Genomic DNA, 144,179 nt, shown 5'->3' on the forward strand with positions numbered 1-144,179 from the left:
TCCCATACAACAAAATTACAATTACGTTAGCTGAGAGCAAATATATAAAGACATACAAATAAAAATATATTTCCATATTGACATCACCACATCACCTGCAGTATAAACAGGTAATTGACACAAATCTTATTTGACAGAATATTTCCATTTCATGACATCACATCAGGATCATTTCCATACTTCAGTATTCATTTTACGGTTTTCATTTTGGCATTAGAGGGAAACATGCTGAATAATCGACTTTCCACCCCTCCTTATAATAAGATCTTACACAACAAGCTAAAGAGATTTTTTCTCCATCAGAGTTTTATTGTTCATGCTAAATCTCCATTATGCATTTCTTCAGGTAACTTAAGTTTCCTCCAAAGTCCAGACCACCAGATTTTTACAATTTGTTTCTAAACTATGAGTAAATACAGATACATAGATAGATAGTGTTTGTTTTGCATACAGGAAAATCAGCTTCACTCTGAGTTCATTTGATGGAAATGTTGTCAAAATCCTCTACACTCACTTCCTCTACACAATTTGGGTTTTTATCTGCCTAAATGTCTGACCTTTACTACTTGTATCTGTCCAAACATTGTCGCTACTCGACTGAAGGGGGAGATGTCTCTGCACTTCACTACAAACCGAGATTCAAACATACTTCTGGAAAGCTAGAACAGTACGTCACAACTTCGAAAAGCAAATGAAAGCTGTAAAAGAAACATGAAACCTCCAGAGAGCGAATATTGAAATATATATATTTCAAAATCACTAACTGCCAGTTACAAACTGAAGCTGCGTTCACACGATCAGTGGCAAAACAACAAACAACAAAGTCATTTTCGATGGAGGTCGTTGACCTAAAGCCACAAACTGATGTACCAAGTAACTTTGAGTACATTTAAAAGCGTTATATAAGTCAGATTTATTATTATCATTATTATTATTATTATTATTATCATTATTATTATTAATAATAATAATAATAATAATAATAATAATGATGTCCGACACAGATGTGATGCCTGACAAATTGAAGCTGAGTTGGGCTCAAATTTTCTCAGCATGCACCCATCCATCCATCCATGCACCCATCCATCCATGTACCCATCCATCCATGTACCCATCCATCCATCCATCCATCCATCCATCCATCCATCCATCCATCCATCCATGTACCCATCCATCCATCCATCCATCCATCCATCCATCCATCTATGTACCCATCCATCCATCCATCCATCCAAGAGAAGATGCGCTTCCCACCCTAATTGAGGGTTTTTTTCTTTACTTCTATGCCTGACAAATTGAAGCTGAGTTGGGCTCAAATTTTCTCAGCATGCACACATCCATCCATCCATGTACCCATCCATGTACCCATCCATCCATCCATCCATCCATCCATCCATCCATCCATTCATCCATCCATCCATCCATCCATCCATCCATCCATCCATCCATCCATCCATCCATCCATCCATCCATGTACCCACCCATCCATCCATCCATCCATCCATGTACCCACCCATCCATCCATCCATTCATCCATTTACCCATCCACCCATCCATCCATCCATCCATCCATCCATCCAAGAGAAGATGCGCTTCCCACCCTAATTGAGGGTTTTTTTCTTTACTTTTATGCATGAAAATCATGCTAAATGAAAGAAAAATTAAAGATGAGTGTGTCTACTTTAAAGGGACACTTATGTGCTTATGTCCCTCTATGTGCACAGAGCCAGATGAAAATTGGCGAAGTGTCACATTAAGAACTGTTGTATTTGCTATTTAAAATCTTCTTTTCTCCCAGGGGCTCAACTTCCCCTGGGTGGAGAGGTAAAACAGTGGATGCACAACACTCGCAGCAGACATCAACAATATACCTGAAGGTCTCATTATACATCTATACATATTTAAATCACTATACAGGAACTTTTCAAAAATACTAACTGGAAAGTAACAAAAGGAAGTGATGATAAAAGTGGTGCGGACAGTTTTTAAGGCTTTCTTCTTGACAGGGTGCAGCTTGTCTCTCCCTGGGCCGGACTTCTTCAGCGCCCTCGTTAGTCTGATGGTGAACCATGCCATCGCTCCATTCATGAACAGCATCATATAAAGTGGGACATTTGGCAGCCTGATGGTTGAGATAAGGGTGGCCTCTGAAAAAATAATACCCACAATAGTAGGGGAGAGAGAAAAGAGCCACACTGCGACGGCGCAAACCTCCCTGCATCTGTACTTCTTCAGCAGAGGATAAGACGTGGGGTGGATCACGGCCACGTATCTCTCCAGACTGATGAGACACAAACTCATTGACCCTCCGATTTGCACGTACATGAACAAAAATCTGAGGATTTCTTCTTGTATTTCTGGCAGCAAAAACAAAACAGTTAAATGAATAAGGCAAATCAGGTGCTGCACGTTGTGGATGATAGCGAGGTTAAAGTTCAGGATGTCCAGTGTCTTTTTGGATGTGAAGGTGATCCACAGCAGTCTGATGACCACCGGCTGACCCAGGAGAAGAGTGATCACGTCGTTCAGTGACAGAAGAGCTAAATGGGCCGGTTGGGCCACACAGTCCCATGGTGTGCTGGAGTTGTTCACCATCTTAACAGACTATCTGCTGCTCAGATCTGAAAGAAACAAACTCTCAGAGAGAAGCTGCGAACAATTAACAATATATATATATATATATATATATATATATATTTAAATATAAAAGCAAAGGCAGCTGCATATTTGAAGAGACAAACTGCAAAATTCTTCTTATTCTTATTCTTCTTATTAATAATAATAAATATATGAATAAACAATAATAAAAATGATGATTACAATAATAATAACATAATATTATTATTAATAAAAAGAATAATACTAATTAATATTAGTATTACAGTTTTTTCTCAGTCGCTTTGGTGCATTTCTCAAATCACTTTTTACATTTGTACAACAGTTAATGCATTTTTCAAAAACAATTAGTACAAACTGCAAAACCTAGTTGATAACCTGCAAAAGCGTGTGACTTGCTCAAAATGGATAGCTCATTCCTCAAAAGCAAGTACTCATGTTAATAAAAGTGTCAGTGTCATCAAGATGAAAAGTCCTGACACCTTGTTTATGAACGGCTTTGTCATGTTTTCATTATGACAGTTTATTCTGTAAATGTTTTCCAATGCAAAAAAGTCAGATCTTGGTGACGCAACCTGAAAATGCTCAATGCACAGCCATTTGAGAAAATACAGTAAAGTTACACATTACTGTATTTAGTAAGGTAACTGAGTTCAAGACACTGAATATGTATGTTTCATATATTTACTGCATATGCTCTTTGCAATTCTAATTTGTTCAGAGCATTGTGCAAAAGAAAAAATACACCCTTATTTACAACAAACATAAACTCCCTTTGGGTAGAGCTGTGTACAACTGTTGGAACTGAACATTCAACATAAATATTACTGTAAATCATTCATGCACATCCAGACATTCCTCTCTGTCTGGCCACAGTTTCCTCTACATCACAGCTGATATCATCTCTGGCAATGCAGCGAGGAAAGTATCTCCTTGAGTGGTGAATCCACCCTCTGCAGGACTCTGCTGTGATGTCATCACATGTCATCCCCTTCCTCCCCGCACACTCACCCCTCTTCCACGAGGATGACCTTCCATTTCTGTGTCACAGTGATGTAGAAATGGTCCACACTACGTCCTGCTTGGTGCATATATGCTTGTAAAGTGTTTATGGGATTCAGCTCTGAGTGATTGTAGAGAAGTGGCTTATCATTGGTTGCAACTAATGCTTCACACAGCCCTTCTCATCAGTGAAAGCTGAGATTTACCTGAGATAAATTGTTCAGGAAATTGTTCAGGAAAAAAAAATATATTTAAAAAAATATTTAAAATTAGCTTGACAGATTTTGACAACTAGTTCAACATTTTTGTATGTAATGACTCAAGCAATGAAATGAGGACTATTTAGTATTATATGGAAAGACTATTCAGCATTCACAAGTATAGTTAATTTTGACCGACATGACATAAGCAAATTATAATGTTATAAAACAGCAGAGAGTTGTGTGAAAGCACTTGATGCATGTCCAAAAGCATTTGCAATTTGTTGGAAGGAATGAGAGACTGCCTCTATGATGTGCACTAATGACGAAATGTTGTCCACATGTTAATAGTGATGTGAGAAATGCACCAAAGCGACTGCGAAAAACTGTATTATTATTATTATTGATGTCACATTTAAAATACCGAAAGGATGAAACTAAATGCGATAAACTAAGTTTTTAAAATAGAGATTAACCCTTTATCAGGCGAAGAACTATATTTGGTAACTTCAGTGGATATCAAAATGGGGTCCCCATGTCTCTCTGTTTGGTCGTAGAACCACATGGACTTGTACGAGGAGAACCTGACTATGACGGCATACTAAGGCCAAGTATGAATAAATAAAAATACAAACCGGGGGGGTTAATCTCGTAAAAAAACAATTCTCAAAATATTACCCCCCTCCCCTGGGTCGTATGTTTTTTTATTTTTTTTTACACATTCTGGCTGTATGTAATATCCTCCAATATTCTCTAGGGTTGAAAGTTGGAATTTGCAAGTATTTCAATGAGTGCCCTATTAAGGGTTAAAAGATGAGACAGAACTTGCAGATATCAGAAAACAGATTAACATATAATACTGGCATTAATGTTATTAATCATCTTAATGACGGCTGTTATAGATCAGTCACACAATTCTTCACGTTAACCATTCAACACTGATGAAGTTGGAGCTTACCAGGTGTGTTGAGCTGCTCAGCTGTCAGCAGAGAGTGACCTGCAGAATAATGAGCCGGCAGGTCAAAGTGACGCCTGATTTTCCTAATGGACACAAACAGCCGAGCAGAACCAACAAACTGTGGATCCACCACACACTGATTTTAATAACTCAAGCTGTGACAAGCGGTGGAAGTTCTTTGAATTAAAGTGACAGCTGCCCAAAATCAAAAATACATCACATCACAAACATAACAAACAACACTGGAGAAAGTACATAAAAATTAAATGTAGTTAGTGTCTGCACTCAGATTTACTCAGTCTGTTTAAATCCAGCATACATGTTGCAGACCACAGGGTGTCAGTGTGCACCGTCACACAACATGCACACACACACACACACACACACACACACACACACACACACACACACACACACACACACACACACACACTGCAGAGGCCTTCGACAGTCATCATGCATAATGAGGAAAACCTGAGAAACAGAAGATTTTAGGCTTCTGGTGTAGAATTTATTCTAACAAGCATTATAGATCATGAAGATTTATGTGAGATTATTAATATTTAGTTATTATAAAACACTGATATGGATCTCTGCAGTGAAGAGTAAGATGTTGAGTCTTTGTGGAGCTGATTTCTTCTTTAAAGCTGACAGAAGTATTTTTGTTTCTCTTGTTTATATAAAACACTGATGCATTATTTCTCTTTTTGATGTTTGTCTGCTTACTGTGCATTTAACACAAATAAAATGAAAGTTCTTTACCTTCGGTGTATGTTTTTAAATAGTTGTTTTGTACCAGGGCTGTTGTCAAGATCAACTTAATCGAGTACAAGTCAGGTCCAATACCAGGTCCAATCAAGTTTAAGTGAAGACCAGGTCCAAAGGCAGATGAGACCAAGTCAAAACTGAGCCCAGAGCAAATTGAGCCCAATGCTTAAATGGTTATTAAAGATTTAGAGTGGACAGAAATCTATAAGATTGACTAATTTAAACATTTCAATTTCAATATGTGTTGGACTTTTGAGATTCTTGCCTCTCCAAACATGTCCTTTCTGTATGATATATCTGCTGTCCAACCACTGCTTTGAATTCTGACGGGTGGACTTAAAAATCAAGTCAACTTTTATAAAAGATCCAAAGCTCTATTCAAAATCTGTTTTAAAGTGTGAATTCGGTCGCAGAAAAAGATAGAAACCATTTCTGTGATATTTATATTCCTGAGTGCACCAGTATGACTGATATTTGAATAAATGATGTATCTGTTTTTGCAAATTGACCCATTGAATATTAACCTTCATCAACTTGAGTTGTGTTTGTTTTGTGTAACATGCAAAACCTCCTGATGGACCTTTGACACAAACCCTGCCCAGTGCAGCTGCTGTGTGTATGTGGAGATGATGATTCAACAACAACAAATAGATGTTTGATTATTAAAGGCGCAGGAACTTCAACTGTTGTCCATATTAATGTAAACCAGTGATTCTCAAAGCCATGAAGGTACTGCAGGTGGGCCATGAAAGGTAATTTGCAATAAAAAAATAAATAATAATTTTAGGATTTAAATGACCATAAAATATTAAAATGAATTGTATTATAAGTAATGAATTATTATACATTTTATTATTATTAATTATTATTATACATTATATTATTAATTATTGATTATTATAATTGTATTATTATTATTAATTAATTATTATAAGTTGTGTTATTGTAATAAATTATCATTAATAAATCATTGAATACGTAGATTTTTAAACATTTATCCAAAGTAATAAAACAAAGCTATAGGATTTAAATGTATCTGATTTATTTTATATCTGGAACGTATCTTTTTTCATCATTGGCTTGGAAATAATTTAAATGGAGAATCAAGCAAATCATCATAAAATTAAAAAAAATTAAGGATTCGTAGAAAGTGCTCAGGTGAGCAGTGAGTATTGTCTGTCTGTGTGCTTGAATAGTAATGTTTATAAAATAAAAAAGAAATATGCAGGGAAATACTTTATCTTAGTCTTGTGTGTTGGTGAGAGTTTTGAGGTTTGAGCACATATTGACTGACTCTGAAAAAGTAAGAATCAGATCATTCAGATGAAAGAGATGAAGGCTTATTTATTGACAAATACACAAAATAGGTCACAAAGCAGAATTATGAGTTGTAACAATAACCTCCTCGGTAAACATTTCAGTATGGCTTCAGTTACAAGGATTAAGACTCATAAATACATAAAAAAAAAGCTCTTCAGTTTTACTATAAGAGCAAACGGACGAGTAGATAAACCACACTAAGCAGGTAACCGTGTGAAAGAGGCCGTATGATGAACAGGCATAAACAGAGCACATGCTAAGAGAATAAATATGAAAATAGAAAAACAAACATTAAAGAATTTATATATTTGTATTGCTGTTTTCTGCTATTTGGATTAGAGTCTCAGTTACAATCTTTGTTGCATAGCTTCCAGGGAAAAGTCAAGCTTTGTCCACACTGAGATGATTTCTTCTGACGGTTATCACTGCAGCCACCAAAATGTTGTTATTTTCAAGTCAGTAAACGGCAAAAAAAGACATTATTCTGTGAAACAAGCTGTGTTTTTGTACTGTAAGAGTGCATAAAAAGGCATAAAAACTCTCCTAACAAATCCCATACAACAAAACTACAATTGCATTCCAGAGGAAATTTATTTTCTCTGGATTATCATGGTCGTAGTCCCATTGTTAACATTGTGAACTGAAACAAAACTACTTGATTAGGTTAAGTAAAGAGAGAGAGGAACGAACACCTGATAATTTATGTTTCCGACAAGCCTTCTTGAGGGTAAATTAAGAAAACTGTTTTGGCATCACTGCTACAAGTGTGCAGTTATATTCCTTCACATAGGTTTAATAAAAGACCATGTTTTGGGTTAGAATGCACCTGTATCGGGGGAACTGTTGCACCTTCCAGTACGTGCAGTATGTTGTTATCAGCCCTTTCAATGGCTGGTCGCTGAAAAATAAGTGGTTATATTTAGTTAAAAGGATGTTTTTTGGGGGGGCTAATGCTACAAAATTGCTTCTCTAAGGTTAGGGCAAGTAAGTTTATTGGTTAGATATTATAAAAGACATTTTAAAATGGAAAAAAATGCATGTATGTGCTGGAAGTGACTACGAGGATGATGTGATTACCGTATGTGACATAGTCAAGTTGGTCACATAAAAACATGATGCAGTGACGTTACTTAAAATCACCTTGTTTACTTATTGGTGAAACTTCAAAAAGACAAACACAATCCAGGAAGTCTTGCATAACCAGGCTAAGGGAAAAACTGTCTCGTTTTGTTTTTTTAGACCAATCACAATTGACCGTTCACAAAAGCTCCGACTCCTTAGTTACTGTTGCTATGCCCGTCAAGCTTCCATGACCGTCAGCAGCCATGGAGCAGACCGGCGATGTGTCAGCGAATGTTTTTGGAGTAATACCTCAGAGAGGTAGGTTGCCCATTCACAAATAAAATAGGTTCATAATCCTGTTGGGACGTTATGTTCAACATTGATATACATTACAGGGCTGTACATCCACTAGTATCACACCACTTAATTAATTGGAAACATAACATGTCCATCTATATTAGTAATTAATGTGAAATTTTAATAGAATGTTAGCCAATAGCCGGCCAATGTGGGATACAGTGACGTTAGCTATTAGCACTGTACAACATTGCTAGCTAGCTTGGCATACTTATTTTACCCACAGTGTTATTAACATAAGTTTGCTGGACTAGTTTTGCAGGTTTGGGTGATCTCATCTCACAGCTAGACAATCGTTAGCTAGCTCATGTTTGTTAGCTAGCAGTTTAACTTGGAGCAGACATGTATGTCTTTTGATCTTCGAGATATTAAGTTGGGAGAAGGGTCTCCCAAATGGTTAAATCCACAGCCAGCAACGCTCCTCTTGTTTGAATTTTTGGAAAGGGGAAAAAACGACTCCTGCTAAACTCTGAGGGTTTCACCTTGTTGCTCAGAGCTCAAAGCTTGACAGACCTTCTTCTCTTAGTAACGGTTGCTAAGGTGTGATTTGACGAGGTGCATTCAGGGGAGGAGTTTTGTGAACGGTCAATTGTCTTGTGTGGCACAAAGCCCACGATGCAGCGACTCTTCCCCTGCAAAATGTAAAGCAGAAGAGGAAGTCCGTCCTAAATTGGTGGCGAATATCAGACTTATCCCAACAGTCTACATCCGGGGAGTGAGACTTATGTAAAATTGTAGTTTTGTTGTTTGGGAACTTTTAGGAGACCAGACTGCTTTATGAGATTTCAGGTAACGAATGATGTGAAAAGTTTTGCCATTGTTGTTGAGTATTCAAGTGATTTCAATGGAATAGACTACAAGTAATACCACAGTTTTAGTGGTTAAGTGCTTATTGTTGGTGATAAATACAGAAAATGTATTCAACTTTATTCATCTTGTAAAAAAATGTTAACCAAAATTATTTAAAATGATGCAAAGTTGAACTCATGAGAAATAAAACATACATTGGGTCATTTCAGTACACTGTGGGGGTTTGGCTGCTGCAGCCTCACTTGGTCTTATATGACCGGTAGCTTTTTAGTGGCAAATGATAATTCTCTATTTGTGCTACCGTTACGCTGTGTTTTAGCATTAAACATTATCCCATATCAACCATTTGTAGCCACTATTAAACAGAAGTTACATTATCTAATTTTGTGAAATCTTAAAGAGAGAGTTAGTATTTTTTGAAGTGGGGTTGTATGAGGTAGTTATCTCTAGTTAGTGTGTCATTTACAGTAGATCTCCAGTTTGAAGAAGCAGGGAGGATTGTGACACAGAAGCTTAGTAATGTACTGTTGATGGGGGATGGGGGCAGCAGCTAAATGTATTTTAACCACCTCATTTTCAAATTTAGTCAGTTTAAGTGTGTGCCACAAATAGAATATTTTCAGTGCTTTCAGTCATGTTGAAGATTATGCGGGGGGAACTGAAGCCGATTTCTCTGCTCTCTTCAAAGCCACCAGACTTCATTGATAAAAACAGTAATTTCACCTCAAAGAACAAAGGAGCTGCTGGTGTACCACCACCTCGATCAGTTAGTTAGATGGGGTCGGGTGGGTGGGGCAGGCTTTGGTAGCCAAGCAACCTGGGCCAGGTAGCGGCCACCAATCAGAGCAAAGCAATCGAACACAGCTGTTTTTGTTTATTTCCCTCTACACTCGAAAAATGATGTCATCCACTCTATCCTCTCCATAAGGTAACATTGGGGGGATTTTGCAGAACTGTTTGCAGAAAACCCTAAGAAAAGTCATAACACACGGCCGAGTTGGTTGATTTGACATCTTTTTTAGTGTATGTGTGAAAACAAGGAAGAAACCAAAAAATAAATAGGAAGAAGCGCGTTGGATAGCACATAGTGTGCTCTTACAAGCACACTCAACTATTCGATCGAGGCAGCAGTAGACCAGCAACTCCTTTGTTCTGTAAAGGGAAAATTACGGTTTTTGTCAATGGAGTCTGGTGGCTTAGAACAGCTTCAGGTCCCTCATGTAAACTCAAACAGGGCTGTCTGATGGCTAGGTAAAGTGATGACAATATTCTAAATATAGCGTATGCTTAAACTGATGGTTTTTTAAGGTGCCTAACATTTAGCTGCCGCCCCCATCCGCAGCAGAACATTGTTTAAATTCTCCTGCCTGTCTCTCCAAACTGGGGGCGTAACGACCACACCTACTGTAGTTAATACACTGACAATGGATAATAAACTCATACAATCCCACTTCAATAAATCCAAACTATCCCTTTAATGTTAAACATCCAATCCAAACTCAGCCCACGTTTTTCTGTTTCCAGTCAAAAAGGCACTTCTCCATTTTAAATCGTCTCTCTGTAAAGCCAGATATGCAAACTGACAGATACTGTATATACAAAATGCATAACTCAAAGGCACTGAATCATTTACAAACTGCAGCGGAGAAAAAAAAAGACAAATAAAACAATTTTTGGTCCTCTAAAAGCATACTTTGCTGTGGGGTGGCAGGTTTGGTTGCTACATACTCAATTTACACGTCTTAAAAAAAGTCAGTCATGTGATTTACTCCTCATCATTTCTGTTTAAAGGCATTATATATGAAAAAACAAGGCACACGTTGGACCCTGGTCATCTCGACGATACATTTACATTTGTTCTCTTTGCATTTCCTTTTGCTGCTTCCTGCACGCTGTAGTCCAAGCATGATAAGCACAATGTCAATTTTTTTTTTTGGGGGGGGGTTTTCCCTTTATTTGTGTTTCCCGTCTCAGTTTTGTTGCTGTCGGGAAACTACGCGTGGCTGTGGACGGAGATGCTCGACAGGTCGTTCCTGATGATCTCATTGACTGTGGAGAAGAAAAGAGAAAAGGACGGTCAGTATTTACAACCTCCACGTGGAGTAAAGTCACCATGCTGAGTGTGTGCACGGACAGTTTAATGTTACATGTGTTGTCTAAAAACCTACTTTTTTCAATAGTGACAGAATCTGACATGAACACAATTCTTTTTCCAAACTTAAATATGCAATTTGTGAGAAATGTTTAGACTTTTAACTAACATTAGCAATGCAATGTGAGGAAGATACAGTTTTGACATTTTGTCATATACAGTCATGGAAAAAATTATTAGACCATTTAAGAGCTGATATCTAGCCATTTTCCATGGTTTTCTTGATAATAACCAAAATCATTATCAAGAAAACCATGGGAAATGGCTACATGCCAGCTCTTGAATTAAACTCTTATGAGATATTTTTGTTGTTATCATTATATTTGTCCAACCAAATGTACCTTTAGTTGTACCAGACATTAAAATGAACAAGAAATTGAAGAAAACAAGGGTGGTCTAATATATATATATTTTTGTATGTCTCTGCATTGTGTTGCAGAGATAGTTACTTAGAAAGAACAATTTAACAGATTTACAAACTTAAACTAAAACCAAAATTAAGACCTACACCCAAACTAAAGTTCTGCATTTAAACTCGACTGCATGGTCACCTGTGCCTCCTCTCTGCAGGGCTGTTGGTCTCTATGTGCTCCACTGAGCTAGACTCCATTGCAACAGGCTCTTAAACGCAGAATCTCTCTCCGGGTTTAGGTCTAAATATTAGTTTTAGATGTGAAAGCTGCCATCGCTGCAAGTAATCATCATGCAATTCTTGCACAAGCTGAAATGCTGAGCCCTGTTTTTTTTGGAGCATGTGGCATATCTTACACATTGCACCATTAAATATTGTTTGTTGCTTATTTGGTCATGCATAGTTAATGTTAACTTAACACATTGGGCTTTAAAACAACTTAAACTTGCATAAAATGGTGAAAGCAAAGTAAACACATAACCCCAAAAAAGTTGATTTTGCTAAAATGTGAGCACACACTTGTTAATTTACACATCTAGCAGACATGGAGCAACATAAGCATTTGTTTTAAGTTGTGTTTTAAGCGTTTAAGTCCAATATTTATGCTATTTTTAGGTCTGTTTTGGGGGAAATATCTGGCTCTTCTGTTGCTGACTGTCCACTTTGAAAACCAGCTGTATCAGTGAGCAGTTTGATGCTAAGCAGGTCGTGTACAGTGCACAGTTTATCAGAGATTTGTCTGGTGAAAACAGCCACCTGCTACAAATGAAAAAACACGCTGATGAGAGCAGTGAGTGAACAATGAGCTGAAAGATTATAAGTCACTGTGAGTCCATTACTACACAGAACCCCTTTCATATTACAGTTATTTATTCCGTTGTTAATATAAAATATGGGCTTTGTGCAGCTGTAAAAGCACAATATGTAATTTTCTGCCGCAAGGAGTCTCTCAATCAAAACAATAACAAAAGCAGTTTTTATAATGGAGCAGCTGCAGCCAGTGGCACCTGCAGTCAGCTCCTTCCAGTTAGGATTCCTTCAGTGTACATTGTTCAGGAGGGTTTTTACCAGGAGCCGAATTATCGACAGAGGTCTCCTCCTCTCCAAACAAACAAATCCAAAGATTAAAACCAGTAAAAACACTGAAAAAAGCAGTTTCACCTTAAAAAACAGTGTTTCTCCTATGCAGTTTGACAGACAGCTAACGTTTGCTCAGCTTGTTTCTCTGATAACTTAAGATCCAGAACTTTCATGATGAAAATCCTTCATCTGGTTAAAATGTATTTAAAAATGATGCATGCATTGTCAAAATGTGGGATAAAACTGGAAAAACTGGATGCACAAGGTGACCAAATGAAACCATTACCTTTATTATAATTAAATAATTATTTCTCTAGGTTTAAATATTGTGGGAACATTTGGGATCATGTAAGCACACAACTTAACAAAATATATAACATAGGTCTAGTTGTTTAAATGTGGAAAAGGTACCAATTATACATTTACATTTTCCTCCACTGTGAATACAATCCTCCGAGCTCTATAGGATCTGTTATTTCCTCTGAGCCAACCTAATAGAATCACTTTATATCGGAGGTCCCCAGACGTTTTTTTATCAAGAGAGATGATGCAACCTCCTGCTGTCTCTAAAGGATCCAGGTGCACTTGTTTATCTGTTTTTATCAGCTGTGTTCTTTGGCTGACGGAGGGCTGGATGATCCAAGAGCAATTGAGCCGGCTGACTAAAGCTGAACCAGGAAAAATAAATAGATATCACTGCCGATAACGGAGAAAAGGATAAATCACAAGATTCTTCCTCACTAAAAGGTCATCATTTTTCATTAGCTTGTAGCGTTTTTATCTGTGAACTCATTTATTATCTCCCTCTCTGAGCAGCTTCTCAGTTTTTTTTTCAGGTTCAGGATCAGAATCAGCTCTCACAGGGATGAGAAATGTAAGAGGGGAAGGGGAACACCCCTGGCTGGATCCGGCAGGCCGAGGGAGGAATTCCCTCTGACTGAGTGGACGCTGGAAAGAGATTCCCCTCCAAACAATAGAATTACTTTTTTTTAAAAAACATTTATTTTCGTGGCAGGCAGCAGAGCAGCGTTTCCCTCAGTGACCCAGCACTGGCACAGCAGCTTCCTACCAGAAATATCACTCGCTTCCTATCAAGAAAAACATGACGTGCCTCTTTAAAAGGGGAATGCCATGAATGAAAAAAACAATACAAATGTGTCATCATTACTTTAACTCTGTTAACCCCAACGTGAAATGTATGGTTTCTTTAAAAGAGCGCCAAACATACACTATTTATCGTAGAGATAAACTGTAAAAACAGGCATTATCACCAAAATTTGAACTTTCCAACAGTCCTTGAACCAATCATTTGTTATGAACGTTTCCATTAGAAAAAGTAATCAAAATAAGCTTAAAATTGTGATATTTCTGTTAAAATCACCTTATTCTATATTTATACTAAAAACATTAAATTCTGCTCCTCAGTGACACTGTGAAGACATGATTGATTCTGCTGAGATGAACGGTCACGTGACAAATATTCACTGAAAATCTGTTTACACAGAGCTGAGAGGAGAGGACAGGAGAGGTTGCAAGTCGAGGCTGTTAAAATGCAAATAGCTCAATATGTATGATACATGGAGACACAACCCCCCCTCCCCCCCCCCCTCCAAATATTCATGTAATTTGTGTGCACTTGGAAAAGTGTTCTATATATAAACTCCATCTTATTCCAATAAAAAAAAAATAATTATCAGAGAAAATCCACTTCCTTTTTTTAAATATATGATTTATGTCATTATAACTGTGTTATTCTGCATCTAATCCGTTTTAGAGTTTTTCCCACTTCTAGCCATGATTGTGCTGATTCCACAGAGGATATATGATTTATATATTGCAGTGAAATACAAAGCCACAGTGAGAAAAATGTAAAAAGAGCACAAACTGCCCTGAAACAGATTGTTGGGGACCAGAGGGTTAAGGTCGAGTTAAAAAAAGAAATCAGGAGGAACTCAAAATAACCCAAACTGAAAGTGTGGCTGCAACAAAACAAATCACCACACGATTAGATGTGAAGCCTGGCTCGCTGCCTGACTGCTAATAATACTGCAACAGGAAGATCTGCTGAGATGTTTGATGGCGACAGTACAGCAGCGATCTCACACGAGTGTGTGGCAGAAACGCGAGGACACGCTGAACCTGTCGTGTGACTACGAAGACGAAGAAGACAGAGTGAGACTCGCAGCGATGTGTCTGTGAAGAGCTTGGCAGCGCGGAAGATACTCGTCAAGGCGGCTGTGACGTTTACATTCAGGTGCTCTAAATCACTTCCTCTTGATTTAGCAGTGTCAAAAAACAAAACAAAAAAAATGATCAGCCATGTTCAAAGTCTTAAAGGGGAACTCCACCAAGTTAACACAATGTTTGATGTCTTCTCTGTTTGATGTTTTCAGAGAAATTATGTGGTTTGGGGCTCAGAGACTACAACTCAAGACAGAGTTTTACCAGCTAGAGAGGGTGGAACAAATCTCCTGGTACTGGATGCATTATGGGAAATGTAGGATTTAAAAGCTTGACGCACACTTATGGAGTGACTTCAACTTAAGGCCTGCAGGTAAAATCGGGCTGCAAGGTGAGGTGTCCTGCCCACCAAGTAAACTGATTTAAAATGTGATTTTGTACTTTAAATATAAATAAGGAAGCAGAGTGCATTAAAAAGCATGAAAATGGAGCTTGTCTATAAATAAAAAAGTGTGAGAGGATTGGGCTGTGACAATAACCGCATCACTGCACAATGCCAAATTTCCTCACTGGGGATAAATAAGGGCTGAACTTATCTTATTTTTTAATAATTTCTCAATACAGTACCTAGATATACTTGGAGTGAACATCTTTGCACCTTCACCTTTTTAGGTTATACACTGTTGCCCATTAAGTTTGAATCATTTTGATTTTCAGACACAATTCTCTGTTTATTCCTATTTAAATGCATCAGTAATCACTTAAGAATAGATTAATTAATAAAGTTTTGAGAAGATATACTTTTTACCTGTCAAGAATAAGCTTTATGAACAGTGTATCTTGTGCAGTGATGCTGCTGTGAGCAGGATTAAAGACTCATGGTCATTCAAGGACACTCGTACATCAAAGAGCAGGCTGGCCAACAAAACCGTTTCCAAATAATAAACAGCGGATAAAAATAAAAATCAATTTTTTGCTTCTTGGTTAAAAAATGGTTTCTGCTGCTTCAATGGAGCTTTGACTAATGAATAAATGTGACAAGTTGATAAAAATAATAATGAATAGAAAGAAGACCATTAGGAACAAAGAGGAAAAAATTTGAAAGGGACGTTTTTTTTCTAATAAATTTGCATTTCGAGAACATCAACATTTCTATTTTCCCCCCTAAATGCAAAACTTTTTCTTATCCCTGGCATCAACACAAAAAGGTTCACTTTACTTACAATATTTTGCTTATTCTTGTCACGCAAAATAAACTAAATGTATTTTCTGCCTGACCCTAATACTTCCTTACAAACAGGCGTCATGTCTCTGAAAGTTGATATTGTTTGTGCACTGAAACAGAAAAATCAGTCTAAAAACTTGGTGTAAATTATTGTATTTGTGTTTTATAAGCAATGGGCTTAAAGCTGCAAAGTCACTAAGTATGGACTTATTTTTACTGCATCATATATCTCATGGATAGTTATAAAATGTGAGGCTTAACTTGACTGAATTTAACTTAAACTCTTCAGACTTCAGCTGCCGTTTGATCAGGATCACTCTGTTGTGGTACCAGAAGGATTAGAAAGGTTAATATCTCTGTGTTTATTGTAATGCAGGATGCCTTCTAACGCAGCTCATCACCAGGACAGGCACCAGCCATGCGAATGTGAGAATATAACCAATATCACCAAACAGACATAGTTGAAGCAGAAGAAATAAACAGTCTAACCTCATCTCCACCCTGCTACAGCGTGTCGTTCCGCTGCCATGTGTGCTGTTCCCGGCCCAGACTGAACTGACTGACCTCCTCTCCTCTATTTGATCTGGCTTTGACCTTCTGCGCATCTGGAGGTGGAAGGATATAATCTTTGAGTTCAGAAACCTCGAGGGGACGTTATTACACCGACTTGTCAGCGCGCGCGTCAAGCCCGGACGTAAATCCAACACATCAAGACATCGTCCAGCCTCCGCAGCGTGTCATCACCTGTCCCGTAGCTTTCAAAATCACGGGTGAGTTACGGCGTGCAGATATTTTTCCCTTTTCGCCTCATTGTGTGCCATATGTGGTGGAACAGCTTTCACATGATAATGAAAGAACAAAAAGATCCTGCAGTTTATTCTGATACAAAACAAATGAAAACTTTGTCTTTGGAGGCCACAACGCTCTCTGTTTATGTGTCTGTTGCCATGGCCCACTTTTCATTGAGCCGCCACATTTGATGTGGAGGATCTAATTGAAAAGAAAAAAAGAAAAGTCAATCTATTGATCTCTAAGTGTGTTTACAACAAAGTCCTAAAAATAGTCCTGGCACCAGTGTGACATCTGAGTCACGTGTTCAAGAGATAGTCAGTGACAGAGACGCTTTAAATCAGACAACATCAGCTGAGAGGGACTGAATACTCAGTTTATAGCAGCTGAAAATGCAAAATTGAAGCAATAAACGATAAGAAATAATAGCACTACAGATTTAGTACTGCCTGGTATATAGGCTACATAACTGAAATTTCATGTTTCTAAATGTTTAGTGTCATACTTCTTTTTCGAAGCTGCTGGTTTACTAAAGAAATCCAAAATTAACTTAATTTCTGAATTATTATTTAATAGCTTTTAGATAATTTTCCCAAAGGGCCACATGAGACTCTGCGGAGGTAACAAACTAATACTCATGTAAGAGTATATGTCATGATCAGACTATGTTAATGTGGAAAAAGTCAAATATGGAGGTAAAAAATTATAAAAACTCATCTCACTTTTACATTTATTTTAAACACAACATATATTCAAAACCACAAAAACAATATAGAGCATGTATGTTGTCCCATAAACAACTTGTGTTTTTCACAAGGTAACAAGGTAACTCAATGTTTTTTGTGGGCTGCATGCACAAACGTAAATCGCCTTCAAATTAAAAGCATTCATTTGTAATAATTTCTAAGTTCCAGGTAACCTCACACGGGCTGGATGTGGCCCCCGGGCCTCCTAATGCCCAGGTCTGTTCTAGATTAATGAAGGTCCATTTACCATAATGCTTAGCATTATCTGTTCTACCAATTATGTCTGGTGTTTCTCAAGCAGTAAATATATACAGTAAATATATTTCATTTTTATTCCAAAATATTTTCATCACATAATTACTGATGTTTAAAGGGGAAGGGGGCTCTCTCTCCAAATGCCATTGGTTGATTTTGGCTCTTTTTTTTTTTTTACATTATATGTTATCTTAAAAGAGGGATCACTGTTGCTGTACATTAATAGGATTAAATTGAAGAAAAAGAATGATAAATACAGTTGGGAAGACAAGTTCACTTCAAGGTCAGTTTAGGAGGTTACATCCTATCACTTGATCTTCAACAAAGGATGGAGTTCGCTCAGTTGGCATGTTCAAAATTGTCGGTCATATTGAGGTTTTAAAGTTCAAGATTTATATGATTGTGACAGGACCAAAAGCTCCAGAACAGCTCCTAAATGGACCTTGTGAGGCCTGATGTTTCTAAGGTCAAGCATGAAAGAAAAGTCCTTAAAAGGGAAATTTGCAGCTTTTTTGGGTCCAAGTCCAATTATTGTGAGTTATTTTGAGTTGCCAGTTGCTGCCAAACTGCTGAGTGAATCTAAGCTTTTATTGTGAAAGGTAAAAACATAAGGAGTGCTGTCCCTAAAATCATGGACAATAATACAGAGTTGTTGCTGTCTTTGTCCACACTGTTTCAGAATACAGAACCTCTGTATTTCCATTTTACTACTTGCATAAGTATAGACATAATAACCCTCAGCCTTACTGTGTGGGTGTCAGTAACTCGCATGCTTTCTCGTTCAATATAAAAGCACACACATGAGAGAAAAGTCTTTCAATAGAAATTTGCAGCTTTTTTGGGGTCTAAGTCCAGTTATTGTGAGTTATTTTGTTGAGTTGCCAGTTGCTGTCATACTTCTATGTGAGTCTAAGCTTTTATTGTGAAAGGTAAATACCTAAGGAGTGCAGTCCCTAAAAACATAGATAATAATACAGAGTTGTTGCTGTCTTCGTTCATGCTGTTTCAGACTACAAAACCTGTGTTTCTATTTTACTACCTAATAGGACATAAAAACCCTCAGCCTTACTGTGTGGGTGTAAGTAGCTAGCGTGCAGCAATGCATTCTGGTACATGTAGTCACTACCGGCACGGCTGCACAAACAGTTGAACTCAGCTTACTCGGTCGATATAAAAGCACACAGAGGAATATAATGCTTCCATCAACTACATTTACCATCAACCCTGATTGGACAACCACATAAAAGGTGGAAAAGTTTTGCTTTAAAGTGCTCAGAAAAGATGAAATATGAACATCTACAGTCCTCTGACATGTGGGAAAACTTAATAAAAATTAGGAACTTCTTGTGATATGATCAAAAGCTCCAGAACAGTTACTATTGGTTTTTGGGCTGAGATTGTTTCCTCAACTGCTGTTTTCAAGGCTGAAGAAAGAACTTCAGACTATAAATACAGAAAAGAGAAAAAGGTTCTGTGTTTTTATGAAACTATACACGCTAAATGGAAAAAAACTGTATATACAATAGTGCTTAAAAGTTTGAGGTCACCCAGAAAATTTATTGTGTTGTTTTCCATGAAAACAAACTGTTTTATTCATTAAATGAGTTACAAAATGAATCAAAAATATAGTAAAGACATTGACAAGGGTAGAAATAATAATTTAACCTGTACAAATCTCCAACTTTACCTTTAAAGACTTTAACACTATAAACATGGATAAACACAATGTGCCACTGGAACATAAGACAATATATAATAGATATTTTATAAGAAAATCTGCCATTTACAGCTTTAATAGTCATTTACCACATGTCTAGACTGCATGGCAAATTTTTGAGCGGTAATGTATAATTTTTTGTGCCTGTAAATTATCATTAAGAACAGAAAACATAATCAGTGATTATATGACTTAATCAGAGGCAGTAGTTAACAGAAAGAATAGGAGTAATTTTCCTATTACTGTAGAAATAATTTCTCATGTTTAAGATGAGATAAGATGGTCTTTATCGTTATTGTACATAGAGACCTATACAACAAAACTGTGAGTGCCACAACCTATAAATTCTACTGTTATATACGTTAATCACAAACAGCATAAACAAATTGAGGAGATAGTATTGTTTCCCAAATCTACCAGAGTTTGTTTGTTTTTTTGCACCTTAGAAGGACTTTTCAGAAATCTCTGTTTTACAATGTCTGGACTGTATGTCTGTTATTTTAATTTAAACAAATTGTGCTTATCTTTCAAAACTAAGGACATTTGTAAGTGATCCCAAACTTTTAAGCAGCAGTGTATTTATTATTTGTATTCATTTAAATAACACTATTACTCTGTTCATATACTTTAATCATCCATGTAATATAGGGACATAAAGCCCCACAAATATCACAGATCAACCTCACTGCATTGCGATTAATTTAACAGAAGTCACAGCGATGTCAGTGAGTTATTTTGTGTCAAACTTCATTTACTCAACAGCAAAGTAGGTGGGGTTTAATATGAAGTAATCCAGGAACTAGTTTCCTGTCCCATGGAGGTCCACAGCAGCTGGAGGGGACTGATACAGCCCAGCTCTGCAACCAGGAAACCCCAGACAAACGAGAAACTCCCAAACAATTAGCAGGACAGCACTGTTCGCCTCATTAGGCGCTGAAACGCGTCAACACGATCCGGCCTGTAATAACACAATACTGCAGAGGAACCGATCAGCCGGCGAGATATTCAACAATCTGTCTGATCGCTGTGGATAAACCAGCTGCTGGGACAATGAGAGAAAAAGGCTGGGGGGCAGAAACACCACAAACCCCCCCTCCACCTCCCTCCGTTTACTGCCACGTCAAGTCCAGGCCACAAGCCACGAGATGTTCTTGGCCCACATAATGAGGCTCCTACTGGGTTACTGCGAGTCAGTCCCACAGAGCCGGTCTGTAGTTCACCTCACACTCTGCCAAAATGTTCTTTAACCCAGGTATCATTTAAGAGGAAAACGTCTGTGGACAATAGCTTTCTTGAAACTTTGTAGGCTTTAAGAAAATAGAATAACAGAATAATAAACTTTAGACAAATATTACCACAATAAAAATATTATTTCAGGGAGTCACCAGAAAGAGTAAAACTATTCTGTAAATTATCTTTGTGAAAATGTTTGTTGTTGACTTTGTCACATAAGTAGCTTAACAACTTGGCAGTCATGAACAATAAATACATCCTTGTTTTTTTTACCCCATCTTCAGGGGTGTAATTTAGCTTTAGAAAGATGCGGTATGCATACTTTACATATGTTGTTGGCAGTGGTGGTAGAAGTATTCAGATCCCATACTTAAGTAAAAGTACAAAAGTCTCAAAATGTACTTAAAGTATCAAAAGTAAAAGTATTTGTTATGCAGAATGGGTCGACACAGATTGTTTTATATATTACAAATATGTTATAAGATTATTATTATTGATGCATTGTATTGGGCTCATTTTAACTACTTAAGATACTATGATGAGGTTTGATTAAAAGAAAATATGCATAATCACTTTAAATTTATTATGTTTTCATGATAAATCTCCTGAAACGTAACTAAAGCTGTCAGCTAAATGTAGTGGATGAAAAAAGTACAATATTTGCCTCTAAAATTTAGTGGAGTAGAAGTATAAAGTTACATAACATGGAAATATTCAAGTAAAGTACAAGTATCTCAAAACTGTACTGAAGTACTTAAGTAAATGTACTTAATTAAATTCCACCCCTGGTAACTATGTACCACTGTTTATCTGCTGCAGGAATGAGTCATAAAAGCCAGAAATTAGTCAATATTTTCACACTTTCAGTTCTCTTGTGTCGAAGACTACCGTATTTTTGAATGGGATTTTTTTCATTAGATGCCTGAAATACGTTCTGTGGTTAACAGAAGCTCAAGAGATTTCCTCATTTTGTTTTACGATATAACACATGTCAGGCTGTGGTGGATGGGACCGACAAACACAGGACTTCTCACCCAGGAGACCGATATTCATTTCTCATGTGAAAACAGAAGTTAAAGATGTCAATTCATAAACTTAACATAACTTCTTTTTACTTTTTTATACAATCTTTTACAATGCCTTACCATGTGTTTTTTGCCCAAACATTAAGGAAGCAGTTTTGTAATTTAAACATAATGAAACTGCAGCCACAACAACTTGTTTAAAATGGTGACCGCTATGTTTAGGTATGAAGTTAACTTGATCTACATATACTAATCTTTTCAATATTTTGTAGGGTGTGCTTGGTGTTTTAATTTTGGCTGCTGCTGTAACACAGTCATTTCCCAGTTTGGGATCCATAAAGTATATCCATCCATCCATCCATCCATCCATCTAAATGAGGTCGTATAGTTTTGGAGGACTTGTAGATATTAAATGTCATCGTCAGCATAGTGGCGAATTACGCTAAAGTCATGCAACCTCTGGCGATTTCATTTACGATTCAAAAACCATAAAAGTGGTGTTCATTTGTTAAGATTATCCTTCTAAACAAAGCATCTAAGTATCAGAAACTTTTGTTTACCACAGTGCTTATTTTCTGCAAAAATCCAAAATCCATCAGAAAAATCCCATCAGCTTTTGTCAAGGAAACAAGGGTAATATTATCTCTCTGTTGTCTGTAAAATAAACTAAGAAAACATTGCAGAGACTCCTGTTTTTGTTGTAATATATAGTATTATATTGTATAATGTTTTAATTATTTTGATTCTCCATATATATTAAAATAAAAATTATTACAAACACGTCTCTATGACCTTTAATTCAGCACTAACTCAAAGTTCAGCCTCAAACCATATAAAATGAGTCAACGCACCAACTCCTTAAGTAAAAGTTTTTTTTTTCAAGAAATGAACTGAGTAAGGTCGTGTTTAATTGCAGGGCTGTTGCATTGCATTACATCATCCTGGTGTAAATACAGAAGAAATGCATCAATAACAAACTGGTAATAAGTAATACATACCAGATGTGGATGTTGATGAATATGCGGTAAACAGCTGATTTATTCCCTCCAAAGATACTGTCTGCTTAAGCACAAATTATTTATTAAAAACGATAAAAAGAATAGCTGATAATAGGGTTTCTTTTGCAAGATGTGGCTGCAATTAATTTGAGTTTTACTGCATAGAATAAGAGAGATTCAGTCAAAGTCGTCAGTCAGATATGACTCCAAATTTACTCAAATTCTTTTCCTATGATCAGCTAAAGTCTCTGCTCATCAATTGTGCTGTTCTGACATCTAACAAGGCCACAACACGCCATAAAAAAGCATTTCGTAATGCTGTTTGGCTCAGATGTGACTTCAGAATGCACATGTTTTGCTCATGTTACCTCACCGCTGACAAAAGTCTTAGGCACACTACTGTGCAGCATAACGTATGGCTTTGGCCGACTACTGCAGACTCTCTCTGAGCCAAAGGGAAGCATGCAAACCTCTGCAGTCAGCAAGTTTTATGGCAGCGTGGCCGGCCTCCATCTCCCTCAGCCTCAGCAGCCGTGGAGTTCAGACCATGCACCCTGCAGCCTATACCTCCGGCTCAAGGCCAGACGGCACGATTCAGACTTTCCATGAGCAGACATGTTTGTAACCTCTCTGGGGACGGTGTGAAAAAATGTGTAACAGAAGGGGATCCTGATTAATAAGAGAGGGCTGCACAAACAGGAAACGATATCAGCTCTGGTTACAGACAGTGTGAGAGATCAAACACTGCAGCTACTTCATATGATAGGTAGGTAAACATTCATGCATTTGAATGTGCTGAAATTAAATGAAATTCCAAGTTATAAGTAATAAATAAATGCCAGTGATTTATCATGACTTCTGGAAATAAGGTTCTCATGTTGCAATGTGACGACTGCCAACATTGGTTCGTGACATCCACCTCCCCTTCTGCCCTCCTGACAGTAAACCTACGTGGCTTTAACATTATATTGCTTCATCACAAAACAACCACAAAGAGACACAAAATGACTACAAAGACATGCAAAATGACTTAAAATGGGCTACTGTGGATGAAAAGCAGCCTAAAAAAGACCCAAACTATTACAAAGTCACACAAGATAACCACAAAGAGACACAAAATGAGGACAACACATGCAAAACAAATAGAAAAGGGGCTATTAGAGACAAAAAATAACTCATGACAGTAAACCTACATGGCTTTCAACATCATATTGCTTCATCACCAGACAAAAAACAATGTTGTAGATCATCATATATGTGGCACATACCCATATCTATGTAGGTACCAACCAGGACAAGACTCGAAATGACCAAAAAGAAATGTAAAACAACTACAGAGATTCAGCTGCTAAGACAAAAAAGACTCACAGCATTTATGAAAATGGGCAAAACAACCACAGAGAGACACAGAATGACTACAAAGAAATGCAAAAATGACTTAAAAATATACCATCACCAACAAAAGAGACCCAAACAACTACAAAGTCACACAAAACAACTACAAAGAAATGCAAAATGTTGACAAAGACATGCAAAGCAAATAAAAAAGGGGCAGGTATGGACAAAAAATAATGTTAAAAAAAGTAGAAAACAATTACAAAGTCACATGAAGACAAAACTGAAGAACTCACAACAACTATGAAAAGGGAGGTAAACAACCAAAGAGACACAAAATGACTACAAAGAGGTGCAAAAAGACTTAAAAATGGGCTATCAGGGACAAAAAGCAACTATAAAAAGATCCAAACTATTATAAAGTCACACAAAACAACTACAGAGAGATGCAAAGAGAAAATAAAAGGGGCAGAACAACCACAAAGAGACACAAAATGACAACAAAGACATGCAAAAGGAATAAAAAAGGGGCAAGCATGGACAAAAATTAATGTAAAAAAAGGAGAAATCAATTAAAAAGTCACATGAAGACAAAACAGAGACTCACAACCACTATGAAAAGAGAGAAAACAACTACAAAGAGACACAAAATGACTAAATAAGGGGCAACCACATGTAAAAAATGACAAAAAATAACAAAAAATGAACAAAGTAACTATAAGAGACACAAAAAAACAAGAGGCTAGATAACTATAGAATGGGGTCTTTTACACGTCTGTACAACGTCTAATAATCCTTCCATGCTGATAATGATATACTAAATTACAGTCCATGAACATGATCCTATTTTGAATTAATATTTGTAATGACAGTCAGAGTCTCACATGTCGGAGTTTTAATGAGCACGGCCGACATGAAATTACAGCAACACCACACCTGAGTGAAGCCATAACGACTGGTATCAAACTCTGCCAAAGGTTTTAATGAAGTGAGAAGCCACATTAAGTTTGGAATGCTTAGGATAATTTCCTTCAATTTGCCAATGAAAACAAGAGTAAAATGGGGCTCAGCTCCTCAGAAATATCCATTATGGTGGCGTTCTTTAAAGCTTTTTTTTGTGACTTTAACTACACCTGGTTGGACCAAAAACTCCTCAAGACACACGAGCACGAGTCAGAGTATAATTACAAATCAAATCTTTAGCTCGAGCCAGCCAAGAAGCCCCGCAGACAGGGCTAACAAGTGTTAATGTATTTACCCAGACTGTTCAGAGGAAGTGGCATGGGAACAGTCTGAGTCCTGCCGTCTGCGGCCCAACAACAGCGTCTCAGCCGCCATCGCCAGGAAGCTCGGCCAGACAATTCAGCAGGGGCTCTGGTGACGGATCAAAGCCCCGCTGCTCCGTCCGCTGATAGCTGCTGGTTAGTGTTGCTTCATCTACTGCCCTCCCTCTCTCCACAGGGCTCGCACACAGCCGGGGACTGTTTCTTCTTGCCCCGAAGGAAGATTATTTATCCAATTTATTTCAAATCACCGCAGTGCAGAGCACGCGGCCCCCGAACCTCAGCGGTGAGCGCAGAGGGCCTGAGCAGTGAGATCATAAAGTTTGTGCTCCTAAAAAGCTGCTTTCACTGAGATAAATAAAGGGGCTTTCAAAAAAAACTGTCTTCATTATATGAGCCAGCTTTAGGCAGGCTTGTCTCATTCAGAGTTTATAGCCAAATATATCACATACTAGACCACCAGGTTTCTTAGATTTAACTGCATCAGAAGTTAGACTGTGAAAAGAGCTTACAGAAGCAGATAAGAAGAACCAGAAAATAACAGAATGCTTAAAAATGCTTTAAAAAGAAGTTTTAATTTGCCACAGAGTCATTTCTCTAACGCTAAATTACTCCTCTGATAGAATGGCTTCACAATATAGACAAGTAGTCGTTGTATGTCTGTGCTGAAGTCTGTTATAATAAATGTATGTGTAATTCGATTTGAAAGCTTTTTTTCAGCTTATATAGGTAAAATCTGTTGCAATGTTTGTTTGTCCTGCAGTAAAAAACTCCACATAAAACCATGTGTTGCTTCTACACTTTTATTTTGTACATAATAATCACACTAATGTTGATTAGTGTTCTTTCAAGGTGCCTGTAGTTGGATCCCTCTGTTTCCAGCCATTATACTAAGCTAGGCTAACCAGCTGCTGACTGTAGCTTCAAATGTACGCATCAACATAAAGCGTCAATCTCCAGGACTGAAAAATGAAGCCAATGCAGTTGTCTTAAACCTGCATTCTTTCTAATAGCCAGCAGGGGGCAAAAAGAAGTCATATTGTATAGAAGAAAATCATCATACTTCTCAGTTGATTTATTACCTCAATAAACATTCTCATAATGAGTTCATGGTCTCAATCGCCAGTTTCAAGTCTTCTTAAATACCAAACACATGATGTTTGTTTTTTTAATTATGATCCCATTTAGAGTAAAAAAGTAGGATTTGAATTAGAGATGTACAGAAGTTAGCTAGCAATATAGTTTGCTAAAATCTGAGCATCCTCCTCCATAGCTCCTCTCTCCTGTCCAAATATGGTCACTTCTGGCTTTAAAACACCAAGAAAAATGCAAAATGCAAAACTAGCTTTAAAACGGTAGTCCACAAACCAACGGGGAAAGTCACAGTAACTTTGTCCATCACTTTTATACAGTCTATGAAAACTGTGAGTACTTATTCTAACAAAAGTGCATAAAAATTAAATGATTCCCTTAAATGACAACGGGTGGGAAGATCTGCTTCAAAACAAAAAGCTTCAAATTTGAGGTCAAAAGTTTCAGCTGCTGGCAAAGTGATCATGAGTCATACTGATGATATGAATCAAAAATCATATCAGCACCTGCAGCTATATTATGATTACTTTGTGCTGGAGGGAAATAAAAACTTTGTTTTTAGTTAATTAAGAGGTGGGAGGATTTTATAATTGTTTCCATGTGCTGGTTTAGAAAGTTAAGTATCATTTTGTTGGATAAAAAGAACTTTTCTTCACTCACCATCATCGAGGTACATCTGGTCCAGCTCCTGTGGTTCCTGTTTGATGCTGACCGCCAGCGTCGAGGGGCTGCCGTCCTCCTGAAGGGAGCCCCGCCCCCTCTCTGGCACCTTGGGGTGCTGCTGAGCTCCTGGGCTGGTGTTGCCGCTGACCGGCTGGGCTGGCGTCATGCAGAGGGCCGGAGAGAAGGGGCCATCGGTCGGGGTGGACGGCTGCGAGGACGGGGAGGAGGAGGCGGAGCTGCTGGGCGGGTAAAGGCCGGGCGGCTGGTAGCGGCCCGGAGTCTCCTGGATGATGGAGACGTGCGTGATCGGGGACTGCTGGCCCGGGTGTTGGACTGGTGAGAGGCACTTGGAGAAGGGTGGCGGTGTCAGGTCGTGCAGTTTGGGGCTGGTGCTCGGAGAGGACGAGGAGGGCAGCGGGGAGGGCTTGGCTGCCAATCTTTGCTGGCCGACAGAGTAAGCCCCGCCCACCACACATGGCCTGAGGTCAGAGGTCATCATCGGGGTCATGACCTGAGGGGGGAAGTATGGCTTTGGGTGCAAGGAGAGACCTGGCCCGCGCTGGCCGCACACCAGAGGGGCGTCGTAGTCGTCGTGTGGCTCCGTCTTGATTGTTGGAACTGAGAGGAGCGGAGGAGAAACAGAAGAAGGAAAAGCTAAATGAGTAAACACAGATTCAAACCTTCCTGCAAGTGTGAGTGAGTGAGTGGGTTTGTGGCTAGGATACCCGCTGCCAAACAAACACTCTCATCAATGAGACTCTGTGTCTGAGCCCGGGCTCTCCCACCCTGCTGAAAATATTCACAAAAAAAGCAGGAAAAAGAGGATGACTCATCAACACGAGAAACATCCAGCTGCTTCTATAATAAAAAGCCTATTTTCTTTGGATCCGGCTCTGGTGCTAATATCCACTAAATGTGCGATATGAAATATGTTGCTGTTACAGCAGCTTTATACTCAGCAGGGTTCGGCAATTTAAGATAAATTACTGCTCGCTCATTGAGACAAAGAAGAGTAAAAGTTTAACTGAATGTGAAAGCTGCTTCTTCTTCTTTTTTAAACACAAGATGAAGCTGAAAAAGACAAAATGGAGGCTTTGAGAGTGTTTGAGGAGAGTGGTTTCATACAAGTGAGGAGCAGAGTTCAAGTGAGGCAAGGCTTGTTCGCAGACGCCGGCGCCTTGGCCTCCCGTCCAGATTCCAGTACGAAACATGTTGGACACAAGTTTTAAAAATGTGGGCCGTCAATCTGCTGCAGCTCCTGACACGACATCAATCTTGTATAACAAGCGTTTCAGTCCAGTTACAAGGAAACGACAGCACGGCTCTGACCTTAAACTTCATCACTGCATCACTGAATTGGATCCATTTCAACTTCTCTTTGTGGTAAAGCTGTTTTAGATTATAATATAAAGAACGTGCTTGAAATCGAAGCTGAAGAAAGTCATACTTTAATCTTCCCTCTATGATTCTTATTCCTACATATTATTATATATTTTAACCTTTTTTTCCACTTTCTTACTTCTGCCAAGGAGGTTGTGTTTTCTTTTTGTTTGTTTGTTTGTTTGTCAGCAGGATTACAGAAAAAACTTCTAGCTGGACTCACGTTTTTCACATTTTCGCTTTTGTGAACATTGATCGACAGGGCATGGCCCTGGCAGACATCAGGGCGCTCTCCGAGAGCCCTTTCAGTTGTAAATTATTTTTGATTTATCTGCATCTAAGCCTGTCAAGATTGTTGGATGGCACATTGTCCCAGAAATAATGCCATAAACCAGACAAAAAGAATGTTTTAGACCAACTTATCTGTGGTTTACTGAAATGTACAATGGCAAAAAAATGTTTTGCTGCTGAATGGGCTGTCAAAATGTCACTGAAAGAGGCACATACCCAAAATCCATGCAGGCCACAACCAGGACATGTCAAAAAAATTACCACAAAATAATTTGAAACAACTACAAAGAGACCAAAAGAACTGCCAGGAGACAAAAAGACAAAATAAACACTCACAAGACTATGACAAGGGGTAAAACAACCACAAAGAGACACAAAATGTCCAAAAAAAGGGGCAACTAGGGACAAAAATGAAATAAAATCTGCATCTAAGCCTGCCATAATGACTCAATTTTGTTGGATGACACATTGTCCCAGAAATAATGCTGTAAACAATATTATTGTCATTTTAGGATAATTTTAATGTCACTGCATTCACGTATGCGTGTGTGTGGAGGAGCTGCCCGAGCCCCGCCCATGGTGAAACTCTAACACAGACATCAGAGGAGAGGACAGAAGCAGCGGTTCCAGAAATGACAACAAAATGTGTCTAAACATAGGTTTTTTGGTTCATTCTACTTAGGAGCTGCAAAGGAAACGCCTAAGTCTTATAATAGTCGGGAAAACCCTGCTGCTAAAGTGTTGGTGATAATCTTAAATAAACAAACAAACAAACATGTAAACACTACGGGCAGTATTATATTAAATATGGACAACACCTTGCTGACTTCTGCTGGGTTAAATAAGTGGATATTGTAATTACCGTGACCAGCCTACCTGCACTTTTTTGTTTGCTTCTCAAGGGAAATCTCTTGAGAGAGATATATTTAAGGTTATAGGGCGTACCAGGCTAAATAAGTGGCTAATTAAACTAAAAAAAGGAGTGAAACTAAGACGTGTCATGCCTTGCTCAAGGCTCCACTGTCAACAACTGTAAAAGAGGAACTGCGATGAGATGGTTGCACCAACCACAGCACTAAAATAGCACATGCACCCCCTATTTCAGGCCTGTTTGGAGGAAGTGTGTCAGTCTGCCTGTGGAGGATAGGCACGTGTTCAGAAAGGAGCAGTGCAAATGTTTGTCTTGCCACAGAAGGGAGCGTCGTGCCCCTGGGTTTCCGGAGTGTGAAGATCAGCCGTGTGTACTGTATGTCCCAAAATAAATCTGTTGTTTTTTTGTACGAGCTGCTGTAACACCTGCTGCTGCATGATGTTCAAGTGACGTGATTTGTATTTTAAAAAGGAAAAACTGAAATAAATTTACATTTCATTAATGTAAAAAAAGAAAGACTCTCTTTTTCCAGCTGTGTTTTCACCAGTAGTGGAATATATATTCAGATCTTCTTCTCTGAAAGCAGTGATACCAAATAAAAGTACAAAAGCATTAGCATCAACATATACATAAAGCACCTAAAAGTAGTTATTATGCAACATGGTCCATTTAAAAAAGAATGCTTATTACATTACTAAATTATAATTATTGATGCATTAATGTGTTCATCACTTTGTTGTTGCAGCAGGTAAAGGTGGAGCTAATTTTAACAACTTTATATACGTATATATGTTAACCCTCCTGTTATGTTGCGGGTCAAATTGACCCATTTCAAAGTTTACAAACCTAAAAAAAAATGATAAAAGTGTTTTTTTCATTAAAAAAAACATTTAAAAATATAGAATAAAATTTAAAATAAATCAATGCCATGTAAAACCATTGCATTTAAAATGTAGGTCTTTCCAATGTACATTAAAAAAAAGTTTTAACATGCATTTTTTAAATGAAAAACGAGTGAATTATCCTCATTGAACCATGATCTGTGAGAGGTAAAAAAAAAAACCATTGCACCAAATAATGATTGAAATGGTTATTAATGGAGTTATTAATGACTGATTAAGGATTTTTTTAGTTTCTGACACTTTTGGATAATTAAACTTGCCCCGGGTCAAATTGGCCCATGAACATTATTCAGATTGTTCCTAAGAAACGAACATAACAGGATTAACAGGTTAACCTGTAAAAGCACATTGTAAGTCACAAATTTGAGACTGGCTTAACTAACATTAATAAAAGACTTGACTTTGACTTCTTATTCACGACTTGAGACAAATCACTTTACAGGACTTGCCTTGTTTTAAATAAACAATTTGCATTTTTCTAGATACTGAGTCACACTGATATTCTTTTTAACATGTTGGGGTGATTTCTAGTGCATTGTGCACAAACCTGGCAACCCACGAAGACGTAGCAGAGGTTTTATGGAGCTATCATTGCCCAGTCCAAAATAAATACAACATTGAGTTCAAGAATTATGCTTTCGAAGACGAAAGTAAGAAGAGAACTGTGGACTACAGCTCAAAAACAAGTGACATGACAATCACAGCATCCAAAAAAGGAAAGTGAATGTGTTTACTAAAGTTAACTTATGAGTTAATTGGCTGCTCAAATATTAGTTGGACACCGATATTACAATTTCAAAGCCCCAGACTCAATTTTTGTCTACTTAGGAGGCTTGTTATAGCCACAAAACGTCGAATATCAGTAAGATTTATACGGTGTTAGCAAAATTAATTAAATGATAGGTAACTTTTCATGGCCACTGTCTCTTCACTGATTCTAATGCTGAAACTGGTGTGCATCATCAGACTTTCATGACTTAAAGCTGATACTTGACTTGGGATTTGTTTAAGACTTGAAGGTTATGACTCGAAGCATCAAAATGTACTTAAAGTATAAAAAGTAAAAGTACTCGTTATGCAGGATGGACCCACTCAGATTGTTTTATATATTCCAAATACATTATTAGATCATTTGTATTCATGCATTAATGTAAGCAATGTTTAAATTTTGTAAAGATAGGATTCATTTTACTGATGTAATATGCTTTGATTTATAAACATGCTTAATTTTTTAAACTGATTGTATTTTTTCATGTTAAATCTTGACGTGTTAAGTAACTAAAGCTGTCAGATAAATGTAGTGGAGCAAAAAGTTCAATATTTGCTCCTTAAATGTAGTGGAGTAGAAGTATAAACTTACATAAAATGGAAATACTCAAGTAAAGTACAAGAACCTCATAATTGCACTGAAGTACAGCACTTGAGTCCTTCCTTCTCTCATGCCCATTAGTGTTAAACTTCTCCTGACTTTCTCTTCTCTTGCAGACGGGCAGATAGTTTCCCGGCTGGCTCTCTGCCCTCACAGACTCTCCCTTAAGGAGAGACACTGACCAGACGAGCCGTCCCCCGGTCTCTGCCCTCCCTTACGCTCTCTGCGTCCTGAGGACAATGCTCCACTTTCACAGCGGGGCACTCCGTCGCCCACGTACAGGGCTGGGCCAGCTCACTTGAATCACAGCTTTGAACCACCCACTGGATTTTCGCTCCAAGCCCGGAGAGCAATTAGCAGTGGTTTTTACATTTCAGTTGGTGGGTCAGTGTTTATATTTAGCTTGGCAATAAGTTCCCTATTGAAATAACGTGCTGTTCTCATGCCCCCTCCCCCCGCCCGCCCTGGTGTGTCCAGCCGCTGCAGTGCACAGGTACGGAAAAGAACAGATTTTATAGATTTCTTTTTACAATGAAAGAATAATAGTGTTGCTTTGTTCCTCCCTTGCAAACCACCAGACAAGGGGGAATACAAACTGTTTGTTCTTGTCCTCAGATGTAAAACGCTGGCGAAAATGTTTCCAATTAGTCTGGGATGTGAAAAGCAGAGCAGACTGCGAGTGGTGAAGTGCTGCGGTGATGACAGGACAGTAAAAGAAAGGACTTAGAGCTAATGAGGGGGTTTTCTCTGATTTTGGTGACAGATTTGTACGGTGGTTTAATGTCTAAGAAGCACTCTGGGTTCTCGTTTTCACCAAATATCAGCCTGAAATCTCACTAAAAGAGGCTGTTTGGGTCAGAATTCATGATCCTCTGCAGTGATTGGTTCACACCACAACCACTCATATCTAAAAACTATCACAAAACTGATTCAGATCCTAAATAAGTTACGCTGGTTTTCTAGTTTTTCTACAAAAACTATGGCACAAAAACACAAAAAAAGTGAACTTTCACAGTCTGACTCAGACTTTATAAACAAATCTTGCACACATTTGTTTTTCTTGCTCTCTCTCTTTTTTAATTTTTTTTATTTATCACATATCTTTCAAGTGTGTAGGACCTATCTAGATATCAATGTTTTTGTTTATTGTCTGATAAATGTTTATATATATATATACAGTCATGGAAAAAAATATTAGACCCCCCTTTTTCTTCAATTTCTTTTATTTCATTTTAACTCCTGGTAATACTAAAGGTAGATTTGTTTGGACAAATAGAATGACAACAACAAAAATTGCTCATAAGAGTTTAATTTAAGAGCTGATATCTAGCCATTTTCCATGGTTTTCTTGATCATTTTTAATTTTTAATTTTGGTTATTATCAAGAAAACAACAGAAAATGTCTAGATATCAGCTCTTAAATTAAACTCTTATCATCTATTTTTGTTGGTATCATTATATTTGTCCAAACAAATGTACCTTTAGTTGTACCAGGCATTAAAATGAACTGTGTATAAATGGCTGTATATATGTAAATCTAAATGCATAAATATATTAAAAAACCTCGGAAAGGATGAGAGGTTTAAAATAGAATATGAAATCTGTAACTTTATATCTACTCCTCTAATTATAAAACTTAAATAATAATAATTACTTAAAAGGGATGGAAGTGTGTTTACTATTTCCAGTTGTGACATTACAGTTCAAAATGTCTTGTTTGAAATTTGAAATTTCATTAAAATGTTGGGTAAAGAAGCAGCATCATGCTTCTACATCTTAACTTAATCTCTAAATGCAAAATTCACTTATTTAAAGATTCAAGCTCATCTATCATCTTTCTCTCTATGAGCTTTAACACACTGAATCTGTAACTTTTGCATTTTAATGTCGAATTTTAAGATGTTTTGATTCCTGAAGATTTCAGATATGGATAAAAACAAGCCAAACCGAGAAAATAAAGATTTTGTTTTCCAGATAAATAGATTTTTTTCCGACGTCAGTGTCATACCGTCACAAAACAATATAGATATTGATGGACTGATCCATTTGGTTTTGCAAAATTTGCCTTTTGCCAACAAAATAAAGATTATAAAGACAACATCAGGGGAAGTACAGTAGTTTAGGTGTCTTGTGATGGCAAGTGGTCTTCAAAAGAGTGATAAACATATTTCATTTCCAATTGTTATAGCTAACTATACAATAATTTCCAGTTAAAAGGTACAGGTGCATCTTAATAAATTAGAATATGATGGAAAAGTCCATTTCCAGTAGTTCAAGTCAAATAGCCCCAACCAAGTATTGAGTGTATATAGATGGACATACTTTTCAGAGGCCAACATTTCCATATTAAACATACTTTTTAAAAATTGGTCTTTTGTAATTCAAAATTTTTGAGACACTGAACTTTAGGTCTTCATTAAATGTAAGCCATAATCATTATAATTAGAAGAAATTAAATAAATTCAGACGTGAAATGTTTCATTCTGTGTGTAATGGATCTATTTAATGTGTTATTTCCACTTTTTGAATTGAATTACTGACATAGATAAACTTTTCTATGATATTCTAATTTATTGAGATGCACCTGTAAGGAGTAAAAGTGTGAGAGGAGCGTTACCGCTGGCGGGGACGTAGGTGAAGCGCTGGTACTGGCTTCTTTTCCTCTTGCCGTTGCAGACGTAGAAGTTGACGTGGACCGGAGTGGAGAGTCTTTGGTTCCGGTAGGGAGGGATTTCTACCAGTAGTGAAGTCTGCAAAAAAAGAACAGGAATTAAGAAATGCATTCTTCTAGTTTGTATAAAAGAGATAATCCTTGAGTTATTGTACTGTATAAAGTTTTCTGATTTGATTCAAGTTGATTTACTACTTGCTGTATACTTTCTTAAACTTACTTTGTATGTGTTTTTAATCTTATCTAGCCCTCTTGATTTTATTGTCTTTGCTTTGCTGTTTAACCTTTTTGTATCTCTATCTGATCCGCCTCTACTGTGCAGCTGTAACATTTTATTTGCCGCCTGAGGGATCAATAAAGTGTAATTTTATCTCATCTTAAAGATAAAAAAGGCTGGTTGCACATTTCAATCAAAAAAAGGTGATGCACAAGGCTATTTTTTGAAGATCACTTTAAAATAAAGCACTTTTGTACAGAAAGATGCCACACTTAGAGCAAAAAAATGAGCAAAAAAGGAGGAAAATGCATGGTTTATACTCCTGTATAGATGGATTATTTCATAAACTGGTGGATAACAGGACATTTTTGTGGTTTAAGATAGAGAAAAAATATTTTTCTAATTTCTAATTCTTATTTTCACAGTTTACTATTTGGACTTCTTTTAGCCATATTTGTACCTATAATGAGTATTTTGTACTGTTTCTGTCTTTGTTTGGAGGGGACAGTGCCGGTCAGCAAAGAGGATGTGAGGTCTGGATTGTTCTTCTTTTCTTAAACCCATAGCCTGAAGTTGTGTGTGTTTGGAGCGGTGGATAAAAATCTTAAAATCTGGTTTTAATCCCAAACGAAAGAGCAACAAAGAGACCATGAAGGGAGGTTACATAGAGCCGTGGTTGTTTGCACAGTGAATAAATTGAACTCAGGATTGTCCGGATAGTTTATTTCCCCGGCAGAGTTTCCTGCTGTCTGAGGAGGGAGCGAAGGCCAGGAGCGCCTACTTTCATCAGCACCATATGTGTGTGTTTCTGCGCATGTGTGTGTGGATATATACACGTCTGAGTGTGTTGGAGGTGCCGCTCGGTAGCAAGGGAGGAAGTCATCTGTCTCCAGAACTGTGCTTCGGAGGACGGCTGGCCCTGACTGTCCAGGTGAGAGCTGACACACGTAACACTAAATCACTGCAGTCGTAAAGTCAGTGAAGCCAGATGAGGCTCAATTGGTCTGTCCTTCAGAGAATTAACTCATAAAAACCCTGAAAACGTTTCCACTGCGTAAACTGTAATCATGTCCAGTTGAACAGGAATATTTGCAGCATTTCACTCATGACGCTGCCTTCCAATATGTCAATTTGTGCACATGCATGAAAAAAATTGGCGTAATTTTGAATCAAAAACATGCACAAGTGAAATCACTCTTATTTCTGAGAGTTTTATGTGCACACGTGTTGTTTTTGTCAAAATTTCTCATCCCGCAGAGGACAGAACGGACCTCCAATTTGTGCAGGAAAAAGCACAGAGAATGAGATGTTTTTACCTGACAATAGTAATTTCTCTCATGTGGAGGGAGGGAGGGAGGGAGATAAAATATGACAAAGTGAGCATGAAGGAGCATTCTTGGACGCCTGGAGGAGCGAGCGCTTCAAGGTCAGAGTTTTTATGAGTAATCTGATGCATCTAATTGAAAATAATTCTTGATATTAAAGCTGGATGATTTCTCTTCTCCCGAGTCTACCTCCCTCTTGAGGAGGTCGAGTCTGTGCAGGTGACGGAGGCGGTGAGGTATTCTGGGTTTGTGGTTTGGTGTGTGTTGTGGCGGAGCAGTAAAAGGTTAAACCTGGCCAAGGCAGCGTCAGTGTTTAAAATGGGAGCAATCCAGCAGACTGGGCTGAGAGAGGAGGGAGGGAGGGAGGCCCTTTGTCTATTCAAGCAGACAGATGTGTCCCAGCAGTCACTGTATATGTGTGTGTGAGAGACAGAAAGTGTGTATGTTTTGCAATGTGAAGACACTGTGAGCAGGTGCAGCGCCTCACATATAGACACCCTCTAATCCCCTCGTCTGTCTCCCTGACTCCACCACCACTTCTTTCTCTTTCTCTCTCCGTCTCTCTCTCTGTCCCAGGCCAAGACAGGACACACTGCCGAGCACAAACTCCCACAGGATGAAGGTTGAACTTTTGAGAACCCTTTCCACACATTTCAAACACAACACTGCTGTTTCCCCCTCGAGGGCTTCTGCTCCGGGTCGAGGAAATCTACAGCCGTATTACAGTTACACTCCTGTCTGTGTGTGTGTGTGTGTCCTTAATGTGCTTGTGTAGACCACTGTGTGTATATATCAAATTGTCATATTAAAGGGATAGTTCACATCTGAAGTGTGGTTGTATGAGGTACTTTTCTATAGTCAGTGTATTAGCTACAGTAGCAGTTTGGAGAAGCTCAATAATGTGCTGCTGTAGATGGGGGCAGCAGCTAAATGCAATTTAGACACCTAAAATAATCAATATCAGTATAAGTGTACACTATATTTAGAACATTTTCACAGCTCATAACTGCTGTCAGACAGCCCTGTTTAAGTTTACGTGGAGGGAAGTAAAGCTGTTATCTTTGCTCTCATCAAAGTCCATTGACAAAAAACATAATTTTTACCTTGCAGAACACAGGAGTTGCAGGTCTACAGCTGCCTCGATCGGTTAGTGAGTTTGTGTTATTGTGTGACTTTGGAGTTTTAAAGGGTTAGTTCAGATTCACCAAAGTCACCCAAAAACACCAACAAACCTAACAATTGAAGCAGTGATAGACCAGCAACACTTTTAATCTCATAAATCTGTAACTATTTTCTCGTAGATTTGGCACATTTTTCTCATATATCTGCAACTTTTTTCTTGTAGATTTGCCACTTTTTCTCATAAATCTGCAACTTTTTTTCTTGTAGATTTGCCACTTTTTTCTCATAAATCTGCAACTTTTTTCTCGTAGATTTGCCCCCTTTAATCTCATAAATCTGCAACTTTTTTCTTGTAGATTTGCCAAATTTAAGCTCATAAATCTTCTACTATCCCTTTAATGTTGAGTGCATTGTTTAAAGGAATAGTTTGACATTTTGGGAAAATAGGGCGAGACTTAGATGAGAAGATCGATATCAATCTGCCACTTTTTTCTTGTAGATTTGACACATTTTTCTCATAAATCTGCTACTTTTTTCTCATAGATTTGCCACTTTTTCTCATAAATCTGCTACTATCCCTTTAATGTTGAGTGCATTATTTAAAGGAATAGTCTGACATTTTGGCAAAATAAGGCGAGAGTTACATGAGAAGATCGATATCACTCTCATGTCTGTACGGTAAAGAGAAAGTAACAGCCAGCAGAGGATTAGTCTGGCTCAGCCTGGCTCTGAACAAAGGTAATATGGTTTGTCACCCCTTAAGGTAATTACGTTTTTTATGCATTCAGGATGTACTGATCCTTAAAGGGCTGAATCATAAAATCAAGTGGAGCTCAATTTACTCCCAGCTTGATTAAGACATCATTTAGTTTTCTTTTATGTGAACACTCTGTTCGTGATTGAGAACAGCTGCCTTATTGTCAGCACTTTAATCCTGAAATGAGGTCGGATTCGTCACGATAACAGCATCACAAGTATCACTTACAGGCTTCGAGGCGTCTCTGTCAACCTTCGCCTCCGTCTCCCAGAGGTGGTGACCATCTGCGAAAGAAGAGGAGAAAGACTTTTTGTAATGACAAATCAGAAAATAATCCACCTACTTGGCTCCCAGCAGGAATGAAGAAACGGTATGAGCGTTGTTATTATTATCTGTTACATCAGTGATGTATAAAACAGCTACAGCACGTCTGACCCGCTGCTCATGAGCTCATAGTCTGACAAACCTGAGACAGAAAGAGACGACAAACTCAGACAGAGAGGAATCTGATGCAATCCTACAAAAAAAAAAAACCCAGAGTCATACCAAAGAGATGAGCGACAACCTTGACTTCATCTCTGCGTGGAATCCCAACATGCTCCAGCAGCTGGTGGGCTCGTTAATACACTGGAAACTGACAACTCGTCTCAACTTCACAACGTCTTATTTCTCCTGTTCTCATAGGAATCTTTCTGTTATCCCCATATAATCATTGTTAAATGCTATTGGTATTTTCTGGTAATGTGTTTTTTTTGCCACATAAAGAGGTTTTCTCATCAGGCAGTAAAAAAAAGGCATCATGTGAGCTGTCGGAAAACACACCCCTGCTCAAAAAAGCTAATTTGATTTGTCATCCTGCCCAGTGAGGTGTCAGTAAAACTATATTTTTACCAATTTATTAGACACAGAAGGAAACCATTGCCATTTCTGTAGACTCAGGCCCTAAAAAGTGACTTTACGTGGAAAGGAAACTGCAGTTTAAAGAGAGAAAAAAAGGTCAGCCCTGGCCAAATTTTCTTGAAGAAAATTAACTGAGATATGTGCCGTGTTACTCAACAGGCTGTCTGCAGGCTGATAAGTGGAGCGTTTGAAGCGAGTGGACAGCCGCGGTGCAGATGGACGAGGCGGCGGAGAGGAGCTGTGAGGTGGCAGAGATGGAGGAGGTGCAGCTTGGCACTGACAGCTTCTATTATGTCTGAAAAGACACTGGAAACCTGTTCCTCTTTCCTTTATTTTCCCACACTGTCTGTCAGCCGGGGAGTGGAGCTTCAGCTGCTGAGAAGTTATATCATGTGTGTCATCTAAAAGAGACTAAACCCTCTAACCCCACAGGACAAAAATAACAAGTTTTGTAGGCAGATCTCTAAATCTCTAAGCTATTTTTAACTTAAGTTACATTGTTAAAGTGAGTTACGTGCATCTCATTTTTAAGTAACTTGCAGTAGTCACGTGACCCTCGTAACTACTTCACTTCCGGCATTTTGTACATTTATTTACTGTTTCAACTGTCTTTTATAACGCCTTACCACACATATTTTGCCCTAAACATAGGTCAGTGGTTTTACAACATAAATCCACATAAACTGCAGCCTTTTTTTACAACCACAGACCGTACGTGTGTGCTATTTTTAGAACGTGCCCTTGTACTGCGAGCCGCGCCGCAATACGTACCTACGTGCCGTAATTTGTTGTACTGACACACAACCTCTACTGCTGCTTATATTGGAGAACTTGTTGGTCATTATTATACCAGTAACCAAGTCAACCAATCAAAACTTTATCAAACTTTTGAATGCCTGTTTATCAGTGTTTATCATTCTGTAAGTAAGGGCAAGAAAGGGGCCTACTCTGCCTTCTAGTAGGTTGTTATCAGCCCAGTAGTTGCTCACTGTTTCACTACATTTCGCACTTTTGTTTGGTTTCGGCTACAAAACTTCTTCTCTAAGGTTCAGGCCACAAAGTTCCTTGTTAAGAGTTATAAAAGATAGTTTGACAAGGAAAATAAATGCACAGAAACCCCCAAAGTTACGTGGTTATGAGGACAATGTTCATACCGGAGCGACACGTTGGTGACAAAAAAACTGACCAATAATACAAGAGACAACTTAAAGAGGAAAGGCTCTGTGGAGCTGAGCTGTCGATTCGGGAGGCATGTTTTCCAACTGACAAACAGACTATGTGAACCTGTTTGTTAGACTTTTATTGTATTTTAAAGTGCACCTGGAAAAAGAAGCTTCAAAATATGAATTCACTACTAATGATTGCTAATCATTTCACTGTGTTTCAGACCAACACTATCTATACACAGCTTATTATCGATAAGAACTTGTCATGCCCTGTAACTCTTCGTCTGATTTATATTCCTGTTTAATTCCATTTTAGCTTGTTGTTATTTTCAATCTCTTGGGTCTTTAATATTTTTTTTTTTATTCTATTTTAAAATACCCTTTTATAATGTGTTGCTTTTGCACGTTGTCTCTATGACTTAGCTGTTTTATGTAAAGCACTTTGAATTGTCTTTTGCTGAAATGTGCCATGCAAATAAACTGTGGACATATGTAAGGTTTGATGTTAAGCTGATGTTAAACTTGCAGTCACGTGACACTGTATCTCAGACAATGGTGCAGAGTTCTGCAAAAGTCATGTAACAAGTAGTATAACTTTGTTGCTTCTATATGGTGAACACTGGACGATGCACATCAAATAAGGGTCTGCAACAGCTGCAAAATGTTGCAGAAAAGTTTTGCAGTTGTGTTACAACTAGAGAGTAAGAGACTGTGCAGATATGTGTGTGAGTAGTAAGAACTGGGTGGAAATACAACCTAATGTCACTTTTGCCACTACATGCAACTCAACTAGACAGAAATAGGTTTGCAAAAAAGAGGTTAGCAGGTTAAGTAAACACTACTGTACAAATCTGTATCACTGTCTATAATGTTTTGATCTTAATTATATTTAGTGTATTTTTGTCTTTGTGAAGAGAGACAAAATGTTTATATTTGAGATGTACTACTTCCAACACATAAGACCAAACAGATTTCCAGTTAGACCCAATTCTGCAACCTTAAATCTGACACTCAGAAAAATACTGAAGAAAAAAAAATGTTTGTTTAAAACACAAAGTTAGCTAAAAACAAAAGCATTTCCTGGGTATCACAGGATCAGTCGAGACTGGTGCACGACATCTGGCATGCGAGAAAAAGCACATCAGTGTGTGGTAATGTGAATCAAACATAACATTTGCAAACCATGTTGCAAGGAAGCCTTTTTATAAACAATAGAAATGAAAAGGAAAACAGCTTGTCATACAGGAAGTTGTACAGGATCCTCATCAGAACGGCTTCACGCATGTGACATGTAATGTTAGATGTTGTAAAGGTATATTCTGCGTGTTTTACATATGTCATCTTTTGACTCAAACTTCTAGTCGGGTTCAAAGCAAAAAACTCAACAAATTAGATCCGTCTATGAAAGCAGTCCTGACTCTAAAAAAGATGTTTGTTTGACTAAAACTTCACTCTGCTTGTTTTATTTTCTTCTCCATCTCTCTTCACTTTGGGAACGTCTCCAGAAGGGAAGCCGTTGCAGCCGATGTCGATCCACAGGAGGTAAACATGTTTTTCAGATCTCCCCTTCGACGTCTCTCTCTGTTTCTCCCTGTCTGCTCTTCTCTCTGTCTGACTCACATCATCTTTCAAATCAATACATAAGATAGAAGAATCTAATTTAGGACTTTGTTACCTATTGCCAGGAAACTTCTCAAAAGCTTTGAATGCGTGGGATGCCTTTGTTTGAAAGGAGCGTACCGGATAATTGATAACCACAGAATGTAATTGATAACCACAGAATGTTCCAGAGTTATAGGGCAACATCTGCACAACGCCTGCACCGATCCAATGAAAAACTTGAGCAGCAGTTACTCTCCAGCTTCCCTCCTACCAAATTTCAGCAAACTCAATATGGTTTCTAACTCCCTGGCCCACTGTGCTGGATAATATCCAATATTATCTAAGTTAAACAACTCAGCCTGAAACCTCTCCCCCAAAACCACCCCGACCATATAAACCCAGTACCCCTCTCCAACTCTCACAACGCCCAAGCTCCGCTCTCCTTGGCTGCGTCCCAGCCGCGCAGAAGTCTCACAATTCACATTTCGTTAGCGACGGTCTATACAAATCATTAGTTTCTCAGGACAGACATAACACAGAGCAGTCAATGGCGCAGTGGCGGTGTGCTGTACAGAGTCATGGCGGCCGAGGGGGATCAAACAATATACAATACGGTTATTTGTCATGTTGGGTTTATAAAGGGAATCAAACAGCTCCTTGTGCTCCTTAATTGGGGCTGGGTGGAGTGAAACTTTGGTGCCCAGAGTGAAACAGCAGGGTGGCGTGTGCCCAAGCCCTCATAATATACAGTAAATATAAACACATGCTCTGCTCGGGCCCATGTGGCACGCTGAAAGGGTTCCCTTGTCCTCTTAGTGATGACTGAAACTTCTTCCTTCCTCCCGCCCTGAAAACACGTGGATTTTTGGAAGTTGCATGCAAGCCGCCGTGGTGTGGAAGGGGCTGATGGATGGCAGCGGTTCGAGGACGAGATATTGACATCCACTCTTCAGCAGCAGCTATTTGCAGCGACAGTGGCGCCTGTCACTGCACAACGTCATCCGGAGCGCTTTCATCAAGAAATCAATCTGGAGTTTCTCAAAACGGGGCCTGCGATTTTTATGCATCATGCACTGTAATTTATGAAAACATAATCCCCGCTGTTTATGCGGCTGTAATTGATTTGTTTATGAAAACAGCCATTGTTCTCACAAGTGTCAGAGGCAGCCAAACCACTGGACGGCCTCAAGTGGAAGTCATTGTTCTGTGAGTGCAATGAAACCGAAGCCCGCTGACCGCCCTTCCCCTCTGACAAAACCACTGCTGAGAGCTAGCAAAGCTAACCAAGCTACCACATGTTAAAAACAGCCTCGCTGCCTCCGCTGTTACATTACTGTCATCTTGCTAGCAGCTCTCATGGGGCTTAAAGGAGGATGGTTATCTGTAATTTTCTACAGGTAATTCCAGACACCATCTGGCAGCCTTGCAGCACGATAATCCTCACAGTTCAGTTTTCAGGTTCCTGTTACTGCTGCGGCGGCTATGGCCAACAACAATTAGACAAAAATGCCGGGGTGTTCCAGTCAGACACAGAAAGCTCGTCTATGTGTTTGACGTGCCAACTCATCCAAGAGATGGACAGGTGAGGGGGGTGAGCCACGCTACAGCTGAGGAGGTTTTGATGCAGCAGGGAAATGGTTATTCTCAGAGAGCAGGCAGCTGTCCAGTGCAACAGGCCAGATGTGAAAGTGCTCTTTTCACAAGAGGGTTTCTCCTCTGCAAGGATTTCCTTCAGGATCTCGCACTCAAATTAAGCTATTATCAATCATGGTGGGGAAACACTGAGCAGAAAACCATACTTGATAAAAAAAAAAAGACTGGAAGAATGTAAGAAAAGAAAGTCCAAGTAATCAATAAGGCAGTGCAAATAAAAACCCAGACTTATGTGTGCACAATATAATAATATAATTAGAAAGTATTGGCTGCAGGGTGTGAAATATTTTCAGATAACTGCACAGTTCTTAAACAGAAGAAGACGCAACAGTTCCAACTTTTTGCAGAGTAATCTTTATCAAAAGACGTCCTCATATTCATACACAGACTATTTATACCTGTAACTGCTTCTCCCTTGGAAAACTGTATATTCTTTGTATATTTGCACAAATTGTTCTTTTTCTATCCTATTTTAAAAAAAAATCTATTTCTCTTACAGCAAAGTAAAATTTTCATTGTGCAAGGAAATGTGTTTCTATTACGATACAGTCATGGAATTATTAGACCAGCCTTTTTTCTTCAATTTCGTGTTTATTTTAATGCCTGGTACAAGTAAAGGTACATTTGTTTGGACAAATATAATGATAACAACAAAAATAGCTCATAAGAGTTTAAGAGCTGATATATAGCCATTTTCCATGTTTTTCCTTAATCATAACCAAAATCATTATCAAGAAAACCATGGAAAATGTCTAGATATCAGCTCTTAAATTAAACTCTTATGAGCTATTTCTGTTGTCGGTCTAATCATTTTTTCCATGACTGTATATAAGAATAAACTTTGAATTGAATTGAATTGTAAACCAGTTTATTGGGTCATATATGCATGCATTAATTATGCATTATATTATGTTGTGAAATAGAGCAGCTTGGTTATGTTTAGACAATAAAAACTACTTGGTTTTGGAGAAAGTTCATGGTTTCAGGTTAAAATAACGTTTATTACTTTGTTGCTCCCGTCATAATGTCTACGGCCACTAGGGGTCGCCACCTAACGACAAACTTAAATATGTCGTAATAAGCTTCCTGCACAGAGGACTTGCTGGACATCATTTCAGCATAACATAAGTAAACATACTGTAAGTATTTTGACTGCAGCCTAGCAACTGAATAGACTATAATTAAATCATTATCAAACTTATGAGTAACCAGATGACAGTTTCAGGAATGACGAGACATGAGGGAAAACAGGAAACGAAACTTTTTAAGAAGAATTAAGAATACTTTGATTGCTGGCATAAGTGTGTCAATTCACTGGGACATGTTTGGGGAAGTAATGAAACAACAGAAAGTGAAAATGCTTTAATTTAGCTCCATTAGTCGTATAAAGTGCATCAGACATAGTTTAAATCTGGTGAACCTCAAAGCTAAGACTATGTTGTTACAGCTATGTTTCAGTCTAGTCTCATTTATTTTATTTAAATGTTTTATTTACTTTAGTTTCATGTAATCCCATCATATCCTCTACTAGGCCAACACTTTAACACTATAATATAATATGCTTTGCTATAAGATGTAATAGAATAACAAACTTTACAAAGTATCACAAGAGACTGTAGCTGCATTGTTTGTCCCAAATTTAGTTGGAAATTTTCACATAAACAGAAAATTCTCTGACGTCTTCAGCTAAACAAACCATTAAAACATTAAATTAGCTGATAAATCCACCGTCATATACGCAAACAGGGCTTTTTTCTCTTAGCTAATGGAAAGTTGACACTTTGGAGATGCATGCACACCAGAGACTTCTAAAGTTTGATAAATTGACTTGTATTTAAATCTGCCTTTTTTCCACTCTGTGTCCAATCTCTGCGCCTCACTCTTCTCAGTCTTTTTATTTCTATTTGGATTTTGGCACCTTTAGCCTTTTACTTTCAGGCGATAAATTACATCTGAGGACTCCTCCAGCAGAAACACTAAACCACACATACAAAGAAAGAAAAATCAGAGGTGAATAAAGGACAGGAGGGCCTAATTTCCCAAATGGAGTGAGAGAGACTTATCGGAGACAGCATCTTCAGGGCCGACCGGGGCGAATGAAGGCAAGGTGAGATTGAGTCAGGTTTAGATTACAGGCTGATGTCTGCAGCTCTCGGCCCGTACAGTAATCTCTCATGACTGATTGGCTGTAACCAGGAGTGACAGCCGAACCGATGCTATCTTGATTATTTCTACGGGGGCGGCGTTGAGGCAGGAGACGGGAGGCTCAGGAGGGCGTGATCCAGCAAAAGCTGTCATGCAGTTACTGTTTTCAGATGTTGGAACAGGTGACAGAGCGAGTCTCCGTGGGGGGAAACAGGGATTTCCTTCCTCGTGAGTCATGGGTAGCAACAACAACACACTCGAAAACATGAATATGGAGCACACAAAAACAAATCTCTCAAACACACACAACATGTGCCGCTTCCCCCACAAGTGTAAATCTCATTCAGACCATTGGACACTAAAACAGAAACCAAAACAAATGAAATTTTGCAGTTCTCTGGCTGCCTTTTTAATCCAGGGTGACCCATCCTGCTTGTAATGACAGGGGAAACTCTGACACACACACACACACACACACACACACACGCGCACTTGCAAGTACGAGACACATGCAAACACCCAATATGTCCAGCCCACATGTTCTGTTACCGCAGCTTTGTGAACGTTATTTTGCGAGAGCACTTTATTGGAAAATTTGCAGGAAAATTGTGCATCGGTAGAATTAAATAGTTAAACTCTTTGTGGCAACAACATCCACCACTCTGGATTTATGAGTTTGATCGTTAAACTGTTTCTCAGAGCTCTGCTTTGGCACGAGTGAAATAACAATAAAAGCATATTAAATTTCCAATTTCAGCTCTACACGAGGATGTGGAAGCTGAGATGTTTGTTGCTTTTAAATATGCAAATGAGTTGTTTTGCATCTCGTCATATTTGTATCGTATTAAACCCCAGAGATTGATAATGCCTCTACTTGTCTCCTGCATCTATTTACCTGTCTATTAATACAGAGAGCAGCTGTAAAGAAGACCCGGTAGGATCCGTAGGGAGCCCACAGCTCGCAGAGTTAATGAACTGGTGGCACAGAGGCAGCTTGGATAGAGATGTGGAAGGATGGGGGGAAGCAGAAAGGGGGGGCAGTGTTGTGGAAGCCTGGCTTAAGGGTGTTTCCATGGTAGGATTGCCCAGGAATCTAATGCTGGTGCCAGACGTGGGGAAACCCTCATCAAAAACAAGTGAGCACACCCATCCACGCCAGTCCAAGGTCTGCACATGGCCCCAAAGACAGCCGGATTCAGACAGAACCGGAGCAGCCACTGACCCACACGTCTGAACATTTTATGATCTTTGCTGCATGACCAATCAATTTTAGTTTTAGTTTCATGTTTCAGAGGTGGTAGGAAACTACTTGGATGGGTTTAACTTTTATAGAAATACGTTTTTGTAATATAGTATCTGTTGAAACTATCACTATATCCTGAAAGTAGCACATGAGACAAATAATCTGTGAAAGAAACCACAATTCTCTGTCTCCTCTTAGTGCTGCTCATTGCATTCGCATGAATCACACCACACCTGACCGAAAGCAACCAATCAGAGCCGAGTAGTCTCAAACACAGCTTTTAATCGTTTCAATAACTGCTCTCAAACTGCAGTAAAACTGTCAAAAAACAGCACTGATCATTGCCTGTTTCTCATCTTATTATTCCCTCTGCTAGGAAGCATGTTTACAGTTATTACAGATTTTTGTTTGTCTGTCAACAGGATTACGAAAATACTACTGGCCTGATTTCAATGAAACTTGGTAGAAGTGTGAAGCATAGATCTAGGAAGAACAGATTCAATTTTAGAGCAGATCGAAAGGTTATGTCCTAAATGGAGGTCTGTGTAAAAGCCAGAAAACTTTTCTTTATTTGTAAGATAAGTTACCATTGTTTTTTTTGTTTTTTTACCTGTTTTACCCCTGCCAGCTGCTATAACTCCATCATTTATTTCTATTTTCTATCTTCAACTGTGCAATTCTCTGGAAGTAATACTGCATTTATACTCTACATTTCAACTTATGTTCTTATTCATGCTATTCTTGCATTTTAACACACCTGATAATAGAGCACAATGTTCAGCATTATTATTATTTAGACTGTAATTATATATTGTAGTACACACAATTTTTTATATACATATTGCAGTATATAGCACATATATTTACATATTTCTTTCTCGGTTTTCTAATTCCTCAATGTTTACATGTATTTTATTTTGAAATGGGAACTGAGAACTGTAACATAATTCTATTTCCTCCTGGGGATCAATCAAGTTTTTTCTGATTCTGATTAAGGGCCATAATGTCAGAGTTCAAACTTTTCTGAGAAGAATAAATATAGATAAACACAGGAGTAATTTTAAAGTATTTTCATTTATTTCTTTTAACTAGAACTCTGTTTTCAGCTGGTAACTCAAAAAGCATGTCTCTTTGTCTGTTGATTGAAGTTTAATCTGACCGGTGACATTATTGTCGTCTCTGCCTTTGAGAAAGGACAGAAACACGCCCCTCAGGAAGAGATCAGGGTTAATCACAGGGGCTGGGACGAGGGGAACAAGGCCCCTGCTCATTCAATCACTTCTTGTTTTGATAAACAATCTCACTACTCCATTGTACAGTGCTGGAGGGGGGGGGGGCTGTGTGCCCGGGCAGCCTTGAATTCTTCCTTTCACAGGTGGAACAATGAAAAGGCTTCCCTCTTTTTTGAATGAGTCACCGGGCCGATAGGATCACACGTGTTTACATTTCTCAGCCTTGGCCCGGGCCGAGCCTCACGTTGCTTTTTTGCTGAAGCTAATCAAGGAAATTGCTGTTTGTAAACCTCCTCGTATCAACATCTGGGAGCTGTCCCCTCTCCCTCCAAACCGAAACGGCTTAGAAAAAGAGAAACAAATACTGAGGCATGATGGCACACACAAAAGTGCATGCATCCCCACCACACACATGCACGCACGCATGCACACAACACATGCTGCATTTGTGATCCATTCCTCTGCTGAACAGGCAATGGAAACTTCTGCAAATGTAAATCTGCTGGGTTAAAAATACAGCGCATTAATGTGCACCACATGTGGCACTCTGGCAGGATGGAGGATATTTTGACGGCGGGGGGAGAGAAGAGAAGAAGAGAGAAGAGGAGAGGAGAGGAGAGAGGGAAGGAGGGAGTCCTGGGGTTTCTCCAACAACGGAGAGGGAGACACACACTCACACACAGCTGAGTCCAGAACTCCTCCTATTTTACCTTGAGCCTTTTCCACAAACACCACCTTGGAGTCGTGCTGGAAGTTGTGTCCGTCGATGAGCATCCTCTCCCCCCCGGGGGCCGGACACGTCTCCAAGCTCCGCTTATCCACCAGCGGCAGCTCCTGGGCCGATCTCTGGGCTGCGTGAGGGAGAGGAGAAGAAGAGAAAGCGGCCTCATCGTTCAGCTAATACACACCCACTCCCCATGCAGACCTGAGCATCCAGACTGAATCACTACCTAGACAGCTCTCTCGGAGCAGCCGCTGCAGCTGTAAACTTCCACTTCTTCATGTCAGAATTAAGCCAGTCAGTAAAGAGAGGCTCCGCTTTGTGTTTATTTGTGCTTTTCTGATAATTATAGTGAATGTTTGTCTCAGAATCCTTCCTTTTCTCAGCTTTTTTACCCCTCTCTTTTACCTTTTTGGCTTCTCATCTCTGTTTACTTTCAGTTTTTAGGAAATATTTGCAAACCATTTCCTTCTAAATGTCTTGGCCGGGCGTCTGTTGTGAAAGATAGCTGTAATTTTATTGCGATTGATCCGGGAAACATAAGCAGAGGTTCATAAAACCTGAATTTTTCTCATATGAGGATCATCTTTTAGTAATTTGATGCCTCTGCTTTCTGATTCTGATAAAAGAAACTCTCACTCTCTGTTTTTGGAAACCATCAGTCTTTCCCACATCGCTCTGTTTCTGTCTGTCGTTCTGCCTCAGTCACACACAAAGTGAATTTTGGTCAAAAACAATTGCTTTGTGGCAGTCGTTCAGAAACTAACAATGGTCTATTTCAAGGGGCTGAGATCATGGTTTAACTACTGTCTTTCATTTACCTCATAAGACTTAATCTCTATGGCAGCTCCGACTGCCAGAACCACATGAAGTGGTTGATCTGCCGGAGTTTCTCCCGCTCCAGTGAAAGGTCAGCCCCAGTGCAGTGCAGGGAGTCGATAGGCTTTATTGAACAAGGCCCACATTGACTTTAAACAGACAAATACTGTCGAGTTAAAACGCAGCTCACGATCACATGCACCAGTAGCTACAGAGTGCACTGAATGATTACTGTTTTTATCAGATAATCTGGTGTTTATCTTGTGATCGAGCAATTAATCGTTCAGTCTATTTTAGAAATGTGTGAAAATAGTCCATCATCACTTCCCAAAGTCCAATCTAATGTCTTTAAGGTGTTTGTTTAGTCCAGGAATCCAACAATATCTCATTTAAAATGACAAAAGAACAAATCCTCTCATATGAGAAGCTTAAAACAGCTTGTTTTATGCAGCATGTTTCACATTTTTGCCTGCAAGGAATAATTGATTATCAAAGTTTCTACCTATTGAATAACTGATTAATCCAGTGGTTCCCAACCTTATTGGGAACTTCAACTTTTCTTCTGACTTCATATTGTTTGATCTGAGTTAATATTAGAGGCCTGAAATGATAAGTATCCAGTATTATTAAAAAATTAACCCTCCTCTTATGTTACTGGTCAAATTGACCCATTTCAAAGTTTAACATTTAAAAAAAAAAAAGTTAAAGAAGTAGTTTTTCATTTAAAAAAAAAAAAAAAATTCAAATGTAAAATACAATTTTTTGAAAAAAATCAATGTCATGTAAAACCAATGTGTTTTATATGTAGGTCTTTCTAATGTACATAAAAAAGTTTTAACATTTTTTCTTTTTTAGAGAAAACAAGTGAATTATCCTCATTGAACCATGATCTGTGTGAGGTAAAGAACACCATTGCACTAAATATTGATTTAAATTGTTAGTAATGGAGTTAATCATGAAATATAAACAATGTTTATTGTTTGTTTGTTTTTTAGTTTCTGACACTTTTGGATAATTAAACATGCCCCGGGTCAAATTGAAATATATATATAAAAAAAAAAAATGTATGAACTACCAGGCAAATTCACAATTATTGATTTCAGCTGCTTTTAGCACTTTGAATCGTACATCACAAAAGATAGTGTTAATGATATTACACCTCAAACTCACCCACAAAGTTTTGCAGCTGAGTGCAATTTGGCCTTTAATGTGTTTGATAGCAACTCTCCATGTAACAAAGCATAATTTTTGCCTTTGCACCAAATACTCACTAGGCAGGACAACAGCAGAGAAAGAAAAATAAATATTTAATTCTCAGCCTGCATGCTATAGATCCTGACTTAGAAGGTGCAGAGGCATTCCTCAAAACTTCAGGCAAGGAATTTAAACATTACAGTAAGGAGGAGAAACAGTATTTGTGATTTAATATCCCAGTCTGTGAAGGAAGAACATAGTTAGCAGCTTATAAATCTGCTTCAGTTACCCAGAAACTATCTGAAGACGCCAACAATTTCACTGTAATTCCGACTAAATGTGACTATTAGCGCCAATCTTTGAAAACTTGACTGTTTTTGCAATTAGGCTCATTTGCAAAGAAACGGGCCAATGTTGCACTAAATTTAAATCCATGCAAATAACACAGGACCGCAGAGAAGCTTTTTCCTTGGCAATGCACTCGGGGTTTCATTTCACCTTATTCAGGTCTGAAAATTGGCTTTCTGTCTTTATTTGTGCAGGTCTAGCAGCCGGATTTGCTTAACTCAAAATCTGTGGAATAGCCATGGAATCACTCAAATTTCCGTGAAACTGACACGGATTTAGCAACAATGCAAGTTAATGACAATCATATCCCGTGGCTATTCCAACATCCAAAGTGATTATTTACATTCACTGAGTGAATATCTAGAAAATAAAACATATATTTCTCGCTACAAATGTGATGAAAATCCATTTTTATGCTGAAATTATGTCAAAATATAGATTTTTTCACTAAAAATGAGAGAACTATCCGCCATGTTTTTTGTTCTGATCGGCGGGACCTTGAAAGTCATGTGACTTGGAACACGAATAGCCATGGGATATGACTGTCATTAACTTGCATTGTAGCGAAATCCGTGTCAGTTTCACAGAAATTTGAGTGATTCCGTGGCTATTCCACGGATTTTGAGTTAAGCGAATCCGTGGCTATTTCACAGATTCCTGTGAGACCAGGTTCTTTTTTTTACACTTTTTGAATTGAATTACTGCCATTTCTTAGCCTGGGTATACCCAGACTGCCTTGCGCGCTCGAATTTAATTTCGAACCTCCAGGCAGTCTGGCAACCAGGAAGGAATCTTAGCCCTGTTTTAGGGATCCAATCACAGAGCGGGGAGGGACGGTGAGACGATGACGCGTACTACTCGGCACTTGGAAGCTTTCCGGATCCAACATGGCTGCTGCAGACGCGAAACTCTCTTTAGCTGAAGACGGTGTTTTAAATAGTTTAGAGCGAAAGTTGAAAGGCGAAAGGTCTCTCGGCGGCTCCGCTGTCCCCCGGCTGGTAGCGAGATCACCGGTAGCGGGGCTATTAGCGCCGCACCGACGGTCTCGGCGGCTCGTTGCGCCGAGCCGGTGAGACCGTCGCTCACCGCCGGTGATCTGGCTCCGAATCGGGGGACAGTGGAGCCCCCAGAGACCCGCAGCAGCTTGTTTATTGCCCATAAAATCAGTGGATGTGTGTGGCTGAATGACATGAGGGGGAATAAAGCGTGAAAATAAATAATCTTGCAGAAAGCGAGAACTGGAGAAGCAAAGCAGCAAACAACACTCTCTCTCACACACACACACACACACACAACAAACATCCATCTCTGTTGCTCTACTACGTCATCTGGTATAACTGATCTGATTGGCTAAGAGCTACCTACAGACGCTTTGATAGACATTCTAAGCGTCCAATAAACGGCTCCGGAGGATCGTAAACCACACCTCCTCTACGGAGAAATAAACAGCAGGTGTCCAGACCTAATCTCCAATGAGATTTGGTCTGGTGTTAGCCAGGCTAGCCATTTCTATGATATTCTAATTTATTGAAGTGCACCTGTATATCCAAGCAATAATGGATATGAGAAGTACTCACAGCACTCGATGGGGTTGGATGAGACCTGCAGGGACACCGTCCTGCCCGTGGCCTGGTTCATGTGAACTCTGAAAACCATCCGCACACGTGTGTTCTTGCGCCCGATGTCGGTCTCCCCCTTCCTCAGCTCGATGTCCGAGTTACGCAGCTTCAGGATCCCCGCGCAGTCGATTCTGCGTTGGAGGAGACAGAAGAAGAAGTCAAAGTTTGCCAAAGTCTCACCGTCCCAAAGGCAAATTACCACATAGGGCTGTGCAATATATAGATACAAAAAATATATCGATAAATAGTTCAAAAATGTTTTCTTTCTTTATATATAAATGCTGCACTTACTTTGGTTTGTCATATTTAGCTATTTTGTAATGTTTGTTATTCTTTTCTCATAGAAATATATTTATTTCAGAAATGCCCTATTTTATTTCATAGACTATTTTTATCTAAGGTATTTTTTTGTTTAAATGTGCACTTTATGGAGCTTTGATTTAAAAAAAAAAAAAAAAGGTACTCCTGTTATACAGTATTTATGTTCACTTAAATAAACGGTTTCAATAAAACTACTGGTTTTGTCATGTCATATTTGGCTTTGACTTTGACTGAACATTTGCTCTCACTTTGTGATAAAAATATTGGGATGAACAGTTATGGAAAAAATTATTAGACCACCCTTGTTTTCTTCAATTTCTTGTTCATCTTAATGCCTGGTACAACTAAAGATACATTATATTTGTCCAAACAAATGTACATTTAGGCATAAAAATGAACAAGAAATTGAAGAAATAGGGCAGTCTAATATTTTTTTCCATGACTGTATATTGTATATTGATATTCAGCCTAAATATATCAGGATGTGACTTTTGGTCCATATCGCCCAGCCCTATTACCACATGCATTAATGATCCATAAGCTCTCACAGAGAGTTAATAAGGCTGTGAGTTATATACAGCATCGCGGGCAAAAAAAAAAAAGGGATTTTCACTCTGGACTCCATCAACGTGGCCCTGACGGAGGCTGCAGTGATGTCAACAGAAGATTAACACCAGCACCCCCGACGGAGCTTTTACACCTCACTGCGTCCAATGTTGGGTGAAATTCAAACTCTATAGAAAGAGTCTGGGAGCAACAGATGGGAATATCTTTGTTATGACACACAAGAGATGCTTTCACAATTACTGCCACAAATCTTACAACCAACAACTGGCTGTAATGACTTCTTTAAAGTCTTCATCAGACCCTTAATAACCCCCACCTCCTCCTCTCTCCTCTCCGTCTGCACTCATCCAACTTTTTCATACTTCTGCAAATGCTTTCTGGCTTCTCCATCGCCTGTGCTACTTGATGCCGCATTCCTCAAAGCCTAGTTAATGTCAACTTTTACACACATTTGAACACTCCCTAACATTCTTCTCGCCAGACACCAGGGTCTGCTCCGCTGGCGAAGTAATCAGGTGTTGATGCTAAGGACCCCAGCTGTTCAGCTCTCCGCCCACGCAGACAGGCCGAGTGCAAAAAAACACAAACTGAGGCGTCCGCTCGGTGCCTGAGACCGAGAGTCAGAGAGAAAGCATGAGAAGAAGAGGGGCAGTTTAATGCTATCATTTAATTTATTAAGAGTTAATTGGAGTCATACCAAGTTGACCAACACTATTTGTGGCTTCACATTAGCTAACTGATGTTGATTAATGCTTTAATTTAACACGCATCCCTGTGAATCATCATGGATAACTATTTCAGAAATATAATATTCTATACCACATAATAAAACATCTATATGTCACACTGGAGTGCACGTCCAAACGAATAAATCTCCCACAAATCCCTGTGAGCAGTCTGAGGCGTGTCCCCCGTGAGAGAGGAGAGAGAAACCATATCCTGAGGTGAAGCTGTTGTATAAGAGCAGCTTATGTGTTACATCCATTAAAACGCAGAGAAAGTGCTGATGTAGCAGACAGAAACCCCAGGTCCCTGTTAGCAGCCCAGAGCTTCCCCAGTAATCTGATCTGTGAGGCTTATAAAATGGGAAAGCCACCCGTCTGTCTGTGCACAGAGGGCAACACTTTCACAACCCAAACACACAGAATAGTGAGCATCAGGAGTTTTTTAGCTTTTTATAGAAAGGCCGCAATCTAACATGTCTCAACAGGGTTTCATCAGCACAACAGGAACACAGTTTATCCCCCAAAGACGGCTGGAAGATTCCCACAAGTTGAAGAAACTCTTTAAATTTGAGCTATTTTTATGTTTTATGTAACAGTGATGCAGCTCTTTTGCAGACTTTACTTACTGGGTTATTTTAGAGGACTTTAGTAAGGTTTTAAGGTTTATATCAAGTCTCATGTTTCATACACACCTTTGAGTGGGTGGTGATGTTTATATGCTGTATCACTCTAGTGGTCAGAATTTACATATAAAGATCTCGCTTATTGTCTTGAACTAAACATGGAGGCAGCATTGAGTTTTTATGCACCACATATCTGGAACAAACTCCCAGAAAACTTTTCTGTTTACCACTGCCTTTCAGTAATACTGCACTGGAACTTGTATTCCTTTGATATTTTATATTTTTTAGAAATATTTTGTCTGCTCCCTTTCGATTTTTAATTTTCATATTTGAAAGTCATTTTATATATGTCTCTTTCTGATGCTTTTAATGTTTTGTTTAAAGCACTTTGAATTGCCTTGTTGTTGAAAGGTGCAATACAAATAAACTTGCCTTGTCTTGTTATTAACTCATGGAGAGTTTTGACTTGACTTGGACTGACCCTTCAACACACAGTATGTAATTTCTGCAGCTAGGGGTCTCTTAATCAAATTAGTAACAACAGACAGACTGTTATGGGACAGTATAGTATTGTGGGATCATGGGAGTTGTTGTCTTTATTGTTAAGAAACGACCATTGCAGATTAAAATCTATCTGAAGCGGCAGAAATAATGTTCAGTAACGAGTAACGTTAGCTCATGTTAGTGTCACAAGTTACGAGTCAGCTACTGCAGAAATAACTTTTATGATCATATTCATTGATGTTCATACTACTACATGCAACAACCTATTTCACCTATTTAACATGCTAAAATATATTTTCTCCAATGTGCAATATCTGTGAACATGCAAAGTGGTTTCAGGAAAACAAACAAACACAAAAAAGATATATTAACAACAAATGCCAAATAGCAGAAATGTATATATATAATGTGTATAAAATGTAAAGTGTATGTCTTATTTTTTTTTCTTTCTTCTATATCTATGTGTCTGTATCTTGAGATGCTGCAACAACTAAATTTCCCCTGTTGGATAAATAAAGTCATATCTTATCTTATTCAATGTTGCTGTAACGTTGTTACTGTATGCATGAATTTGGTGGTAGGCATGATCCACTTGTCATAGTAGCACATTGTTGTAAGCTGGGAAGATGTCGAAATATATGAATATTTTTAACGTCTCTGCTGGATTCCTGTGTTGCAAAATTGTTCTATTTATGCAAAAATTCTAAACAACATGCTTTGTGGCTGTAAGTATGGGACAAGATTTTGGTATCAGAAGTTTCTGTTTCTAGTCCAAGTAAGATTCACTAATCACGTTTGAGTGGTTCACTTTGGTTGACTGCAAATGAACAGTGAATCAAAATTATCTGTATTTATATATCCATTATAAACTGAATTCTTCTAAAACAATCCAGTCGTATATATCGTCCCTCAACCCCAACTCCTGTCTTGTGTCTTGAGTGGATAATCACACTCTAAACCAGAGGAGAGTCTTGCCCAAATATCTGCTTGGTACCCCAAAATATTAGCTGAAATTACTTAAGGTTTTACTTGGATTTTCCCCAGAGGACTTAGCATGGGAAGGTTTCTTCAGACGCCTCTCTGGACGTGTCTGATACTCACATGGCCCGCATGTTGTTCTCCGGCAGCAGAGGGATCTCCAGGATCTTGGTGTTGTTGTGCAGGGCCTCGTGGCTCGGCGTGGACACCGTCTTGCCGGTGATGCGGTGGACCTGGTAGAAGGCGTGGGGCCTCAGCAGCCGGTCGTCAGCCGTGCCGATGAACAGCTGCAGGGTCAGCGGCTCGCTCTCCATGTAGCCGTGCAGCTAAGAGGAAAAAGACATAGTTGTGGTTCAGTCCAAAAATAAAAAAACGTAGGTCTTTAAGAGGTCAGGCTCTCAGCGTGATGGTTTTCAAACAAAGCACCCATTTAGGATCTTGTAATCACCCTTTTCATCTTCTTTAATTTACTACCCGTGGCCTGTATACACTTCCTCCATCAGTTCACGTCAGGCCTGCCAACATGTTGATCCTACAGTAGCTGAACTTCAGGGGCAGCCGCTGCCAGAGAGCAGTAAAACCACCTACAGCGAGCAGCGTTTTGATTTGTGACAAGACCGAGCTAGTGTTCCAGAAAAGTCAAAGTCATGTCAGAGCCACTGAGCTCCAGCCAATCAGGGTCAAGAAAAACTCTCAGCGTTGACCCCGCTCTGATTTTTATCAGTAAAATGATCCCAGAATGATGGAGCTGGAGACAGCAGAGACGCGGCGCTCGCTGGAGCTGGTGGAGCTTCTGAAGTGCTCCCAGACCTCCAAAGGTGTTGCTTGACAGGAGGCCTCCTGCCAGGATGACCTCAACCACCCAAACTGCAGAGAGCAGGCATGCAGCCCAAAGCCACAGACTGAAATCTGAGAGCAGCAGCTACCACTGACACACTGCCGGAGAGTGATGTATGTGATCCATACAGTGAGGAGGGAGAGGAATCACAGCAGCAGACAGAAAGCTTTAAAGCAGGGCTGGGCGATATGGCAAAAAATTATCATGATATATATTTTTTCATATCGTCCAATCTCAGTTATTATCACGATTTTTTTATATTGTTTTTAAACTGCTAGTTTTAAAGCATCTGTACTGAAAACTAAAGAAACTAGAGATTAGTTCAATATTTTATTAACATACGGACTGTTCTGCATTTATTATTATTATTATTATTATTATTATGCATTTATATTTATTATTATCATAAATCAACCAGGTATGTGAGGAAAATATCTGTTTTTACTGAAGAGATTAAATATGACACTGTTATTTTTGCTGAGACATTTTATTGATGTATATGTGCATGTTGTATGTATTTTAAACTTTATTATTATTATTATTATTATTATTATTATTATTTATTATTCAATGTTTTTTTCCTTCTTATTTTACATTACCTATTGCATTCTAAGCATCTAAGCATGTTGTGTGTCTATTTCTGTAATGTAATTGTAAAACACTTTGTGCATCATTTCTTGCATGAAAAATTATATACAATAAAGTTTATTATTATTATTATTATTTACTATTATTATAATTATTATTATTATTATTATTATTATTATTATGGTTAGAAAGATAGGTGTGACCAACAAACCTGATCAACATTTGTATCCTTTTTTTAACAGAATATTTATGTTGTGGTTAGTGTTATGACACATTATATTGCAAAGACTGATATAATAATGTTTATTTTTTGTTATTTCAATTGGGTACTTTATATATTGGGTTAAAAAAATTCTAATTTTAAACCATTTTTATAAAGTTTGTGTAAAAAGCTATAGTGAAAAAAAACATTAAGATAAGTAGATGTCCACAATATGACAATTGCCTTATTTGGCAAAACAGATTAAAATATTTTAATTCTTTTCATTAAAAATTGAGAAAATAGATGTTTCTGCACTTAAATTGCCGCCAATCGTCGGCAGATGTATTCCTGTTCCATTTATGAGGAGTTCATGTTAATTATTGTGAGATACACAACTAAACAATACTACACATATATAAGTGAGTAATTACTTTTTTAAAATGATCTGTACCACATTTGCTCTAGCATCCACCATCTGACAAAAAAATGCACAAAACATATAACAGTTTTTACTGATTTACGGCACTATAAAATAACATTATAATATAATGAGATGACCAATTACTTTGTAAAAGTCTGTAAAAAAAAGTGTGAGTGAGTATTTTATTTGGTTCTCAGGGTTATAGGATCTAGATTATGTCCATTATTGCACCTGGGTCCTATGGGAAAGGTTGGTTTAACCAACTATTTGTAGCCATGTAGCCATTTTGAAAAAATGGCTGCCATGGCAACCAGGGTCTGAGTTTGTGATGGCCCAATATCCAGTTTTGTTCCCAATATATTTATCATCATATCTGCAAATTTGGTGTTTTTATCACAAAATGAATTATGATATATTGAGCTATGCCGACCCTATATTAGCAACATAACATAAAGAATAGTGTTCCTATCTTTAGAAATAACATATATAAAAACACAACCGAAATAATCTGACTGTATGAGTCAAAACTGGCAGGACAGACGTCACTGTCCACAGACCATGTCAAAGTATTACAGATGCCGAGCCTCCTAATTATATGCCGCTGTGGACGAGATTGGCAGCTGCAGCGATCGGCGCGGAGATGTTGAAACAAAGACCACAGCTTTCACTTGAAGAGCACTCGAGGTGAGGAGTGCCCACAACAAGAGCGAGAGGCTCCGACCGGCGAGGCACAACATGTGATTTGGAGGAGGATCCTTGTCGGGGTTAAGAGCCTGTATATTTGTGTAAGGAAATGGGTTGCTGCCTAGCAATGCTGTTTATTTAGGCAGCAGGAAGGAGAGTGATGAAGTGAGGAAGCCCACTCACAAGGTTAGACCGTTACTTTGAAACTGTAATTACAAACAGACTATCTGCACTGACTTATTATCAGCAAGAAACTCTAAGCAAATAGAAATACCCAAACCTGAAAATGTCATGTGAAGGATTTCAGCTGTTTCTGATCTGAACTTCAAAAACTGTTGAGACATTTGTGTTCACATCATTATTATTATGCATCATTTTAACCCTCTGAACCCCATGAAACTTGTTTTCTTTTTTAAAAATCACATAAAATACATTGTTTATTGTAGAAAGAAACTGTAAAACCAGGCATTATTGTCTAAATTTGACCCTTCCGACAGTCCTTAAACGGATCACTGGTTACAAATATTTCTATAAAAAGCAACCAAAACAAAACTTGTTTTGATATTTATCAAATTCATTTTATTCTAAATCTCATTTTTAGAATAACTATATCCTCTTTAAAACATTAAATTCTGCACTACTCAGCGACACTGTGAAGCCATGATTGATTCTGCTGAGATGAACGGTCACATGACAAATATTCACTGAAAATCTGTTCAAATGTATTTAATTAAATAATAATAATAATACTTTATGAGAGAAATTCAACTTGCCTTTTTTATGATGATGTCATTATATGTGTGTTATTCTGCACAAAAGACATTTTTAGTTGTTCCCACTTCCGGCCCTAAAACAAAACACTCTGAAACAGCTCGGGGTACAGAGGGTTAAAACGTAAAATGATCAAAGTTGCAATCTTGAAATCAAGAAACTTTGATCTGAATCATCTGCTGTGTAAAAGCAGCTGCAGCAGACACCAGCTATGATTTATTGATGCAATTAAATGAGTGTGATACCACTTCATGTAAACCCTGCGCTCCTCCGCCCTGGCAGCCTGACATTGGCAGTGCAGCCATCCCCTCCCTAGTTCATATTATCACCCACAAGAGGAATGCCGAGACTCCGGCTGCTCAAGGCACCAAAGAGGAGGAGAGAGGTCTGAGGGGCTCCTATCATGGACCCTCCCAGCTTTAAACAGGATCATCACACACATACACACAGATATGTACATATGGACTCCTGTGTTCCAGTTGTCAGGAGAGAATAACCCAGTGTGACTGTCACGCTTTTTGCTTCACATGAAATGAATTATACTTTGGTTAGAAATCTAAATTTGATCAAGGCCAAGAAAAAGCACATGATTCCATAATATTAATCTACAAGAATTCACATGAAAACAGCTCCTTCCTGATGTGTGTTTGATCATGAAAGTTGAGATCAGACAGACGGGGGAAAAAGGAGACCTCACAGACGTGAATAGGGGGTATTTCCTCTCCACTAAAGTGCAGCATGAAAACCCTGAGCGCTAACTGCGGTGAGGACTGCACACAGCACTTCAGAGGGGCATACTTCAGTCTGCTGCTGGCGTAGAGGGCGGGTGTGGTTGAGGCAAACAGCAGCGATGGCATTGAGAGAGAACAGAAAATAGCTGTATGTGGAGAGAAAAAAAAGCGCACCACACAGAACAGGAGCTTCCAGAATAAACTCTGTAAAGTCTGGGCAGGGTTTTGAGTCAGAGGGGCGGCGGGGACGAGCCGCAGAGGCTTCGTCAGCCAGCGTCCGTCCAGGCTGCAGCACCGTGTGTGTACCATGTAATCAGGAAGTCACAGAGATGGGGCTGCCTTGTCTGAGGCTCCCTCCAACATCTCCATCAGAGCCCTGCCAGAAACGTGTGTGGTTTCGGTCGCTGCCGCCTCCGCAGGACGCAGCGCGATGATGTCAGCCGTACACACACGGGAACTTTCCTAAACAAAGGGAAGTCTGTGTGGTTGGGGTGGTAGCTGGCGGAAAGTAGGGGGAGGTTTGGGTTTGGGTTTTTAAAGAGAACACACACTCTCTTTCTCAGCCGGGGTGAACCCAGACCCCCGTCATTAAACCATTAGCACCTTCTCAGGGACAAATACACATGGCCCGTACAGATGTGAGGCTGGAGCTGCTGCACGCTGCATGTTTTACTTTCCAAATGTCATATTCCACAACTGCATACAAGTATAATATTCTGTCAAAGTTAACCTTAAACTGCTTTAAATCATGGCACAAAGATCTCTCTTTGGGATGAAACTCAATCCATTACTAACAATACACAATCTGCATTATAAACTTATGTCATAGTTGACTGTTTTTGCAGTTTAGTATAAAATACATCATTGTATTTAACCATTTTGTTGCATCATTAACACTTATTTTCTAGTTTTATTCTGTCCTGTAGCCTGTCCTAGCTGATCACAGATAGTGTTTATTGTATTATTATGAGGTAATTTCCAGTGGTTGAAAAAGTATTTAGATCCCTTACCAAAGTAAAAGTACTAATACCACACTGTGAAATAACTCCACTACAAGTAAAAGCCCTGCATTCCAAACTTACTGGAGTAAAAGTACAAAAGTATCAGCATCAAAATGTACTTAAAGTATCAAAAGTAAAAGTCTTCATCATGTAGAATGGACTCGCTCATTGTTTTATATTTTCTACATATATCATTAGATTATTTGTATTGATGCATTTATGTAAGCAGCATTTCCTCAAGGGAGGGCTCATTTTAACTGCTTAATATACTGTTATGAGGTTTAATTTAAAAAACATCTTGTCACTTTAAATATATCAGGATTTTCATGTCAAACGTAAACTAAAGCTGTCAGCTAAATGTAGTGAAATAGAAGTATAAAGTTACATAAAATGGAAATACTGAAGTAAAGTACAAGTACCTCAAAATGTTTACCTGAGTAGAGTACTTAAGTAAATGTACTTGGTTACATTCCACCACTGGTAATTTCACAACCGTTCTGTTTTTTTTAGCTGCAAAATGTGCTGCTCAGTTTAGTCTTTCTTTCTCCTTCTGTAAAAAAAAACCCTCAATAATATTATTTGTATCTGCCTTAAAAATTAATTATCTCTCAAGTAGTAAACCTGCTTTTAGAAATGTTTATGGCCACTCAGGGCACTCAGAGAACCAGGATGGAGGACTCATAATGTTGAGTGTTCAGTGCTGGAGACCTTTCACCCTCAATGGTTGCCATCATGGCTAAATAGCAGAAGTGGAGGGACCGCCAAACTTAAGAAAATAGCGTCTGAGGAAGCTGCAGTGGTTGCGGTTGCACCATACAAATGTAAGTTACACAAGCAAGTAAAAGTAAAATCATATTAATTTGTATTCAGCTGTGATACAATCGTCAAGTGAGCAAACAAGCTGGCAGATATTTTAGGTTGGCCACAATTGAGGTCAAATATTGGCAATTTTAATCTATAAATAACAAGACGAGTTCAAAACTATGTTGTAGGCAATGTGTTTGCATGCACAGAACCAGTCAAAAGTTTGGACACACCCTCAAATTTTTCTTTATTTATATTATTTTCAACATTGTGGATTAATACTGAGGACATCAACACTGTAAAAGAACACATTAGGAATTATGTAGTAAACAATAAAGTGTTAAACAAACCAGAATATGTTCTAGATTTGAGATTCTTCCAGATGTGATCACCTGGAGGGTTTTCAGTTAACAGGAGCACCTTGTCAAGAGTTAATTAGTAGATTTTTTTGCCTTCCTAATGTGTTTGAGACTGAGAGCATCAAAGCAAAAGTTTTAGGGCTACTTTGAAGAATCTAAAATACAAAACATATTTTTGTTTCCATATGTGTTCCATCATAGTTTTGATGTCTTTAATATTCATCTACAATTGTAGAAAATAAAGAAACACCATTAAATTAGAGGGTGTGTCCAAATATGTATATAAACACCCTTGAATTACCCACAAAACAGAATTTGAATTTGAATTGAAATGAGTGAAGTAGAAGCTCTGTCCTTATGAGGCCAAAGACAACATTTTTAAAGACAAGATGTCGGAGTGGACAGCTAACAAGCAACCCCCTGAACAAAGTGTTCTCACTCAGTTGCATACACACCCGTGTGTAGGGCTGACGAGACGAAGAAGAAGAAGAAATGAAATGCTGTGATTGACACTGATGCACTACAGCCATGCTTGATTCTAGACAACACTTCCCTGTCGAAATGAAGAGCTTTCTTGTCCTGAAAATGGCATCTTAGCGATGTTAGCATCCACCAAATCAAACTAAAGGGCCGGATTAGCTAACTGCTCCTCTGTGGCAATAAGTGGAAAAAAACCCTCATGCTAAAAAGACATTTTTATCAAAAGTGAAAGGCGAACACAGAAAACTTGGTACGTGACTAATGTCTGGTGAAGTTTTACTTATTGTAATGTATTAATAAAACTTCAAAAGGTATTAATTAAACTGACAGCCGCGCTCACCGCTCACTTTGTCCAGCTCGGAGCTGCAGACCCTTTATTTATTCAGAGACTGAGGTCAGCGGTGTGGCGTAATGGTCGGGGGACCAGATGGGTTTAAAACCAAAACATATCTGCAGTTGTCCACATTTTTTTTCTTTTCGAGGCCGACCACCAGAGCAACTGTGGTTAAAGCTCATGACTAAGCTCTTACTGGCCATGCTACATCACTTTGTAACTGTCTGCGCTGCACTCGACAACGCAATGGAAAAGTCTGAGTCACCCTCGTCTGGACAGGAACTGACTGAGTGGACCGGCCTGTCTAATAGCATACCTATGGTATTCCATTCAGAAATGTGACATCGTTGAATAACAGACCAGCCAAGCCATGAAGCACACGTCGCCCCAATCTATTTTAACACATGAGGCAAAAAAACAACAACTGTTGAGGCGAGAAGTGACGGAGAAGGAGAGAAAATGGGTCTAACGGCTGCACCGCGTGTCGGGCTAATCATCACAGGAAACCGAACAGTCTAGCTCAGCGGGTCTCAACATCAGGTTCAGGCCCCTGAGGGGGGCGCGGGCAAATCTGAGGAAGTGTAAGATGATGAATGTGAAAAATATGTTGTTTTTGGGGTTGATTTTTGCTTTTTTTTCTCAGGAAATAGTGGATAATTTACCTCAAAGTCTTCATATGACACAATCTAAAGAAGCAAGGGCTTCTTAAGTGGTGTTCAGCAGATGTGATTTTAAGCAGTGAAGTAATGGGGCGATCAGTATGAGGTCAGAGTAGAAAAAAATAGTATCACGGCGCTACAAAAGGGTACAGAATGGGCTACGAGAGAGTCATAAATATGAAAATATTCTGCATTAAACCACAACGTCAACCACACAAACAGTGATTCATGTGCATCACATTCACAGCTGCAGCTGATCAGTGCATGCACGTTTTTGAGTCATTTTCTGATCAGTAGGCCAGAGTTTGTTTTGAGCTTACAATGCTTTTTTTGCAAAGTGGCTTCTTCTATATTTACACTGAACTGTATGCTTTATTATTGTGCAAATAAACATTTCTCAAAGCTTTCTTAGTTGTTAGCTGATATTTTGTGATTTCACACATAGATTACTGTAATGCATTATGCTGTATTACCTAAAAATAGGCATTAGAATTTTTTTTAAAAAGCAGGAACATAGAAAATATTACACCAGTACTAAATGGCTTGGTCCCTCCAGACCTATGACTGGTTATATAGTATATTTCAATTATGATTTTAGATTGTTTGACATTCGAAATACCAAAAATAACTTACAAAAAGCCTGATGAAGCAGCAGTCGTTATGCACCTGAAACAAGCTTCATATATATATATATATAACATATAAGAGTTAAAACATTTTTTTTTTTAATTTATTCATCATTATGGCTTCTTTTCATTTATACCTCACATACTTATTTTATGTTTTTTATTTTTAATCTTTTATTTTTTTTAACCATTATCAGCTTGTTTTAAATACTTATATTTATTGCACTTTTATTTGTATTTTATTGTGAGACTTTATTGTTTTATTGTGTTGGCTTTTTGCCTTTATTATTGTTTTTATTTCTTTGTTTCCTTTGTATGGCCTTAATAATTTAGGTTGCATTTATAAAAGGTGCTATTCAACTTTATTATTAGTAGTAGTATTTCTTTGTACAAGCTATTTTTAAAAACATTTAAATAAATTATGCTTTTAAACAGTGATGTGAAAAAAATTGGTCAGGTCAATTGGTCAAAGTTGTGGATAGGACTTTATAAAATTTGTATTACAATGATGATTTATTAATTATTGTTATATTAAGTTATTGCTTTGTGTTATTTATTTTGTATGTAAAGCAATTTTACATACGTGCAATATAAATAAAGTTGTTGATTATCATCATCAATATTATTATTATTTAGTTGATGTATGTATTATGTAGATATATTTCATGTGATGGGGACAAAATCTACAATTTCATTAAGTGGAAATGCAGCCCTTATTAGGGCTTCTCATGTGTTTTGTTTGAAGATATAATGAGCCAGAGAAGATAAGCAGCAGTGGTTGAGCAGACCTGAACGATGGGGTGTCCTCCTGCCAGGGCCTTCACTGCTCCCCGGCTGCCCTCCGTCTCGTAGTGGGCTCGGTGGTGGGACTTGGGCTGCACGTCGATCTGCAGGCTGTACGGCCCCGAGCTGGACGGCAGCTGCCAGTCGAGAGCTGGCAGGGACGGGCTGTCGGGGCGAAAAACATGTCCAACATGTCAACTTAGCAGCGAGGGAGGATGGCTTATTTTAGATGCACTTATCAAGGTAGAATGTGCAGAATGTGAACACTGATATGACAGAGCTTCTGATAAACCGGCAAATATGTTTAAACTCACTTCTCGTCAGCAAATAATCACAAGTCTATGGGTGGAGGACTATTTATTTTACTCATCAGTTGCCAAAAAAGGTTTAATGCTTTAAAGCTGATAAAAGCTATTTCCTTCAGGCTTTGCTTCAGGCTCAAGCAGATCTTATTTGAGGTGAAAATTCTCCTTTCTTACCTGACATATTGCTTTGGTTTGGACCAGGAGTAAGGGTGCTGTGGCACATCCAGAAACCCTCCACAGTAGCCCTCCTTCTTTAGAGGCAGGCGGTGCTCGTCCAGATCTCCAGGACTCAGGTCCTCACCTCCAGGCTCCAACTTCAGGCTGACGGTGGGGCTGTGCTCCAGGCTGGTTTTCCGGGCTTTGATGGGGATCCCCTCCCCGAGGTCAGTCACTCCATCTGTGGTCAAGGCATTGATGGCTGCCAGGATGGCGGAGTTGGTGTACTGGTTGGTGTTGGGCAGCCAAGACTCCTCGGTGATGCTGAGGCGCGGGGAGGTCTGCGGGGACAGTCCGGGGGAGTGGTTGGGCGAGTACGGGTAGTGCTTGTGCGACGCCCCGCTGCCGTTAAAGCTGTACTTCCTCTTTGCGCCACAGGGGGAGTTGGGCCTGGAGCCACGCTGACCTATCCAGGTGTCGTCTGTCACGCTTGTGCGAGGGGAAGTGGAGGGGGAGTGGCGAGGGGAGCCTCCAGAGGTGCAGCCGTCACCTGGGAGGGCGAGGGTGGAGCCCTTGGGGGACACAGAGGGCGACTGCCAGGGGGAGTTCTGGGGCGAGTTGTCGTAGTTGTAGGAGAAGCTCGACTCGTAGGAGGAGGCGTCGGAGTGGCAGCTGCGAGACGAGATGCTGCTGGCGGGGCTCAGGCAGCTGGGGTCGCGGTAACTGTCTGCACTGGGGAGGGTCAGCGTCACGATGGAGTTGACCCGCTTGGCAACAGGAAGGTTGCTCTCCTCCACCTCGTCCTCAGGAAACTGACCGTACGCTGTGATCTCAATGCGAGGACTCTCCAGGGTCGGGGCCCCGTTTGGGCGGACGCTTGTAGACGTGTAGTAGCCGGCTGCTCTCAAGTCGTCCTGCGTGTCGTAACTGTGAGGCTCGGAGACAGAGACGGATATAGTGGGGCTGGACTGCAGGCTGTGGTACTGGGAGGGAAGACAAGGGTTGCCCAGTGGGAGGGAGAGACTGACGTTTGGCGTGTAGCCATATGCATCTGGAAAGCAAACAGATTGACTTTGTTACCATGATAATCAAACACACATTCACTGGCTGCCTTACTGAGTGGGAGACAGCTGCCAAGTTGAGTCTTATGAGAGCTGTTGCAGAGGTGTTGCCTATAATGGCAGAAGAACAGCTTCCTTACCAGATTAGGCCCTGGCTATTTCCTGATGAATAAGGTATGCAAGGTAAAACTCAACGCCTCATTTAATAGGGATCCCCAAGTGACACAAAACAAAAGCAAAAGGTGGGAGACACGAATAAAGGTGCCAAAAATAACTCCAGTCTAAAAATAAACCAAAGGCAAATCCAGGTGTTTTTTTCCACTTCACGTTGCCAAATGTATGCCACTTAATGCACACGCTGCAGCCCATAAACTGAAACATTATGAAAACACACACTAATGCTTTTGTTGGCCAGTTTCAAGTTCCAACAGCCATCGAAAATAAACACAGGAGGGACATGATTCGTTTATTTGCATGCTGTAAAGGTGCAGGCTGGACCCGGCCGGGGGGAAGCTCGTGGTCTGGTGCCAACGCTCCCGCTGGGTCATATGAAACTCTGCCTCTCTGTGGCGAAGGCTGAGGTCACAACCAGGGGCAGGGGAGGGGGTGACATGGGAACGGGAGTTGTGGTTATATGGTGCATGAGGCTGGGCGAGAGAGAACCACAGTGGAGCGCATTGATACGGATGGAGACGGCTGCAGCAGACAGACAGATGCAGTCACCGCAGCTCCTGTCTGCTGTAAATTAAAGAGAATTAGGGGCCCCACAGTAAAGACTATGACATCAGTGCAGCACCATATGACTCCTTGTAATAAAAGAAAATTATGCTTACATTTAATGCTGCTTGCGGTGTGTGACACAGTAGCACTGAAATGTTTGTTTTCTACAATTAGACTGCTGTGAATTAGCTGACAGGTAGCCGGGGGGCTCTGCTGAACTGAATCACTCACAGTTTTACCCACAATGCCATGTCAGTCATTAGCACAGGTTCAATTCTAACTATTTTGGGAGCACTTTTTAGTCATGAGTGGCTCACAGAAGCGGAACCACGCCCACCTTGCCAAAATCACAGGGAGGGGCGCACTGTGTATCTCCACCACTGCTTTTAATACACTTTCTGACTGATGTGAGCTGAAAACAGACGCTCAGCTGGACACAAAGTGCAGCTGAGACCTTCATTCAATATAACATCACAGCTCAATGTGTCGCATCCGGGTGCAAAGTGTCAAAGTTCAATAAATGCCACATTAGCAGCTTCGCTCCACTGTAATAATGACAAGGAAAGCCTGCTGTAATAAATAAAAGTCAAACTCACCCTCTTCAGCGGATTTCATTTTCTTCTTTGCGCACAGAGAGAAACGTCTGAGATCAAACTCTGAGTACAGCTGCAGATGGGAGCGACTCCTTATCCATATAGCGGAGTTTATATATTCCACAGCTGTTGCTGCTCAGGATCCTTTCGCTTCTGTTTCCCGAAAACAAACAACCACAATTAGAAATAAAGTCAAAAAGAGGCTAAAAAAAGAAAAGAGTCGCATCCAAGAAGGAAAACTCTAAAGAGCGATGCGTCATAGAAATTAAAACATTAGGAATAAGATCATGGCTGATGCAGACAGATCTTTCGGAAAAGCTATTTTCGTCGCTGTGTTGAGATATCTGACTCTGCGTCGGGGGATCCTGGCTCTGCTGGTTCGCTGTGACGCACTGCTCCGGCGCACAGAGGACTTCTGCGCTTTTAAACTCGGGGATCACCTCGGCGGCAGCGACGCACCGCCCCTCCGCGCTGTGACGCATCTACACGCCCGACCACCAGATGGGTCCAATGGAGATCCTCTCTCTCTCTCTCTCGCACACACTGGGGTTTCCAGAGGAAAAGGAGGGCCAATTAGCGAAGCTGGCAGTGAAGCCTGAAGGCTCCGAGATGAGTAAAATAAGCCTCGCCACGGGAGAGCCAAATGCAAAGCTCCAGTGATTGGAACAAACATCCTCAACAGAGCTGAATATGAGCCATCTTCTGAGTATAAACAGTGGAATAACTGGAGTTAAAATGTCACAGCAAGGCATAAAACACTATGATTTGTTGGGTGACAGATGTTAAAAGAAACTCAAACTATGTCCCCATTAACCATGAGTGACTTAATGAGCATGAACAGCATTAATCTGCAGTTTCCACCCACTTTATCTACAGTATCAGCTCCCCCTGGCATCATTTACAAAGCCGTCATCAGTGTGCTGCTGCGAGACACTGCACATGGAATCTCCTAAATCAAGATTTATGTGCAGACTAATCCTCACGAGCACTTTTACATTAAACTGCTGCCATTTTCACCCTGAAAGAGCCATCCATCAAGTTGTTACAGCCGGCGGATGCTCGGTTAAAGGCTGCTGGGTTTCCAGATTGCAGCTGCAGACACACAGACAGGTGAGCTGATGTAAACATGCCAGAACATATAGCTGCAAAATGCTGCCACATATATAAAACATGAAACTTCCCTTTAGATGTTGTGTCTCAAGGGGTTTTGAAGTTATTGCAAAGGCAAATAATTGCTTTCCACTTCCTCCTGACTGACTGCACGTCTGCGGGGCACAAAACACATAATTATCCATACTTTCATAGAAGCACTATATAAAAATCAAGTCATATACCCAGTCATTTGACACGCTGAACTGAGGAGTTTTCCATAGGCCGTTCTCTGCGGTTGGTGTATACTTATTCGGCTTCTCTCTTCTCGGCGCGTTCAGCCCCATGCAGGCAGGGTTGTTGCTATCTTTGGCAGGTCTGGACCTCTCAGCAGCTGGCAGTGGGCTCGTGGTTTCTGTGATGACAATAGTCACATGGTGTCTCTAAGAGTCTGTCCATCCCTGGAGGTGGGAAACTACATTGCTGGACTACAGCTTCTTATCAGCAGGCCTCAGTTGGTTTGATCCTCAGAGGTGACACTTCCTCTCTCAGCCAGGGAGTTTCAAACTGTGTCTTCATCTAAAAGGCCATAACTCTGCAGAAGGTGTGATTTCCTGTGTGATTCCCAAGGATCACTCATATTAGCTATGCAGGTGCATTTTTAGAGGTGCAACACGTTCAAACGATAAGGAGATTTTATCTGTATGCTCTTGCAATACATGCAACATTTCTGCATGAATGAGTTTGTTGGATATTTTATGAAAATGTATGCATAACAGTTTGTATTATATCTTGCAAAATATGACCATATGATCTACTTAATGTTGTAAAAATGGTTGCATGATAGCTGTTTTAAACAAGTAGTAAAACTGAATTATCTGGTTAGGTTTAGACACCAAAGTTACTTGGTTCAGGTGAGGAAAAAGATCAGGGTTTGGGTTAAAATAACTACTTCCGTACTTATCTACTGGGCACAGCTATGTGTGAGACACCTGTGAGAACCTGCATGATATCTTCTGATTACACCAGAAAAAAACCTGTGGCAGAGTGACAGGCCTTTAGAATAACCACTTGATATGGTTTGATATGGTCGATTTTCACGCTGATGGTCTTGTTTGCTTACATCGGTCATATAAAGATATCAATGTTAAATCGAGACTGTTTTATAAGCAGTTAAAAACTCCTGACAGGACCTTTAAAGGTGTCCTTCAATGTTTGTCATTACATAATACTGTGGAAAGTAACAACAAAAAGAAAACCTGCTAAAGATCAAGAAACACAAGATAGTTTGTTTGTTTTTACGAACTGCAAAAGGTTTCAAAGCGTGCTGGATCAAATCCTTTTCACAATGTGCTCGTTTTCAAAAATGACTATCCGACTGTGGGATAACGGCTTCAATTATATCTCTTTCCCTCCTATTTCTGGAATCTTAGTGACTGCTTGCAGAGAAACTGTTTCGGACATCAGCTCTTAATCCCCATTTGTCTCCATTTTGCAATAACATGGCATTTGTGCCCCGCATCCAGAGCAGCATTCCCTCCTCACCCACTGGGATCTCATTTTGGCCGAGCTCTCCCTCCAACGGAGTATCTGAGGGAGTGACGGCACTTGTGAAATCCTAGCCGTCTGTTTCATCATGGGGACGTGGCTCAGTGGCTCCCCAGTCATTTGAAGAACCCCACACGTTTCTTTGACCTCATGGAAATCTCTCATGGGGCTGGGGGGCTAAATGGGGCTGAAGGGGGGGACTGCCACTCCACAGTTATGTGTAACTGAAACATGTGCTGCAGTAAACACTTCCACCCGTCTGCAGTTAATAAATAGCTCCACTGCTGATTGACTCGTGGACCCTTCTACGTCAGGGCGGTGCTGGGGCTCGTAGTTTTTCCAGCCAGGCCTGGTGCTGGTTAGTGGACACCTTGGTAACAGGCCACTACAGACCGGATGGATCCAGAGCCACAACTGAAAGAAGAGCACAGTAGATAATGAGAAACAACACCAACGTCCTACGCTGATAATGTAGACACGGCAGAGTGAACAGAAGACTCTTTGATATCAACTGCTGACACAAGAGACACCAGAGATGCTGAATTTATAAAATACTGGAGCTGGGTTTAATTCTCATGAGTCGTAGTCTCAGATCAGTAGAGACAAGTCCACGTCCACGTCCAGCTCAGCACCAAACGTCAGATCAAGCAGCAATCTCTGGGTCTGAAATAAAAAGCTAATGTCCATTAAACCTGCAGTTTTTCTTATGGCCAGCAGGGGGCAACTCATTAGTGGCAAAAAGGGGTTTGATTTTATAGACGTCTATGAGAAAATGGCCCTACCCTCACTAACAGCATGTATTTATTTTGTAAACTACATTTTAGAGAAAAATAGAGGCTAAAGCAGGGTGATCTTCAGGGGCTAACTTGTGATTGACAAGAAATCTGTGACCTTGATTTTTTTGGTTTTGGTACTCAAAGTCACTCTAAGAAGTCGGCTGTTACTTTTCTCTGCTAAGTACATTTAGTTTTTACCCTGTTTAAATAAATTTCTATAAATTAAGATCACAGTTAATGTGTAATACTGCTACACCTTGCTAACCGAGTTAGCTAGCTAGCACAAGCATTAGCTGCTAACTAAGTGCCCCCCCGCACAACTCCACCCTCACATCCAAATATGGTTACTTCTGGCTCCAAAAAAATCAAGATGGTGGTGGCCAAGATGACAAACTGCAGCTTTTGAGTTTGCCATTTTAGCCAAAAATCAATAGGTGGCATCATGGTGACTATATCCACTTATTTTATACACTTGATGCACAGACAATATTAGCAGCTAGCTGGTGAACATTGTGGAGCATTTAGCAGCTAAAGAGCAAAAAATTTTCATCAGGGGTGGGTGGAGAACAAAAAATAGAGCTAAAAGTAAATAAATATCGTTCATCAAGTGTCCCAAAAATATCACTTCAGATGAAGGCTAATGTTGCTCTGGTTCTGCTAGCTGTGTAAATAAGCAACTGTTTGCTAAGATATTCACGCTGCAACTGAAAATTGTATCATATGTTAATCAATGAGTAGGTGCCGTTTTAAAAAGTAGTTTTGTATCTGAATTTGGCAGTAAAGCAGCATTTATATGCCCTTTAAGGTTGAAAGTTTCACATTTTGTTGCACCTGTAGAGTGCATGTCTAACTCGCTGAAGCAAAGTTCAACTATTTGAGGACAGAAAAAGCGAGATTTTTAGCTGCTAAGTTGCTCCTTAATACAAAGACAGACTTTCACACACAGTATTGAGGGTTTAAGGCAGTGACACACAGGGCACTTGTTGGGTAACTTGGATGGGCAGCAGTGAACTGGCTCAGAGCTGTCACTTTAATCCAGCAGGAACATCTTGTTACCCAGTGGACAGATGCTGTGGCACGTTTTTTTGTGCATCTATGGAACTAAAAGATTTAATGTAATTAACATGTGGAAATCTGTTTTATTTTTCCCACCACAAAGCTGTCACATTATAACTGTAGCAGGTTTCATCCCTGAGTTCAAACTGTGTTTACAGTGAGATGTTCACACTGTGCCAATGTGTGACCTTCACTGTGAGCTAACAGCAGCTTATTGAGGACAACACAAACACTAAATAATACGCTGCACCGCATCCTTTATGGTGCAATCCCTTTGGCTAATGAGTGACACAATCACATTGCTAATTTAATCACACTGTAGATCATCTTGTGTCCAGGAAACATTTAAATACATTGTTGACCCCCCCGTCTCACTGTGATCCCTGCTGCATTGCCCAACTGTGTTTCCCAAAGTTTTGCCTGGTGTATCATCATTTTAAGAGCGTGGGAGGGGTGAAGCATCAGGGGGTTGGGGGTGGTCTCGCTGTCACAAACCCACACATTCTTGTCGTCTGCCATCCCCATATGTGGCCACTGCCAAACTTTGCGAACACTCTGCCCGGTATGACGTGGTTTGGCCACAGCGAGGTGGAAAAGACCTCAACTCGCTTTTCTTTCCACAGTTCTAACCCTCAAAATCCAGTGCTTGGCGTTATTTGTGTCTGAACAAAAACACGATGGAACATTGGACAGTGTTGTAAGTTATTCATAAACTAAGAAACAACCCAAAATGCTGGCTTTCCCACTGCTGAATCACCTGTTTGTTTTGGAAAAACGAATTGGAAGGAAACTTAAAAATATTACTGTACTTCTTTGTATTTTTGAGCCTGCTCACACACCCCTCTCACCATATGTGCACTCATAACGGCTATTTTATAAAGTGTTTCTTGATGAAGAATAATAAAACATTAAAAATAGTCTCTGTGACCAGAACTTGAGGTCAGACTGTGCCCAGAAAAGTGGTTTCAGGGGACATTAGGTAATCTGCAACCTCTATTGAAGACCAAAGAAATGTGCAAATACTTCAAAGAGTCTCTGGCACAGCTTCTAGTGACCTGAAAGGACACAAGAGATGAATTAAAAGGTAATTAGAGCTGAGATCAAACAGAAATGTGCTGTGTTACATATCACCGTGCAAAAACAAAACATGAATGATGTTTCAGAATGAAATGTTGAGTTATGGAAGCCAGAAATATCACCACCTGGGGATGTGATCATTCAGTCACTGCCTCTCAACTGAGAATGTATTTTTTATTTAAAACGGCTGCAAAAAATACTTTGTTTATTGCAGAACGAAACTGTAAAAACAGGTATTATTGTCAAAATTTTAACTTTCAGACAGTCCTTGAACAGATCATAGGTTACAAAAGTTTCTGTTAGAAAAATTACCCCAAAAATAGCTTAAATTTATATGTTGAACCATTTAGAATAACCAGATCCTGGTAAAAACATTAAATTCTGCTCCTCAGTGACACTGTGAAGCCATGATTGATTCTGCTGAGACAAACGGTCACATGACAGATCTATGACAAGTCTATTTACACAGAGCTGAGAGGAGAGAACAGGAGAGGCTGTAAGTAGAATGCAAATAGTTCAATATGTATAACACATGGAGACCCAATTTGCTTGAATTTATTTTTGCAATATTTGTGACACTTGTAGGCACTTGGAAACGGGTTGTATCTATAAATTCCATTTTATTCCAATTTTTTTTAAATATAATTTATCAACTTACATTTTTTAATGAAGTATTATAACTTTTTTCTTTCCTGCACAAAAGACATGTTTCAGTTGCCCCCCCCCCCCCAAGGGTTGTATATATACATTCCAATTTTAAAATATAATTTTGAAATTCAACTTATGTTTTTTTATGACTATAACTGTGTTATTCTGCACAAAAGACATGCTTGAGTTGCGCCCACTTCTAGCCATGATTGTGCTGATTCCATTCGCAGCACATATAGATTTACATATATTTTATATACTGCAGTAAAATATAAGGCCACAGTCAGGGGTTAATCATCCTTGTGTTTACATAATAGTCAGCCTGAGCTCTTTGGGGTAAATATATTTCTTTTTGCAGCCTTAAACAAGCCTATCTATTCTAAAGGTTGGATTCAGCCTGTCAGAGGAGCGGTGACCCCCTCAGCACACCACACCCCTCCACCAGCCCCGCTCTTTCTAACAGTCAGACTTCCTGTCTCCCATCAATGCTTTTTTCTCGGCCGCTGTGACGGAATCCCCTGCTCTGTTTCCTGTTGTGAAGGCCCGTTGCTTGGCTACAGCCGAGGGAGGAGTTTTCATAGCCGAGGGAGCGTTTGCAGAAGGCCGGGAGGTTCATTTTCTCTCCCTCACGTCCCAAAGCCGGCGTTAACTCAGGGCACAACACTCAACACAACAGCCCCCACCAGGCACAGAGCACTTTACTATCTCTCAGCTGTTGGTCATGGCTGCACAGACTCCACTAGCCCGAGGTCGTTTACATAAATCAAGAATGGAGCTAGTGTAGCTGCAGGGAGCTGTGGTTACCACAGGCCAGTTTGTTGCTGTGGTACACACCGAGTCTGTTGACAAGAGGAAGTTTGTACCTACATGGTGAAAAACATCCTCACAGGCATTTTTATTGATTAAGATACTTTTGGATTTAGCTGTTGGAACAAACTGTTTCACTCTGGTCAGAAAAACTCATTTAGATTCTGACAAGGGTGCAAAAAAAAAACAAAAAAGTGCACAAATAGAATATATTTTTGGTAACACCACAAATATATAAAATATAATAACACAGCAAACTACTGTCCATGTGTTCACAAACAATCATTCAGTGGGCAAAAAACTGAAGGCCCAAACATCGTAAACAATTAAAAATATCCCAAAGTGTTTAATGTTTTCAAGTGAGGTGTTGTACAAGAGTTGGTGTCAAATTGAAAGCACTTCAAGTGAACCTAAAAGCAATTAAAGTGTTGTTATTGAAAGCATTTGAAATTGATTTGAAATTAAAAGTGCAATGAAAGCACTGGGACTGTAAAAGTAAGAATTTAGCATCAGAAATGCAAGTTGAACAGTAACCAATGAAAGTAATCAAATAAACTTTATTTGAATTTAAATGGTGACAAAGATGTGTGCACTGTTAGCAGTTGAAGTGTCAGTGGACAAAATGCCAGCTGAAGTATCTCCAGATTCACGAAAAATAAGTCTAAGTTATCATACAAGAGTTTGTATGATATCTTCTGAAACTCAAGAAATATGACCAATCTATTTAACGTTGTAAAAAGGTTGCATGGTTGCTATGAGACAGAACTACTTGGTTAGATTTAGGCACTTAAACTACTTGGTAATGTTTAGAAAAATGATCATGAGGGTTGGATTATATTAAGCACTTCTGTACCTAACTTTTTGATTTAGTTACATATATGATGCAGAATGTGTCATAGCAACATGTGGAAGATAACTTCAGTAACTTAAAATAATAATGTTGGCTTTTGGTTTTGCTGGGGACACAAACAGTCTTTTAAACCAGTCCATCCATACCAACCTCCTCCCTACGTGGACGTCTTCTCTGCTCCTGTCATAATTACCCCGGCCACTAGAGGTCGCCACCGTAAATATCGGCCAGAAGAAACTGCTCCTCCTGTCTCACGATTAGTTAGATTGTTTATACAATAATCGTAATGGATTACTTTTTGTAAGTATAAGTGTGATCAATGAATGAGAACAGCCTGAAGCACTAAAAGCAGTTGAACTGTCATTTAAAGAAGAGATGAAAGGACTTGAAATGTAAGTCAAAAAGTAAAAAGTGAAAGCCAGGGACGGCAGTTAAAATGCCAGTTGTAGGCAGTGACAACAATCAGTTTAGGTGTTTGAGCTGTCAGTTGAATAGAGAAAGTCAGTTTAAGTGCCAGTTGACGAGTAAGAAATGAAAGTTTTATTTCTTCTGGGTAGTTTCACTGGACACTTTAGTCGACCCCACTCTTCAAAATCATCTTCACAGAACAATAAAAGGTTGAAAAGTCATCTGGAGTTCTTCTCTGGCAAACATACAGTCACTGTTTGCAATTTTGGAAACTACAGTAGCTAAAATAACGCAGCTTTAATGTATTTGGTATACGTATAAATAATTGACTGTTTTCCCCACTGGATGAGGGACGGTCTTCCTCAAGACATCCTAACTCTTCTTCCCAGTCAGGGAATATCATTACCAGTAACTTTATCTCTGCTGCTTGTTGTTGCTTAATTCAAACAGGGTGCTGTGGAATTTTATAACAACCTCAGTCTGATGGAATATGGCTGCAGAAGCCACTTAGCCGCTTAGTAACAAGATAGCATAATGGCATAATGGCAGGTCTCCCTCCAGTGTATGAAAAAGCAGCAAAAACGTGAAAAAAATACACTAATTTTACAAATGTTCCATGCATCTGAAATTCCTGCTGCGTAAGTGTTTTGTTTCCCACTTATGGGTTGGATGAAATCTAGTTTATACAGAGAAGTGTTTTTCTAAAGCGCCTCATCCTGCAGGGCTTTAAATCAAGTTACGGACGACAATTTGTTGTACAGGAGATGAAACACTCGATTATAAACTTTCACTTTGACACTGTGAGCTCCACGGTTGTGTTTTGTATAACATGATTACATTTTCATAAGAAAAAAGGTTCAGTTGTTGTCTTTTGAGTCCATGTTTAGACTACCATCTGTGCAGGATTTACATAAAGTATGCACTCAATGTATGTAAACACATTTGACTGCCAAAGTGCTGCAGGGACTAAAAGAAGAAAACATTATATATGAGAGCTCCGGTCATGATTTTATGATTTAACCTTTAGCTAAAGAGTACAAACATAAATCTGCCTGAAGGAGAGTCCAATAACTTTCCTCAATTCCTGTCAGATATTACAATCTATAGTATTCTTGGGGACAGAAATAAATAAAGTTTAATGGATTTTTTAACTTGATGTCTTAATAAATCGGGGTCAGAATGGAGAAATATTGTAAATTTATTATTATTATTTCATAAACAACCTTCTCTTTTGAGCCTGAAACGATTTACGGCAAACAGAGCAGAGAAGTCCATGTTTACATTCTCAAAGCAGGCAAAGTTTGGCAGTGAGAAGCAGCTAATTAAAAGGAAAGAGTAGATATTTGTTTACCTTATATTTTGTGGTTTCGCAGAGAGAAAAAGTAAAGAATAGGTTGAAGGAACAACGGGGAAAAAAACAGTTAGTGTTATTTACAGATTTATTAAGACATCAAGATTAAAAATCCATTAAACATGATTTTATTTATTCATTTCTGTCTTAATAAATCTGGGTCAGAATGGACAAATACTGTATATTTATTATTTCATAAACAACCTTCTCTTTTGAGCCTGAGATATTGAGTGACAATGATTTTTTTTATTTCAATTTTTTACAAGGTTAATATTTTGACATTGTAACGGTCGTTTTTTTCCGTATCTGAAGAACCTTTTCCTTACAATTTTTTCCACCTTTAAAGCAACTACAAGGATGTTTTATCTGGTTGTTAATAGTCTCAGTTAAACAATGAAGCCTCTATATGACCTACAAACCAAACAAGACTATCAATAAAGAAGATTTTCTATTTCTATATTCTTAATGTCTGTCCCCGGTTTCACTTCCCTGCAAAATCAGACAAAATGATTTATGGCAAACAGACCAGAGGATCCTATGTTTACATTCTCCTAGAAGGCAAAGTTTGGCAGTGAGTAGCAGCCAGTTAAAAGGAAACAGGAGGATAATTTTCTGTAGATTTTTTACTTTATATTTTGTGGTTTTGGCTGATACTGGGTAGTATCAGCAAAGAGAAAAAAGTAAAGAATAGACTGAAGAACAACAGAAAAAAAGCAGTTTTATTTACAGATTTATTAGGACATCAAGGTTAAAAATCCATGAAACATTATTTTTTTCCTTAATGTTTTTTCACCTTTAAAGCAACTACAAGGAGGTTTTAACTGGTTATTAACAGTCTCAGTTTAAAACTAAAGCCTATATATGACCCACAAACCAAACAAGACTATCAATAAAGAAGATTTTCTGTTTCTATATTCTTAATGTCTGTCCCCGGCTTCAATTCCCCGCAAAATCAGACAAAACGATTTACGGCAAACATTTTCTGAGCAGGCAAAGTTTGGCAGCCAGTTAAAAGGAAACCAGAGGATCATTTTCAACTTTTGAAAAAAAGTGAAATGATTTTCAACTTAGGCTGAAGAAAAAACAGAAGAAAGCTTAAAGAGACAGTGATGGAGTACGTTTGAAAACGCACGTCGGAGTCGGTCATACTGTAGATGGAGACTATTGTGGGATTTGAAAGGATTCAAAACTGATCCTGAACTAACAAGTCCTTCATATCACACGACCTCATGTGACGTTTGTTCCTACCCTCAAATATGACCCACAGGAGCTTTTCTAAAAATAGCATAGCTACTAATCTTAGTCACAAATAGATCAGGCTGTTCTCAGTCACTGTTTGTAGTTATACCTGTGACATGTGAGGCGGCAATGTCTCGTGGTCCTGCTCAGTATCCAGGGAGGAAAAAGGAAGTGAGATGATGTACGATAAAGACTGAGAAGGTCCATTTAGGATTGATGGATCCAGAGGTGGAAAGTCACTTTTACTCAAGTACTGAACTTAAGTATAATTTTGAGATACTTTACTTCCATTTTATGTAACTTTATACTTCTACTGCTCTACATTTTTTAGGCAAATATTGTACTTTTTACTCCACTACATTTAGCTGACAACTTTAGATACTTTTCAGGTCGAAATTTTACATTAAAAAAAACATGATATATTTAAAGTGATTAGACATTTTTTGAACTAAACCTCACAATAGTATATTAAGCAGTAACAATCTGAGTGGGTTCATTCTGCATAAAGAGTTCTTTTACTTTTGATACTTTAAGTACATTTTGATGCTGATACTTTTGTACTTTTACTTCAGTAAGTTTTGAATGCAGGATTTTTTCTTGTCATGGAGTAATTTCGGTAAGTGTGGTATTAGTACTTTTACTTAAGTAAAGGATCTGAATACTTCTTCCACAACCGGATGGATCAAACAAACACAGGACTTAAATCCAGGAGGCCGCTGTTTGTGTCCCTTATGAAACCAAGAGTCAATGTTCTTACTTTAGATTAACTTATGAATAAACTTCTGTACGTAAACACGTCACATTCTCCGTCACCTTTTTGTCATTTCCTATATCACTTATTTAATGGAGTCCAGTAGTTATGTACACAAGTAGATATTTTAACTCATTTTGGGGGGAACAACTCAAACATGTCTTTTGTGCAAAATAACATTTATAATAGATCATAAAAAAACTAAGATGAATTTCTTTGATAAATTATATGTCAAAAAATTGGAATAAAATTGAATTTATTGATACAAACATTTTCCAAGTGCCCACAAGTGTCACGAATATTGCAAAAATAATTTAAAAATCGAACAAATTGGGTCTGCACGTGCTATACATATTGAACTATTTGTATTCTACTTACAACCTCTCCTGTCCTCTCCTCTCTGCTCTGTGTAAATTCATTTTGTTAATTTTTCCTAACCTTAACGCAGTTGTTTTGGAAGCCTAAACTTAACCAAGTAGTTATATTTTACACTGTTAACTTCTTATTTTATAAGATACCATACATGCAAACAACAATGTTTTACAGAACAAATAGTATTAAAAATAATTTGAGTGTTTGTAACATTCATTCAAAACAAATGTAAGTGTTAGCCAGATTAAAATCATTATAACAAGAGGAAATGGTAATACCACCGCTTTTGTCCACATGGTTCGCAAAAATCAACACAAAATTAAGAGCCTTGTAGCTTCTTTAAGAGCACATTGAGGCTCCCTCAGGATGTTAAACTGAGCACTTATCTCTATGTAAAGAATTATTTACAGATGATTTAAGATATTTCAGCTCCGTGTTTTCCTGCCTCACTCGGGAGCAAATGTTGGTCCTTAAGATGGACTTAAAAGCTGCGACTAGATGCACATGAGTGAACACATTACTCCTGCGCTGGCGTCCTTACTCACATTTAAAAGTATGACTCTGGAGTTTCTCTGACACATAAATATTTATCTTTTCCACTTATGATGCTGTGAATCTGCGAACAACTCAAGGAAAGCATTGCAGTCTAATTTAGATGTTCCTGCAGGTTTAAAGGGATAGTTTGGACTTTTTGAAGTGGGGTCATATGAGGTACTTAGTCAGTGTATTAATTACTGTAGATGACGGTCACGCCTCCAGTTTGGAGAAGCAGGCAGGAGAACTGACCAAGAAGCAAAGCACTGCTGATGTATTTTAGCCATTATCTATGCCTTCTTCAAAGCCACCAGACTTCATTGTTAAAAACAGTATTTTACCTTGCAGAACACAGGGCGTTGCTGGTCAACTGCTGCCTTGATTCGAAAGTTTGTTTATTTTATTGTGCGGCAAGAAGTGTTGCCAATTTAGCAACTTAGTTGCTACTATTCAGACCACTCTAGCAACTCTTTTTCAAAAAAGCGACTAGAGACAAATCTAGCAACTTTTTATTGGAGACTTTTGGAGACTCGCTCCTACTCTTCTTAACTGGAAGCAGGCACCATCCCAAAGCACTCACAAGCGGCCCAGTCCTCCCACAGCAGTCTCTACCAGCTGCAGTCAGAACAGGAGATGTTAACCCCTCCCAGTTTGCAGGTGTCTGCAAATTAATCACGTACACGCACAAAATCGACGCTCAGTAGCGGCTCATAAAGTACCTACCCGAGCCAGGTACTTTCTGAGCCGCTGGTTGGGCGGATCTTGAGTTCCTGTTGCAAATGATACAGCGTACACTGGGGGCATACACTGACTTTGGATAAGTACCTTATACGACCAGACTTCAATAAGTCTGCACTATCCCTTTAATTAAATTGCCAGGGAAAACTCAGTTAGTACTATGATTGTTAAATTATGGAGCCAGCTTTATGAACAGCTCAAATTTATGAAGTCTTGTCTGTTATTTCAGATACTTTTAATGCTAGTTGTATTTATTTATCTTCTTGGCTTTAGTATTTTTCAGTATTTTATGAATTTTTTAAACCACTTTGAAAGTTGTGTTTCTAATTATCCAATTGTTTTTCTTCAAATGTAATAAAAGACATGAAAAGAAGGCCCAGCCTGATCTCAATGGCATACTGTTTCATCAAAACGCCATAAATTAACACACTAAAAAAGTGCATGAAAAAAGGGGATTGTTCCAACAAAGACAAACTGTTCTCTGTTAGTACAATAAATCATTAGTCACATGAACATTATCCGGTCCATCAAAGCTCCTCATGCAGCACATTAACTGCAGCTGCTTTGGAACAAACACGCCACAATAATCTTCCACGGACGCACGTACTGTAGGAACAGTTAAATACAACCTATAGTGCCGCTACAAAGTGAAAACAAGGAGATGAAAGAGAACATTTCTTAACATGTTAAAGCCAGCGGACCATCACATTCATCACTGGGTCACTCCTCCATCCACAGAGCACTTCCTCCTCTGCGGGGAAAAATTGATAACACATTGTCCCTGTGACTGCCTGGTAAAATATATCTATTTAAAGGGTTTTTTTCACTGTATACATTAAATCTCCCTCTATAGTGTTCCCATGTAAAAGCACGATCTGTAATTACTATATGGGCATGTTTAAAAACGGCTTTCTAACTACAGTATGGCTCTTTTTACATAGAGTGAGGCTTCATTGTTTTAAGACTCTGTTTTAAATTATGATTTGCTTGCCGATGCTTTTCTTTCCCCCAAGGAAAGGTTCAATTACCCATTTAAAATAATAACAAAAAACAACTGCTTCTTTTCTTTTTCATTTCAGGATTTAAAGATCAACTCCAGACATCTAAAAAAAACAAAAACACCACAATGTATACATTGTTAAAATAAAATATTTAGCTTTCTCTCACAAAAAATATATAATACCAATATTTAAAATAAAAAAACCTCATTGGATTTAATCCTTTCTCATTTTTTTTCTTTATTTTTCAGAAGGTTAAAGATGTTTAAAAATATCAAAATATAATATATAAACTAGGACTGCAAGCAGTACTGAAAGGGCCCTCGCAGTACACACGTGTCGGGGCATGCTGCCGTCGGGGTGTGTGCGTTACAGGGGCCAGTCTATACCACCCCTATGAATTTCATTGCCTTAAGTGTTATAGTGTGGCCACGGTACCAAATATGAAATTAGACTGCCACCCCAGTGCCACCTAGGGGCCGATCAATAAAACCTTAAAGGGTTATCCTCAGGAGGGCATTGACAATAATTGTACCAAGTTTAGTATAATAATGCACAAACTATCCCTTTAATCCTCATACAGTGTCTGAAGGAGGACTCTTAACTGATATGTATAAGTTAGAAGAGGCAGGTAGCAATGGTGGAAAGTAACTATGTACATTTACTCAAGTACTGGACTTAAAGTACAATTTTGAGGTACTTTTATGTACATTTTATATAACTTTATACTTCTACTCCACTACATTTTGAGGCAAATATTGTACTTTTTACTCCTCTACATTTAGCTGACAACTTTAATTACTTTCAGGTTTAACATAAAATTTAACAAAAGATGCCCGGGCCGCTGCGTCGTGCGCATGCGCCGGTCGCACCACGCAGCGACGCGCGTGCGCACCACGCAGCGACCCACGCATCTTTTATGTTAAATCTCGACCTGAAAAGTAAAAAAATAAAAAAACTAAAGAAGTAAAAAGGACAGTGGTGGAAGAAGTATTCAGATCCTTTACTTTAGTAAAAGTACTCATACCACACTGTGAAATGACTCCACTCCGCTCATTTTAACTACCTAAAAAACTTTTAAGTGGTTTAATTTATAAAAATGGGTAATCATTTTAAATGTATCATGTTTTTCATTTTAAATCTTGACCTGAAATTTATTGTTGCTTTTATGTATGTATTCACTATTTCTATATATACATTTTAACCTTTATCTACGTTTTTACAGCCTAAACAAGTTTTTTTTTATTTTGCTGTTTTATTTTGTTTATTCTGTCTTCTTTTTTTTTGCTATTCGTATTTTAGTTCACATCAATACCTAAGTAAAGTCTGGACCTGTAAGAACTTTTAATAATTTTTATTTTAATTTACATTTTTTTTTTTAATTTAACTTGCCATTTCTTAACTCCCACTGTCTTAAGTTGAATGATGTGTGATATGTGCCCTCTTTTGTGTGTGTGTGTGTATGAGGACTCTATACTGCAAACAAAATCTACCTCTTGGTACAAATAAAGTAAATAACATAGATAAAAAGATAAAAAACATGATAATGATAATGAATTTCATTGCCTTAAGTCTTATGGTCTGGGCACAGTGCCAAATATTAAATTTGCCACCAAGGGGCCGATCAAAAAACCCTTCAAGGGTTATCCTCAGGAGGGCAACAAATATTTTGTTTCTGATGTTTTTCTCTCACAATGAATACAAAACCAATGTTTTAAAAAAATAAAGCTGCATCTAAGATTTAAAAAAAAATACAATCATATATACATACATACAACAAAATATTGTTTCTGATCTTTTTTCTCTCAAAAATATAATAATCAATATTTAAATGTTTGTTTTTTGCATCTAACCCTTTTATTTTTCCCCTTCTTTCATCAGAAGTTTGAAGATCCGCTCTCTATTTTTTGTAAAATTAAAAAAAAAAAAACGTAATACCAACATACTAAAAATGATCCTCAATTGACGCTTTCTATAACATTTGGGACCCGTAATATATATTGGACGTATTGGTATTGCCTGTACCCTCTTAACTGCAAACTGGTTTTCTTATTTATAAATATACATATATATATAATATTGCCTCTCTATTGTAGGGAGTGATTTTTCTGATTTTATTATTTCTGTATTTCCTTATTTGGTTATAGTTATCTTTTATTGTTGCACTTTCATTGCCAAGCACCTGGTTTTGCAAATTTGCATCAAATGTGCTACCTTTTATGCAAATACATACAAATAAATAAATAAAATAAATGAGGGTTGGTGATAGGTATAATGCCCACTGTTTCTACTTGTTATTCTCACCCACTAATTTGATATTTTGTCTCATTTCTTAGCTGTTTTGGCCTTTGTTGCATAACATTTTTTTTTAAATAAATCCTACAACTTTACATTGAGTTGCAGTTGGAGTAATGCTGCTTTACTTTGAGCCACATCCTCTTCTGTCAGGAGTTTGGTCTCTATCGCCATCTGGTGACCACATGATGAACTGCATGAAGAATAAAACCAGCTTCCGTTACTGTGGAGGTATTGAAAAAGGTGAAGGTTTAGGCTTCTGTCGTCTCTTTTTATTATTCTTTAATCAATAACAATATTATAAATAACAGACAGACTGTTAGAAATCGCAGTGTAGGACATGAAAAGCAAAAATTGACGAGAAAGAAAAGTTTATACAACATCACAGACACAGGACAAAGATCAACAGAAAACACGGGAGTCAACATTTGGAAAGTAAATCAGAAGTTTAAAACCTAAAATGCAATTTGCATCAAAGTGTTGCAGTCATTCCAACTCTCCCAAACAACTATTTTAATTTTTAGTCTTTTTAAATAGTGTAGCTACATTTTACAGTATGGTTGTCGACTAAATAATACAGCTCTGTTTAGGAATGATCAACCTGAGTTAACCTCAACTATGATTCAGAAGGAAGTGACAACCTGACTAGTAAACATAGCTAGACTACACCCTGCTTACTCAACTGTACATTTAAAGGTCAGTTTCTTTGTTTTATTCCACTGTGCTCAAAACACTTATAGTACAAGGAGTGAATGATAAAACTCATTCCTCCTTTAAAAAAAAAAAAAGAAAGGTGAATGTCAAAGTCCGCTACAGGCCAAAGTCACGTAAAAGCCCAGGGGAGTCATGTTGTCAATAAAGGCCTAAAAATACACAGCTGTCAGTGCTTCGGAGTCCTTCGTTGTGACTTTTTAAAGTAGTTTCACCTTCAGAAAAACATTTTCCAAGAAGAGCAGCAGAATTCAAGCTCGTGGAAGTTCAGATCTGGCTGTTAGAGGTAACCAAACACAAACTGATTGACTGTTTAAAACATCCAATGCTGTGAGATGCAGCTTCAGTACGTGAATGAGGCACAAAGCGAGACGCCAACAGGAAGACTGATGGCCGCCGACAGACGTCGCAAATGCAGTATAATCAAGGCCGAACATGCGGACGATACAACCTTTCATGATGCTCATGGAGTGCTGGTTTTTTATTCTACGGAGATGATGATTGATGATGTCATTCAACGTCTTTAAAAGGACATAAAGCAGCGAGCGAGTCCCAGCATTTTCTCTGTGAATGTCATCGTAAATGTTCTTATTTAAAGACGCAGTGAGGTTTTTTACATTGACAGCTGTGGTGTGATTGAAGCTGCACGTAAAGGCTTTATTTACAGTAACACAGCAGAATATGAATGAATTTTTTTTTATGTTTGTTTTTAATCCCTTACAGCAACTCAACTCTGTTCAAAGACGCAGGCTAGCAACTGTAATTAATACTTGGAATAAAAAATAACACTTAAAAAAAGTCCACTTATAAAAATCTTAACATTGAAAGAAATGCATTAGAAGTGTATAAAATGACATTTGAAGCTGATTCGTTTGCATTAAAACAAAAGAAGGCAGATTGACCCTTCATGACAAACTGGGGTCAAGTTCTAAGTGCAGTCACTTACATCATTTTGCCCTTCTTTTGTGTGACTTAATCCATCCTGTTATAGTCTTTTTTTTTTTATGTGCTCCGTTTGTTCAAGTAATCCCAAGTCTCAGTGACATAATCCAAAGAACGATTCATTTCTCTCCGATTGTTCCAGTGGTTCCTTACCTGTCCGTCACTGAGGACCAGTGAGTTTAAAAAAAAGTGCTGAAAAGCCCAGAGAAGCACAGAAACTACAAAACAAACACCAGTAATCCAAAGTTTGGCTCATGAGGATAGTTTGGAGTAGCTCGGTGGGGAAAACTTGCGTTTCAGGTATTTGATGATGTAGAGAGGAAGACAGCTGACGAGCGTGATGGCGGACACCTTCCACAGGAAAGGCCAAGTCGTAATGAACGACAAGTCTGCAGAGGAAACAGGAGAAACGGCTCAGGTAAACACGTCTTAGTGTTGTAGGATTGTCTTAGTAATAGGAGTACGGCACGTAGGGCAGCTGAGAAAAAAATAAGCTGGTGATCCATTTTCTCCAACTCTGATTTATTTGTTCTCCTGTGTTTATGACTAACAGGTGCATCTCAATAAATTTGAATATCATGGAAATGTCAATTTCCAGTAGTTAATCAAATAGCCCCAAGTATTGAGTGCATCTACAGTCATGGAAAAAAATATTAGACCATTGTTTTCTTCAATTTCTTGTTCATTGTAATGCCTGGTACAATTAAAGGTAAATTTGTTTGGAAGAATATGATGATGAAATCAAGGCATTTTCCATGGTTTTCTTGATAATAACCAAAATCCTTCATCAGTTGTACCAGGTATTAAAATGAACAAGACATTGAAGAAAACCAGGGTGGTCTAATATTTTTTTCCATGACTGTAAATGGACATACTTTTCAGAGGCCAACATTTCCATATTAAACACACTTTTTAAAAATTGGTCATTTGTAATATTCAAATTATTTGAGACACTAAACTTTAGGTCTTCATAAATGTAAGCCATAATCATTATAATTAGAAGAAATTAAATAAATGAAGACATCAAATGTTTCATTCTGTGTGTAATGGATCTATATGATGTGTTATTTCCACTTTTTTAATTGAATTACTAACATTAATAAACTTTTCTATGATATTCTAATTTATTGAGATGTACCTGTAAAGTAATACTTCACACCCAAAATAATAATTTGTATATCATCCTGTGTTACCTTAAGTCGTTGGAGAAAACTTTCTCCCATGCCTACACCGTGAATGAAGAATGCCTGTGCAAGCATAAGACTGTTAAACAGATTTTAGTGAAACTGTTTGGAAAGTATTGAGCATAAGACTGGATTCATGAGACTTAAATAATACTGCTCGAGTTTTGTGAAAGTTTCTAAATGGCTGTTTGGATATTGTTTTATTGCTGTTAAATGGCCTTCATTTACTTAAAATCATCAGGGTGTTACTCCCATTTTTGGTTTCTTCACATTGAGAGTGAGACGTGAGAAACTTCTTCTTCTTCTTCAAGAATTCAAGGTAACACAAGATGAAAAATTGATATATAAATGATCATTTTAAGGGTAATTCATGCAGTCTGTGGCTAAGAGGTTAGAGGTTCTTTTAAGAACAGGTTTTGTCAGGATAAGTTCCTTAATTTTTTTTTTTTTAATCTGTGAAATAACTTTAGATTTAACAGATAAAAAAATTAAAATCACACAATGTTAATATATATTGTGTTATATCAGACAAGTTCAAACTCACATTAATGCTTTTATTCCCATTTAAAACATGGGGAGTGGCACACTTCAGCCTCTTGTGGCCAAAATGAGTATTACAACAAACACTTTTTTCCCCCCTGCCAAAACTTTTTTTCACCTGTTTTCAAAGATGAAAAACGTAACTTAAACATAGAAAAAAGTATCCTGGATAAATGCCTTTTCCCCTCCTGTTTTCACTGATGAAAAAGAAAAAAAATGACAGATTATCCTGGCAAAACCTTTTTTCCCCACCTGTTCTTTAGTTATAAACACAAGACAGAAAACCATTTAGATCAGATTTAAAATATGGATCGCCAGAAATTTCTTTTTTCTCACTTGCCTCTGAAGGCTTTCATAGAACGGGCGTTAAATCAGGTAATAAAAAGAATCAACATCACCGTCATCACAAGAGATAAAAGAAACATCAACAGGCAATATACAACTTGATGCTCGTCTCAATGTGTTGAATCAAATCACAACAAGTTTGTAAATTTGTCACAGCACTAAAAATGAAAAAGACAAAATGATGACACGGTAGCACAACAATGGAACGAACGGCCATGACAGATGCAGAGAGATGAAGAGAGACTGAGGAGATGAATTAACAGACTGCACACCTACCAAGGAAAGCTCCAAACGACACCCTGCCTATGCCTGTTGCCACATACAGAAGCAAAAGAAACGCAGCAGAAGAAGAAGAGTTGAGTGCAGGGCAAAGGTCAGCAGTGAGGAGAGAAACAGAAAGGGACAAAGAGAAAAAAGAGAGAAAGAGAGAGAGAAGGAGGGGGGAAGCAATAAAAGCACAGAGCTGAACTACAGCACAACACTAAGGTGTCAGGCTGTGTTACATCAGAATCAACACAAAGCTGCTGCAGTGAAGAAGACTGAAGGGAAGTGAAATCCGCTCAATACTGGACCGAACAAACCAAATGTAAAGTTATCCTTCTGTACCGAGAGCTCAGTGGGAGAAAGTCAGAGTTACGAGTTACATAAACGTAGAGCTGAATCCACTAGTCAATCAATTAAAAGAAGAACTGGCAGCTGCTTCAATAAGTGATTATTTCAGCTTCTAAAATGTGAGGATTTGCTGATCTTATTTGTCACATGTGATGTAAACTGAACTTCTGTTAGTTTTGTATGAACAGCTGTACAAAAAGAATACTTCATGTTGGCTTGTGGGACATTATAACAAACATTTTCCTCTATTTTGTGACATTTTATGGACGAAAAGTTTCCATAAAAATGATTCATTTAGATAATACTCAGTATATGAATCCATAACAAGATGCAAGTAGACTGATGTTGTGTCAAAAACGTTTTAGATTTTGAAAGTCTTTGCCGGATTAGAACATTAATCTATTCAAAACAAATTGTATATATGTGTTTTTAAACCAAAAAATAAGCTTTTCTTTAAATTCCTGGTTTTCAAACATACACAGCTGCCATATTTCTGTAGTAGTGCCAATAAGTCTGTTAGATTTTTGCAGGAAAAAAAGGCTGTGGGAAACAAAAGTTTATGCTACTTTCCCTTTTCCTTCAAGAAGATAATATTAACAAATGAACACCACTTTTATGATCTTTGAAGTGTAAATGCAATCACCAGATAGAAAAAATATAAAATAAGGCCTATAAATTAACTACACCACAGTTGCATGACTTCAGTGTCACCACCACAAAGCTGACGAAGGCTTTTAATGTCCCCAACAACCTCTGTAGTTTAATTTAGCCACTTGTTTGCAGTCGCCTTTTTGAAGTCCTCAAAATAAACAGAAAAAAAATAGAAAATCTCTTAAGCTTGTGTCAACCACAGATCTTATTTCTGGCATCTGACCAAAAAAACCCAATAACTTTAAGTTGAGGGAACTGGAAGTGCTAAATTGCTGAATCATTTCCTGGTGTTAGGACTCATTCATGCAACTCTTTAGGAGCTGTGAGAAATGGATACTTACCAAAGTATTCGTTGAGGAAGGCGAGCGAGGCCAGGTAGCAGCCCAAGCTGAAGAACTCGGCCACCACCATGAGCCAGTGCCAGGTGCGGATGGTCAGCGCCACCATGAGCAGCTCAGTCAGGATGAGCGCCGTGAAGGAGATGGCGACCACGTGCACAAACTCTGACTCAAACAGCACCAGCGCGCCGTACATGAGGATGCCACCTGGAGGCGCCAGAGGAAACAAACCGACCACATGCCGTTAGAAGGAGAGGTGGAACAAGTTAAACCACGATCAATGAGACACATCTTCCTTCAGGACTGTTTTTCTTCACGCATTCTTTCTTTCTCAAATCAGCAAGGATTTCATCCATTTTTGGTGAGAGTGAGAAACAAGAGAAAAACAGTTTTCTTCAAGAATTTGGGGTAACACAAGACCACGTGCAAGAGCACGCCTGTGCAAGCATAAGACTGTTAAACAGTCAGATTTTAGTAAAACTGTTTGGAAAGTATTGAGCATACGACTCGACACATGAGACTTAAATTATACTGCTTGAGTTTTGTTTAAGTTTCTAAATGGCTGTTTGGATATTGTTATATTGCTGTTAAATGCTAGGCCTTCATTTACTTCAAATCATCAGGGTTTTACTCCCTTTTTTGGTTTCTTTGTTCACATTGAGAGTGAGACATGTGAGAAAAACAGTTTTCTTCAAGAATTCAAGGTAACACAAGGTCAATAATTGATATATAAAATATCATTTTAAGGGTAATTCATGCAGTCTGTGGCAAAGAGGTTAGAGGTTCTTGTCAGGATAAGTTCCTTAATTTAATTTTTTTTAAATTACCGGGTAAAAAAAAATAAAATAAAAATCACACAATGTTAATATATAATGTGTTGTATCAGACAAATTAAAAGTCACATGAATGCTTTTATTCCTATTTAAAACATGGGGGAGTGGCACACTTCAGCCTCTTGTGGACAAAATGAGTATTACAATTTATTTTCCCTGCCAAAAATTTTTTTCACCTGTTTTCAAGGATCTAAAAACTAACTTAAACTTAGAAAAAATGAGACGTATCTTCCTGCAGAACCTTTTTTATTCATGCATTCTTTCTCTCTCAGGTGCTCCACGATCAGCTGACTGGGACACTGAGTTAAGGATTAATGTGTCTGCAGATAACGATCTAATAACTTTATTTATGAGAGTGAAATGTTCTCTAGTGATTAACATCTTTAAGTGTCCAGACACTCACTCATCTTTGGGCGCCTGCTGTATCTTGATAGCACGTCATTTCATCATAACACAACACAAATTGAGCTTAATAGCCTCTAACTGATCACATAATTGCTTTTTTCATATGGCACATTCCAGCGAGTCAAACCCTGAAATAAATTAAGCTCAGATTGGTGCCTAATATTTTCCTCCAGTGCTGTCGTCCTCTCATATCGTCTTCACGTTTCTTTTTTTTCCTCCTCTCTTTTCTTTTCCACAGACCCGGTATTGGCCTTTAATTAAAAAACCTCGAGCTGTCAGGAAGTCACGCTTCAGCAGGAACATAGATCTTTCTCACACGCTGCATGGCTTAGCGATTACAGAAATATCGATTTACTGGACAGACAAAAGCCTGCATGTAAAAGCGGACGGCAGTTGGAAACCTAAGATACTGAGAAAGGGACTGTCCGAGAGTTTGAAGGGGGCCCAGGTATTAAGACACAGGAGAAATGATGAAATGGTGGTTGAAGAGCTGCTTTGACAGTCTACAGTAGCAGACGGGTCATGTTATAGTTAAGTTATATATATAATATGTATAATAAAACAAATCTGACACCTTACCTTGATACACGCTGATCAAAACCCAAATGAGGAAAGTTTTGAAAGATAACGAACGTCCCTGAAAGACAGAAACATCCTCCATGAGTGCAACATACTGTGTGTTCACCTGCTGAGTTAATGTTTGAATTTGACTTTGACAGCATTTTAAAAAGGCCACAGTACCTTGGTGAGGTCTTTATAAAGCTCTGGGTAGAGAAGAGCCATCTCTGGCTTCACATCTTGGTCCAGAACCAAGGAGAACACAGGGAACATGGTGTAGATGGTGGCATACCTGCACAGAACAACACGATATGCTCACATCATCAAATATTAGGGTTGTAGGGGTGAAAACCTCAATGCATGATTATATTAGGCCTGTCATGATAACACATTTTTTGGGATTATACAGGGTGTCCATAAAGTGTCTTTACAATTTAAAACAATTATTACAAAGGCAATTGAGAAATCTTAATCTGATTTGTAGCATCCCTGGCTGAATGACGGTCCACTCTTTCTACTGATGTTTCACAAGATTTATTTATTGAACCGTAGCTCAACCTTGTAAAATCACCATAAGAGCTATGAGGGAAATAGCCAGCATTAGCATTAGCACATAAGCACTTTACAATAATAATTATTACATTAAATAGCCACTAATACACATATAGAAGAAAAATAAAGGACAACAAACTTTGTGCCCCTGTCAGCCAGGTACTATAGAACCTTTTTGATACTTAATTAATTAATTTTTGGATGACAAAGCACTCCTAATTATACACGTTCATTCTTTAATTTCACCGTTCCATTTACTTCCTGTCACTAACTTTCAAAATAAAAGCACCGAGACAATATACAAACATGAAAAACAGGCTATATAATATAAATACACCAGAGACAACCTTGCTAAAGGTCATTTACAACATTTGTTGTATGTACTCTGTGGTTATCAAAGTTTTTAACTACATTGCATTTGTGTATTTCAGGTACTCTGTTGATGAAATAGGTAGTGGTAAATTAACCCCTATAAAAATGGCTGCTCCTCAAGTGAAGGCACAATATTTATCATGGTTTATTGAAACAAAAAAATCTTTCTGTGGGGTTATGTTAAAGATATTGTGTATCGAACAAAGATACGGGACATCACTGACCTAAAGCAAAAGATCTTTGATGCTACAGCGAACATGGCAAGAAATCGAGTACCGTCTTGACGTGCTTTGTGCAGCTAATGGTGCCCATGTAAAGCTGTATTAAATGAGGCAAAACACTTAAATAACTACTCCTCATGTTGTAATAATTTCCACATATTTGTCTGTTCATTTGCTTTTGTAATAAAAGTTTTAGGTTGTAAGGAGACTTTATGGACACCCTGTATGTTGTCCCAGAAAATATTACAGTAAACAATATTGTTGATTGATGTCGTTTTAAGACCATTTTATGACACTGATATGATGATAGCAGTGTAATAATCTAAGAGTCCTTTTTCAAGAGCAATGAACTTTTAATTCTAAAGAATATGTAAACACACACACATGTCAACAGAGTCACTTATTTATTTATATTATTTATATTTATTTATTAAGTGTTTAATAACTTTATGATGCTCAATGGGCAACTCAGAGAACATATCTAGTAAGTTAGTTGCTCTGCCAAGACTGGGTGTGGTCTCTAAGCTGGTGGTTAAAGTTACAACAATAATCCCCTGTTTTAAACACAGTAAAACGCTGAGAGAAGGTACATACCCGACCATGAGGAAACCCTGGTACAAGGGCACAGAGGCAAAATAAAACACTGAGGAGAAGACAGCCTGAGGATAGAGGAGAAAAACTGTGTCATAAAAATGGTTATTTAGGAACTTTATTGTCCACACTGTGGAAAATTGTCTTTGGCTTCAGCAACCAGTGCAAATTAAAAAGAAAAAGAGACCATTAATTGAAAACAGACATCGAGAACACGATGTTAACAAACACTTTAAAAGTCATGTAGAGGTTTCCAACAAGCTTCATGAAAAAGGTATTCCGTCAGTGTTTTAGTGATGTGTGTACCTGCATGGTGGAGATGATCATGCCTCTGTGCATGACGAACTGACCCAACGCTGCAGAGCGCTTGTAGCTGTTCCTGCCGTGAACCATGAGCAGGCGGCCGATGTGTTTAAACTGAGTGATGGAGAAGTCTGCAGCCAGAGACGCCTGCTTCCCCTCCTGTTCACACACAAGTAGAAAGATATAACTGCTACCGCTAATGTATTTAACCCATTTAAGCCGGGAAAGCATTACCGCATTTCTACCATTAAAACTGGGGGCGCTCTTGCATTATTCTACCATTAAAGCCGGGAAAGCGGTTTTCCACCTATTTTCCGTCTCTTGGCCAATAAAATGCAGCAGAATACATGTGGGAGTGTCGCAATGCAACATGGGACTTTTCCAGAACGGAAATCATGGCGGAAGACGACTATAACGGAGGGAGCTTAGATATAACAGCTATAAGTTCTCAAATACTTTTTGAATTTCATTTCTATCTGCTACAGAGGCTGAAAAATCTATTATTTAGTAGGAAGCGTTGACACTTCTGTTGAATTTTCAGAAAAACTTCAAGTTTTAGGGGGTTATTTTAAAATCGCCCAGAGGTTTTACAGGTTTTTTTTCCAGGCGTTTTAGGCCTAAATGGGTTAAGTACCATCTGCTGCTGAAGTTACTGATAAAAACATCAAAATTGAAAATAAAGGCAGATGAAAAATCTGTAACTTTAGTTACAGTTATAGTTAAACTCCAGTTAAAGCTTTTAACAGTTTAGCTCCTGGGTGGGAATAGTGATGGATAGTTAAGGGGTGAATGAGAGCTGGTGTTTCGTTTTTTGTCAAATAGGTGAAATAACTGTAGGTATTTGTATGATATTTATACATTTTTATTCAATTTTTAAATTATTTATTTACTTATTTAATGTATTTTTTCTTAATTATGTTGTTTGACATTGTTTTTTATTAATCTATTTATTTTTGGCCTTACTTGCATTTTCTCAATCAGACGATTCTGTCATGTTTTGGTTTTCTGATATCTTATTCATCTTGATGTATGTTTTGATATCTTATGATTATTATGGGAAAAAAGCAAACATCACCCTGTTCAGATAATTCTGTGAATAATGCTTCACAATGAGGATATTTGAAACAAGCTTTTTTTAAGAAAGACATATGGACTTCAGGGAAACATATCAGATTTACTTTTTTTTTTTTTTACATTTTTTTTTTTCAGATTTACTTTTTAATAAATTGAGTGCTTTATACGTTTACTCAAACTCACGAGAGAAATCTCTGACTGATTTAAGTTACAGGGCCTGATCCAGGATAAAACCTAAAGTCTTAATAATAAAGCTCTGTAGTCGCTCTTTACCTTTCCTTCAATTCCGATACCACAGTCTGCAGCCTGGATCATACTGACATCATTTCCTCCATCACCTGGAACAAAATGAAGGAAAAAAAAAAACATTTATAAGAAAGTTACATACGGTGTCCATACAGTGTTCTTACAGTACAAAGGACCACAATCTTAATTGTTACTATAAATGTAATGTCAAAAAATTATTGACAGAATTCATTTATACACACAGCAATCAATGTATATATATATTTTTTGTTTTACCAGCTGTACCTAGCTTTACCTCATGATTATTTTCCCATAGTAATCAGAGGACTTGTCTGGCTATGAGTGTGAACATGTGAACACAAGAGAAGAACTTGCTTTCTTTTTGAACATTAAGTAGGATTCAAATGAACAAAATGATCAGATTATTCCAGAAGACTTTTAACAGCAGAAAGGTTTAGCACTCATTCAGTTCTTTTACTTTCTTAATTAAGTTTAGAAGACAACAAACAAATGTGATGACAGGACTGTTTCATTTAAAATATTATAAGAGGTTTTACATGAGTGATTGTGGAGATGAAACACCAGATTATGTTGAAATCAAGCATTTTTCAGCCAGACTATATTCAAATTGAAGCACATTCTTAACCTAAATAAGATAACAGAAAAAAAGGCATTATTTAAACTTTGAAGAAACCTTGTACATATTATCTTACAATGTGTTCTTGAGGTTATAGAAGCAGCAGACTTTGCTGTGTGCTTCTCTCGGTGAGCTTTGATTGCCATCTTGTGGATACAAGAAGTAATTTATAAAACCAATTCACCTTCTCCCAGTCACAAAACAGAGCGGAAAACAAACCGCTGTGTCAACTAATCTGCCCAAAACTTTCCTTTCTTAGAGGCTGAGCTGAACCTACACAGATATTTTCAGCCCCTGACAGAACTTCCTCAGCTGTCTGTGGAGCCAGCTCCCCTCCCGGTCAGTAACGCTGCTGTCAGCACTCACCTATGGCACAGGTTCTGTTGGCGGTGTGCTGCTGGAGCAGCGTGACGATCTGGGCCTTTTGAGTCGGGGAGCAGCGGCAGCAGACCACCGCTGGACATTGACACGCCAGCTCCACGAACTCATGCTCGTAATACCGCAAACATACCTGCAACACAACAGAGATGATACAGTTTACTGGACAGGAATCACTCTGGAAGTCAAGACAAGTCAGCTCAAAATTAAAAATCTGCCTCAGGGGAGGTTTACAGCAGCATATGACACCTTTACTTTGAAAAAGGGAAAAACTCTTAACTTGGAAATAATTGAAGACAACTGAAGGAAAACAAGCTGAGGAGGGACAGACACACAGTCATGGAAAAATGATTACACCACCCTTGTTCTTTTCAATTTCTTGTTCATTTTAATGCCTGGTACAACTAAAGGTACATTTGTTGAAAATCTATGAAAAAGAAGGATCCAGGTAGATGTCAAGAAGCTTCCATGTGTCACCAAACAGCTAAAAAACATGAGCCACATAAGCTCCTTTTCCCCCCCAATGTAATTGTTATTTTTCAGTATATTAAATCAGTTGGACTTGTAGCTAATTGGCCATATACAACATAAAACACTGTTCTCTGTTCTCTTGCTTAGTTGTTCCAAATTTTCAGCAAAAGTTCCAATTGTTCTGCCTAATAAAAAAATGACTAATATGTTTTGGTGATTTGCTTTCCTGTCCAAATCCTCAAGGCCATGGTTGGAGTCCAAAGTATTAGTTTTGGCCCAGAAGTACTTCTTATTCTCTCATCGCCTGCTTGGCTGCATCCTCAGCGTCATCTGCTGCGTGAGGAAATGTCGCTGTGTGCAGCGCTGTGTTCAAGTACCTCTAAGGAGTCTCCGGAGATGACCAGAGCACAGTCATGTTTCCTTCTGAAGGCGTTCAGCTCCAGATGGGCCTCTCCTCTGCTTGAGACCTGCTCGAGAGCCACACAATACAATTTTGGCTTTTTGTCATCTCCCATTATGAAGGAAGCAAAATGATTATATCAAAAGGAGAGTAAAACAGCATACCGGTTTGAAGACATGTATGTCTTGGTTTCTGGAGACCAAGTGGGAGCTTTTGGCGATGCATGTTGCCGTCTCAAGCTTGTCCCCCGTCAGCATCCAGATCTGAGAAGGAAATAAGATCAACTATATAAGAGAGAGGACTGACAGTGTGGCATTAAAAGGCAAAATACAAATTCAACTGGAAGTGTCAGCAGGCAGGTTTCTTTCCAAATATATTGCAAATTTTAACAGAATTTTGAGAAAATCTGCAAAAGAAAATGTGAATGAATGCCTGTTTCCTTCCACTGCCTAAATGTAATTATTAGGAGTTGGCTCATTAAAAGCACTCCATTCACCGGTTAGAAAACCATTATTTCATTGCATTAATATTGCATTAAATGAGCCCAAGTTTAACCACAAGACGGTAAAAAACTAGATGAAAATCTGAATATGTTTCATGTGAGGAAGGTTACAGACAGATCGGTGTGGAGAGATCAGGAAACTTTTTTTTAATCTGTTGTTTTATTTTCTAAACTTTAGTAGACATTCTAGTCACATGCCTCATGTACAGCATCAATAATTTGCACTTCATCCATGACACTTATCGTATGTCATTGATTTTTTTATTGATAAACCAACTTTAACAACTCAGCCAAGTGTAAACTTTAATCGTTTTTTCAAATTTTCCAAGTTTCTACCAAAGTTTTTAATGTGCAAATTGAAAATGGGCATAAATACAGTACTGTGCAAAAGTCTTAGGCAGGTATGAAAAAATGCCTAGAAGAATTGATGCTGGTTTGAAGGCAAAGTGTGGTCACACTGAATACTGATTTGATTTAGATTTTTCTGCTGTTCACTCACTTTGCATTTTCGTTAATGGATAAAATAAATTATTAATATTTCTATTATTAATATTTTGAAATCATTCTTATTTTACAGCATTTTTCCCACACCTGCTTAAGACTTTTGCATAGTACTTTATATCTAGAGACATGTTAGACGGAAAAACACCTATTTTTTAAAAATACTGTCTAGTGTTATGGATGTGTAAATGTCAGAATTTTCCTCCTTTTTAAGTATCTGATTACAACTTTCAATCTGTTGAGGTGTGTGGGGTTGATTTTGTGTCTCTCCAACAGAAGATGCAGAACTTACAGCATTAACATGGAAGTAGTGTTTATTCCCCTGTTTACCTTGATGCCAGCGTTCCTGAGCAGCTCCAGTGTCGGCCTGACGTCTGCTTGCAGTTGGTCTTCCACGCCGGTCAAACACAGAAGCTCCATCTCTCTCTCCAGGCTCTCCACCACCGCTGCAACCTTCAGGCCTCGGTCGTGGATGCTCAGCTTCGCCTGGTTGTAGCGGTTCTGCACATATAATATTTGATGAATTTGATCAATCATCTTCGTTTGACACCCATGTTAAGCAGCTGTCTAGTTCCTGCTTTTTCCACCTCAGAAATATCAGCAAACTGAGAACAGTAATTTCAAATACTGAACTTGAGATGCTTATACATGCCTTCATCTCATCCCGTATCTACTACTCAGGGTCCGTACACTTTTTCAGTGGTCAAATTCAAGCATTTTTCAAGGACTTTGGAGGTCAATTTTCAAGCTTTTCCAGTATCTTACACCTGTTGTAAATTGCATGTTTTAGATGAGTACTTACATACTAAAAGGGGGAGAATTCACTTAACCATACCAACAGCGATGGTATTACACTTTTAGGAGGAACGGTCTTCATTTCAGATAGGATACTCATTATTTTTTACATTGAACATGTGATTATCTGTAGTCTATAGATGGATATAGTCAGATTGCAAGAGAAATACAGTAAGAATTTCAAGCATTTACAAGCACTTTATCCAAAATCCAAGCACTTTTTAAACCTTGAAAATACAACATTTAAATTCAAGCATTTTCAAGGATTTCAAGCACCCATACGAACCCTGATACGTAACTGAACTACTTCACCCATATCCCTCTGCTCGCTTTATTGTCTGTGCCACGCACCCGCCTCAAAACTCGATCTGATCTGATCGAGCCTTTGAATCAATAGCTCCCAAACTCTGGAACGCTCTGCCTGCACCCTTACGATCTGCTGTATCTGTGGATTCTTTTAAATGTCAATTTAAGACGCATCTGTTTAGACAGGCGTTTAGCTGACTGTATGTCCCTGGTCAACTAGACGTCCAGGCTTTAACTATGTTTTCTTGATGAATTGTGTTTTTCTGTGAATATCTTTAAGAATTTGTACAAATCATCCTATTCAACCCATTTATGGGCTTTTCAAATTAAAATTTTCTACAAGATTCTACCAAACAAAGAAAATGTTAACAATTTGGAGAATAACTGAGGACAATATGTGTAGATTTTGCGGAGAAGAAGAGGAAGACATCTTGCATCTGTTTTGGTACTGTCCAGATGTGGCTCTATTTTGGCGCAAAGTGACAGTTTAGCTGTCTGAGCAAGGACTTGTCTTAACATTATCACCAATCAATATAATTTGGGGGTTGCAACGAGAACAAAATATGTTGTAAAACACCATTGTGCTTCTGAGGAATTTTTCTATTTTCAAAAAAGAATATATAAATCAATAGCTCCCAAACTCTGGAACGCTCTGCCTTCACCCTTATGATCTGCGGTATCTGTGGATTCGTTTAAATGTAAACTTAAGACGTATCTGTTTAGACAGGCGTTTAGTTGACTGTATGTCCATGGTCAACTAGATGTCCAGGCTTTAACTATGTTTTCTTGATGTATTGTGTTTTTCTGTGTTTGCCTGTATGTTGTTTTATACCCTTGTAAAGCACTTTGTGGTTTTCTTTTCCTGTGAAAAGCTCCTTATAAATAAAATGTACTTACTTACATACAAGGAGGTAGAAATAAATTGGGAACTGTGGGGTAGTAGGGCTGCAAAAGACAACCGAGAAACAAACTCGGAGAACAGGATAAAAGAGCATTTACAGGACACCCAGTTGTGTTCTTCGATACCTCAAAGTCCTGATACTGCTCCTCAGACAGAGACTTCTTGGCCACCACCAGCGTCCTCAGGCCTTCTCTGGCCATGTTCCCACACTGACACAAAGCAGAGCATGATGTCAGTAAACAGATATACAAACAGTGTTTCACTTATATGGTCACGGAAAAAAATATTAGACACCCTTGTTTTCTCTAATTTCCTGTTCATTTTAATGTCCAGTACAACTGCAGGTACAGCTCAATAAATTAGAATATCATAGAAAAGTTTATTTAAGTCAGTAATTCAATTCCAAAAATGGAAAGAACACATTATATAGATCCATTACACACAGAAAAAAAAACATTTCATGTCTTAATTTATTTAATTTCTTCTAATTATAATGATTATGGCTTACATTTAATGAAGACCTAAAATTAAGTGTCTCAAGAAAATTTAAATATTACAAAAGACCAATTTTAAAAAGTATGTTTAATATGGAAATGTTGGCCTCTGAAAAGTATGTCCATCTATATGCACTCAATACTTGATTGGGGCTATTTGATTAACTACTGGAAATTGAATTTTCCATGATATTTTAATGTATCGAGATGCACCTGTAAAGGCACATTTGTTTGGACAAATATAATGATAACAAAAATAGCTCATAAAAGTTTAATTTAAGAGCTGATATCTAGCCATTGTCCATGGTTTTCTAGATAATGATTTTGGTTATTGTGGTTTTCTTGATAATTATTTTTGTTATTGTGGTTTTCTTGATAATTATTTTGGTTATCATCAAGAAAACCATGGAAAATGTCTAGATATCAGCTCTTAAATTAAACTCTTATGAGCTATTTCGTTGTTATCATTATATATATTTTTTTACAAACTAATGTACCTTTAGTTGTACCAGGCAAATGAACAAGAAACTGAAGAAAACAATGGTCTATTATTTTTTCTCCATGACTGTATGATCTATAGTTTTATTTCTTGACTGAATTTGCACGTTCAGACGTTTTAAAATAAATCTTAAGTCTTTTCCCAAAGGTGAATATGAATCAAACATAGGGCGGATCATCTGTCCTATTAGCTGCAGCTGTATAAGTACACCATGTACAGTACTGTCAATAGCAGCATATTGTTACCAACACCAAAGAAATCAATAGGGAATAACATAGCCTCTGGTGAAATCCAGAGGACACAGTAAAACAAAGGGATGGACGGCGGTTTATTTTTGATATGAAACACCAATGGGGCAAATCTGTCCTGTTGATTGGTTATTGACAAGCAGAGTAACCGTAGCGCCGGCTGATTTGACAGCGGGATATTACAGCCAACAGGACATCATTAGCACCATTGTTCAAGAATATGACATACTGTAATTACTTCAACTTTATGTAGGTCACTAATTAAATCAAACGCTGCCCCCAGTGCTAAATGACTCAATAATGCCAATATAATTATGAACATATGCACACAAGACCTTCGACCACCAAACTGGTGCAGACACGGCCCGTTGGTCTCCTGATGATGTCCTGATTACGAGAGGGAACTGGACCAAAAACATATCACGGTGTGTGACAATGTATATGTTTATCTGTTGTTTATATTATGCATTTCATAATGCTTTCAATGACTGTCATTCTGCTGATGTTTTTATCCAGGTGAAAATGTAAAGTTTTGCTTAAAGACACTATAAGATGACATATGGCCGCTGGGTCCAACTGGCTGATTAAACTTAACAAAAGAGGAAGCTAAATGTTTTTGGCATTCTGAGGTGTTTCTGGAGCCGTTTCTTTGTTTGTTTGTTTGTTTGTTTGGTTGGTTGTTGTTTTTTCAGCTGCTAGGGGCTCCTAATTGTCTTTGTGCATTGTGTTGTGGGAGAACAGTGAACATCTACAACACACATGAAAATAAAGTGTTTCTTATTACCAGTGGTGGAAGAAGTACTCAGATCCCTTACTTAATTAAAAGTACTAATACCACACTGTGAAATTACTCCACTACAAGTACAAGTCCTGCATTCAAAACTGGACCCACTCATTGTTTTATACAGTCATGGAAAAAATGATTAGACCACCCTTGTTTACTTCAATGTATTGTTCATTTAATGGCTGGTACAACTAAAGGTACATTTGTTTGTACAAATATAATATACAACAAAAGTAGCTCATCAGAGTTTAATTTAAGAGCTGATATCTAGACATTTTCCGTGGTTTTCTAGATAATATTTTTGGTTATTATGTTGTTGTTATCATTATATTATTTATATATATATATATATATATATATATATATATATATAAAGTATTCAAGTAGTTTGAGTAAAAAAAAAATGCATAAATGGTTTATCACTGTGATCTATATATTGGTTTCCGCTGTACTTTATTTTATAATTTTTCCAGTCTGAATACTCTGGAATTCTTCTGCGTTAAGGTCAAATTGTTTACAGTAAATGACGATCAACACAGTCAGCCATGTCAGCCCAGATTTGTAACTCAAAGTGTTAGATATCAGGATTTCCTAACAGTAATGATGTATCTTGGTGAAAAGAACAGGAGCATGTAGTAGAGACTTTCCTCAGTTTGACCCCTTACCTCTTCTTCCAACCAGTCGTTATACTGGACGATGCTCGCCATGGCAACATCAGCGCCCTTCATGTAGAAAGTAATGTCTCCTGTTGACTCCTCCTGAATAAAAAAAACAAGAAGAATTAGTACATTTCCTGTCGACAAGTTCAGCAGCTGGGTTCTAAAGATACAGGAGGGCACAAAACATAAAAAGTTATCATGGGTTGATACTAAAAGAGTGTACAAGTCTGGTTTTATGAGGTATTACATGTATGAAGAGACACAGAAACATATGATTCAGCAACAAGAAACACCACACAGGAAGGAGCATCCACACATGATATTGTTATAGACGAGTCCCACACCCTGACGATGATGCCCATCCTTTTGCTCTCGGAGGTGAAGGGGAAGATCTGCAGGATGTGGAAGGAGAGGATCTGTCCAGAAGGAGTCTTCAGCTGCAGGGAGGTCAGGTCTCTGTTCACCAGGGTCAGGCCGACGCTCTGCGTCCACCGCACCAGCTCCACCTGGGAGCAACATACGAAAACAAACTGCTCACAGAAACGCAGAACTACATCAGCTTTGACTGTTGACCCCTGCAAAATAAAATATATGCTTCAACTTAAACAGAAACATAGCTGGGTGATGAATTTTGTCTGGACTAGACTGATGAACGTGTAGATAAAAGGTCCCAGTGCATAGCATTTACCTACTTTCTCATAAGAAAAACGTGACACTCAATGAAAATATATGGGTATTACTGTATAATTATTCTTAATATCTGTCCCCAGGTGAAATCTTCCTGCAAATTCAGGTGAAACGATTTACAGAATGCAAACCCGAAGAGTCTATGTTGGCATTTTCTCAGGCAAAGATTGGCTGTGAGTTGGATTTTTGCCATTCTTAATAAAGCAGAAGGATTTAAAAGGATTTAAGGACCCTGAATCGGCCCTCTGTCTCATTGACATGTATGTAATATGTCACATGTATACAAGAAATAGATGCATTTCCTCATCGCTATGCATCCTGCAAACAGCTGTGTTAAAAAAAACTAAGAATAAGTCTCTTTTAAATGCTTCAAAAACAAAATGCAAGTGTAACCAGATCAAAAGCTTCATGTATTGTTTTGCAGCCAAAATCAACACAAAAAGAACGTTTCTTGTAGTTGCTTTAATATTTATTCATTTAATATTATTTATCCAAAAATCTAATTTTTGAGAAAACATTAAGGGGACAGTTCACCACCAAATCAAAAATACATATTTTTTCCTCTTACCTTTAGTGCTTTTCATGAATCTAGATTGTTTTGGTGCACGCTGCCAAGTGTTGGAGATACAGCCCAGGTAAGAGGAATAAAATATGTGTTTTTTATTTGGGGGTGAACTGTAAAGAAATGTGGTAGGATTTGGACATAATATTTATAAATAAAGTTAAAAAAAAATAACTGTCTTTTTAAATTTTAGGATGATCAGTCTTTACCAACTATAAAACAAGAAAAGTACTTTATGTAGACAAAGAAAATCCAGAACGAATGAAGAGCATAAAGCTGATCAAATCTGATTTCACCAGCGGTTGAGGGACGAGGCATGAGAGAGTTACGGTATCTCCAGAGCTGCTGAGCTCTTCTCATTCAGCTCCAGATAAGTGTTTTTCTGTTTCTCTTTCCTCTTTCTCTCCTCAGCAGGAACTGCGGCCCCCGAGTGAGCCTTCAGCTGCACACGACTCAATTCTCAATGGGTTCATTTTCAATTTGCTCACTCAAAGGTTGTTATTATACTCTGACCTACAAATTGGAACTTCCTGTTAATACCCCGTCATTTCTCCTGCTCCCCCTTTGAGCTCCGTAAAAAGGAGCTGCCTATATTTACTTAACACACATCTGTGTGTCATTATCCTGGTGTGAGTTTGTGTGCGTGTGTGTGTGTGTGTGTGTGTGTGTGTGTGTATGTAGCTACATGCACAAATGGACACATACACTATGTGCTGAGGATCCTAAACTGAGCTCCTCAATTTACTTTATCCGCTCTGCAGAAACTATTTAAAGCTTTGTCAACTTTGATGCAAACTGCGTGTGAATCATGTGTTACGACGGTAATAGAAAAGACTACTTTATGACGATGGCAGAGCGACTTAAGCAGCCCGATCAATCATTTCAACTGTGTTCACAATGTTGTAGTGATCATGTAAATCACAATGGCAGCGCTGCCTTTAAAATTAACAGCAGCTCAAGCATGTCATGATGGGAACTGACCCTTAACAGTTAAATTCTACTCCTGTAATGTTACTGGCAATATAAAAGGTTGTTTTGGGATAATTTAACACAGTTTTACAATGGTTTCTGAAGGAGTATTACTTCATATCTCTTATAGACACACCTCTATGTAGTATTTAGTCTTTGACTGAAGTCCAGGGCTCAACAGTAACAGCATATCTGGATATTTATCAACCAGTGTCTGCTGTCTCTCTTCACCTTGTTATGCTGTGTTTTTGCATTTTTATTATGTTCATTCTGACATCTTCCTGCTGTGCGAGAGTACAGACTGATCGACTCCATTATAAACAGCATGGCATTTAAAATCATTTGAGTAATAAAAAGTTCTATTAGCATTACAAATAACCTTTAACCAAGAGTTGAAAACAAATTATCCAAGTATTCTGAAAGACAAACTGTACTAAAACCTGACCGATATGGGATTTTTGAGATCAATGCGGTTACTGATTTTAGAGGGGGGAAATTCATTAATAAAAGATGTAATTTTTTGAGCTGGAAGTAAAATAGACCTTTTTTATGTGGATTGTGCACCAATTTTTCACCACTCTGCAAATTTACCCAAAAACCATATTAAATACAACATTTTTAGTCTTAAAAATAAGAAAAATAAATAAATAGGAATTAAATAAATAGCTCAATAAACATCATTGCTGTTCAGTCAAATGCTATTTTAAAAAAAGAATAAAAATAAATGAATAGCTAACAACATTTTCTGCATTTTATATTGTGTACTGTGTATAATACACAGTTCTTTCCTCAGTGATGTATGTTATTTGTGCATTTTGGAGTGGATCTCTTGTAAACATTATTGCATTTTGTGTTGCATTCATTTGGTTATGAAGTAATGGGAATTTTTCTTAATAACCAAAATTATTTCTTGATAATGATTTTGGTTATTATGTTGTTATCATCATATTTGTCCAAACAAATGTACCTTTAGTTGTACCAGGCATTAAATGAACAAGAGATTGAAAAACAAAAAAATGTCCATGACTGTATGTGATTATATCTTTAATCTGTCTTGATATCAAGCTTTTATTATTGAAAAAGGTATCTTATTGCACCGAACATTTATCACTTTAATATAAATATAAACATAAATGATGAAACATGGCACCAATCATTAGCTGAAGCCTGGCTGCTTGCCTTGCAACCACTTTTAAAAGTAACTGCCGTGCCTGAAGAAATTATGCCTTATTTGCATGTTTAAGATAGAGACTTCCTCCCTTATGGTAGGTGTGGCTCGTACGCTCACTGAAACTGGCAGTTACATCCGATTGTAAATGATGGAGCACCCACTTCCTGGACATGGCAGTCATTAAAGGCTACAGTCAAATGCTCTTGTCTGATATTACGAGGGTCAAAGGTTACAGCAGGACTCTGCTCGCTGCGCGGCTGGCCAGCAGGTCAGATGACCCCTGTTCTGACCTCGGCGGCCAGCCCACTTCATCTCCTTGATGATGCCTCATTACATTAGAGAGGCTGAGCAGGGAGCCGGGGCCAAACAAACTATCACTAACAGAGCAGCGGCGGCCAAGATGTGATGCTGCTGCAGTCAATGAGAGTGAGGAGACGAGGAGGGAGGAAGGGGTGGAAATAAAAGGGACAGAGAAAGAACAAAGAATGTAGTGGAAGGGGAAGGGAGAGCTCCAGCAACAATCACAGACCTCCACCTCTCATCGTCTCCGGGAGAAAATTAAATATTGATCAATCCGAGCAGACTGAGACAATGGAGAGAGGTGAGATAGAGCAGAGTGGGCAGGGAGGGAAATAAATAAATATATACATCAACTCAGAGGGGGAGGACAGACGGGCAAAATGGAAAACTGAGATTTATCTTTCCGAAACCTTTTTATCTTCATTTTGATTGCGAGACTTCTAGACTGGTAGAAGTATGCAAGTCTCACAAAGGCGTTACGGAGCCTCACATGTCATGGGTGATAAACATGCCAACAGCCTTGAAATGGGTGAATGGGAAGATTAACTGCTCTTCAGCATACATTAAACCTTCTCTTTAAATAAATACCAACTTTTCCTGATCAAAAATCGTTCCCTGTCACCAACCCTTCAACATCCATTCCTAACATCTTGTCTATACGAGAGGGCTTTGGTAAGGTATCAGGTTACAAACTCAGCCTTTCCAAAAGTGTTTTATTTCCCATTAATGCTAGTGCCCGGCGACAAACATTCAGTCTTCTCCCAATTAAGGTCGAAAATCAGTTTTGTTACCTAGGGGTCATTCTCACGGAAACGTTCTCTTCTTTCTTCAATTAAAACTTTGCAGAACTTCTAGAATGTACAGAACAGGATTTTATAAAGTGGTCAAATATTCCTATTTCACTGGATGGTCGAATCAATATAATTAAAATGAACAACCTTCCTAAATAGCTATTTCTCTGTTGTTTTGTTGTTATTGTTGTTTTGGGGGGTGGGTTGTATTCTTTGGTGTATATATGTGTCATTAATACATATGGATATGTCAAATATGACAAATCTGTTTGTAGGTTAAACTCTGAAAACCCAAATAAAAAGAGTGTTAAAAAAATCTTTCCCTGTAATCATCAGCGATCAATTTCTCCATGAATAAATTCTTAAGTATGATTAAAAAGGGCTACTTGTAAAAGCTTTGCAGTAGCTTCAGCCATAAAAGCTCAGACTCTTGCAGAAACAACCAGAAGAAGGGAAGCCGTATGGAAGCCTTTGGGGATCATTTTTATGCTGCATTCTTCCTTCAGTCGAAGCAGTAAATTCTCAGGAAGCAAATACAGACGATTAAATAGCTTAACCTCTACGAGGAGTTCATGACCTCTGACTCTCTGTTCATGAAATGACTATTATGACAAACAAGGGTTATTTAGGAGCACCAATAAAACATTAGGACAGACAAGAAACTGTGGTGTGGAGAGGGGCTCACGGGGGGTTCGCTCCTGATAATCTCCCGTGTTTATTCTTGCCAGAAGGGCAAACGTGTATAAAAACGAAGCTGGATTTTATCCAGATATGAGACACTTTAAGTGACAAGTAGAAATGGGGCTTTGGGAAGCAAAAGCATTTGTCAACATTTATCAACTGTCAACAGCTTGCAAAGGTTTGACCTCCATATGGGTTCTGTTGTTTCATGGTTTGTCTGTCTGGTCTGAAAAATGTCACTAAAGAGTCCCTCTCAGTCTTTAAGAAGAGACAAAAGACCTAGCTCTTTACTGAACACCTTCACATATAATCTACACAGATGAAAAAAAAAAATAATTTTTTTTAACTAAAGGTACATTTGTTTGGACAATAATGATAACAAAAATACCTCATAAGCGTTTAATTTAAGAGCTGATATCTAGCCATTTTCCATGGTTTTATTGATAATGATTTTGGTTTTTATCAAGAAAACCATGAAAAATGTCTAGATATCAGCTCTTAAATTAAACTCTTATGAGGTATTTTTGTTGTTATCATTATATTTGTCAAAACAAACAAACCTTTAGTTGTGCCAGACATTTAAATGAACAAGAAAGCAAGGAGAAAACAAGGGTGGTCTAATAATTTTTTTCCATGACTGTACATCCTTATGGACTCAAACTGAACCCATGGCCTTTACTCATGTGTTGTCTTTTGACTTGATCTTGTTTACGTCGCTTTGGATAAAAGTGCCTACTAAATGACATTGTAGAAAGATGTGAATAAAAACATGAGGCTTAAAATAAATGCATACGTTAACAATCAACAAAGTGTTCATACAAAATGCAAAAATAAATTAATTACATACGAAGCCAAAGATTCATGGAGAGAAACATTGTTGTCATATTCCTTGCCGGCATCTCTCTGACTGCTTGATCAAATCTCTGTGAGTACAGTGAGGTGAAAACTTGTGTCGGGTTTCGGTTTAAATAGTATAAGAAACTGATCCTTGTGCTAATTGCATCCACAAAGCCCTGAACCAGCAGGGCTCTTGGAGATCTTGCACATTAATGTTCCTACTTTAGAGGGCATTTACCAGAATTTACCAGGCAGGAATTGATTTTTTTGATTATTCTGACACCAAATGAATGCAACACAAATGTCCCATCTTGCATCTGATACCATTCAACCTTTTATAAGCAGAACTAAGCCCTATTTTGGGGGAAAAACCTTTTCGTGACTCCCCTTTGTCTACGGCCAACATCACCACTTTCAGGGTCCGTACACTTGGTCAGTGGTCAGATTCAAGCATTTTTCAAGGACTTTCAAGGTAAATTTTCAAGCTTTTCCAGTATCTTACACCTGTTGTAAATTGCATGTTTTAGATGAGTACTTACATACTAAAAGGGGGAGATTTCACTCAACCATACCAACAGTGATGGTATTACACCTTTAGGAGGAACGGTCTTCATTTCAGATAGGCTACTCATTATTTTTTTACATTGAACAAGTGATTATCTGTAGTCTATAGATGGATATAGTCAGATTGCAAGAGAAAAACAGTAAGAATTTCAAGCACTTACAAGAACTTTATCTAAAATCCAAGCACTTTTTAAACCTTGAAAATACAACATTTAAATTCAAGCATTTTCAAGGATTTCAAGCACCCGTACGAACCCTGCACTTTCTCTGTGTTAAAACCGTTCAATGTATCTCATATTTACCTCATCAGGACTGGAGGCCTGGTAGGTGCGGTTGTCATCGCTGTAGTCCTGGTCTGCTTCAGCGGACTCAGTCTCTCCGTTGACGATAGCATGCGACTCATAGACAGGCGTGACGTTGTGGCATAGGGCGATGGCCTTCACAGCCTCGTGGATGCGACTGCTGACACTCTTACGGACCTTCGGGCCCGACGGCTGGGTCTTCCGCGATGGAGTGGAGCCGCTGGTGCTACCGTTGGAGGGCTGGGCAGTCACCTGACATCACAATAACAGATCACAATGAATAATGTAAGCCATGGAGTCAAAAAATTATCTGTGACTTAAAGAAATCATGCTGTTTCATTCACATCTCACACATTCACACATACAGTATATGAGCTTAATGTAGTGAACCTCTGATTGTCCAACTAGATAAAGGATGCAATGTTTTAATAATTTAACAGTTTTAGCTCTGTATCGTAGTCAAAATATCCAGTTTGTGTACCATAATTTGTAGGCACCAATTTGCATTTTATTGTCGACCAATGTCTCACATTTTTATGGTCTGTAGACCAATCATCTGTATACAAACATTGCCAATGAGTGCACATGCTGGTTGCAGAAAAAACGAAGAAAACTGTAAAAAGAAACCTACTTTGTATTTATTTTATTGCCGAAATGCTGTCTCAACATTACAAATTGTCACCCGGGGATAGGCAAGTATAAAAAATGTAAATGTTAATTTATAAAATAATAATTTTAAAGACTTTTATTAGTACTTTTTCGGTTTTGGCAGCCCACCACACAACCCAACATGTTCAGAACAGATTACACCTCTTTCTGTGATTTGAAGTTTTTTTGTGTATTTAAGCCGACTTCTGATTCCTTCTGCTACCATGAACTGACAGATGAAAAAATGCATCTTTTTTAAGCTCTAAAGATTGTATTTACTGTGTTACAAATGTATTTCCTAACGGAAGGATCCCTGCACATGGCCAGTAGATCTAATCTTACACTTGCAGCCAATTCACTCTGACACCCCTTTTCAAGCTAAACGACACAGCGAGGGGAAGTGTTGTATCACCGTCTTTATCATGTCATATCTGATTTGAGAAGCTTTTATGTGTTCCGCTGTTTTGACACCAGCCATCAGTTTAAGTGGGTGTTGACCAGCGAGCAGGCAGACGGCCCACTGTGCCAGCTGCGTTTGACGGGGCGATGCGCTCTGCTGAAGCATTTGATTTTGGCATTTTATTAACTTTCAATCGTGCCAGACGGGGAAGGCGGGTGATTGGAGAGTACAGTAAGGACGCAAGATGACAACCTTCATCAAGAGTGACTGAAAGATCAATAGAGAGATCATTTAGTTATGTTGTCAGACAAGTGAAGTGGAGAAAAACTCAAACTCAATATATTTAATACTTTAATGCAGCCTATATGCATTATTGTGTACATCTGACAAAAAAGAATGGGAAAAACTCTGTAATATTGCGCCGCACTTCTTTTTTTTCTTTGTTTTATTTTTTGTAACCACACCGCACTCTTTGATTTATTTCTTGTGTCTTGATTTTATTCCCTGTTTTGTCTTGTTCACAGTGTCCTTGAGTGTTAGAAAGGTACCTATAAATTAAATGTATTATTATTATTATTATTATTATCATTATTATTATTATTATTATTATGAAATGGGGCTGCTGTTAACTGTTTGGTTGCACTATTATAGCAAAAATTGCAATAAAGTTGTTATCTTTCTTCTAATGTATACCAGAGTCAATAGATAATTAAAGATGCTCTCATTGGAGAGGATTGGAGCTGAGACAATTAATGGGTTGGTCGACTAATAACTATCAATTCCTTCACTTTTTATAAACTTTATTTAAATTTCAATGCCACTAACATGAAAAACACAGTTAAAAAGGCATTTGAGTGGGCTTTTCTTCTTTTCGTTTCCTTTCCCCGAGTATGCCTGACACAACATAACTCGAGTTTCTTTTTAGAAAAATATCCGTCTTCATTTGCAGTTTTGCTGTCATACAGTCATGGAAAAAATTATTAGGCCACCCCTTTTCTTTAATTTCTTGTTCATTTTAATGCCTGGTACAACTTAAGGGACATTTGTTTGGACAAATATAATGATAACAACAAAAATAGCTCATAAGAGTTTTATTTAAGAGCTGATATCTAGCCATTTTCCATGGTTTTATTCATAATAACCAAAATCATTATGAAAAAAAACATGGAAAATGGCTCAAAGCTTTTACGAACAGATCAGATGAAAAAAATGTTCTATGAGCTATTTTTGTTGTTCTCATTATATTTGTCCACACAAATTTACCTTTAGTTGTACCAGGCATGAAAATGAACAATACATTGTAGAAAACAAGGGTGGTCTAATAATTTATTCCATGACTGTATCTTGTGTCTGTTACATTATTGGGTGGTTTTCCATGTAAAAACAGCACAGGGTTCATTGGGATGGTAATTTTCATTATTTCTCAATCTCCTTTTTTATATCTTGCCAAAAAAATCCCTTCAGTGCTGGACAGTCCCTGCAGATATGTGAATCATGTCCAGTCATCCAACACTGAACTTAACCTTTATCAAGTCCTGAAAAATCTGTCTTGAAAAATGTATCTTCCAATCAAATAATTTCAATAGATGTGCCTTTGTGTCTTCTCACACAAATATCCTGAAGTCCTGTCCTATATAATCTATTTAATTCTGACCCATTTCTCTTTCACATGGAGGGGATTTTCTGCCATAACAGCTGTTAACAATCTGCAGATGTCAGAGATGGTGTTTATACTTGGCAGGTGTCTTTTACTGTAAGAAAATGATGTTGAATACATGTTGGGTCTTTCTATATCTCTTACACAAATGCTCAATATTTTCTGCTTCCAGAGTTGCTGCTTTCCTTGTCAAATTAAAAGACCATGATGGGCATTTCTCACTAAGATGTACAAAACAGACAATAAAAAATATAATGAAATTGACAATAATGTTTACTTGCTGCTCTTATCTGGATGGATTAATGTTTAAAACAATACTGGCGTCCTGTAATTATCAATAGTAACATAGTAAAAATCAGCTGGACAGACTTTGCTGCTCTGCACTGCTTCAGCTGTGCAGCTCTAAAAAGACTAGTCATTTTTCATTAGCTGAGATTACACATAAGGGTGTGGGGCAGATGGTTTCGGTGTCGACCAGCTGTTTGGAGCTGGCTGAGAACGAACAATATCATTCTGTCAAGACTGCGGCCAGATATGAGCCACACAGCGAGGAAAACACTTGCTTACAGTGTGTGGAGTCGCTCAGGGACATGATGTGATGAATGAACAATATGGGCTTCTTTCCTGGAAAAACGTTTCCTTAGCTAAATATAAAAATTGATTAAAGTGATCTATGGGGAGAGGCGTGAATAAGCAGGAAAACATGAGTGAACATGTTTGTATTTCAGTGCATTATGTCTTCTGCCGGAAACTACTTTTAATATTGTAGGTGACAGCTCCTGATCTGTTCAGTGCATATATCGGATCAAGTAGATTTTATATCAATTAATGGGAATAATAACTTAATATTGCTAAAGTGAATTAAAAAGGAGAAACTCCTAAATAAGCACCAAAACTCTGCGTCAATTTCCTGGATGGTGGTTGTGTTTATGGTCAAGATCTTAACTGAAAAATCCAGAAATTAATCCAAAACTAGAAAATGGGACAGTATTAAATCTTACCTGTGCATACGACTTTACTATGTGGCTCTGTATCTCATCCATGGTGTCCGTGCCATAGGAGACTGTTCCCAGGTGCAGCCGTTTGAAGACCATTTCGTTTTGTGTCAGAGTGCCTGCAGTTCAGAGGAGAATATGTCCAAACAAATGTACTTTTAGTTGTACCAGGCATTAAAATGAACAAGAAATTGAAGAAAACAATGGTCTTATCATTTTTTCCATTACTGTAAGAAACATCAGCTGAGATTTAATCACACAGCCAGTAATTCACTGCAACAAAATAATTATATATATATATATATATATTCAAGAGATAGGATAAAAGCAGACAGACACATAGACACAGGAAGCATCTGTCTCTGGAGGACAGCCCACAATGCATCATGGGAGCTGCAGGATGGTGTGACTGCTTTCTCATTGACCTAATCTCATTACCAATATGGACTGCATGTCCCCTCTGACTAACAGACAAGACACAACATTGCATACAAAAAGACTGAATGAATGTTCAGACACACAAAAAACAACGACTAAACTTTGAAAACGAGGGCAATGGCCTTGTTTAATGGATGTCGGTTGCCAGAATGTGTGCCGATAGAGCATAAAGCTGATTAGGGGACATCTAACTTCCAAAAACATTAGAGCCACGGGGTTAACCAATTCTATTGGATTGATTGTTTGTTCTTCTTTCCATGTGCTTTAACTATCAACCAGGATAAATAGGCTCTACGGCTAATCTATTCCTACCTAGATCAGCGGGGTAAGACAAAGAAGCATGCTAGGACCACAGCAGGAGTTTATCACTCTGGCACTCCGTCCAGCATTAGTAAAGAGCAGCGATTTGTTTTGAGAGAATCAGGCCATGATTGGGAAATGAGAGAAGTTGAAGGAGGCTTAAGTAACAAAAATGTGTTGAAACTTTTGTCCTCAGCTCTTTTCTTTGACTGACAATGTCGACAGTAAATCAGATTACATTTTAAGATCGATATTAAACATCAATTAAGTGGCTTCATTTCAATCTGAATTAATGATGTACCAATATATTCGGTCTTGTGCCGAGTCCTATAGGAGATATTTGTCCCCAAAGTTTACTGGCAAATTGTGGCGATTTGAAGAGCATTTTATTGGGTTTATTACATTATTTGGTTTTATCATGTGCTTCTTTTTTAACACAGGAAACCCTATTTGATAGTTCTAAGAAGTTTGTTCTCAGAAGTCCCTTTTTTTGTTGTCTCCGCACCACAAGAATGTGGAATTATTATGTGGAATTGTTATATCAATAATTTAATTTATATGTGCAATATTCTCTTTCATATCTAACTGCTGACTCTGTCTACATTGTATATGGTGTTCATAAGTTTATTTTAATTTAAATTGTTAATACTTTTTATATTTCTACTTGTTTGTACTGTAAATTGTTAATACTTTATATATTTTACTTGTTTATTTGCTTATATTTCTAGTTTATACTGCTGTTTACTATTTATTGTTTTTTGCTATCCACTTTGCTGCTGTAATTCTTGAAATTTCCCCGTTGTGGGACCAATATAAAGTAAATCTAAATCTTAATAATTATAGTCATTGAATGCCGTTTTGAGGGACTTTTTTAGCTCCTATTTTGGAGTAGGTACTCTCCCGGCACAAGAGCCAGCACTGGCAACTGTCATTGTGAAAAACTTGTTAGCCGTGTAAACAACAGACACCAAAAAACTATAGCTTGTCATTAAAAAATATTGGACCGACAATGAAATCTAGATTTTACTAAGCATATAGGCGAAGGGAAAAAATGTTGCCGATCTGACAACTATTTAGCCTGTGGGGGCAGCGGAGAATATTTCTGGGGTTCTGTTGTAGCCAGCAGCTGATAAGCAGATAACAAATACAACAGATTTAAATTAAATTGTCATCCAACGAATGCTGAGTTTGGTTATGAAATAGCAGTTAGACCAATGCTTTGTGCCTCATATGAAATGTTTACCTGCATGCAATTGAGGTCAGCTCAAACATGATTGATTGGTCAGTACTAAAAATGGACACCAAACCACCACTGCCTACACAAAAAACATTACCTACAGATATTGCATCCATGTGCAGATATTGGTTTATAGCAGGCATGTCCAAACTATTCCATAAAGGGCCACGCTGCTGCAGATTTTTGTTCCAACCAATTAAGATCACACCTGATTCTAGTGGTGGGGGGAAAAAAATCGATACAACATAGTATCACAATATTTTGTGTTTTATATCGATTCATGGCCACTAAGTATTGATATTTTTTCCTGGTCACTTTAGGCACCATGTGAGTCAGGATATCGTGTTCGGAAGTCGAAATAACGATGCAAAGTTAGGTTTGATTAAAAAGAATTCAGTTTAAAAAAGTTTGAGAAAATGCTGCAGTTGTTGTCGTCCATACATGTTTGATATCGGTTCAGTTCGGTTCAGTTCCGTTTGACTGAATACTTTGTTGGTCTCGGTTGACTGTGGGTCAAATAACTATTTCATTGTGGAGAAATAAAAGGATGTGAAGTGAGATGAATATCTGACGAAACAATTCTTGATTTAATTTAATTTTGTGGACACAAAATGCAGTTAAACAATTAAATCACAATATATTGTATAGCAATATTCACCATATTGCAAAATGCTTAAAATCGCAATAATATTGTATCGTGACTCAAGTATCGGGATGAAATCGTATCGTGGGGCCTCTGGTGATTCACACCTCTACCTGATTCTACTGATCGGCTGTTTGAACCATGAGATTAGTTGATTAAATGACTCGTGCTTGTTGTGTTTTTGGCCCTTTCTGCAATAGTTTGGACATAAATGTGATCTTCAGTGAGTCTGGACACCTACCTGTCTTGTCTGTTAGCAGATAGACGAGGCGGCCCAGTTCTTCTGGGATGGTGCTGGTTCTCACGACAGTGCCGGGGATGTTTTCGTCCTTCATGATCATCCAGCCGTAGGCCGACTTCCCCATGTCCAGGTTTACACGCAAACTACACATGGGGGAAACAAAAGCTGTAATCTATCACAGATAAACGCATCATAGTAAAACTGCATCAGGACAGCAAAAAAAATCTGAATTAAATATTTGGTATGTCTTCTGAAAAAGAAGCAGATGGGGAGCTTTTGGTTTCAAAGCAGCGAAGGAAGGTTTTCTAATTTAATTTATGCATTTATTTTTTCCATTTGAGACACAATGTCCTGCTTGGAAAAAACATATCACTGCACAGCCATAATTATTTGGCTGGTGGTCACAAAATAACAAACAACAACAGCATCTCAAAGAATGAGGAGAATCACAATGTACCTGATGGGGATGATATAAGAGAAGAGGACGACAAATCGGAAAAGGTTGCGGAACCAAGGACCCACAAACCCCTGCAGCGCCACCATGACCACAGACAGAACCACCTGGGCCAGGAACAGGGCCTTGGTGAGGCGGTTGAGCTCTAGATCCAGCAGGCCGACCTACGGTGACAAGAGGTCAGAGGTGAAAACTGCAGATGTCACAGCATCAGTGTCTTTCTCTGTAAGCAGGTTAGCATGGAATTAATTAGAACGATAATCTTGTGGGTCTTAGATTTGGTCCATTCTTCACTTCATAGCTCGAGGACTGTGACGTTTTCCTTCAATGGGTATCACACAATTCACAAACTCACAATATTAAGTCCAGACTGGAGATTTAGAGTAAACATTTTTATCCTTTTTATCCTTTTTCTGACAGCTTATACTAGAGAAGACTCTTTGTAACTTCCCCATCTGCTCCGAAAGCTTTACAATATGCTACACAGAGAGAAAAAACAAAGCCAATGAAAGACATTCTTAGCTGCAGGCTTTTATCATGCAAACCATGTGTACGACATAAATACGTTTATTGGTGGCACTATTTGTGGTGAACTACAAGCTGCATTATTGTCACGCCGGAGTATTGTCCTTGAATGCAACAGAAGGTCAAAAGGCCCAAAAAATAGATAAAGTTCCCATATTGAGATGGCTTTCGGGGGAAAAAAAGACAAAAAAAAGGGGTCAGAGTTGTCTTTTATTTTTCGAGTGTATCTCCCAGCCAATGGAGCATGTGGGAAAAAGATGTCAAATAAAGAAGTGCCCTTCCCCTTTCTGGCAGCGCTCACAGCAAAGCCCTGTACACAGAGGGCTTTCTTCTGACGCACCACGCTTACAAAAACAGCAGAACATAACATCTCTCCTCCCTCAAATAAAGGAACTGCTCTGAAAAGGAGGGGAGGGGGCAAGCACATATAAAAAGCAGCAAAATTCCTCCACTGCCTAAACCCCCACCAAGCCCATTCCCCTGAGGACTGGGAGAGCTGGGAGACCAGTGTGACTGATTTATCAGTTGCTGTTAAACTCCCAGTAGCAGAGTGTGGAGAAGGGAAGGGTAAGGGGAGTGGGTGGGTGGGTATCTCCCCACCCCGCTGCCTCACTACATGGTTCATGGTTGAGCTATTGAGAAAAATAGGGGGTTTGGGTGGATTAAAATGAAGAAAAATTAAGACAGAGAGCACAGTGCATGCCTGAAAAGCAAAGGATCCCCTTCTGCTTGAACAATGGCAAGTCTAAATTTTCCAAGCCTTGCCGGGGATCAGATGAAGTCATTATTCATTCAGTCAAGGGGGGAAAAAGGACTCAATTACCTCAACCTAAAGATGCTATCAATGAATTAAAAAAAAGTGCATATTTTACTCCATTCATCTCCAAGCCATTAAAAGTGAAAGGAATGATTCGATCTGCCTGTGTGGCTTGTATTTTAGCATGTGTGTGAAATCTGATGAAGAATTGCAGCCCCGGGACATGAATATTCATCGAGTTAAAACCAAAGAATATCAGGACTTCGGTCGGTAAATAGTGCATTGTTTGGTGCTCGAGACACAAACGGCAAATCGAGGAAGTCAAGAAAATAAACTGAAATTGATTCCTTGAGATTTCAGTAAACAACTTTAAGTTTCTCATTTTTTTTGAGAGAGAGACATGTGAAAAGAGCAAAGTATTGGGACTTGGATATGTACTTCAAACAAACAGCCTCTTGTCAAATGACATTGTTCTGCCTCTTTACTCAGACAGAGGTCTGTCTAACAACAACGAGACAAAGAGTGAATCTATGTCTGACGTCCTGTCAGATTGATCAAGTGCAGGCATTGTCCTGGCCGGTGTCACAACAGATTATATGAGGCCAAAACGTTCTCGCGACTTTAGCCACACTGTATCGACTTTCTCCCCCAATCTCCAGTCTCCATATTGGCACTTCTGACATCATCTCCTTGAAATATTGAATTCCTCTCAACTGTCGAGCTTACACAAAACAGTGGCCCCCGACGTTCGACCGGCCACATCAGCGTTCTTAATAAAAGACACCGGTGTCAAAACTGTGCTGCAGTAGAAAAGGGCCACAGCGAGCTTCAGTGGTGCAGACTGTTGTAGGTGATAACTTTGTGTGTAGAAGTCACTGCGTGGCGGATGCACCGCAGCAGAAACACCGCCTCTGAAGCTCGCCTCTATCAGTTGACCCGTGTCTATCTAGCTCAACCATCTTACAGGTAAAATCTTATATTTAGAACCAGATTTTCATTAATCTCCTCAATCTGGGGACAAAACACTCGATGGGGATTCTGTGGGATTAACTTTCTGCTGAAAATGTCATTTAAATCCTCAGTTAGTTAATTTCCCTTTTGGTTAATTAGCAACTGGCGCTGACCTTTTGCATTGACAGGTCCAACTTTATCTAGAAAGTCAAGGTTAAAAAACCACCTCGCCATGGTGATTGATTAGTGATTAGAGGCAGGGGGAAAAGCAATGGCATGAGGGGAACTTGGAACAGATGTTACTTTGTGTGAGGTGTTTCACCCTCTGCAGCTTTTACAAAACATTTAAGTTTATGCTGCTTAAAGGCTACCTGTCTACCTGACAGGCCTTTAATAGTCTGTGTTCATGCTTTGGGAAATGCAATGCAAAAAAATCTTAATTTATCAGGTTTGCCATGATGTAAAACCTTTATTGTCTGATTCTCAAAATCAGTGCAAATTTATCAGTGTGTGCAGAATTTCAAGAAATCATATATTGTGATACATAATTACATCATCTAAATTGATAATAACAAGCACATTAAACTAAAAAATTTTTTTTAAATGTGTATTTTTTAAATTCACACAGGAGTACACAAAAAATAAGCTTTACCATGTAGTAATTTCATGTTTCAAGTGTATTTGTTTAATGAATTACCAAAAATCTTGTCATATTGTGACATATATCGCTATTGAGATATGATGTTTCGGGATACAAGATTTTGGGTATATCGTTCAGATTTACTCAGAAGTGCATTTTAGTGTTAGAGGCGAATATATTTATTTGTGGGCTTTTTCTGCAATGTTTTAAAATGTTATACATCACACTTTTAAACACATAATTTGCTATTTGAATAAAGAAAAGAATATCTTCACATTTAAACCATCTGCAGCCAATAACTTCTAAAACAAATCACAGAACTTGTCGAGTTCCCTGCAGAAACACAAAAACTAAAAAAGTATTCACCTTGTTCTTGGCATAGGACGTGTTCAGTACGCTTCTGGTCTCTTTGCCTGTGTAGATCACCACCCCTATCACCGTGCCTGCCAAGGAGAGAGACAAGGAAAGTAATGCTGCTCATTAACTGCACCCCACCCCCACCATCTCTCCCTCTCTCTCTCTCTCTCTCACACACACACACACACACACACACACACACACACACACACACACACACACACACACACACACACACACACACACACACACACACACACACACACACACACACACACACACACACACACACACACACACACACACACACACACACACACACACACACACACACACACACACACACACACACACACACACACACACACACACACACACACACACACACACACACACACACACACACACACTCATCTTGGTCAAGTAAGATGAACTGCATGAGAGGAAACACAATAAGGCTGAGCTGAGGCAGTTTTGTCTCATTGCCACTCAAGCCAACAGACAGGAGTTTAATACGCTTAGACTCTCAGGGCCTTCAGCCACCCTATGGAAGCTCATAAAACCTGATCAATACACTGCCATCTTTATTTGCCAATTCATTACGGTGGCCTTATTACAAAGGATTAATGAGTCATTAATATTAAATGAGCTTAATGGGAGAGCAAAGGCAATAATAAACCTAAATACAGCCCCTGAAATCCCCAAACTATAAAAATGGCAAGGAAGTTAAAAATGGGCAGAAAACAAAAAGGAGGAAAGTGAAGTGCAGACAGAGAGAGAAAGAATAAAAAGAGAGACCAGCGGCTACAGGACCTGAGGAGAAAGGTGATGAATAGCTCTCGTTGACTTCTAACTTCAGAAATATTGAGCAATGTGACAAATGGTTTGCAGCTCAGCATGTGGAGGGGCTTCAATTTGAATATGCGAACAACTAATTCTCTTGTCACAGCTGGACTGGGGCCTATAAAGGAGTGAACGCACCGTGATCCGGGCCAGTTCAAGTGCCCAGAATGCCACTGTAGAGGCCATGAAGTGTCTGTCAAGGAGAGGCTTGTGAGGGACAATGACATTCCCAAGCAGAGATGATGTAAGGGGTCTAAGTCAGGCTTTTTGTGCGCGAGAGAGAGAGAGTGTGTGTGTGTGTGTGTGTGTGTTTGTTCTTCTGGTCAAGGTCATGCCAGAGGGGAGAGCAACACCGCAAATCAATGGTGTGGCCATCGCTGGGAGCGTCACAAACACTCTCAACTGACACAAGCGTTTCTGTGGGGAATCGCTAAGTTGGAGCGAGGGAGGATTACCTCAACGGTGGGTATTCTCAGAGTTCTTCCAACAAGCACACAGCAGTATCAAGTCAAACGGCTTCAAGGTTTAATGGTCGGATTCTTTGTGCAACTTCAGTAAAGGCAGAAAAACACTGTGCAACGATGAGTAGGGACTGATGACTAGAGCCTGGCAGATATGGGATTTTTAGACTGATGCCGATACTGATTTTAGAGGGGGACATTCATCGATATCTGATGTGGTAGCTGATATAATCATTTTTTTAAATGAAATGCAAATAGATGATTTTCCACTCAAATGTACTCAGGGCGCTTCTATCTCAAACGTGAACGTTTATTTATTTATTTAATAACATTTAGCACTGTTATATATTACTATTAATTATACAAACAATGTATTTCATTGTCAGACAATATTATAAATGATACCTGAGAAAATAAAGAATAAATAGGAAAAAAATTAACAGCTAAATAAACATCATTACTGTTGAGTTTCAGTCAATTGCTGACTTAAAAAATAAATAAATAACACCATTTGTAAGTCACACCAAGTAACATTTTCTGTATTCTATATTGTGTAAAAAAGTTTCCATAATAGCACATATTGTACAGTATATATACGGTTAGGCCTTTGATAGGCCAATATCGGCCAATAATATTGGTCAGCTGATATATCTGTGAGGCTCTACTAGTGACTGGTTTTGTTTCTATTAAAAAGTTGCACAGGTTTTAAGACATCAACTACATTTATGTGAATATGAATGTGTCTCTTCTGACGAACGTTTACTCTGCTGTGTGCCACTCTGGTGGGTGGAGTTCAACAAGAGCCCCCGTCTGGACTTAAACCAGGATCGTTGAGGTCAGTGATTCTCAATATGGGGTCTGGGGAAACTCAGGGGCCCATGCCACTCTGTCTGGAGGTCCATGAAAAGTTTTGAGATTCATTAGTTTAAATAACATGCTAATAAAAAATGATTTGTTGTGTTTTTTAAGGCTTCATAGTTAAACTAATAAAGTAAATACATTTTTACACCTAAAAGTTTTTATTCTAATGAAACGATTTAGTCTTTACTTTTTTGATGGAGTGATCGCAATGTAATGGTGGGTCATTAAACATTTTTATGATAGTTTTACTTTTTTTTAATTTTTATTGAATAAATTAAAATTGCTCATAAAACAGATGGAAGCATACCTTTAGATTCATAAAGAGAGTATTCTAATGTAGTCTAAGTTTTTCAAATACATCCTGACAACCATTATAGAGATTCAATGGGCAGCCATACAGACCAAACATCTAACTGAACATAAACACAGTCAGCTACTCTACAGTGTTTCTGGGAACCGACACGCTATGGCTGCAAGGCATCGTCTCGGAAGATCTTATATTTAATTTCAGGATAAAAACAGACTTGAAAGAAAAGTTGTCATTCACTTACCAGAGGCAACGACTGTGCTCGCCCAGAGAGTGTTCTCAATGCTCAGACTCTCGTGGATCTGTGGGTCCGTGTCTTCCTGCAGTGGAGATAGAAAAGAAACTCATAACTTCACAATTTGTGTATCTTTGTTTCGACTTGCATGCCGGTATTGTACACAGTATAACAGGGCAGCCATGTTTGAAACTTTTCCTTAACTAATGCTATAGTGAGTAAATTGAAGGCATTGTAGTTAAAAAGTTAACAGGTAATGTCAGCACAAAACGCACATTCAAGACAAAAATGTACATATTTTAGCAGGACGAACACATATAATTAAAACATTAATGTTACAGGTTTGTTAGATGTGTAAATATGATTAAAGTGACAGTGTTCATGTAGATTTTAACTCTAAGAGGTCCCTCATTAAAACACTTTGTAATTTATTTGAGGTTCTTTTCTGCCTAACAAAGTGGCAGGGGAGGGATATTTCTTGAAAGAAATACCTCAAGGTTGTGAATTTATCTCTGCAATTTGCTGACTTCTAATTAGTATTTTTCAGTGTGGCCTTGGAGGAAATAGGAAAACACAAAGCCAAGACCATAGAGGCATTAATTTTGCTTTTAGACGTTAAAGATAGATGTTTATTACATTTGAGTTGCTGTTAGCTTTTTAGGGTCACACTTTTTTTTATGTTTTATGTGTTTTACAGGAATATATAATATATTTTTGGTAGTTTTAAACCCTATTCTGAAACCAAATTTTACACAAAACAGTAAAATGCACACTTAAAGAATCTATTTTATTATTTATTTGGGCCTTTTCTTTTTGGTTTGGGCAAAACACTTCACAAAAAGGCAAACAAAATTCTACTAGGAAAAAATAAATAAATAAATAAATAATCCGTACAGAAGAGAGGAAAACGAGCTCAGTCGAGAGTGCAAACAGCCTGAGCTGAATGTCCGGGCTCTGCTGTGCCATTAATTTTCACAAGCACCTGACACAGTTGTGCAGACTGTAGCAATACAGTGGTCCCTTTATCAATACTTTCACTAGATTTGGCATGGCGATAGAGGCTCCTTTTAAAAACAGTATAGAGAGTGCACGTAGATGAGATTTCAGTGATAAATAAGCCCCTGGAGAGCCTCTTGTTTCACCCTCCCCCCCTCCTGCTTTACCCCTCTCTCTTAAATAAAGACGAAAGCTGAAAATGGCTTGAGTCAGGAGTGCAGAGTCAAGGCTCCAGTTTCGGCTCAAATTGCCTGCCTGATATGATAATTATGATACCTAAGCACCCACATCCTGTCAATCCACTCAAACATGGGAAGAGGTGCATGAAAAATAAATGGCAGGTTGCAGAGTGCTCGACCGCTGTGACATTGGCTTCATACCACGGTGTTCATAACTGCACAGGGTCTCAATAAAGACCGCAGAAACAAAGCCACCATATCCGTCTCGAGGAGAAAAAAAAGGAAAAAAGAAACCCTCATAAATAGGTAAGTTCATTTGCTGCGGATCTGTGGGAACCCATTTTTTTCCCATCCTGCTCAGACTAAAAGCACACGCTATGCAAAGGAAGGCCGCGGAGGATGAATGAGCGGAGGAAGTGCTCGCTCACTAAGCCTGGTGTGTGGCCAAGAGTGAAGACGGGCCACAAAGCCTCCCTTTGTACTGGAGCTCTCCTCTCTGTGGGGGCTGCGCTAATCTGCTATTAATAAAAAAAAAAAAAAAAAGAAAGGAAAAAAAAAAATCACTGAGCAACAAGCAGGACGGGATGGATGGAGCTGCGAGAACCTGCCTGTGATGTAAGAGGTACGCCTGCTGGAGATAACAACGGGCCCGGACGGACACACAAGCTCTCATTGTTGCTGCTTGTCAACACACTGCAGCGATACACATCTTCTGTGTCAATCCAGTTTCTATAGAGGAAAACTCTGCATGTGTTTAACAGGTTATAAAAATGTCAACGAGCTACTGTACCCTTGTGAAGTTCCCCTCAAAGCTGTGGATGTCCAGCTGAGGCTTCTGGGCGTAGACGTAGGCGCTGATGGAGAAGAGATCCTGGGACAAGGAGACGATAAAGGACTCACTATTAATGAATCAATAAAAGTCACACACAGCTGGAGATTCTTTTACAATACAGGGACCTTTTTTCTTGGATGCTGTTACTTTAAATATTCTTTCATATTTGAAGTTTATTAACATTACAACCCTTAAAGTCACTTTAGATGAGCATCAACTAAATGATTTAAATGATATAAATGTATTTGAGCAGGAAAATTAATTCATGAGGAAATAAACTTAAGGTAAGGTCTACTTACTATGAGAACATTCAACCAGATCTCATGGTTTTTTAGTTTTCATGGAGCAGCCTGATCTCCTAAAATGTATGTTCCTATACAACTAAACTGTATTGTCAATTATGTTGTGAGGGATATATACATATTTTCTCCCAGAATACGTTTGTTTTTTAACATATTTCAAATAAGCAAAGTCCACATAAAATTGTGTAAGTACAGATACAAAAAAAGTCAACAATTAATTATCTTAACTTACATGTTAAATTAACAAATGGCTCAAAAGAATTTAATTTAAGAGCTGATATCTAGCCATTTTCCATGGTTTTCTTGATAATAACCAAAATCATTACCAAGAAAACCATGGAAAATGTCTAGATATTAGCTCTTAAATTAAACTCTTATGAGCTATTTTTGTTGTTGTCATTATATCTGTCCAAACAAATGTACCTTTAGTTGTACCTGGCATTAAAATGAACAAGAAATTGAAGAAAACAAGGGTGGTCTAATCATTTTTTCCATGACTGTATGTTAAAGCAACCTCAAAAGAAGGCACACTGAACCATAGATTTTCAATCATCTGTTTCTCTCAGTGATCACAACAACTAAGACTGCAGTCTCTGGCCTGTTCAGCACCTTATATACCAGCCTTTTTTTGCACCAAGTGGAACAAAATTGATTGTAAATATTAAATTATTCAGGCCGGCAGCCTCTGCAGCGGCTAGGCAACCCTCAGTCATGCTCAGATAGTGTTCTCCTGGTGAGAACATGGACAGAGCGGTTAGAGAGGAGCAGGGAAGATTATTTTACTGAACCCCCAATGGAGAGTAGTGTTGCTCCAGCATTTCACAGAAGAAAGCTCTGAGACTCTGTGGCATCTTGGTGCAGTCAGAGGGATCAATGTGGCTGCTGAACAAACTGGACTCATTTAATGATTTACAGCAGACACAGAGGAATAATAACACTTCAGTCCAAATGAAGTCAGTTCTCTCAATGTGTTGGTAGCAGTAGTGGGATGTAACTAAGTACATTTACTCAAATACTGTATTTAAGTAAAATGTTGAGATACTTTATATGAGAATTTCCATTTTATGTAACTTTATACTTCTACATCACTACATTTTGAGGCAAATATTGTACTTTTTTACTACATTTAGCTGGCAGTTTTAGTTATTTTTCAGGGTTTCTCTGTTATTAAAAAGGTATAATATGTAACATTTCCACATTAAATGTCTTCCTCATCCTAATGACTAGAGCTATGTTATACATTTTGTTGATTCAGGACTTAAATTATCCCAACAAACCCAGAAATCTGTTATTATATTTAAAGTAACAGTATGTTTCATCTGGTCCCCTGTGAATGCCGTCATGAGGTTATACTGCCTCTATTTGCTCTAACTTCTGGAGAGCCACCAGAAACACCAAATTATGTCAGAAAATAATCATAAATCATGCAATGTCACAGAACTATACTCAGTAACAGTAATACAGCATTTTTTTCTGACACACAGCATAATTTATTTCATTAGCTGTATGCCATTTTGCAGCACAGTAACCTTTTCCAGAGATTTAAGATGAAAAACATGTTTTTAAATTAAAGCTCATAACAGTATATTATGAAGTTAAAATGTCATGAAAATGTAAAAACTGGTAACATAAATGCATAAACAATAATTATAATACAATAATATATTTAGAATATATAAAACAATCTGAGTTGCTCCATTCTGCATAACAAAAACTTTTACTTTTGATACTTTAAGTACATTTTAATGCTTATACTTTTGTACTTTTACTTCAGTAAGTTTTTCAGGACTTTTACTTGTCGTGGAGTAATTTCACAGTGTGGTATTAGTATGTTTGATCTTAGAATGACCACCTAGCTTAAGGGAATTTTCAAAGTAATATTAATATTATTAATCTGAGGTAACACTACACCGTTTGCGTGCTAAATGTTTACTGTTAGAAAAATTAAGCATCACTTTCTGCCTCAGAACAATCACATAAGAGCATCAAATTGACTTGACTCGTGATTAAAGGTGAGTTTAGGTGAGAAATTCTCGATTAAATAACTCCAAATTGAGTGGTAACAGTGTAAGAAGGTTGAATAGTTGAACAGAGGCTAAAGTGAAGACTATTCTTGCCATCTTCAGGACTCTTGAAATCCAATATGGATGCCACGGCTCAGTCATCAAATGACTTGCTGAAACTTTAATTCTCTGATCACATTAAGTGGCAAGAAAAAAACCCATCAACTCAACTTAAATCTTAAGTGTTGAGTATCGCCTCCAGTTAAAGGAAGCTGCTGTCAGGATCGGCCTGTTCCCGCTGTCTGTCATCAGTGATTAGGTTTCCATCACAGCCAGACGGCTTCATTTGATGAGCAATGCTTTTAGTGATAACACAACACTCATTCACAATCGGTTTGTCTGTTACCAGAGAGTCGCTACATCGTAATGTATCCGTACCCCCACTGCTGGTAGTCGCTGCGTGCAGCCGACAGCAACCTTCAGTTTCCAGTCGGTTTCTCCGTCCAGCTGATCGGTTCTGATGAAACATGAACCTGAAAAAAGGGCAGAAATGCTGTCAAGACTCTGGCTCTGTGTCTTTTACCTGATACAAAAGTGCATTTTACAGCTTATGAATTCGACTCTTTATTTGTAGGAGGTACACTGAGTTGCATAACCTCGCCTTCTCTGTGGTGGCCCCAAAGCTGTGGAGCAGCCTACCTCTCCAGGTCAGAGCTGCACAGTCTGTTGAGAACTTTAAAACATTTTTAAAAACCTATTTATTCTCCCTGCCGCACAGTCGCAGCTACAAAAAGACTCCTTGGCTTTTTTTTTTTTTTTACTTTTTATTCTTTTATTTCCTTTTTAACTCTAACTCTGTTTTTAAATTAAGTTTTATTATTGTTTTATTGTTTTATTGCTTTAGTATTATTTTATTGTTTTCATTGTTTTTATTTATTACTATATTTTTGTATGATTTTTATTGTGTTTTAATAACTACAGCACTTTGGTCAACTGATGTTGTTTTTCTATAAATAAACTTTGACTTGACTTAAATATCAAGAAAAGTTATTTTATTTTTTACTATAATCGAATTTACACAGAAAATTGATGATTTTGTATCATTTTAGATATTACAATACATTTCAGCATTAAATATTTGAATTTTTTGTGACTTTGGGAGGATTAGTTTGTCAAATTTGCTTGAAGTTTGTGTTGTTAAAGCTGTTAAATACAGTACAAATCAATCATTTTAAGTGTTGAAGCACTTCCTGATTTGATGATTAATAATGTGCTATGCTTGAGTATAATTTATGGATTTACGCTCAGAGATAAACCCCAACAGCTTCCTTTAGCAGTTGCATTTGTACAAGGCTTATATTTTCCGCGCTCCACAGCTAGCAGGCAAGCTCAGTGGTTTCTCTTAAATCTCTTCTAAAGGCTCACTTTTATCTAATGGCCTTCTCTTAATTATTTCCTTTTATTATCGTTGTATGATTACCTTGTTGAGAATGGTGATTTTTAAATTTTAAATTTTTTACGTTCAATGTCATTTCTTTTTGTGGTTTTACTTTGTTGTCGTCAGTAAATTGTATTTGATGTGATTTATTTCTGTTGTACAGCACCTTGTAACTCATTTTTGAAAGGTGCTATATAAATAAAGTTATTATTATCATTATTATTATTATATTTAGTTGGGTTCTAAGCAGCACTGAATGCAAAACAGAGCAATTCAATTGTTTGCGCCGCATGCACTTATATGCTTGTACCATGGTTTTGTTGTTTATTTAAATGTTGTGTTTTGTACTTTTGTATTCATATGAAACTGTGTACGTCTTATGATGCAAGATTTTGGAAAATATTCAGGTAAAATGCAAATGTGCCACATCTTTGTGAGAATTAAAAACATTAAAACATATTCAGCTTTAACATCACAGATAAAAAAATGTTACTACAATAAACTAGCACATGTGACAGAAGGTTATATAGCCTGTAGCACAACCCGGAGCATCTGTGTCTGCTGTGGACACCGCAGGGTCCGATAAACGTTGAGCAGTCGTGACCTGTATTGATCTGAGGTAATATTACATATGAAACTGATGGATGAGAGCAACTATTTGACAGAGAGGGTAAAGGGCAGCTATAAACCATCCCTGGAGGGTTAACTATGATGGAAAACATTAACACAAGGAGGATGATTCATGCTTTGCTTCCGCTGCAATGGCACTTCAGCTCCTTGCATAGCATCACTGGGATGTGTGTGTGAAAGATAAAGATGTGTTTGTGTGTGTGTGTGTGTGTGTGTGTGTGTGTGTGTGTGTGTGTGTTAGAGGCATAAAGACATCAACAACTCCCTGCCAAGCATATTGGCACATCAAAGATTGATGGAAATGATGTCCTCAGAACATTTCCTCCCAATGCCCCTTAGAAAAGAGCTGGGATCTGACGCAGCTCATTGATTAATTGGAATTTGCATCATCAGTCACTAGAAGAATGTGACATAAATCATATGAATCACAGGCTACCTTCGAGATGATGTCAAAGGACTGGAAGTGTGAGGGAAAAAAAATCACAATTCTCACCCAAATGATCTTGACACAGTTCTTTGAAGTGCCACGGGGCAGACAAAGTTCAACTGTAAGGCATTCTGTCTGTTTTAGTATTTTTGCATAACTATTCCATATTTTCAGCACTGTCCTGCTTCACATTAATAAAGTTACACGAACACTTCGCCTGCTCACCAGTTTTCTCAGACGTTCTCAGGAATATCATGTCTGCAGGAATCCTTTGGTTCTACAAAAAGAAAAGAAAAAAGCAACAACAAGAGTGTAAATGGCGACGTGTTACTGAGCACTGTGGCAGAAGCCCTTTGAATCTCCCTGAATAATTAAACAAGGTCAATACCTTGACCGGAGGGCGAAGGAGAAAGCGTTTTTTAAAAGTCTGTCTAACACACAGTAATGGAAATTAAACGTTCTGGCTGCAGCTACATTTCATGTTGGTTGAGCTGAAACTCAAGATCACACGCTTAACAGGTGAGAGGGAGTTTTATAGCATCAAAAGTGCTTTTCTTGGTTTCACAGTCAGAGTATAGAAAAACAGATAAACACGGTCAAGTGTTACTATTCAAAATCCTCTTTTTCATTATTTGGAGAAGGGGAAAATGTGTACCAATACATACAGATTTCAACCAAGACTTGAGTAAAATTATACTGAAACATCAGCAAAATTTGAAAAAATATGAAAAAATACTCCCTAAATTAACAAAAAGCTGAGAAGCTAGTGAAGTCATGCATCAGTAATTCTTCAGTGACTAGATTCTGTATTACACCAATTAACTTTCTAGTAATGAGTAACTCAAGTTAAGGCCTTTACACAACAGGGGTTGGACATATAAACGAGAAAAATTGCAACACACTTTGGAAAAATATTCTTCAGAAAAAAATGATGCATTTGTTACACTGTGTACATGTCTAGGGCTTTTATTGTGAGGAGTGAGAATGGAAGAAGTGGATCGCAGAAAAAGTTGAGCACTTTAAACATTTTTGAAAAAGTTGCTAATTGCTGCATAATATTTATAATCTGTGTGAAAGTACTCAAAACCAAATCAGAAAAAAATGTAGTAACGTGTGATTAAATCACAAGGAAAGCATCTAAATGCTGTCAGAATTGAGTAGTGTAACCACATCATACTTTTAACAGCTATTGCAGACAGGTGTTAAAGATAAAAGCAGCAGTAATTCTTACGTAGCAGAACTGCACCACTCCAACATTATTTTTTAGTGGAACTGGATTATAATCAGGCTACAGCAAAATGTAGGTAATGTGTTCAAATTATTAATAAATAAATTGATGCAGTCTCTGTTGGCATCATAACGTGTAGGCAAATGAATAGCTATTCACACATAAATAAGTATTCTGGAAAATAATAACCCACAAAACTGATCCTCTTAAAGTCAGTGCATGCAAAGATTTCTACATTAAACACTAAAAATTACCTTTTCAACGATGATCATGTCCCCAACTTGTATGTCTGAACTCTTTACTTGAATTTTACCTGAAGAAAAGGACAGATTCAAGGAAGATAAATGTGAAAGACAGCAGATAGTAAAGTAACTTCATTCTATAATTAGCCTCTTCATTTTTAAGATATACTGTGAATTTTTAAAAAGCTATGAAATAAAATGCAGATATTGATTTTCTGGTGCTTGAAAATGACGCTGACTCTTAAAACCACAACCCACTTTCTGCTATTGCTCTTCTCTTTCTCCCTCACCTTCTAACAGATTGATTACCTCCAGCATGATAATGTAATACCCCTCTGTTTTCATCTCTGGTCAGAGGCAGAGACAAAAACAGTGGCACAGAGGGTCACTCTCAATTATATCCCCTCAATATGCGCCACGACCCCTTCTTCTTCTTCTTCTGTGCTCACAAGCACACATGACTGTATACATGCACATGAGCACACAGAGTGAGAGCTACATCCTCAGCCACGGTCACAGATACCACACAGGGGGATTTCACCACACATTCAACAAAGGGACAGATCTTAGATCATACGGTCCTCAGAAACTGAGAGAGAAAAATCAATGCAATTACAGCGAAAAGAATGACTTCTGTTACAAGTGTAGATCCAGTGGAGTGGCCGTCTCTTAATTGCACGGGGAGAGCTTGGCGATAAACCGGAATATCCGTTATCATAATGTCAGCAAACAGTAACAGGCATGAGGATGGATTTCTGTCAGTGCTCTTTCTCACCTCGCACTGTGAGCTTGCTGTAGAGTTGAGAGTTCATCTCTTTGTCCCGCTGGTAGCGCCGCACTTCATCCACAGCTTCTCGCACCATCGTAACGGCTAACACAAAACCCTGAGAGACACAAGGAGTACGGCAAAACAGATCAATCACACCTTGATCATTTATCTCTATATATTTTTATAAAGCTTCAACCAAAAAGGAAATATCTAAAGCTTACTAAACATAGGAAAAGTTCAAGTCTAACTTTATTAACTCTATTAACCCCTCCCTTTATCATACATTATATCCATCCGTGGCCTTTCCCCTGACCTGTCCTGTACAGGAGCAGGAACAGAACAGACAGCTAGCTCCTATTTACAGATCCAGGGCTGTGTATGAACCCCAGATTTGTTTTCAGACACAGAACAGACAGCTAGCACACTATAAGGAGATATTTGCTGAATTTAACTAAACATTGTATCGGATTAGAATCGGTGACTCCACCTTTAATACAAAATTAAAGTCACTTAGTTAACTTTGGAAACTGTCAGTTGTTATATTAAATATATTAAGTAAATTCTCAAATCAGGTCAAACAAACTGTTTAAAGCGCTTTACCTCTTTCTCTAGCAATTTTAAACAGCTGGATCATCACAACAACACAAACCTGGAAACTGTAATTGTATTATTCTAAACTATTTCTATGGGATAAAAAACAACTATAAAGTTGTGTGTGTAAATATGCATGTGATCCATTTGGCTTTAGGTCTGCAACTAGAGAATGTAACATTTAATCTGAAAATAATTTTCTTGATTAATCTATTCATTCTTTAGTCTTAAAAATGTCAAAAACAGTAGGAAAAGAGCATGCCACCATTTCTCTGAGCCAAATGTGATGTCTTCAAATCACTTTTTTTTGCCTGACAAACAGCAAATACTGCAACCAGTACATTTTGGATTAAAAATACTGTAATAAGTAATCTAATCCAGCGATCCAAACTAGCACCAGGCACTTATCAGCACCAATACAATGAGCTGCAGGTGACAAATAGGACCTGCTCGCTTGTTTATGGTCTTTTTTATCATGTGCAGTTGTATGAAAAATATTTTGGCAGGTGAGTTTTTTCAGTTTACCAGCCCTTTGCAAATTGATCACAAAGTTAATTTTGGACCCTGACTAATCACTGGAGCTCTAACTGACTTTTATTGCATGTTGACATTAATTCATCACGATAAATTCAGTTTTAAATAAACAGAATTGGCTACAGTTACATACAAAAAACATTTTTGACATAAACTAAGGCAGACAAACTCAGAGAACAAAATATTCTACGTACAAATCAGTAAGAGTTTAAAAACTGAAGTGCATTTACCAGAGGGGCCCAGTACGTGTACAAATATCCGATTTTCAGTGATGGCACAAACTGGGAACAGGCCACCACCAGAAAGTAGAGATTGAGGAAGAACTTGAACTGCTGGTAGAGAACCTGAGAGGGGAGCAGAGAGAAGAGGAGGATTCAGCGAGGTGAGCGAACATGTCAGCGAGGTGAGTCAAAGACGACGACAGCTGCCAAGGAAGACAAAGAGGATGCAGCAGCAACAACAAAGCAGCACGGATGGGTTACTGTACGCGTTCCAAGGTGGAACGAGATACATGTTAATGCTGTTAACTTTACATTAACCTAATGGAAACTCTGATACTTTGAGAACTTCTGTTTCTAATGGCATTCAGGGGACAGATTTCACATGGTAACTTGGTGCCTAGAACAAACACAAGACAAACGGGACTGATAACCGCAATAATGAATGAAGCAGGAAAACAGGACAACTTTCTTAAACCGCACATACCAGAACGCCACCTGTGACTTACCGAGGGCTCTTTTACTAATGGGCTATCCATCAACGGGGACCCCTTAGTATTCTCTTCATCTAAGGTCAAATTTTGGATAATGTTTGCAATAATGAGAGTCTTACGTCTCGTCACAGATTATTAGAGACAATGCGATCAATGGACGGTGCTCGACAGTTAATGAACCCCCTGACCTTTAGGGAAAAATGCACACTGCTAAACTCAATTTGTGTGTATTTAATAATTCAACGTGGAGGGAGAAAAACAGAGCCGTTTTGTTCCCCATCGACGAGAATATCTGCGTCTCTAACAGACAGTTGACATTTTATGGCCGGGGCCAAAGGCGGTCCTCTTAATCATGGAACCATTTGGTTTTTAATAAGTAAGTCTGATGGATCTCTAATGTCCCCTACAGTGTAAACCCTTAACTTAATGACAGGACGGTTAACAATTAGACCCAGTGCATGCTACTGTGCTTTACATACTGTTAAACAGATCGACACAGGACGGATTGCCACTGTGGGGACTGTAAAAGTTAATAACAGTGAGAACATTGACTCATTTCTTCTCATAACTTCTGTGTTTGGAGCTAAGATCAGAGCATGAAATGTGGCTTCTGTTACATAACGAAAGACTGAATCCAACTCACCCCAGGCACAAAGGTGAAGACGTTGTACTTCTGGTTTTTGATGGCGTTTTTTGGGTACTTCTCTTCACATTTCTCTGGGCAGCCGAGCCAAACCGTCCTGGCCTTCAGCTCCTTCTTCCTCCGACATATATGAGCCAGGCAGTCACAGCAGCTGACAAAGAAACACGTCAGTATGACCCAGTTTTAACACATTACACCAATACACCAACCACTAAATGTACAGTCAAAAATAATTAGACCACCCTTGTTTTCTTCAATTTCTTGTTCATTTTAATGCATGGGACAACTAACATTACATTTGTTTGGACAAATATAATGATAACAACAAAAATAGCTCACAAGAGTTTAATTTAAGAGCTGGTGGCCATTTTCCATGGTTTTCTTGATAATAACCAAACTCATTATCAAGAAAACCATGTACCTGTGTTAATGAGATATTTAAGGCTTCTTTTGACACCACTTTACAAAGAAGTCCCTTGCTTGCAGCACTTTAAATGATCTATAAAAAGGTTAGTCTCTCCAGTATCTCCTGAGGAGGGAAATCCCTTCTTAAAGCCGTGGGCATCAGGCACTTTTAAAGCTGAATATCTGGTAAACCTTCAGTACCACAGATGTTGCTTGTGTGCAGACAAACACACTATATAACAGAATATAATACATACAGTCATGGATTGGTTATTATCAAGAAAACCATGGAAAATGGCTAGATATCAGCTCTTAAATTAAACTCGTATGAGCTATTTTTGTTGTTATCATTATATTTGTCCAAACAAATGTAACTGTAGTTGTACCAGGCATTAAATGAACAATACTTAGAAGAAAACAAGTGTGGTCTAATCATTTTTTCCATGACTGTATTTGTCCTTGTTAGTTTAACTCAAGATGACCCTATCTAACATGCAAAGACAAGCCCTTTCCTATGTACCCATGTTATTATTTTGATATCATCAGATTTATTAGTGAGATGGATTGTAGATTAAAATTTACTTTTTAAAAAGTATTTGACTTTCTATTAACCTGCTAATGACTACATTGGGGCTTATCTAGCATATCTGACATCAAATGCAAACAGAGGTGTAGTGTGGGGGTAAATTACAATGAGAGCAGCTAGATGTGACCTAAACTGGCACCTGGGGGGGAAAGAGGGGAGAGTGTCAGTGTATACCGTCATGCTGATCGACTTGGCTTTTCCACTTTTTAAGCAAGTTGGCAAAACATGAAACTAAATAAATCAACTTTGGTAAAAAGTCTTGTTTGCATTGGCCTCGATGTTCTCTGTCTCTGTGCACTCTGAGTCCAGTTTCATAAGAGCGATTATTTGAGCAAATGAATGCTATTCAAATAATATGCCATTTGAACAGTCAGGGCTTATTCAGTGTGAATTATTTGTGTTTTATAATCCCACACTAAGCACACATAAAATTACTGGAAAGCATCAAACTGGTCAGCTGTGAAAAATCCGATTTGTTCATTAGTGGGGGGATGGGGAGGGGGGATCAATATGCAGCTTCAACTGGAGATGCACCACTAACAACAAAACGGCACAGAAAACCCAACACATATGAAATTCCTACATCGGTAAATGTTACTTTTTGGGCACTGAAGTGCTGCACAAACATTTGTTTATAAATATTACACTTTATTTTTCTGGCATAAACAAACACTCCTCTCTAAAAGGAGCATCTTTAGAGGGCAAAACCTGTCAAATTAATCATTAGCTGGATAAACCGCACCGTTCTGTTTGACCTGAAAATCTTTTTGGACTGATGGTGCGCATCGAGGAACTCGACCAAAAACATGCCCTTATCCTCTCTTTGCACTTCATGCACAACTACCGGTGCGTTGGAAATCCAAACTGATCATCACGGGCATACTTACTGACATTATACACTACACATACATTTACAGAATGACAAAACACGGACAACTTTCAGAGCAGTTAAAGGTCCAAATGAAAGTACAATAACTCTCACCAGGCAGTGAGTGAAATTAAAGTATTTATATCTGTGGCTTTCCTTGAAAGCTAAATGACCTTGCAACTATTGTTGGACAATAATTTACATACCTTTTACAATTACACTTGTATATACCGCCTTTATATTTAGAGATATGTTATAGATAAGCCGCAAAGTAGTGTAAAAATAATAATATGTTAATACTTATACTCAAAGCCAGAAAGTATGCAGCAGAGACAAAAAGCAGAAATAGAAACCTTCTTGAGACTATTATATAATTATTTGGGGAAAGTTTCTCATTATTTTGAGATACTAAAGAAATATTTTGAGATAAGCAATTATTAAAGTTTCTGATTATGAGTTAAAAGGTCATTATTTTGAGAAAGCTTTTCATCATATAAAGACACTAAGTCATTATTTCAAGATAAGTCAGAATCTAAAAATAAGTTTGTATCGTTTGAGAAGGTTATGTATTATTTTGAGAAACTATGCCATTTATTTGAGAAAGTATCTCATTATAATGACATGATGGCTAAGTTTTTAAGTCTTATTTCTTTCTTTTACTGGTAGAAATAGCCATATTTTCCATATGTTTGTTGAGAAATTGTTCCAACTTTTCTCCCAAGCAGAAGTATTTCTGAACTGAAGCAAGAAAAGAGGTGCAGCTACATGAGACCAGACTGTGATTCAAGCATAATTTCTTGGAGTCGTCACACACAGGTGACCAACACAAGTCATTAAGTCATAAGAAAACCTATAAAACGACAATAGTGTAGAAGTACCTTCCACAGAGGACTTTCCACCCTCCGAAGAGGAACCAGCCGAGGCCTCTCTGTCTCTGATTGACTCTGGCCCGGGGCAGCGTCTGGTAATCGCTCTCATCATTCTCAAAGCCCTCTTCCGACATCATCAGAGGCATCTCGTCCAAGTTAGAGGACTCATCTTCTATAGAGTATCTGTGAGGACAGAGTACAGTCAGAAATAAAGAAAATGAACATGGACTCGTGATAAAATTGTGTTTAGAAGGACCCAGTCTTTTGAATGAGGAATGATAACATGAAGTGAATGAAGACAACAAAACATACAAAAGATATTAATCAAATCATGATGATTTTTATGGTGTAAAAAAACTCCTAAGCTGACTCCACACTAATATTCAATTGTTATTGATAATATGGCAATATTTTTTTTATTTTATACAGGACATAGAAACAGTATAATAAGTTTGAATATAATGAATTAGGTCCTTTTAAGATTGTGCACTGATCAAGACATAAGGGATATGCTGAATTATTCGGGTTTTAGAAGTTTTTCGAGTTTGCGACACACAGCTTCTTGTCTGTTTGTTATTAGCTCTGTGCATTTCTATGGTTGTTGTGCACAAACCAACTAGCCGAAGGTTTGCAAGACTGTGGTAGAGATGTATGCCCAAAAGAAAATGCCACACTTCTGTTATGCTACTTTTAAACATGAAGGGCTTGGATATCGACAGGTTTTTGAGTATGCACAAATATTGCAATGGTAAATGTTAAAAGGGCTGCACTGCGTTTTTCTAGTCATAGTGACTACTCAAAGCACTTTAACACTTCACACACATTCATACACTGATGGCCTAGGCTACCCTACACAGTGTCACCTGTCACCATCAGTAAACCTTCATTCTCTGATGGCACAGCATCAGTTCAGTATCTTGCCCAGCATGTAGACTGCCATGTTCAGGGATTTAACCACCGACCTTCCGATCTACCATCTGAGCCAATGCCGACCTTTTCAAAAAAAGGTGGTTAAAGAAATTAAAGAGGGAGGCTGTGTTCACATGGTTGAACAAATTTGCCATCAGTAGAAAACTTGTGGAAAACGCGAAGAAGGAAAAATGCACAAGTATTTTTTTTCTCCAATGTGCAATATCTGTAAAATGCAAAGTACTCTCAGGAAAACAAACACAAAAATATATATTATTAACAAATGACAAATAGCAGAAATGTATGTATACAATGTGTATAGAATGTATGTATTTGTCTTATTTCTTATATTTTTATTCTGTCTTCTATATCTATGTCTGTATCTTGAGCTGCTGTGACAACTAAATTTTCACACTGCGGGATAAATTCAGTCATATCTTATCTTATTTTATCTTATCAGTTGCAGCATTTTAATCAGATTATACACTAAGGCACATAAACAGGAATATTAATGTAATATTCAACAGACAGGCTGTGGCCAAACTGTGGACATGTTGTAGTTGGTTGAGTTTCAAGATTTAAGTATGACAGAATGCTCCATATGGCACCAGATGTGCAAAATCTAGCAAAAGCAAAGATTAAAGCTAGTTAGCGCAGTTGGCTCAGCTCCTCCATCACTAAGTACTGGAGAGTACGTCTCCCATTCACATTATAAAGACACACTGGAAACACTCTGGAGAAGCACGTAATGTCTTATTCATGAGGCTCCTCTAAAGAATCAAGGCAGTCTGGAGCCTCACAAGAAAAAACATGGGCTCACAATGCTGGCTAAGTCACCATAAACCAAAGCTGGCTGTTCACTGACAAACACACAGGAAACATCCATACATTACACTGCAAAACTAGAGAAGCACTTAAAGTGAAGATGCAATTAACAAACTAATCCCAGTCATCAAACCACAACAAACTTGGAATGAAAAGGAAATATGCAGCTAAAACTGAAGACAGAATCTTGAATGAAAAGCTTTTTTTAATTACATTGATATTTAATTATATCTGTAAGTAAAAGTCTATCTATTACAACAGAGTTGTGATAGATAACCTGCTGTGAAACACAATGAGTGCTGGATGCCAAAGGGGATATCAGGTTTAATATGAGAGAAGCTGCTCTCTTGGTTACTGTGAAGTCGAGGCCATTTGCCATTGTGCTGGCAGGTAGCTGAGCATATACTAGTATTTACCATCTAAAAACACACAAACAACCATCTTCACACCTGCAATATTTCTGCATGCACAACCACATTCCCACTCAAGGCACCATAATGAGCTATCTGATGAATGTAATGATGCAGATTAGGGATGAGCGTTTGGAAGGAACCTGCCAACTCAATTATCTATAACGTTAAGGATCAATTAAACGGACGCTTTTATTTTGAAAGGAAGAAAAGAGACTTCCTGTCGATTGTAAAACTAACTCACGTGAGATTACACTGTAAAGATAACGTCAAGGAGTTCAATGTTTCATGTTTTAGACCCCAAAGAGGCATGAGGTTAGTTTTTACTGTAATCTTGGATATTCAAGTGTGTTTTCTGTTTAAATAAGTTTTGGATAAAATTAAACCTAGTAATTCATGCTAGCAAGGTTTGATACAGTAAGCTATTTTTGCTTAAAGTAATACTCTTGTATTTCTGTGTGTTTTATAATAGTTATTGCAACTTTCAGTTTGCACACTGTAGCTTTATCCAACTTAATTTTCAGCACATTGGCTTATTGACGTACGGCCGCAGAACTGAACACTTGGCTGTGTTTCAGTTCAGTGATACTGACACACAGTCAGAGATAAAATTAAAAAATAAACAGATTGATTAAAAATTCCACGTGTTCGTCCAAATTCTTAACGACCATTAATCGATCATCGATTAATTTATTCCCATCCCTAATGCAGATCAGTTTTACTGTGGTTTGTGGGGCAGACCTTTTGGTTTATTACAATAAATCCTGATGAAAACCTAAATTTAATAGGATATAAAGGAAGCTGCCTACTTCTCTACTGTCATAGTTGATCACACTGATTTAGCACAATCAACACCAAGACATCAATATTTACATCTGACACAATAGACAATGGAGGATCTTAATACCCAAATAATTATAATAAAAATAATAAAAACCCAAATGCTTGCCACATTTATGGAATATTATACCAAGTGCATTAGGTCCAGCATGTTTTTAAAATGCCTGACAGCTTACATTAGCAACAGCCACTTGTTGAATTTTTTTTTTTTTTAAAAACCTATACGAGCATACAGAAATAAAATCAGAGGCTGATTCTCCCTCATCATATCAGTTCTGTTGCTATTATTAAAGCCTGGTGTGAGAGTCTGAGAAGGTGATAACTGCAGGTGTTGAGACTTGCTGAATATTTGCTTATGAGTGTTTTCATGTTTTCTGCAAACAAGGTGTGAATTTGAAAAAAAGCTGAGGACTGATGATAAAAATAACACTGTGGTTTTAAATATACAAAGACCTCAGTGTGAGCTGATTCACAACACAACAAATGAACCAGAGTACATAATTTGTAGATGGAGGATAAACTGTAAACAAACTGCTTCTCACAGGTTTGTTATTGTGGCAAGGAGCTTAAACAGATAACACTTAAAAGCTGACATTTAATTCAGCTGCTTGCAAATGCACAACTCTTTAAAGGTTTCCACCCTTTCCAGGTTTCCAAAAAGAAAATATGATACATACAGAAAATGTATCTGGTATTCGCGTAGCGAATCTCTTTGGGAAGACTGCCCTAAAAAAGTACATCACAAATTTGAAAAACTCTTGTATGTAAGCAGGCTGGAAGGTCACTCTGATGTAAAGTGTGTAAGAGTGTCTTGTATGTACAAAAACCATGGACACGTGAACAAGCATGAAACTAGCAGCGGGATTATGAGCTTAAGATCAACCATCCACACTAGTTCTCACTGATACGGCCCTCCGGAGCTGCTCATCATGCAGAAGCTGCTGCTGCCTGACTTTTTGTTTCAGCTCAGAGCTCCTGCAACTTTAGGTTAAGAACCAGAGAGATAATGATGCCCTAGTAATTAAGAGGACTTTCACTCCTAAAACAGCTTATCTATCCTTGCACCATGTTAGCCAGTATGGACTGTGAAAAACACCCAAAGTAAGACTCTGTACAGCGATTACTCAGACAAGCGGATGCTTTGTGGTTTCTAAGTTCTTACATACATTCAGTATATCACTACATCATATGATAACACCTGAAATATGTTAAACCAGTTAAACCAAACCCTAATGATGTTTATAATAATCTTAGAAAGCATGAATAATCTGTAGTGCAACATACATCACAGATTCATGTACAACTATAATATTTATACACTTTATTTTGTGTAGCAAACATGTGCAGGGAACTTTTTCACATCTGACATTAGACTACGCAAAATATCAATATTATATCAATATTGTGAAATGAGAGTGGATATCATGTCAGATTTAGGATATTTATAAATATTTTGTAAAAGACCTTCAGTCAATCCTACAATTTCCTCCTGATGTCAATACAGGCATTTTGCTTATATTTTAAAACAACAGCAACTTGGACTAATGAGATTTTACCAGTTGAATAAACAACTTTAGCAAATGCAAAAAAACTTGTTGGATTCGATTCAAAACCTGCAAATCAACTCTTAAGTGTTCAACCTCAGCTACTATTCTGCCTGAGGCAACCAGCAACTTTTCATCCCTGTTGTGTGTTTTGTTTACACACTGTTGGGAGTTGCCAACAGCGCGCATTTATAAATAACAATGGTGTTTCTTGCCATTGAACACCCACATCTGATTACATAATAATTCAACTCTAAATCCAGTGGAAACGTGGGCTGGTTTGTAAAATCGTTTGCTGGCTCATCGTGCAGCACAGGCATTGTTGCCAACAATTGCCTCCTGTGTTGGTGTAAAAAGCTTTATTAGTGTGGCTTTACCAGCTTCAGGACCACTGTTCTGTAGCTGACCCAGCACTGGGGAGGTCAGACTTATTCCCTACAGGCCCAATTAACTGTCACATGAATCTTACGACTGAAAGCAACAGTAGGGAAGAGAGAGAGGTGTTATGTGTATCTTATAATCTAAATTTAAATGTGAGATAAATCACAATTCAAAACAGAGCTGCTTTTACGCAAAGTCAGTGGTGTTGGACACATTCTGGGGCTATAAAGTAAACATATTCACTTGTAAACAATCTACTACTTGGTCTAAAAGTACCTGTTCATGCGACTAGTTCACTTCCTGTCCATTCCTGACCCTGAGGGCTTTATTAGCTCATCCTCGTCCAGTCTGAAAAATGAACAAGCTGGTGAATGAGGACTACAGTTTGCAGCAAGACTTTTACAACATGTGACTAACTTGGTTAGCAGAGAGAAGCCGTCATGTGACTTTAAATTAAACGTCAGGAGCGGTCAACATATATCCGTCACGTACTTACTAAGAGGTTATGGGAGGTTTGTGTTGGACAAGTAAAGGGAGATTAAACATCAGAGGGGTTTTAGCTTGATGGATGATGTTGTGAACAAATCAAACAGCTGTCAAATAAAAATAAAATGCGAAGCAGCAGCGGTGCTAGCAAAACAAGCTAACAGCCACGACTCGGACACAAACACGCAGCCCGGGAACAAGCGGGGCAGCGACATGTCAACATTCAAGACAAACGGCCGTTTCTTTGGTCTGCGACCGGAGAAAAAGCCCAGCTAGCGCCCCCATACCTTGAAAGTCTGGCTGAGTTGTAATACGGGATTCTCTTCGAGTTCTTCCGTACCGGATTTAACGGGATGCTGTCAGCCATCTTGGCTGGGCAGTACATCCTGACGTCACCTAAAAAAAAACGTTTAGGGCTTATGCTGCGTTCGCGAACTGTGCAAAAATATCGTAACTATCACACTCACGACCAAAGAAGAAGTACTATAATGCGATGTTAAGGATTAGATAATAGCATACTCGGCGTATTTTTCGTTATTATGTTGCAGTAGCACAATGTAGCGCCTGAGCAACGGATTTCCAATATCAAACCAAATCAACAAAGAATTCCTCTTCTAACCAAAAGAGGGTCTGGTTGAATCTAACTATACGGAGTTTTCGCTTCCCGAGACTCTTCGAATGCAGCATAAGTGATAAATTGAAAAGGAATTTAGAGCAGACAACTGATGCTGTTGAAACTTCTGACAAAAATTCACATGTGGACCTTTGGGCTAATTTATTTCCTTTCCAGCAACATCTCTGTCCCCATTAATTGCATCCTCATATTATATTATTATAGTATTATCATAAAAAAGTTTATGGTTTAGGGATAGTCTTCTAGTTATCACCTTCTAATCAAAAAACTGCAATCCCACTGAGATCATATTTTCGTGGAAGTGAATTTAAACGAGTAAAGTACAGCAAACATAAACCTTTACCTTGTGTCTTTTTTTCTCCATCTTTCACAATGTTGATCTGTTTGTCACACTTCTAAAGTTTAAACCAATGAGGTTTAAATTACGAAGAAAGTTGATCGAGTCAAAAATAAAGAAATAAAAAACATATTTGACATGTGTCTAAATATAAAAGTTATATCTGCGTGTGTCTGTTTATCTTACGCGTGTCTCCATGTTTTCACAACAGTTAAACGTGTCACAAAAACTGAAATGTCACTAAATTACAGGAATGACTCTTCCCTAAACCCACCCCTCTCATGAACAAGTCTGAAGCTGTCCTACTTTGTTTTTTTTTTCATTTAGTATCAGATAATATTCCAGATAAATCGGTTTAATGAGTTTTTAATCGGTGTGTCTCCCAAAATAGTTTGCAGCAGCAATTTCCGAGAAAATCTTGATTCCACTTTCTGAGAAATGATGCAGAAGACTTTGAAAATTACCTGTTTATATTCAGCCTCTTACTCTGGAGAT

At 38.3% G+C, this 144,179-nt stretch overlaps 2 protein-coding genes across 4 annotated transcripts; both read right to left on the bottom strand.

Moving 5' to 3' along the window:
- Positions 1-16,647: 16,647 nt before the first annotated feature.
- Positions 16,648-69,050, bottom strand: nfatc1 (nuclear factor of activated T cells 1). The gene is made up of 10 exons (XM_059350071.1): positions 68,664-69,050; positions 66,305-67,337; positions 65,831-65,990; positions 56,668-56,870; positions 52,785-52,957; positions 48,836-48,976; positions 38,413-38,468; positions 34,710-34,842; positions 27,277-27,897; positions 16,648-16,748 (listed from the first exon to the last, which is right to left on the bottom strand). Exons 1-10 carry the CDS (start codon positions 68,680-68,682, stop codon positions 16,648-16,650), a joined length of 2,640 nt encoding a protein of 879 aa, XP_059206054.1. The 5' UTR covers positions 68,683-69,050.
- A 16,397-nt stretch (positions 69,051-85,447) lies between these two features.
- Positions 85,448-143,091, bottom strand: atp9b (ATPase phospholipid transporting 9B). Of its 3 annotated transcripts, XM_059349527.1 has the most exons (31): positions 143,001-143,090; positions 142,504-142,575; positions 137,328-137,501; positions 134,591-134,741; positions 133,466-133,579; positions 132,117-132,225; positions 131,354-131,412; positions 130,097-130,148; positions 127,815-127,909; positions 125,030-125,110; positions 123,074-123,149; positions 120,367-120,443; positions 117,131-117,291; positions 116,674-116,816; positions 113,821-113,933; positions 110,115-110,366; positions 103,595-103,756; positions 103,257-103,349; positions 100,692-100,775; positions 98,895-99,065; positions 97,726-97,824; positions 97,539-97,628; positions 96,679-96,823; positions 95,703-95,767; positions 94,359-94,514; positions 94,056-94,120; positions 92,500-92,608; positions 92,338-92,395; positions 90,524-90,727; positions 89,196-89,228; positions 85,448-87,239 (listed from the first exon to the last, which is right to left on the bottom strand). In XM_059349527.1, the coding sequence occupies exons 2-31, from the start codon at positions 142,509-142,511 to the stop codon at positions 87,103-87,105; spliced, it is 3,336 nt and encodes a 1,111-aa protein (XP_059205510.1). In that variant the 5' UTR covers positions 142,512-142,575; positions 143,001-143,090; the 3' UTR covers positions 85,448-87,102. The 3 variants fall into 3 exon arrangements, with proteins under 3 accessions (XP_059205510.1, XP_059205508.1, XP_059205509.1); XM_059349525.1 differs by lacking the exon at positions 142,504-142,575 and having other exon boundaries at positions 143,001-143,091; XM_059349526.1 differs by lacking the exons at positions 89,196-89,228; positions 142,504-142,575 and having other exon boundaries at positions 143,001-143,091.
- Positions 143,092-144,179: the final 1,088 nt, after the last annotated feature.

This window comes from Centropristis striata, chromosome 14 (genome assembly GCF_030273125.1).
Source record: "Centropristis striata isolate RG_2023a ecotype Rhode Island chromosome 14, C.striata_1.0, whole genome shotgun sequence".
Lineage (NCBI taxonomy): Eukaryota > Metazoa > Chordata > Actinopteri > Perciformes > Serranidae > Centropristis > Centropristis striata.

Excerpts from the sequence above, each read along its gene's own strand:
- nfatc1 (XM_059350071.1), bottom strand. Across the intron at positions 56,871-65,830 it reads GAGGACACCCCATCGTTCAG|CTGCACGGCTACATGGAGAG; the intron begins GTCTGCTCAACC and ends TTTTCCTCTTAG. Across the intron at positions 34,843-38,412 it reads ACAGAGACGCCTCGAAGCCT|ACTTCACTACTGGTAGAAAT; the intron begins GTAAGTGATACT and ends CTTTTTTTGCAG.
- atp9b (XM_059349525.1), bottom strand. The coding sequence starts at position 143,080 with ATGGCTGACAGCATCCCGTTAAATCCGGTACGGAAGAACTCGAAGAGA. Across the intron at positions 103,757-110,114 it reads AGGCCTCCAGTCCTGATGAG|GTGGAGCTGGTGCGGTGGAC; the intron begins GTAAATATGAGA and ends TGTTGCTCCCAG. Across the intron at positions 96,824-97,538 it reads TCTCCGGAGACTCCTTAGAG|GTATGTTTGCGGTATTACGA; the intron begins GTACTTGAACAC and ends GTTGTGTTGCAG.